The following is a 144179-nucleotide window of genomic DNA, read 5'->3' on the forward strand; positions in this document are numbered from 1 at the left end:
AAGGTTAAACTTGAGCTACAATGCAACAGAGACCAGTTCTCAGATTTAACCTACAGGGAAATATTTATGATGTTCTCTGCCTCCAATTTATTTAAAAACACTTAATAATACTGGTTTGCTCTTAACGAAAGCAATGACTTTCATGCAAAGATCTTAAAGCACTTTCTGCATGGGAATTAATTTTCACCACACCCTAATGAGAAAGACAAGCAGTAATTTATCTATTTGGAATTTCTCTTTATTAAACTTACATTTAGTCTAATATTAAGAGCTTTAAAAGAGGATGAGAGTTTGTATTTTTATATTCTATGTTTCACTAGCTCTTAACTGGGAATACTCCTGATGTGCCTTTGCATCTGGAAATTAGGGTGAGTCTTTTCTAGGAATAACCAGAAAAAAACCCAAAACTATAGGGCAACACTGACAGAAAGAAAAAAAGAAACAATAATGAAATACATGATAAAAATGAACAGAAGCATTTGGGGCTTAGATGCTTGTAGCTTCTTTTTCTATTTTCTATTTTTTTTTTTTTTAGAAGAAATGCTTTTTTCCAGAAGAAATGCTTTTTGAAGTCTTTTCATGCTGAGCTTCAGAAGTAGCTCAGTAGTAAATATGCTTTTCAGTAAAAATATTCATGTAATTCAAAACATTTCAAAAAGACAGTACTGGATATTTAAAATCCTGGTGTGATACATGCAGACCACAGAGTAGTAACAGTAGGCTAGCAAAAGTGCAACCTATTTGTGAAGGTGAAAGAATAACCTTCACAGCTTAGGGAAAATTATTGTGGCTTCTTGTCACTTTTTCTTTCTTTTTTTTCCCTCTTATTTTTTGCCTCTAGTCACAGCAGGATATCATCAGTCCTCAGATAGGAGACAGAAATTTGGCCTGTATTACATGTATACAAGATCCAGTCATGTAAGGGGTTGCTACTCCCAGGTGAAATACTTTTCCTTGAGCAGAAAGTCAGAGTGCTTACTGCCAACGTGAGGTAGACCTATCTGTGGGGTTTTGAGGTAAAATGCTAATTCCTGAAACAACTGCTATGCAGCTCCTCAGAGGGATTACTGTACCCTCTTGCTGGAGTGATACCAGTTACTGCTCCTCTGCTCAGCCAGGAAGAAAGCAGGACTCAGTAGACCAGTAGACATAATTTTTTAAATTCTATCCCTGCTTATGAGCAAACTTATCCCTTGTCTGCTGTGTACTTCATCAGTCTATCTAGAGCTCTTCTGTAGCTGTACACATTACAGATGAATCACAGGTTATGGTTACAGCTGTGATTGTTATTCTTGGAATTAAAGGAGATTTAAGAAAGGCTCTGTTGCCAAGAAAGAGGAAAGGAGGGGTTCCGTGTTGAAACAAGGAAGCAAAATGTTGAGACTTGTTGTTTATTCAAGCTAAAGAAAATTTCCCACATCTCTGGATTCTAGTTCACCAATGATTCATGGTATTATAATAAAGTAATTTGTTATATATGTCCATTACACAAACTGGACCAGCAGAAGTGTGGTAACCCCCTCTTGGCTTTTCTGCTGATGAAAAAGGAGGTTGGTGTACAAGGCAATGTACAAGGTAAATTTGTTGAGAATCCAGACCAGAGAAGATAGAAAGGACATACAGGGCAAAAAGGGCTGTGGGTAGGAAAATACCTCACGCAGCAACAGAAGCAAATTGTGCTACAGTGTCAGCTGCACTACTTGTTACACAATTTTCTCCATTTGCTAGCTCTTCCCATCCATGATTTGGAGTATTAATTATTTCTGTTCTTTCATGTTCAGCACTTTTTGTTTCAATTTGTTTTCTTATGTTTATATGTGAATTAAGTCCATCAATGACCAGTGAAATGCTTTGCTGGCTTCCAAGTGGATTACTGTTCTTAATGTGAATATTCATTGGAATTGCATAAAATTCAAGCCAGAAAAGACCCTGACTACTTCTCACATTCCATCCAAGTTTCATGTTTCTCTTCAGGTACCCTGCATGGGAGAGAATTTCTCCTGGTGGTCCTGTGATGAACATAGGTAAGATGTCCATGAGAGCCTACATAGCTGGGCACGACCTAAGGATTTTTGTGAAAATTGGCTGTGCCCTAAAAGATGTTCTCCTGCTTCATGAGATTTTATTCAGACCTCATTGGCAGAAATTCTTTATAGCTGTGGTAGATGACCACTGATGATCATAACAAATGGTCCCTCAGGGCTTTAAAAATCTATGAATTGACAATAATACACTAAGGTTGGATACACCTGAACAGATCCTTTAGCATGATCCAGGTCCCAAGAAGCATCAATAACTGCTAAGTGCTTTCTCTTGCTTTTGGTTTTATTCTTTCTTCCTCGTAATTGTTTCTTAGAAGTCTGGAAAAAAACATTTAATTCCCTGCTGTTTATTTCCTTTTCAGTTTGGCACACATTCAGTATTTTCTTCCATTTGTTTGCATACGTGTATGCAGAGCTGCAATCGCCCACACAAACTAATGCCACTTAAAATGGTGATACAAGATTTCCATAAGTAATACAGTTGCTCTTTCTTAATACAAATGCAGATGAAAGATTGCTAAACTGAAGTGTCAAATGCAGGAATTACACACCATTTGAAGTCAGAATCAAATTTTTGCTTTTTTATTTTATTTTTCTCATGGATAACATACAGATGGTGATCAAATGAGTCTCCCTGACATGACTAAAAGTGTCAGTCAATCACAGGGAGTTAGTCCATCCTTTGCTGTCAGGGTAGAAACATGGTGATTATCCAAGTGTCATCTCTGCATGCTCTGAGTAGCTGGAGGCATAGAAATCTTCTAAACTGGGTGGCTGTTTGATGCAAAACTGATGAAAAGCTTTTGGTCTCTTTTGTGCTCAGCTGCAAGATCTTGCATTTGCCTATCACTTCTCATAAGCCTCAAATTGTAGGAGTAAGACTGTACTTTGTGCATTCAAAATAGAATGAAAATGTGGTGGTTTTTTTCCTTTTCTTTTTTGTTTCCTTTTTATATTCCAGTCCTTCAGTTCTCACAGTGGCACTGCACTCATTTGCTTTAATATGAGCAGTGCTGTAGACTACAGATCCCCAGATCAGTAGTCCTTAGTTGTGAAAGACTTGTGCTTTCATGTGGGAAACAGTTAATTTAATTGCATTGCTTTTCAGTCCTCTTTTTTATTTTGTTTGTGAGTGTGTTTACTGTGAAAACATATGAAACTTACTGTGTGATCCAGGGCATAAAGAGCAAAGTGTATTCCCTTCCTCTTTGCTTGTAGTTAGAATGAATTTTGCCATATCCAATTCAGAAACTGGAGCATGGATGAACTTTTCATAGCTGCATATAAAGGCAGTGGTTCTATGCTCTTCTGAGCACTATAATAAATCTCTCTTCTCTGTTGACAATTCTTAAGATTTTAGATAATTTTAGAGTATCTAAAGTAGAAACTTTTAGAGTATTCAATGGCCAAAACTATCCTCATCTCCTAGCCCATTCTGCTCCTTGGTGTTCGTGGGATAATTGGATGACTCATTTAAATGAGAATCAGATACTATAAGCTTGTTGCTCTAATGGAACCCCTTGCGCAGGAAAGGTTAAGCTGTGGAACTTTTCTATGTTTGAAGATTTCATGATTTTTACAAAGGGAATAATGATGCCCTTGATGCCTCTTTTCATCTTCGTGGCTAAAAGCAATTGAACCCATCTGCAAATTAACTATAATTTAAGAATTTTGTGTAGCCCTTTCTTTACGTAGCTTTGTTGTCTCCGCAGGCCCCCAGCTGGGTAATAATTAGCATTGACTCCATGATTGCTTTATTGTACTATATCATACTATACTATACTTATTAAAAAGCTCATAAGCCCTTGCAGACAGTCTGATACAGCTTTGACCTGGTCAATCAATCCAAACATCATCCAGTGTCCAATTAACAAATCACCCTTTGGTAAACAATCTCCATAGCACATTCCACATGTGCACAACAACAGGAGCAGCAAGTGGAGGTAAGATTTATTTCTCTTTCTTTTCTCTGATCTTTTCACAGCCTTCCTCAGGAAAATGCCTGGGAAAGTAATCTGTTGCCATCTGTGGCCACAGAGCTGCTGCCACACTTTATGGCTTGTGCTAAGGAAAAAGGCAAAACACATATAATAATGCATATGTATATGTATGTTTAAAATTAGTTTTAAGGGAAGCTCAGGGGCTGTATTTCTTAGCATTTTGTAGGATTTCCTGCTGTCATAGGCTCCAACACTGATGGACCAGAACTAGAGACAGACATATATGACAGAGTACCTGACTGTGATTTACAGTTTTAAGAAAAAGTATCTTGATGTTGGTATTGTTTTCTACATCTCAGATAAGTTCTTTAAGTATATTTGGGGTTTTTGTGTTTAATTGGATCCATTGGCAGCAAAAATAGCAAATGTGAGATGCATGATCTTTATTTATACTACAAGAGCTTTCAGAGACCACCTATAGACACAGCTGTAATGCAGACAGAATGATAAAGATAATATTGTCGGAAAACTTGCTGATTTCTGAACTCTGCCAAAAGATGCCAGCTAACCTCAACTAGTTTTTCCTCAGTAAATTAAGTTTTATAGATCACTTACACTGACTAACTCACAGAAGCACACTTCACTAAGGCATTTATCTGGGCTCATAGTTATAGTTCCTTATGAATAACAAAGGTTTCACACCACTGTAATAGTGGGATAAGAACTCCAGACCTCTGAAATGCTTATAAAAAGTAGGAAATACAAGCTCACTTGGCTTATCATTTTATTACAAATTCTGACCAGATTTTAACCAAGATTCACACAGATTCATGACTTCTTCCAATGAAGAAGTTCTATGGTTTGGGTTTCTGCATCAAAACTGAAGATAATTGAGTTGCAGGAACATCTGAATAATGATTTTTCTTTGTGTTCTTAATCTAAGCTTCATTTTTGTTCCATCATGCAGTCATGGATTAACTGCAAATATGAGATTTTGAACTTTATAAATCTATCTATGTGAATCGGATGAGTAAAAGTGCTTCTAATTCCGTACAGTATACTGGTAGTGATTTGCATAAGTATATTTGAATTTAGATGTATGAATTAAAATCATAAATTATGAATTAAAAGTTGGTAATACCTATGGGAAAATATTGATTTAAAAAAGAACAAAAATGAAGTAAAAAAATGCAATTTAAAATTTCAAATTAAGTTATTCAACATTCTGGTGACTTTTTAAAATCTTAAAAATATAATTTTATGTAACACAGTAGGTGTGTCACAGCTCACATACTGATGAATGCTTTCCATCAATTATGGAAATTAAATTTTACCTTCTAATTTCTCTTTTTCTATTTTTTTTTTCTATTGGTTGAATAGGTCCCTAAAAAATTTACAGTCTTCTTTATTCATTCTTCTCTGAGTGAAAGGATTAATGTGTCAACACTACTTATGTAAGTACAAGGAAGACTGGGCCTCTATTACCTTTTTTTTCTTTATACAGTAGCAGGGGATTGTAATGACTTCAATATACTTGAATATGTGTCTATTTGTATTTAATGCTTGTAAACAAATTGCTTGTCTGTGAAGAAAAGACAGTAAAGGTTCAAGCATGACTTTTAATCACTGGATTATTCTGTTTGTAGAAATGCATATAACCAAAATCCTTACAGTGTGCTGCAAGGGTAAAATGCTGATGTCTCCGTGGTAGCTGGTGCACTTGTGTTTTTTAATTTGTGCCTCTGTCACAGACTGTAGGTGGAGCATGGAGCTGCGCTGGTCATTAGAGCGGCCAGCCTGTTGTAGTTCACTGCATACTGAATATCTGCCTTTCATTTATTATTTTCCCTCCAAAGCATGGGGAGACCAAGTAGCAGAACCCCTCAGACGTGTCAATGTAGTGTAGAGCAGTACCTGACAAAAACACCCTGAATGAGCTGGCTGGGATCTGGCAGCCTGGCACTCCTGTAGTGCCCTGCCTTGGGATGTAGATCCCCCCGCTGGGAGCTCATGAACCCTCACAAACCCCAGATAATGTGGCTGGACCTCTGCCAGCCTCTAGAGCACATCCTTAGGGCTGGCAAGAGTAATCTGAACTGGCACTGCAATTTGTTACATAGACATATCCCAACCAAGAAATCATAATGCATTTCTGATCAGTCTCTCTGCTAGAAGGTAAAATCTCTTGTACCAAATCATAGCACTATTTTTGGAAGTGTCTGAGACACAACTATATCCCTAATTACCCATTTTTTCCCTGTGTTTATTTTCAGAAAATCTCAGGAGCCTAGTCAGCCAAGTCCTTCCACCCCTCTGAAAAGCATACCCTCTGAAAAGCATAAACCCAAGAAAAGGGGAGACAAAACACTGTAGAGAACCAACCCTCTTGTTCTGACGTATTGATAATCTTTTAAATTTTATGCTACAAAATATAAGTGTACTTTTAAGAGTTGAATAATTTTGACTTTATGCTAATCTTGTTGTCATGAAATATGGTTTATTAAAAAATAAAAAGTAACTAGGGACAGTTACCTTTTAGTAAAAAAACATAACTAGGGAGAGCTACAGTGAGAGCTGCTGACCTTGCCAGAAACTACTGTAACAATATGTCCCCTCAAAACCGGTCCTTCCTGACTCAGACTGTGAAAAGAGAAGGTGAGGAAGGCGAAGAAGTATGAGGACAGGGAAAAACAAGGGAAGAAGAGAAATTTGAGCTTAATATCTGTAAGGTCCCAGATTTTTAAAAAATCTCCATTTACTATACAGCACTTACATTTACACACAGCACTTCTATTGTGGTTAAAAACACTGATAAAAATGTCCAGCAGACCCCCTGGTATTGGCTGGGCTGGGCACAGATCTGTGGTATCCTTGGCCCATGGGAAGAAATAACAGCAGTTATACACTTTCAGGACTTATACCCTGTCTATTTCTTTGGTTGGCTGGAGAGATTCAGAAGATAAGTGAGAGAGGAGTCAATCAAGAAAAATTATTTGTGGCAACCCCACCAAAAAGCTAAAACAATCTGCTTTAGATGAGTGGATTAGCTGTTTTTACTGCTGATGGAGTGTATGTGCAAGGTTGAACGAAAGTTTAAATGTGATACTGGGAACTGAGGGAAAGTGTTACTAACTTCATGTGAGTGAAATTGGAGAGTGGGGCACAGGAGATGAGAAGCTGTGGAAGGCTGAGCTGCAAGCACTGTAAGAGGCACCTGAGGCAAGGAAGAGCAGAAGGTAGGTACTTGTCACTGAAAGCATAACCTTATTCATTTTCCTCCTGTTCCCAGCTGCTTTGTCCTTCCTTTCTACCTGTCATATTGGATCATGCATGAGCAGGGAACAAAAAAAATTGTTTTTGAAATGCCTAGAAGATACATTAAGAGCAGATACTGGCAACATGATGCCATTCTCCCCTGCCATGCTCTGAATCTTCTATAGGGCCATCTAGGCAGTGAGGAAGAACTTACAAATCACTTAGTCAAATTTTAGGATGCTCTGAAAGCCTGATAGCATAAAAGCATGCAAGTAGATTTTATTATTAAAAAAAAATTCATTCTAACAAACTCCTGAGCGTTGAAATTAAAAAATAACTAACTGCCTAAACTACATGACTTTGCAGAAGTAATTTAAGTAAATGTATTGGAAAAACATTTTCTCACACTGCAAATACAATTTGTTAAAAAGTAGAAAATTTGTCAGACTTAGGAAGCTTCAGTTGGAATAGGTAATCTAACTAACTGCAGAGCAGAATTCAAGAGAAGCTTCTGGTTTATCTTAGCACAATGACCCCTTAACTCCTGTTAATTTCAGTACTATGTCAAACAAGTCTGTTGTGATTTTTTAATCTGGAGAAAACAAGCTCAGTTTTATTTTACTGGAGAAGAACCCTTTTTGATGGTGCTTTTGAATAAGGTCTGAGAATAATATCACTGTGAAAAAACTGCTAATATGTGATCCTACTGTCTCAGAAAACACAGCTATGTCAGTCTTCCTATGCTCTTTGAGTGCATTGCAGTTTTACCCATATGTCCCCTTGTATATATCATTCACTGATAGAGAAGTTTATCTAGCTGCCTAATAAATTACTTCACCCCAGGTACAAAAGCATATGTAAATACATTCTAATAACCTCTCCATGGACACAATAGTCAAAGTCTCACATATTACAGCAACTACATTTTATCACTTTAGTTTTTTGTGGCTTTCCTGACCTGAATAAATGAGGGACCAGTCTTGCTTGAGCAGTAGGTTAGATCAGTGCACAAATCCTAATGCAGATGCAATTATGTTAGAATGAAGAAGATTTTATAACTTAAAAGAAGTGCAATGGAAATCCCACTAAAAGGGCATTACATCTTTTAGAAGCAGGTAAGAATGTGAGGAAAATGGTAAAATCCTCTTTTGTACCTGGAGAAGAAAGGTAAGAAGTGGAAAGTTTGGTGAAAAAAGTAACAGCCCGGGGAAAAAGAAGACCTTAAGAGGATAGAAAAATCAAGCATCTTCTAAAAATTCCCCACAGGCCCAGTCCAACAGTTCCTATTGCTCTGACTCCTCTTCCCACTGGAAATCAGCTGCTCTGCTACTGCTGCAGGTTTGCATTTCCCCTCTAAATTTGGGGGAAGTAGCTGCCCAAGGATGGTTCTGTTGAGAGGAACTCTGGAATGGTTGCTAAGCACAAGGGATTCAATTAAATCTAAGAAAGTGTTTGTTCCAAATGCAGTGCGGCACTAATGGACAATCAAACTAGGTACTGCTCAGGTTTTGGAAAACTGGTAAAATGTGGAAACAATGGTTTGCACATGAGGCAGCATGTGGAACCTATTTAAAAGTGTTGAAAATTTGCAACACTTTGTCAGACAGTTTAAATATTTGTAGGAAGTGAGCATCAACATGCAGGACAAACACAAGGCAAGATGCTTGACTTTCCCTTATGTGAGTATTTCTGCATTTTTTAAAGTGTTTCTCCAATTACAGTAACAGTGGACTGGATTTATGAATGTAAATGCAAGGGAAAGGCTACCATAACGTATGTATAGGCTTCTGTAGGTCTGAAGAGTTTATGGGGTGTAACTCCATCACCACATAATGATAATTTATTTAGACTACTCTACAGAGAGTATGGGTCACAACTGTGGTCTTTCTTTTACTAAGTATCCCCAAGGTGAGAGCTGCAAATGCAAAATGCAGTAAAATGATGGAAATGTAAGATTGAAACTGCAGTTTTACCAATCAGTGAATCAATCCACCTTTTATTTTCAGAAAATATTACACCAGCTGTTGTCTGAAATAGGAGTGGTTATTACCGAGATCTAGATTTTTCCCACCCCCTAGGGATTCCAAATGAAATCTTGTAAAGAGGAAAAAATTTATATTCAATGCACAGTCAACTTTGAGTATTTGAAGGCAAGAATATGTCTCATTGCTTAAAACTACTTTGAAAACAAAACTAACGCCCAGCAGGAAAGAGATGGAGTATTTTGGCTTCCTTACCTATGTATTACTGTGTCTGGTTTACAACTCACCATGAGATCTTTTGGCCAGGTCATTGAATAGTACCTGCATTCTCTACTTTCAAAGACATAGCAATAAAAACACATCCTCTTTATCACGTATTCTGGTTTACAAGGGGATTGGATCTGCCAATTAGCCCCTTCACATTGCCCACAGTTTTATCATTACTGATTAGGTGCAGACACGTGGCTGTTTATCTTCACATCAGTTCTGCTTTACTCTCTGGCATACAGTAAATTTCATACGGTGCTGATCTGGCAATGTAGGCAACAAACTGGGCATGGCAGCTGGGCAAGTCCATGAAGTTGACAAGGAGAGATGCCAAGAAGAGAATATTTTACTGCTTAAGATCAACCTCTTCATTTCAGAGCTCCTGAAAAAATAATGTTTGAAGTATTTTCTTTTATCTTATTAGATTTAGGAAGTTGATTTTTCTGTTGTGTTCACATTATCAGAAAACTACTGGCAGCAAAGAGTAAAGTTTTGGCAGGGAAGTGGTATGGAAACAAGAAACGGGGTTTGCAAAAATCTCAAATGTTATATGAAATTACTGTGCTTGAGTTCAAAATGGCCACCACATGTCATTTTGTTGCTGGCCCAGTACATAATCCTTTCATTCTTCAGCCTTTTGTTACTTTTGCTGAGTTGGATTACTGCTGATGGTTTCCTTGGGCGTTGCTAATTGCAGACTCCACATTTGCCTCTTTTGATTTACTCCTACCCTTGACTCTGGCTGGCATTGGCTAAATAGGGATGGAGCCACTCTGCTGGGGGTGCTCAGTGGACAACTTTTCAAGCTTGTAAGCACCTGCTTGGCAGCTGCTGGTACTCCAAGTAAAAGATACAGGATCACAACAAGTTCCGTGGTGTTCTTTCTGAGAAAATAGACTGCATATGCTGGTGGAAGGGAAGGCAGTAGGAGGGCAGATTAACAAAGAACACATTTACTATTAAATAACAGCTTCAATTATTATTATAACTTTATTTGACATAATAAAAATTCCGAAATCTTTTTAAAAAATGTCTGAAGGTGAAGCTCAGTGCTGTTGACCTCATGCCATGAAACTATCAATCAACTAGAAAAAGACATTCACCCATCATAGAAAAAGAAGATTGAAACAATACCTGGATTTTTAAAATAAATCATCTTAAATTTGTGTCTTCTTGTAACTTGGAGATGGATTGCAGAGAAGCAGTATGTTGTTGGTAAGATTGTTTTTTCTGTAATTCAAGAAGAAATACACTCAGCTTTGAATAAGACACAACCATACTAATTAAGGACTTATATAAACATCCTTAAAGAAAACTCTTCCTGTACTTCCCACTTACAGCAGGTGGGGAGGGGTGAAAACAGGTCATCCAATCTGGAAGTTATTTATTTTGTTTTAAAACCTAACACATTCTGATCTGATGCACTGAAAGGACCTAAAAGCTGATTTGATATATGGAATTTTTTAATGTGAAAAGTCTAGACATAAAATGGGATCATAGTAAAAATTTATACTCACCCAGCCGTGGTTTTACAAAATAGTGGAGTACAAAAGCTCATGACTGACATACAGTTTTGCAGCATTGGATTCACATTTAATCTGCTTTTCACATATGTTAAAAAAATCTTCAATTATCTGCAAAAAAAATCTGATTTCATAAACTCCATAATTTATCAGGGATTAAAAGAACAATGTTTTGACAACATAGCTGCTTTAAGTGCAACTCATTTTTTGTACATCATTAATCCAGATTGAATAGCTCCCAAGTTTTCTGACCCTGGTAAATGTATCCTTGCTGTTTACATTTGTGCAAATGATACTTTTACTATTCAGGTTGAATTTCAGGGCTGCCTTATGTCAAGCAAGTATGTTTTGGAAACTGCTTTTTTCTGTGTTTTGTAAGAGTCAACATTTCATTGCTTTTCAGAACAATTACATTTGAGTGCAAATCAATCAGTGTGATGTAACATATTTCTGAAATCAAAAGCAAACCTCCTGCAAAATGAAGTGGCTGCTTATCCTAGAATTACAGGTCTCTAGGAGTGATATGACATTATTTACTCAAATGGCTTACTAAATAAAAGATGGTGGGGGGAAAAATTCCTTCTAGATAATTGTTGTTTTCTTTGAACTTGAAACTAAGAGGTAGAAAGTGGCTTTTCCAAGTTCAAGTTTTTGCCAGTTACCATTTTTCAAAAATTCCTTACTAAAGAGATTTTCGCCAGGAAGATTAGCAAGATAAACTCTTGAAGAATTGCTTATGATTTCAGCATTTTAAATTTTATAGTTTTGATTTAAGAGTCCAGAAAAGCTTGTCAAAGTTAAGTTTTCAACCATCATGGAATGTTATTTAGTACCTTGAGCTGACATAAAGAAACTGAAGAATTAGAACTAAGTAGTTGTATTTGCCCATACAACTCACTTCTAATTTATATTTATGTGGTGTTTATTGCCTTTTATTTATTCTGTCAGGAAATAAGTGTAGCAGATGTGCTGTTTTATCACATGAGGTGTTAGGGTAAAATACGTTAAGAAAATTGTGTCAATTAATCCTCAGTCTCACCTGACAGATGGTTTCTGCACTGCTTCATCTTCCAACAATTTTACTGTGAATCCAAATAGATAATGTAGTTTGAGACAACAATTTTGTTGGATACTAGGAAGATAGAGTTATTTCTATTATGTTTGAAAGTGTTATAGTTTCCAATGAAAAATAGAGACCTAAGCAATATTCCATATAACTTCTGGTTACCAAACCCCCTGAAATCCACTGTTCTCCAAATTGGCAATATCATCCACAAAGGTTGATGCAGCAGGGATCCAATTTTATAGTATCTATTTTCCCTGGGTATTCATTTAGTTGCCCTATTCTTTCCTAATGTTTCCTACAGAGCTCTCTGTGGTTTTCAATATCCTGCTGGCACTATTTCTTCATCTACGTTATACAAAATTTTAGATACTAAACCATTTCCAAAAGATCAAATCAACTTGTCTAACATATCATACCTGCTATTGCTTTTAGTATGAGTGATGTGTCTGTGTTTCGTGATTTTAGAAACATTTATAAGTATGCTTTTTGGCTCTGGGCATCCCAAAGACTATATGCTGACAGCAACACAAAGGCTAGATGGAAGGAAATTAGGAGTGCCGAGCTATAGGTTGTCATCTTTACCATTTCTTGTGTGATTTGGATAAATGAAAAGATATTCCCACTTATTATGAGTTATAATGGGCTACAAGCAAGGGTTAATGCTCTCTTTTCCTCTTGTGAGAGAAATAAACCCCTGCCTGAAACATGGTGTATAGGACCCCCTCTGTTGATGGACAGCCAGGCAATTCCTCTATCACAAATGTGTTGAACTAACTTGAGGCAGGAGCAGGGATGTCTGGAGGATAGTGTTCTGTCTGTCACCAGCTGCCATAGAAGAGGCAGCCACAGAGGGCATGGAACCAAAGAACTATAAAAGGGCTCAGGCTGGAAAAGGTGCCCCAGGATCAACTCCAAACTTTGACTAACAACCAACCACCTTACTGACTAACTTTTTTGACTAAGTTTGTCAATCACCTCCACTTTGTTGAACACCTCCAAGGATGGTGACTCTACCACCTTCTGGGCAGGTCGTTCCAATGCTTGACAACCCTTTTAGGGGGAAAGTTCTTTCTGGTGTCTAACCTGAACCTGGGACATTCTGGGGCTTTTTGTTCTTGTCCTGTTACCACAAGAAAAGAGGTCAATCCTCACTTCATTCCAACCTTCTCTCAGGTAGTTGTAGAGAGTAACAAGGTCTCCCTTGAGCTTCCTTTTCTTCAGGCTGAGCAACCCCAGCACCCTCAGCTTCTCCTCATCAGATACAGATCCTTCCCCAGACCTGCTGGTGCACAGGCACCAGATCCTTCCCCAGACCTGCTGCCCTTCTCTGGACACTTTTTTAGGATCTCAGTGTCTTCCTTGCAGTGAGGGTCTTGGAACAGGACACAGGATTTGAGGTGTGGCCTCACCATGGCCAGGTATAAGGGGACAGTCTCTGCCCGGGTCCCGCTGCCACACTATTGTTCTCTCAGGCCAGGCTTTTTGCCACTCAGACACAGCTGGCTCAGGTTCAGTGGCTGTTGACTGGCATGCCCAGGTCCTTTTCTACGAGGAAGCCTCTCTGCCCCAGCCCATAGCACTGCAGAGGGTATTGTGACCCAAGAGCAGGACCCAGCACTTCACCTTATATAACTCATAGTTATGTTCAGCCCATCAATCCAGCCTGTCCAAGTAGCTCTGCAGAGCCTTCCTGCCCTACAGCAGATCAACACTCCCACCAAACTTGGTGTCATCAAGTGACTGAGTGGCACTCAGATATTTAGATCATAGAGAATGATACTGAACAGATTCCGTTGCCCGCATATCAGAATTTTGTGTCTCCCTCAGCTCAGCTCAGTTCTAGTTTTATGTTTTAGAGAAATTACTAGATTAAACATTAATGACACTGATAGTCTAACTTAGCATACTTGCAACATGAAGGGCAAAGTATTAAATTCTCTAAATATATTCCTTGCTCTCAAAAAATCCCACTGTTTCAGTGATATAGCTGTAACATTTATTTAGAACATTTTACATTGTGGTTGAAAAGAAAGATGGAAGGGAAGCTAAGAAGTAAAGAGAGGGGAAAAATAGTAATACAAAGCAGCTTGATAGTTACAATGATGCAAAGCACAATTAAAAAAAAAAAGTCTCTTCCATGGTGTATAATCTTTAAGTTATTGTTCATTAGGGTAGATTCCCTGGGAAGTTGCGGTATCATGAAAAAGACTACACAACAAAGTACTTGGAAAAAGTACTGAATAGTCTTGTGGAAGAAACAAGATGCTGAAAAGTTTCAACTGTGTATTTATAGTAAGCAGAAACACAAGAATTATCAATAATCATCCATTTTTTCTGGTGATGTGGTACTGATGGGAGTCAGTGACATGATAGACTGAGGTGTCAGACCTGGTATATATCACTGTGAGATAAATGGAAATTTCTGCTGAGGCCAGGCTATCTGACCTTCACTCTAACCTTATCAAGCTATACTTAAATATGAAGAATTAAGTTCCATTTGTTTGGCAAAGGAAGTTATGACTCACAGAAAAAAAGAATGCAAATGGAAAGATCTGTGCCTTAAGACATGCCGATGGGAAAACAGGCCGGACAGTGACATTCACAAAAGGTATTTGGCAGTGTAGAGGTTTCTGTCATCTAATATTAAGCTCTGAATGGCAGGTCCTTCTGGTTAACCAAAAGCAGGGCTGCTCCTGCAAAGTCTCTCCTTTAAGGCCCAGGTGGCAGACAAAATACAACTCCTGGCAAACTTGAAAGCACTGGGAATGCAATTGGGATTCTTCCAATGCACTCCTTTCAGTCACTGTGGAACTGTGCAGAGATCTTTAGAGAGCTCCTTCCACTGTTTCAGGTGACATAGTTTGGCTTTCAGCATCTGCCACAGTTTACACTGAAGGCACACATGGTTTCTGTACCCTTAAACATGTAACCTAAACCAAGGCTTGTCTGTTACTTACTGAGATCATTAACCATTTTCCATAAAAAAAATGAAGTGCCATCAGGAGAATGATGATGGAAATAGTCCCTTTATCAGAAGTGTAAGGCCAGTCTGACAGGGAAACAGTATCAGCAGTGAAGGAGAAATTCAATGTCTTTAATAAAAAGTCAAAGATTCTGTTAGTTTTATCTTTTGACACTCTTTTGTGTGATTGCAAACAGTAAGGTCACTGAATTCTCACATCTCTTCTTAAAACATTCAAAAATGTGTTTTGAAGAAGGTTTCTATTATCTATATTATCTGTACTCTGCTGAGTCTGCTTGATGTTATCTACTTGCCCTTTTCTGTGAGCTGCTTGGGGTAGAGAGTCTTTTTCCTCTGTGTTTATTCAGAGAATAGAATAAAAAATTCACATTCACTGTCAGGATCCATATCTACTCCAGCAAAATAGACTATATAATGCTTCATATTACTTTTTATAGTTTGCATTATTTTGCTGTATAAATCCTGCAATTCAGGTACAGGATGGTATAGATCTCATTTGTTTAGTTCTACTGTATTAAAAAACCAGAAGAAATGCTGCAGAGAAATTGTCACAGCTGGGGAATCTATACCTGGGATATGTGAATGTGAGAATTACAATCACTGCTCCATCATTTCCCCAAGTCCACATGACCTGGAGACCAAGCATAACTGTGCCTCTCTATCCACATGGGGCAATACTGAGATCATTATTCCTTGTATCCTTCCAGTACGGATATGGAAACTTGAATATCTATATACTTAAAATCAGTTAAAATTTTTAAATCCCTTGAAGTTTGTTGTAGTTTCTCAGGACAACTAAATACATGTTCACACCCTGGAAATGGAGTTTCTCCTACCCCTGGTAGGAATTTCTGAAAAACCTAGCTGTTGCAGAGAACTTAAAACAGTGACACAATCCATGTCCCTGCATTACCTAGTGATTCCCATTCACTTTGGTAAAGGAAGTAATGTAGCCACAAATACTGCAGTAGGGAAACAGAAACAGTTTTTTAGTTTTCTCTCACATATGTATTCTAAAAATCAGACCTGGTGGGTCCGAACAGTGGGACAATTTTCACAAATTATGAAAGATGGACTGGTCCAATATTTTTTCTTAATGATGAAATTAATGAATTAAGAACTGCAGGAGTTCATGGTGTCGGAAAGCATGGGTTTTTAAAGGCTTGAAAGGTGTGAATAGTTTTGTTGCTTAGATAAACCTGTTGCTTGACAGATAGAAGCACAGGAATTTTGCTCTGCTATGCATCAGCCTGAATTTGACCTCCATTGATGTTTCAGTGAGACACCTTACTGGACTCACTCCTTTTCCATCAATTTTTCTTCCCAAAAGGTCTCTCAAGAGTGCTTTAAAATTTACACATTAATGTTCCTCAGAACAAATAAGAGAGATGCTACACATTCTCCTTTAATGTAATAGGGCCGAGGTATATCTTTAAGAAGGGAAATATGTTATTATTATTTCACTCATAGCAGTGAATATATAATTAAACTGCACAAAATCACCTTTGTAATGTTCCAAGCTGTATTTTATTAGCAGGCCCTTAAGGATTTGGTGAACAAAGCATTTTAATTCATTCCCTTGCTCTTAAAATGGTCTAACAGCTATTATATATATTTCGGCCAGTGCTCTGCTTTTTTTGTGAAATCCCTTGTCTGAAACCAAAACCAGGGGCAGTTCCTCCTCCTGGCTCCCTTGTACTACATTATCATTGTGATGGTGATGATGATCTCCTTGAGTTTCACTGAGTGTGATGCAAATGAGACTATACTCAAGATCACTCTGCTGTAATGTCTTAATCAATACATTTTATGCAGCCCTAAGAGTGAATATCACGTCTCTTGAGAAAGAAGGGCAGTCTCTGCATGATTAAACAATAGATGGATGACCAGAGCATGCTGGAACACTAGACGGTGACTCCCAGCTGTGCAGCAAAATTGATGCACTGAAATTGTGCATGCATTCTTGCTCACATAATATGTAACAAACCAGCATAAACTGGATTTTTTTTGCTATATCACAAATTTGAAATTTGGGGATCAATCTCACTGTAAACAAATATGGGAACTGCAAAATTTTTGAAGTGTGCTAACCTTTTCTTATAAAGGGAATTTCTCAATACAGTGTTTTTTCTTGAAGGTATTGTTCCACATACATATTTTACATTATCTCTTAACAACAACCTTTGCTTCTCACTAGTGTAGTGAGACCATCTGTGTTCTGAGGAATAGCTATGTCATGCTTATTTTGAATCTCCATGATCCTTATAGGTGGATCAGAAGAAGCCTTGACACCTTGGAATATTTACCTGACAAAGCAGTGACAGCAGGACTTTTTTGTTCTTGCTCACTTCAGTGCTTGGGGGTGGTTAAAAATTTAGCTATCTTTTTTGATAATTGGGTTTCTTAAACCTCTCTTACCATTTATCTGCAAATGTCTGGCAACCTATCATCAGGAAGGTAATGTTTAATTTTACTTCTTAAGATCAGAAAGGAAATAAACTGTATGGTAACCAGACTTTTAAAGTCCCCTCTGTTCTGGTAGTAACAGCGATCTTATTTTGGTTGCTTACATGCTGATTATTGGAAAAGGTGGAGAAATATACTATTGTTTTCTTTCTTAGAAATTTTATTTTAGCATTACTGGCTTGCAAAGGAATTTATACCAAGCCCATTAAAAGATTTATGGCAACTTTACTTTCACCTTTTTCTTTACCTTTTTTTTTTCCTCACAAGCACAAGAGATTTAATTGTACTAAATAGCAGTGTACTGCTCATTAATTTGCAGGTTGACCCTCTTGGTCTTGGAAGTTCTAGTATTTGATTTGGTTAGCATAAGCTCAAGCTCAAGTATGAATCACAGAGCTGCATAATTTATATTGGCTTCTTCTCTTTCTAAAAGTATGCAGGAAGTGTTGCATTTTGGCTGTTTTTCATTTGCTAGCTCCATCCAAAGCTATTCAGTTCACTTCTGTGTCAAAGCTCAAGGAGCTATATGTATCCTTGGAATATATTTTATATGTAGATGCATGTTTCTGTACTCATCCATGTGTCCTAAAATACATACATGATAAAGATGTCTTGGGCTAAAATGAGACATTAAAAATTGTCCCTCAGAGACTCTGCATGTACCATAATTTTTATGTGATACTGGGCTACTGAATTTACTTCAGAGGCTTTTTGTAGTTCTTCCTTAGAAATTTTAAAACAATCTACCTTCTGCCAGCTGCATTCCTTTCCTAGTAGTAGATTTCAGAAGCTTGTTAATGCACTGGGAAAACACAGTGGTAGTGCAAGAATTTGGATACCAATAAAACCACCATATAATCCAATGTAAATTATGGTTCATGAAATAGAAAAAAATAAAAACCAGTAATGAAGAGTTTACTTATAATGATGAGACATTCAATTTCATTCGTGATTTTGTGAAGAGAAGGGACATACATTGCTTCATAACAATTGTACATTGTTTCTTTGAATTTAGTAGGTTTTTTGCTGAAATTTTATGAATGACAGAAATCAGAGGAAAAGTTCACCTGTTCTTTGCTTTTATGTCCTGTTACTTGATACTGTTCTTTTGTTTGATGAATATAGATTTGCATAGATTTGAAAGTGTCACTGTGTACATTGTTGCTGTTTCAGAAGTGGTGATCTAAGTCTCACATTTTAGGTTCCCCTGTCTTTTCACAATATGAGTCATTTCTTCATGCAATTAAGTAAGGAAATTAATAAAATTCTTTCACCTTAGGTATGCCCTATGACTGTTTGTTACAAGGCTACCTTATGCAGTCCACTGTCAGACACCCTGAGAACTTTCAAAGTTTTTCCATATTTCATACATGATATTTTCTTGAAGAAATGATTAGTAAATAGACAAAAATGGGTGACAGGTTTATGATGTGTTAAAAAAAACCAGCTTTTTCACTTTGTTTTCAATACATTTGTAGAACACTGTACATGACTGGTAGGATTGTGATATTGGAGTTAACTCAGACAATATGAAATACAATTTATTTGACTTTTTAGTATGGTGCAATCTATGTGGTTTCAGACCAAAAATCTATATTTGACTTCATAGCTTTATTATATCAGTATTGATACAACACTACAGCCGTGGTCTGTAGCATTTTCTAACTACTGACATGCAGACTGATTAAATTTGTGGATTGTCTGAAGCTTGGTAGATACATATCAGGACTATATCAGAAAGGCAATGTCCTAGATTATAATATAAAGATGTATTCTATTGTCATCCTCAAGAGCTGCTGAAACCAGGAGAGGCATTGTTTTTCCTTATCTCCTGTTAATGGGCCTTGCCTTGCCACATGACTCAGAGATAACTCCCTCCAGGACCCATGTCTGTTTAATGGGTAATCAAGGACCCACTGCATGATCAGAACGATATCAGCCCATTGTGAGATGCTCTGCCCAGGGGGAGGAGCTAAGCATCCCCACCTGGATATAATCTGGAGTTTGGGACAGAACGGTCAGTCTTTCCACTGGATTCCCAGAGGAACAGCTGTTTTTTACACTGCATCTTCAGAGGAAGACTACATCCTTTCTACAGGATCACTGCTCCAATCGAACCATATCTGCCACTCCAGGAGGACTGCAGCCATCATTCCAACTGGACAGCTGCCAACACCCTGACCAACAAGTTGTCAGGTTGTATTCTGACTTTGTCAGTGGTTTTTCTTTTGTATTATTGCATTTATTTTGGTTTTCTTTTCTCTTTTCCTAATAAATTGTATTTCTGACTTGGAGTCTCTCACTGGTTTTGCTTTCAAACCAGAACAGGCAATTATATATTTGTCTGAACTAATGTGTGAAAGTAAATAAATACATTCTATGCTTTTTATCAGCTGTCAAAGTAAATATCAGAACAAAAGAAGTGTGGTTTACCAAGTTGTTAAATACTTACATGTTAAATGTAGCTATGTAAAGGAAAAATCTCATATTTTGTGGCTCCTAATGAATGCTAAGTTTGATTAAATCTGCTAGCAAGATATGGTAAAATATCCTTAAAATGGCATGCAACTTTTTTTCTGGACTGATACAGAAAGGACTATTACTTCATATGTCTTATATTCATTGACTTTGCTGGGGATCTGTTAGAAAACTTTGGAGTACAATGACTTTATAAAGCTTTGCCTTTATCAGACATGAAAGTGAATCGAAGGGACCATGAAAACTTATCTTTAGGATGAATAAATCACAGGAAAGATAAAGAAACGTTTTTGCAGTTGACAGCTTGTACATTTAGTTTCTATTGGTGTGAGTGCTAACTAAGTCTGTATATTATTCTGAATAATATAGGGAAAAAGCTACACGAAAATTGAAAGAAGACATAAAGTACAGAAGAAGAGGAAAGTTGTGAAAAAGACTTCACTGTACATAATAAATATTTAAAGCTCCATTTTTTTCCCAAGAATAAATGTGGTTTGAGGGGCCTACGTCTTTATCTTTCTTATGTATCTTAAGTACAGCAATGAAGCAAGACCTGTTCTGTGCTTACACTATTCAAAGAATCCTAGGCTTGTTCAGCAATTGTACATATCTATACTTTAAGCTGAGGACTGGCTTGACTTCTGTGATTTTGTGAGGAAGAACAAAAAGTTGTGTGAAACCGCAAAACCACCTGTTATATCTTAAGTGCTGTTGCAGTATGGTCCCAGCTGAGTTACTGAGGTAGAAGGAAACATTTCCTTTGTTTTCTTCTATTCCGCAGGATCCTGTTTCACATCCTTCCTTTGATGGTGTGCCTTCCCCCTACATGCCAGTTACAGTTGTGTCCCATTACATCCCTTTGTCAAAAAAGGCAACTAAGGATCAGCAGTAAGGGAAGGGGAAACATGAAGCTTTCTCTGAATCTTTGCACCACTTCCTCTGCCTGACTGACATGCTGCTCCCTATATGTAGCCTTTGACCTACAGACTTGAAAGAGTTTTCTATCCCTTGAAATACATGAAAGAATTCCATAAGGGTTTTGTTTTGTTTTTCATCCATGTTGATGGCTATTTTGATAGACTCCTCTCTGTGAACTTTGTTGGGCAAATTTCATTTTCTAACAGCTTGTCACAAATGTTTTATGTCAACATCCAACAAAGTGGTTCTTCATAAAACAGCACAAATGAATGCATATGCTTGGTGTTCTTCTGTATGAGTCATTCATAAAAGCCTAGGCAATAATTATAATAGCAATGGGTGGATAGTGGTAGACACAAAATGTGAAGAACAAGTTCAGGATGAAGACAGTTTGCTGAACTGCTAGGCAAACTAAAACAAAAAGAACACTGCCCATCTAACTGGGAAATTAAACAAGAAAAAAGATTTTATTTCAAAAGCCTATGGTGATAGCACATTTATTGTGATTTAGATATTTTAGCCTCAATGCAAAAGAATCTGCTTTCATGGGACTGGAACAGACACATGCCATTATTTCTGCCTGTTAAGAAGATGGCTTTGTAAAGTTTAAATTCACACAATTCATAATGGGAACTCATGGTGTTTAGAAAACATAAGACAGTTGAACCAGATCTTCATTTCCACATTGATTAATATATCTTAATAATTAGGTCCAATGTATGGTGTTTGATGAGAACATAACTCCTGCATGTTTAAATCATGTGTGGACTTGATGGGATTTATTTGGTTTGACAGTCTTATTAATAACATTGCACTATACATAATGTGGGGCAAGACTGAGGTGATTTTAAGTCTTGATTTGATTTAGAGTTCACATTTTGAGACTCATATAGGGTGAGATTATACTGGGAGGTTGTCACACAGGTGGGCAAATATTTTATATGATTAAATTGATTGACAAAGCCTCTTTCGTTTGCTTATTGCCCATGTGCAGTTTATATAGGCAGATCATATTTTGTTGGAAGGGATATCCAAAAATCACCTAGTTAAACTTCTTGCTCAAGTTAGGGCTGAGTCAAATTTGATATCTCCTCAGATTAAAATTTCACAGCTTCTTACAGCCTCTGCTTCAGTGTTTGATCAGCCTCATTTTTATTACTGTTAATTAATCTTACTTCTAATATCTAATCAGAATTTAATCTTTTGCATCTGTGACTGTGCTTCCCATCTTTTCACTATGCATCTCCAAGAGGTACCTGACACTTCCTCTCTATATCCTCCCATTGTGTCGTTCCATGTGCCCTTTAGACTTCTCCTCACTAAGCTAGAAACCCCACTTCTTTCAGCTCTTCTTCCTACAGCAGGAAATCCTGCTCCTTAAACAGCTTCATGGCGTTTGCTTAGCCTTATTCCAATAAGTCAGTAAACTTCTCAGGCTGGAGAGTGCAGAACTGTGCAGAGCATTCCAGATATGGTTTCATCCACGGCAAATAGAGGGACAACCTGATTACAGTTTTGCTAAGGCAACACCTCATGACCCATCCTGGTATTGTCTGCAGAATGATTTGCACAACAAATATGTGTCACATTTGTCCTCTTTGTGTCACAAAGGAGCTAAAATAAAAATGAAGATTGATGTTTGTATAAAATCTATTGTGTAGTGGAGAAAGTGGCTGAAGTGGCTTCCACTTTCACGATCACTCATTAGGCACAAGGGGTGGAGTCAAAGTGCATCCATTAAAACTATTTTGTAATCTGCACTCTTTATAGCAGAAATTAAAATTTTGCTTGCAAATCACAAAATCTTGAGATAAAGTGTTTTGAAAGATATGTGCACCTTTACACCAGAAAAATATAAGAAAAAAAATTCCTCACCTAATTTGAAATGAATTAGAGTTGGCAGGCTTCTATGTATTGTGTTGACTTACGATACTCAGTGCTAAAATGTAGTGTCTTGAAACTTATAATAAATTAAAACTGTAGCAGAGGCTGAAGACATCAAAGTAGAGCAAAACACCCTCCCCAAAATATTGCCAAATCTTAAATTGTGTATTGCAAAAAGCATTTCATTCTTCAGCAAGTTGACAGTAAAAATAGACAAACCCAGTACTTTAGGACATTGTGCCAAAGATTGTGTGAGAAAGCCTCCAAGTGTCTTGCTTTAAGCTGTGAATTATTGTTGCTTGATTTTGAGGAGTGAGAAATGGTGAATTTCTTAGGACCCTTAGGAAGTGGAAGCTGTGCACTTCTCTTATTTTGAATGACAGTATGGCCAAACTCTTCAGCCAGAAACATGTTTGTGTAATTTTATTTTTTCAGTTGTCTTTTATGTATGATATAAAGTTGCTACTAATTTAAAAACTGTCACTCACAGAATGTGGGAATGGAAGGCCAACTGAGACAAGCACTCAACAACAGCTGAAATCGGTATCCTGAGACAGGTGATAATTTCGTACAGCTAATTATCATTTTTCCCATATGAAATAATGTCAGACAAATAATAAATTGTTTTTGCTTGATAAGGCACATTTTAAAACCTGCAGTCAATGGTGACTTTGTCATATACCCTGTTGCTTGTTTAAAACAAAAAAAGAACCAAACAAAAAATGCCAAAGACAGTGACTCCAAGCATTTCCTTAGTAATGATTCATTCTTGACCAGCCCTGACCTTGTCACTAATATTTAGAAGTACTATCTTGTATTAATGGTAAATACCTGAGTTTGCTAATCTGTCTGAATTCCAGCAATTTGTTCCTATTTGGAGAGAAGAGTAGGTATATACACTTTATTTGACAGCTCTTTCATGTATGTTGTGTATAATGGTATCTGATTTTACATGGGTTTAATCTGCTTCTGTGTGTTGTTGCTGTACAGCCCCCTCCTGTATAACCTCAGGATACCTAGTGTCAAGCAAATATTTTTTCTGGATAACCAGGCTTCAGGGTGAGAGAATGGCTCAGTCCTTGCCACATTATTACTGTGAATGCTGGAACATGAATCTTTCATTCTCCTTTAGCAGGGTGCTCTGTTCCATATGACTTTAGGACCACCATTATCTTTCCACTTTTTACTGACTGGATGAGTTTGCACTCTAAAGTTAGTGTGTGGCAGACAGATATCATGGTTACAAACACCTAAGGAAATAAGGTCAAAAAAGTAGTAGCTTTATGACTGAATATTGCAAACTACACTTCTTTGTCTCTTTCTTCACTAGTATATATAGAAACCTCAGAAACCTGCTCCAAACATCCTGGATCATCTGTTGAACTCTTCTGACTTAAATGGTGTGGTGGTTTCAGAAACCAGGCAGAAACACCAATTAAGTGTAGTGGTTTTTGTTCACCAATCTGAATTTCCTGGGCAAAGCACCAATTAATGTAGAAGGTCTAGGTGCTGGCTAAATGTCAGTGTGCACACTGGAATTATTTACTCATTTTCTGCTGTGAGAAAAGGACTAGGAGGAAAGCAAACCAGGCCCAAAACTTTAAATAGTATAAAGAAAACTTTATTATTAGAACTAAAAGAAAAATAATAACATATTAGAATAGACCTTCAGAACACTTTTCCTCCCCCCAACTCCTTTTTCTTTTCCCACTGACAACATAAAGAGACAAAACTTGTAACTTTCCATCAGTTTACTACTTCTAAAATAGTCTTTCTTCAGTTCTCTTAGGGAGAGGATTCTCTCTTGCCATGCCATGGAGACTTCACAAAACCAGTTCTCTCTTGGCTTTAATGTCACAACAAGCCAGCAGCTCCTTGGAAATCTGCAATTGTGAAGTCCCACCCATGGTTTGGTAGTCTTCCCATAACTACTACCATGGGTCATTTCAGCTTATTGGGGAGCAATTTTAAGGATGAGCTGTTCTAGTATAGAAATGCAAGTTCTTTTGTCTCTGGGAACAGGTTTTTTTCTTCTATCCCTGAGGCAAAGTTTCTCATCTCTCTCATTGCTCTTTGTTCAAGCTTCTCATTGGATCACAGCTACAGCAACATCTGCTTATTTCAGCACGGGTGCCTCTGCTCATTGCTGTGATTAGAACACTGCATCCCCCAACACAAATGTGTACATCATTTGGCTAGGAATATTCACCTGTGTAAAATTTAGATGCTATTTTTGCTTTTGTAGGATCAAGCCTCAAAACTTCATATAATTCATGCAACACTTAAGTCCACTGAATTTGTTCTACTTTCTGAAATTCATATTATTATTTCCTTAAAAACTAGGCCAATTGACTTGCTTTTCTCCATTTAAATATCTACCTGCTTGGCTATAAATTCGTGTTGATGAATGATCAGTTTAGACTTCTGTGTCTTTGAGTTGTGTTATTTCAGCTTTATATGGGGAAGAATTATGACCTTATAATAATTATTCATATCATTCTATATGAGGGAACAGTTCTGTAACTTATAGTGTGAAGGGAAAAAAGCCCAAATCAGAAATTGTGTTGCTGGCTTAACATTCCTAAGTATCTGGGGTTATGTTATATTATGAGTAGTGTGCTTGTGTGCAAAAATTTATTTAATCCATTCTTGTCACGATTATTATAAACTTTATATGGTCCTTTTATTTTACTGTTGTTTCTGAATTTGTGTTTGGTAACATTTCAAAAATTAAAGACGTTATGAAGAGAGTGTGATACAAGTGTTGCGCAGTAAGGTAATGCAAGTATTATATCAAAACCATTATTTTCTTCTCTATCTTCCTATCGCACATTCTTTGACACCTTTACGCTTGATATTGCATAGCTGCTAATTTTCTATAGTTTGCAAGAGAGTGTCAATTTCTGCATCTTTTTCCCCTCTTGACATTTATTAATTTGAGATTTTCTGCTGTTTTGGAAATGGACTATTTTTATACATAGCATTTTTGATACTCAGGAAGTCACACACATTTAACTATCTCACAGGCTTAATACTGAATTCATTATTTTCATTCTGTGTTACAAAACTCCACTTTCCTTATTAATTTTTTGTCTCCTAGGAATAAAATCAAATATACTTTAGGTGGTAGATGTTGAGACTAAAAGTCTTTATTACTGGCGACATAGTACATTTTTACAAGGATAAGATGGGACCTGGGAGCCTGGTATTTTTAGCCTTATAGTTTCTAAAGCCTTATAAGTCTCTTGTTTCTTTCAGAATTATCAATGTTTTCATGAGATAGCTATATCATAGCTATAGTCTTATATAGCTAAAAAGGTCTTCGTCTTGCCCTGTGCTATTTTTTGAAGTATATCTTCGACTCAAATCTGTCAGCTTTTCCGCCTTTTCAGCAACCATAAAGACAACATAAATTATGGAAAGGTTAAATTTTATGGTATTTGCTGTGTAACAGCAAAAAAATGGATTTTAAAAAATTTTATTTGAATCCTTCAAGTGCAAAAGGAAAGTAGAAATCCAAACTCTCTGGGGAATGTTAAAGAATGGCTGACAAATAACTCAGTGTTATTAATTTACTATTTTGAAATTTGAAAACTTTGTCCTAGCTTTTCTCTCATGCCTCCATTTTGAGGATGATGGTGATCATTCCCACAGAAGTTGAATAAATGGGTTATTTTTCTATTGTGTATGTAGATTCAGTTGCCAGTATATAACAATAATGTTGCTAGTCAACACATAATCTTAAAAGTAAATGACCTGAATAAGCACTGAAGGAATTAAATTTTCCTGATGCTTCTATTGCTTCTTCCACACTGTTCAGCCTCAAAAGGTTGATTGATGTCTCTTACATATCTAAAGTACATATCACCTGAAAGTCTGAGCTGTTCCTTTTCAGATACAGATTTTCTGCTTGCCAGGCATCTAAACCAAATTTTATGTTTCCAAAATTCCCCCAAGTCCTTTTCCGTCTCAAAGTAAAAGCACCCACCTTTAATGTATCACTTAAAAATCCAGAACAGTAGTGTGAAACTTGCAATTTATAGACCTTATCCTATTTTTAGTTTAAAAAATTAGTGAGAGCAGAAAGATATTGTGCAATTGTAGAGGATCTCTGAAGCAGGTTGAGGAATGAAAAACTGAAGTTTCATTTTGTCTAAAGTGTGCCTGTTATATTTTGCTTGGTGACTGGTGGTAATGGTAGTGCAGCTGTGAATTTCTACTCATCTTTCTGTCCTGTGTCCCCTTTCCATATGTGTGCACATACAGCTACACACCAAACCATGAACATTACCATCACTCATTCTGGAATCCCGTTTTAACAATTTCCTTGTTTTCTAGTTCCATCTTTTCTTGGAGAGAAAGTGTGAGAACACTGTTACCTACAAATTCTTCACAAACTGAGTGACCACGTTTCATTTGGTATTTTCCCATCCCATCCTGGAATCACAGCCCCGTAAGAAATGAATATTTCTTGCAGTTCATTTTCCCTCATTCTTAGTTCTGCTAGTGAAAAATCTCCTTTATGCTTCTTCTCTGTCATCAGGACAGATTTCCAACTTTTGTGATCTTGCTTTGCCTTGTTACTATGAGTTCATACAGGTGGCTCCCACAAAAATGTCATATAAAACATGGGCAGGTATGGGTACTGTGCTGTCTTAATATCAAATCCAGGTATGAAACCTGCATATTGCTAACTCATTTCCTTTAAAAACACAGAAAATAACATCTTTTTAAATAAAATTATTAAAGAAATGCAACATGGAAAAAGGACAAAGAACTGCTTTGTCTGGATTTCTTTTTCATAATGACACAGTCAAAAATCTTGCTTATGCAAATTCACTAGTTTGTACCAAGTTTCAGGACCAAATTTTGGTAAATTAACCTTTGGTATTTAAGACCCTTTTTTTTGTTTAAATGCATTATATTTTGATTTCCTTTTTAAGGAGTAATTGTCAATAGTATAATTTTAAATACTCTCTCTTTTTCTAGTTTGGCATACTTTAATGCCTATGCAGCAGAACTTCTTTAATAGTTTTTACTGATTTTATGCTGTGGTTATATAGTGAACATTATAAATTATCTGCAGTGAGAATTAGAGGGTGTAAGTGTGATTGTCTGAGTCATGTAAATGCCAAAAGCTTTTAGTGACATTTTTCAGACTTTAAAAATGGAAATATGTTATTTGCACATTGGCTCCTGATGGAATATGACACACTGCAGGAACACAATGAGTTTAAGTTCGGGCTTTAGGCCATTAGAGGCTCTGTATATGTATATGCTTCTGGAAACAAATGAAACAAACTGCTTTCTGCACAGAATCCCTTGTTGATGAGCCAAAGAAACTCCATCAGGTCAATGAAAGCAAATAGGATTTATGAACTTGCTGGAGCCTGTTATCCAGACTCAAATGTTATGGAATGTTTTTCTGACTTGATGTAACTTTTGTCTTTTCTCCCAAATGAGTTTCAATATCCTTGTATTTGCTTATGAAATATTAATATTGTCCAGCACAATCTGGGTTTAAAAGCAGAAATATGAGCTGAATTACATTTCAAGTTTGTAAAAAAAGGAGTACCATCATCTTAAATCCATGATCTTTAAGCACATTCCATCCTCCAACATTAATATCTTCACTTAAATTAGCCCCAAAGGATTAATTTTATTTGTTGTGTTACCCATCATGATGGAGAGGAAGCATGTAAGAAATTTTTCCAGCTCTCTACTTTTCTGCCTCATCCAGGCCTTTCTCAGAATCCAAGCGGGAACCACAGAGGGTGAAACAAACAAGAGCCCATGCCTGGCAATTTGCAGACAGAAGAACCCTGGTGGGACTCAGTAAAACAGTTAAACCTCAGACCCACCCCACTGAACCTTCACACCAACTATATCCTTACAGGATCACACTTTGCTTGTCTCTGGCCATGCTGTTTATGTGGCTGGCCTAAAATTTACTTGCCATTTGCTTTTACAATTTTTCTTTTTCAGAATTCTGATGTGATAAAGGCATAAAGGTAAGTGAAATATTTGTAGTTCTTCAGCCATATTATTTTCTGGTACATGGAAAGGAAGGGCACTGCCTGCTCAAGTATACCACCTGAACTGATGGATGTGTGGATGTGGGTGGTCAAAGGGTAATATATGTATGTGTATATATATATATAGTGTGTATATATATATATATATATATATATATATATATATATATATATGATGAGCCCAGTCCACCTCAGCAACTAATATTAAATGTTCTCAACACATCTCAGGATTAGGATGTGAAAATAACAATTAGCTAGCAAACACCACTACAATTTGGAAACAAACATTCTTTGAGGTCTCCATATGTATTAATAAGTTCTTTATTTTGCCTGAGTTGGTTTTTTTTCTTTTTTTAATGTGGTAACAAAAAAGAGTTAGACTGCAGTAATCCATCAAAAAGTAGTATTTAACTTTTAGTTGGTGTGATGGATGGATTTGCCTGGATGTCAGACGCTCACTAAGCCACTCTATGAGTTCAGCTGGTGAGGAGAGAGAAACTGTCATCGAAAGTTCATCTGTTGTGATAAAGGCAGAGAGACTCACAAATTAGCATCAAAACAAACTCAACTCAGAAATAAGCTTATTAATAATCACATAAAAGGAGAAAAATAAGAAATAAAGGAAAACTTTAAAACATCTTTGCCCACTCCTCACTTCTTTTCAGGCTCAACTTCACACCTGATTCCTTTACCTCCCCTTTGCCAGTGGGGAATGGGGGCTGTGGTGTGTGCATCACAAGTTGTCTCTGTCACTCCTTCCTCCTCACACTTCCCCCCTGCTCTCCAATGGGACACAGTCCTCCACAAACTTCTCCAGAGTGAGTCCTTCCCTTGGGCTACCGTTCTTTAAAAACGAAATCAGTTTTTGTCCCTCTCCACTGTGTGCTATCCTTTCGGAACCAGCTGCTCTGGTGTGGATTCCCCATGGGATCACAAGTCCTGCAAGCAAACCTTCTCTTCACAACTCTAATGGTCCCTGCCAGGAGCCTGCTCCAGCATGGGCTTCAGAGCATGAGAATATTTTGTATTCCTGCCGGGTGATCTGTGGTCATTCCTCCGTCTGGTCTCAATATCACGTTACCCGCTCACTTGGATTCCATTATTGTGTCTCACTGTAATTCTGATTATTGCTCATCCCAGTAACTGGTGGTTTTCTATTATTAACTAATCATCTGTGGGCCTTGTGGGAGCCCCAGAGCTTCCAAGACTTTTTAGTGAGGCTGAATTAGATTATCTGCCCTCATTAAAACTTAGATTTAACCCAAGTAGGAATGGAAAATTGTCCTCCTAGTGCTAATATACATAAAAATAAATCAGTAGACATGTTTAGGTCGCCTGACTTGCATGGCAAACTGCACCAGTCTGACTTGGTAAAAATAAAGAATGTTTGTATTATAGATGAACTGAGCACCACAGGAAGAATTTCTGTTGCACATTTTCTTTAAAAAAAATTGAGAAAATAATTTTTGAAAGTTGAATGTGAATAGAAGTGTGAATGTTTTGAGCGTGTTAGGCTGACTGAAGATAATTATCTGTTTAATAAAAAATTGTGTATAGTGTCTGATCCAAATGACAGTGAAATTAATTGAAAGATATCTAACTTTGGTGTATAGAAGATCCAGACAGAGTCATTATAATCAGTATTTCCCAGCAACATGCCTCAGATGTTGTGTAGTAATAACATGGGATGTCACAAGACTAAAATTTTAGGCTCCTTAATGGAACCCTGATTTTAAATTGTAATTTGTTCTGAAATTACATCTGTGCCATACTATGTAATTAAAAGAATGCATTTTATAACTTTGGATTACTTTGTATTGTAGAAAAAGGATGTATATTAAAGAAGATATAAGTGCAAAGTTTGTCTTTTCCACTACATTATTTTCAAGGACTAACTGCATGGTCAAGGAATGACAGAAATCTGTCTGAAATGGCATAAAAGAAAACAGATAAGTGGGGACATAAATTCACCTAGCATTAGTTTTAAGAATGCTTGACTTGATTTTCTCAGAATGGAGCAAATTTTATGGACAATAGGAGGTTTTGTGCTCCATTCTCTACTTTTCTGTGCTTCCTTTCAATTTTGTAGCCTGCATCTTAGTCCTTTCTCAGCTGTTCTGTGGCCACCTCAAAGCAAGAAAGCATGCAGGGAAGTATTCTTGCAGGTCATTTTCATCTGTGTGGAGAATAGGAGAATGCAATATAAAGCCACGGATATCAAAGCTATAAATGAATTTTACTAAAGCTATCAGACCACAGAAGTCATGGTCCTCATGTTTTTTTTACCTAGCAGTGTCAATCAAAGAATAAAGTGAAGGGTCTAAGTGCTTGCAATGGATAGGGAGTGAAGTTTACTCAGGTGATATGGCAGAAGTGAAGTAATGCCTTGCTCTAGGTCTCAGCAAATTCTGATTTCACTCTGATATGCTGCTTTTTAGAGAAGTAACAGCCTGCAATTCTCATTAAAATAAGCAAGAGCTTGTTATTATGCCTGATCACCGCATTTGTGTTTCCTTGTAATGCTGGCATCATTACAGCTGTAAAGTGTGTCAATTTACTTACAATGGAGATCTACAGCTCAGGCACACAACTGAGTTGTAGAGGATTAATACGTTTCTGTGCATCAGCGGTGCCATGGTAACTGCTATTAACTGCCTGTGCAGATGTTTTGAGCTCACTTCAGTTGCAAGGCAGTGTGATTTATCTGCAGTTCTGGAAGAACTTTCCACTAGGCTGCTTTACTTTTTTTGATTGCTAAGAGTCTGTGCTGCATTGTGGGGCTAAAGGATTCCTGGATAAAGATGTGGGGGTACAATTGGGCACCAGTGGATGTGAGGAGAAGGGCAGCACTACTGTGACAACCCAGGAGAAGAGGGTTTTCATCCTATGGTGAGGATGAAGTTTGCAGAGCCATTTTAAGGTGGGTGGTCCCCCTGACAAACATGGAGTGAGCAGCGCTTACCCTGAATGCCTGTATCCCTTTCTCTGCAGGCTCCTGAATGGAGACATTGCGGCAGAAAACAACTGAGCTAATTTTGGCAAATGAAGATGCCATAGCTATGTAAAAACAATTACATTCCTACACCCATGTCTTACTCAGTAAACCCATGCTGAGAAGTAGGAACTCAAGGGAATGATTTGTTGATTTCAAGTGTTAAAATGTCCAAACCAGTACTTAAATTGTTACCCTGTCTGAAAAATTATTTTGCTGCTCTTAAAATAATAGAGATTTTTTTGGGAGTTTTACTTGGCCACTGGCTTCTGGGTTTGCCTGTATCCCAAAAACATTTTCCACACAATTTGTGCAACAATGTCTAAAAAATATAAGTTGATATCCCTCATATGTTCCCAGGAGTTCCCTTCCTGAAACTTTCCCTTCCCTTCCCTTCCCTTCCCTTCCCTTCCCTTCCCTTCCCTTCCCTTCCCTTCCCTTCCCTTCCCTTCCCTTCCCTTCCCTTCCCTTCCCTTCCCTTCCCTTCCCTTCCCTTCCCTTCCCTTCCCTTCCCTTCCCTTCCCTTCCCTTCCCTTCCCTTCCCTTCCCTTCCCTTCCCTTCCCTTCCCTTCCCTTCCCTTCCCTTCCCTTCCCTTCCTTTCCCTTCCGTTCCTGAACCTTCCCTTCCCTTCCCTTCCTGAACCTTCCCTTCCTGAACCTTCCCTTCCCTTCCTGAACCTTCCCTTCCCTTCCTGAACCTTCCCTTCCCTTCCCTTCCTGAACCTTCCCTTCCCTTCCTGAACCTTCCCTTCCCTTCCCTTCCTGAACCTTCCCTTCCTGAACCTTCCCTTCCTGAACCTTCCCTGAACTTCCCTGAACTTCCCTGAACTTCCCTTCCCTGAACTTCCCTGAACTTCCCTTCCCTGAACTTCCCTGAACTTCCCTGAACTTCCCTTCCCTTTTATGATAAAGACATAAACAACACCATTTTTTCATCCCAGCAGACAAAAGTTTCTCGATATGTAAGTACATGCTAGAGGATGGAAACTTGATTATAGCACATTTCCAACATCTTAGAAAAGATCCAGTTTAATTTCACCTGGAAATGTGCAATCTTCTTTAATAGTGAAATAGAATATGAAGATTTCTGTTAAGTTCTTTGTGACATGAAATGTTTATATTGTTACTGTTCTGCTGAGATGAGCTTTCATGACATTTGAAATTATTGCCATGGTCTTTCTTTTTTAGAAATCATGGATCTAATCTACACATTTAGAAATCTGTCTGCTAAATCAGCTACTTAATTGGAGTGACATTTTACATTCTAAAGCATCCTCTCTGAGCTATTTCTACAGCTTATTGATTCTTTCTGCTCAATGGCATCAAGAAACAGCTCCTTAGCTACCCACAAAGCTGAAAGTCTCATCAAAGCTCTCATCCCTGCAAAATGCTCTTCTCTAGATTCAAGAAACATGACACTCTCCTGCTTTTATCCATCCCGAATGCTTACAAAATGACAATTTTTGTGTCATAACTTCAGTCTATCATTGTGACCATAATACTCTCTGTATATGCACACTTTCTGGAATACCATCTGGCTCCTTGTTATCTGCTCTACTCAACCCAAGCCGTCTGCTTTAACATTCAAAGGCTCCCCTGACCTAGCCTTACTACACATCAGTTCATTGTCAAAATATTGACTCTAAATTCCAGCCTGGCTGAGATGCCAGCTTTCATTTTCTACATCTACTTGTCCCAGTATCCCTCATGATTAGAAAAAGCTGCTGATTTTGGTTTGGTTTGTAAGTATTCAATTGCCTTGTCTCCTCTTTTGAAGCTTTTTTTAAAAAACTAACTGTTCAATGACTTGCTTCTTGGCAGTAAAAATTGGCTGGAGCACAGAAAGCATATTTTTTTCAGACTGAATATAATTTCAGTGTTTCTTTGCACACTCTCACCTAAATTTAATGTTTAATGCCCCATTCTCTCTGGTTCTGTGGTCTTAGGGTCTTTTATTTTGGGAGGAGTGAGGAGATAGAAGATATTTCTAAATATATAATGTGCTTCAGCATGAAAAACTTTGAAATAAATATCCCTGCAGAGCAACATAATATTTAATTCCTGTGAACTTTAATTATTCCTTTTGCAGTACTCACATTATCTGGTAACAGAGGGAGCAAAGCATTAGAGGAAACCTTTTCATTCTCTGCTGTACTAGCAGCAGTACTGAGCATCTGTTTTATTGGACCTGTCCCTAAATCCCACAGCTTTGGACTTGTGCCTCTCCAAGCATTCCTGGTAAGAGCTGACCCTCCAAAAGAGATGTTCTGTGACAGGGCTGTGCTCCAGGGCAGGGGCAGGGGCAGGGACAGGGGCAGGGACAGGGGCAGGCTCCAGCTCTGTCCAAGACTCTGTGGAAGGTGACACCAGAGCTTGAGGCTCCCACTGTGAGACCATCTAGTTAAATCAAAGGATTAATATAATTGATTTTAATTTAATCCTTGTTTTCTTCAAATAGCCATGTAAAGAAGCACAGATTCTGGTTCTCAAACCAACTCAAACCAATACCTTCTCACTGTGAACTTGATGAAAACCCATTTATTTTTGCTATTATCTTACTGCCAACAGCCAAAGAGTGCTACAGGTTAGTAAACAACTCCCATAGTCCCACTGCGTCTGAGTTACTTTGCTGCCCTTCCTGATAGTAACACCAATAAAACAGAACAAATTATATTATTAGTACATGCATTGATTATTCCAACCAACATTCATTTTTTACAGGAGTTAAACAAAACAAACGATTGTCTGGATTGACAAAAAGGATAATTTTTTTCACCACTAGTAATAGATACAGCTGTGTAACTTAAAGAGAAAGTAACTTGCTTTCACATTTCTGGGGCAAACCTGATGACCTCCTTTGAAGTGCTCTGCCTTCCCCTTGGCCCAAATAGGATCATTTCTGGAGGGGGGATCAAGGCTTGAAAGAACAATTAGCTAACCTGGCATATATTTCATACCCTTTAAGCAACACTCATTTTTTCTATATAACTGAAGTTAGTTCTCAGAAGTGATGGGTGGGACAAAGTCAGGCTTAAAATAAGTCAAAATAAGACATGCCATAAAATTAGAAGAATTAAAAAAAATCAAATTAAAGTATAATAAATAATGTGCATGCCATAATGTGCACAGACATGTATAATATTCATTTAACTCAGTTACTCAGTAGCTTGTAATCAAAATATAGTTTTACCATTGCCTATTGCAGAAATTAGAAACAAATCCATACATTAAATTTTAGTTCTGTCCTCAGTGAAACTTTTCAATATTTTATTCAAATTTTTAATTCTTTTCCATTACAACTGTGGAGAAAGATTATATTTTAATCTCTGAAAGCTAAAAATAATTTCAGATTTAACAGAACCTGACTTTGCCAGTGAAGTACATAGCTGAAATTTGGAATTATCCATTCAGATTCTGGGTCTAGTCCATATTTCTTGTACCCAAAAGCATCATGGGGGTTAAAAAAAGGTTCCAGACAACCAAAGGTATGGCTCAAAGAAACTGCCACCTCAAAACCACTGATAGTGAGCAAAAAACACATCACAGTTTGATGAAACAGGAATGTGTGGTAGAATGGTTGTTCATAAATGTCATTTTAACCAAGACATGTTTTTCTGATAGTTTCCCTTGTGTCATTGACAGGCTTTCTTTCAAATTAAGAATTTTGAACAATTTCAATTCAATCTTCCTGCCAATGAGACTTTGAAATCTTTGGATAATTCAGCAAAGTTTGCAGCAGAAGGCTTCCTCTTTGAAGACCTGACATAGTATTAGTAGGTTAGTATTGAGTTCTGACAAAACTTCAGTAAAGACATTTTGGTTCTAAATCTAAATTAAAATCCTTCAATAGCAAACTTGATCTGATCTTGGATAAATTGTTTCAAATTGCATTATTTTACTGAGCAAGTGATTGTAATGCACCATATCAGAATTGATTTGTTGTACAAGGGTTTATCTAACTTTAATTAGCTAAAGAGAAATTTGTTACCACTTCAGAGTTTTACTGATTTTGATATATAATGTTTTTTCATCTATAATGATGCTTTATGCAAAACTGCATCTGGTGGTTTACTGAAATGAATTACTATTACCTACATACTGCATTATGACACATGGCACATAGATTCTGATTCTATGAGACTCAAAAAATTATGCCATAAAATATCATATTTATGCTTAATGTATGCATTGGTAAGATACAAATTATTGCTGCACATCTCCTGTGTGCATAATTTTCAGAACTGTGAAGATCAAATTAATGAAAGGTATCGCAGAAATGTTCAACTTCATTCATGGAATAGTTTGTTTAGAATAAACATTCTACCTAGTTTTCTGTGGTTTTCTTTTTTCAGGAGGCATTTCAAAGAAAATAAGGAAATTCAAAAGACACCCAAAAGGTTAGATATATGAATGAAACTCTTTTTTTCCCACAAAAGCCAAGTGAGCAACTAGAAGATTCTTCTAGGCAGCTGTATATTCCTAACTTCTGCTTGTATGGCAGATTGCAGAGTCTGATTTGTCAACATTTCCTGCTTCAAATTTTTGCAGGGTGAAATGCTCTTGAAAAGCTTTTGACTGTTTTCTTCACCCTCTTTTTAGTCTTTAAAAGACTGGAACTTCATGGGAATTCTCAATTGTATTTTGTATTTCTGTTACCTCTCACTTCGCTACTTTTTATATTTTTAACTTTTCTTCAGAGCTACTTCTTTCTTACAGATCCCCTAAATGGCTAAAACAACTGAGAGAAATTCTTCACCAAGAGAAATTCTACACATTTCTGTATAAAAGTTTCTCAACTAGACTCTATTTGTTAACAATAGGGAATTAATACAGTAAGAAAAGAATAAAAGAGAAAGGAGGAGAAGAGAAGAGAAGAGAAGAGAAGAGAAGAGAAGAGAAGAGAAGAGAAGAGAAGAGAAGAGAAGAGAAGAGAAGAGAAGAGAAGAGAAGAGAAGAGAAGAGAAGAGAAGAAAAGAAAAAAGAAAAGAAAAGAAAAGAAAAGAAAAGAAAAGAAAAGAAAAGAAAAGAAAAGAAAAGAAAAGAAAAGAAAAGAAAAGAAAAGAAAAGAAAAGAAAAAAGAAAAGAAAAGAAAAAAGAAAAGAAAAAGAATTCTAATAGAAGCTGATTCTTCATATGAAGGTCCTCTGGGAAATAGGGTGGACATAGACTATGATTATCCAGGCTCTTAGAGCTGTAAACCAATTCAGTAGAATCTTTGTTTACTGTAACCCAGCATTTTTTTTCCTTTTTCATTTTTTCTCATTTTTCTGGCCTGGTTATTTGAAGTTTATATGACTATGGGATAATTTCTAGCTGACTATTCTTTATGTTAGGAGTTTGCAAAACAGACAATATTCACAATTTCTCCTCTGGATCAGAGAAGCATAAAACACTTGAATATGTTTTAAGTGCATAGGAATGTGTTTAACAGAATGTTTTATGTTAGACTCCAGTACAGTAAACACAAGTTTTGAAAATATAAAGGTTTCAAAAATGTCTTTTAAAGACATATGAAGAAAATTTCTAAGATTGCAGTCTGCAGCAAGGTCATGCTTGAGTATACTTTACGCATCTGAAAACTTACTTTCCTGCAGCAGAACTGCTACATTTTCTTTAAAATAACTCACTGAGGTTAATTAATGTAATTCTCTTCTTTTTTAAGGAATGTCCTGTAGTCTTGAGCATATAAGCACAATATGAAATGAAATTTCATGAAAACTCGTGAAATGCCGTCTGAAATTGCACAATAGGTCTAAATGTCCATCTCCTTACCATTGTCTAATTCCTTACCTGTGAAGATGTTTTAGTTCTAACTGTGGGTTTTGTTAGTAATCTTTGCTTCAATTTAATTGGTTTCCTGAAAGATAAGAGCTGTGGGATTTCTGATTTACATAAGGCTGAAAACTGGTTAGACACACCTCTTACCAGCTGATTAACACAATATCTTCTGGCATTAAGAGTCATGCTTCAATTTGAACATAAGGTTGCTTTTGATACAATACATTTTTGCAAGCAAAATTTTAAAGTAAAATCTAACCCAAAAACTTGAAGAAAAGACAATTTAAAAAATAATAATTTTCATAGTATTTTTTTTCATATGCCCCAAAGAATTGGTTAAGCTCCAGGTGCTAAGGAAGTAAAAATTTTGTTTAGATAAATGATTCATAAGTACATGCTCATCTTCTTGAGAAGGATGACTCTGATGCACTCAGCACACCACAGGACCATGGCATTAATTTTAATAAAAGATTTCTGAAATACAAACAGTAATGCATTTCAAGAAAAAAAAGAAGGTAGTTTATTAAAGATTGTGCAATATTTTCTTTGTTGTGCTGCAATCCTTCCATCTCTTACACACACTTTGCATTTTTCAGTTTGTGGTGATGATGAACTAATACCATATATTGGTCATTGATCATGCTGGGCAATAATATAGAATTTGACTGGCTTTTCAAGGTTGGCTTTCATGTTATGTGTTTCCAGGTTTGGGAACATTTCCAGAGCATCACCCAAGCCTGGGTGCTTTTGAGAACAAAAACATAAACAATCAGTGGTAGTCAGGTCTGCCAACACAAGAGTTGCTGGAGGTATTCCTGGTTTTCAGGTAGTGATAAATAGCAGTTTCTATAGGATTTTGTGAGACCTGCTGATGAAACAGATGACATTATGAGAAAATTACAGGCTGCAAAAAATAGTTCTTGTTTCTTGCCTTCTGTTTCTACACTTCATCTGAAAAGTTCAGCTGTTGTTATAATTTGGAAATATTATTTTTAATTTTTTAATATTTGTCTCAGCAGCTTCATCTTCAAGGTAAATATCAGGTGTTTAGGAAGGAGAAATTACATATGAATAGTAAAATTTTTCCTGCTTATAGATAGATATATTTTTTACAGTAGCTACCTTTTGTGTGTTACCTGTTGGCAGAGAGGAAAGAATGTTGAGATCTTTCTACAGATACGTTCTGAGTTATGAAACACTTTTACCATCTGTTTTAATATTATGCCCTATAGCTATTTCTTGCTGTATTATCATAATAGTTTCCCATAGAGTTATTGAGGTACTTCTCTTTCTGGGTTTTTCTCATTTTGTCAGACTTACAGGCAAAGTAAGTACTCCTGCTCTGTTTGTACTCTTGGGATAATTGTAATCAGCAAATACAGTCTTCTGGTAGTACAAGTCTATTTGTATTTCCCATTTTCTTCTTTTCAGGTGTTGTTTGTTTGATCTTAATCACATTCAGTTCACAAATGTGGTCAGTAAATGCCTGCTGACATGTTCATGTTCTTTGCTGTTTGGTGCCATGGGAGATTCTCATGTCTGCAAATCGAGGCAGGCTCCTGAACAAAACAGACATTACAGAAACATCCCACAACAGCTGCAGTTGTACAAAACTGTTTGAATGCAGTCATGCTACCTCTTTAATTGCAATCTTGCAGCCTTTCCACTTCTCAGCTGCCATGCTTGTTGCTATGCAATTGTCTCCAAAATTAAATAATTGTATATGTTTAATCCTGTCTCTTGGAAACCTGGCTTTCCTGGCCTGAAAGAAAGGATGTTGGAAGCTCCAGATTGCCTCCTGTCTCCCTGAAAGACTGCTGTCAGACCCACCTGCACTGCCTGGGTAGGGAGGAGGATGCCAGGGTAGGGAACAGGGGCACACACAGCATGCCCGGCTGCTGCCAGCCTCACTGCTCTGCATCTGTCAGATAAATCGAGCACCTGGTGTAAATCCAGGCACGTGAGGCCATGTCTGCCCCTCTCTGTACCACCTGAGGGAAAAGCAAATGGGCTAAAATGTGACAAAACTGACTACCATTAATATGTACTACTACTCTCAGTGCTTATACAAGACCAAAAGAATATATATAGTATGTCTTTTCAAATTATGATAAACATATTGAGAGAAGTTTGGGGTAATTAATTTGACATTTTTTCTAAAGGTCTCCTTGAAGAAAGAAAAACAGTAATTTTCTTCTTGTAACATTGTACTTCTGCTCTTATTTGAAATAAATCATCAGTATGGAGAAAGTAAAAGAAAGATATTTTTAAGTTTCTTTCATGCTATGCTATGTATAATCAGTTAGGAGACTACACTTTTATGATCTAAGAGCCAAGCTGCAACTGAGGAATTGAGTGAATAACTCAGTTTTATTTGTCGTTCTCTCCAGACATGTCTACAAGCCTTTGCAACGTTCAGAAAGTGGGCTGAAAGTAACTTCCAGTCCTCAGACCTGTGCCATACCTGAGTCTACCATTTTTCATGGAGGACATCACAAAATTTCTTCTGATTTGCCTCATAAATATAGGGAAACCAAATTAGGGGTATGTGGCTTCCTTCAAAGATTTGCAAATGCAACTACCTTGCAGAAATAAACATCTGTCAATACAGTACACAGACAGAAGGCTGGATGATTCTGCTTAATTTTTTTTTTTACATCTCTTGTTTAGGCTATGCTTTCTTGACGCTATAAGTTACACAAATAAAATAAAAGAAAAAATATCTTCTAAACGATTTTTAAATCTATTAATTGTTTTTAGATAAGATTTTACTAGAATATTCCTACAGTGAGAAAAGAAATAATTAAACTTGGTTGTAATAGAAATTTTAACATAGAAATATTTTAACATCTAAAGTTTTTTATTAATGGAATTTAGGGTTTTTTAAGTAGAGTCCAGTTAAATAATAATATTACCTTCTTTAATTGAAATGTCTTTTATTGCTGCTTGGAAGAATAGTGCTCCTGTTTCTTTTTTGCCAATTTCTTGTTAGCACATGGATAAGAAAGAAGGAAAAATTTTGTGAATGTTCTCAAAAATGTTCTCCTCTTGTGATTAAAATTACAATTTTTAACACTATCTTGAAGAATTACTTTTTATTCATACTCTGTTGTTGTAATATTGACAATTTATTAGCAGAATTTTATGCCTTGATTTTTTGCAATTACTATGTACATTAATCTGCTTTATAATCACTTCCTTATACCTGTTTTATGTTTTCTACTTCAGCCTAGCCTGGAAATTGCCATATTGGTGTGTTAAATTAAGAATTTCCTTTCACTTGTTTCCTTTCTTGGAATACCATAAATATCCTAGTCCTATTCTATCCATCTTGATCCCCAAGCAATAAAAACCAGCTTAGTTAGACATTCCTAACCTTACCCAAATATTTTCTTAACAGACTCCTCCACTTTATCACTTACTGTTTACAATGAGTGCTATAACTCTTTCCTCACATGATTTAGGCCACATTTTTCAAGCCTTTGAGCCTTACATTAGGCATATTGGTCTATGTGCTCAGAGCAGTTGTTTAAATATTGAGCCATAGCCCAAATGTCTAAACACAGGCAGCTGCATTTTAATGTTAAGTTCAAAAATTACACTACTGGGGACTTGTCCTTGTAGGTCATTCAAAAGTCAGTAGTAATTAAGTGGGCTGTGCTAACACTATGTATGCACCATATTTGTCTTAGGAATGGGGGTGGGTTGGAATTCCAAAATTCCACCTGCAAATTTGTTTTTGTGCAGTTTAATTTGTGTTTAATGTATCTAATAGACTGTATAATAATAGGAAAAAGTCTGCATGTCTGGAAAACAGATTTTGGTCTTCTAATTCATCTTGCAGTCGAGTTTTCAACATTTGAATGATTTATGATTGTCTATAACATATGCAGTGCTTTTGAAAAGCAAGCCACCAAGAAAAGAATGAGAGGATTAAAGAAGCAAAATGTATTCCTTATGAAAACCATCTCACAAGCAGATTAATGCAAGCAACTTTTAAGAGAGATCTTAATTGTCATTGTGCCTGCCATCTCTTACTATTTTATTGTTGCCTGAAAATAGAGTTTTACAGAATTGTATTTTTTTAATTCTCAAGAGAGTTAACATCTCCATTTTCTCAATGATAGAAACAACAACAATATTTGTACATTTTTTGACACTGCAGCCTTTCCATATGTCCTGGGTGTCACTGTCTGTGTTCGTGCACCATCACATAATGAGGCATGTTTTAGGAGCTTAAATCTCTCTTTTCCCTTCGTTATGCATGTGGCATGCATTGCAATTTACTACATAACAGATGTCATAGCTAAGTGCCCAGGCTCATGTCATGATTCATTCATTTGAAGACAATATGTTGCTGCAAAGTAGAGCTTTTCAAAATCTAGGATAAATTTTGTGTTTGCCTGAGCACTCCAGATTTTATGCTGTACTGTGCAGAGTTGGATAGGCTAAAACATCAGATATAAATAGATTTGTGCTAGGGCCTAGAACAGAGATTGGAAATTTGACATCTGAGTATTAATCTATTTCTTTGACTTTTTAACCTCCTCACATAGAAAGAATTATCCTATTTCAAAGTTGCAGTATTTTCTTTAAATTTTTATCTTGATTCAACTCTTCTACAGACTCCTATAAAAATAAATTATACAGTTCAAAATTCATGCGTACAGTTATGGAACAACTTTGGGGATCTAAAAAATGGGAGTTTGATGTCTAGACAAATTTGGTGGAATATTATTACACTGCCTTTCTAAAGCTAGCAGAATTCACGTCAGGCAGCATTTTCCATAAGATTGTCACAAAACATGGTCTATCTTTACGGGAAAAGGCAGACAATAATAAATTAGACATCAATGATGATTTATCATCAATGAATGTGAGGAGATACATTTACAAATGAGGTAACTCAAACCTTGGAGTTAGAAATATGATAGTCATATGGATACAGCAAAATTTTAAAGGCTCTCTTATACAGAAAGCATCCAGCATGTCTGCAGGAGGCTCAGAATTTATACTTATTTGAACTTCAAACGTATGCAACAAAAAAAACCCACCTAAGTTAATTGTTGCAGTACGTTTTTTCAATTGTAATTCAGTCTTAGTGGTCAGTTCTATAACCCCCACCGGTTTGTGCTGTTACAGCATGTTTTGTCATTAATGGATTGTTCCTTCCTCCAGGTGTTGTAGGTTTTGCACTAGCTTTCCATCGTCCCAAAGACCAGCTCTTTTTTCTGGAAACCTCCCTGTCATTTATGTATCCTTTGAAGCCCCATTGGTTCGTCTAAACTGCCCTCCTCCCCTCTAATCCCCTATTGGTTTTAAACATTGTATTCCCTGCCTTGTGTTCCTCCCCTAGCTTTTCCTTATTGGTTAAAGACTGTACCCTCCCCTTATAGCCTCCCCTATATATAAGTTGTGTGCTCAGTGCCTTTCAATTCTGACCCTTTCTGGGAATAAACTTTCTTGGGAAACCATAAGAAAGGGTCCTCCCTGGTCTTTGTCCCGATCCTTGGTGCTGTGGAGAGCAGCCTCACTGCTGTGGCATTTAGCAGCCCTGCACTACTGCCACATGGACCAGTGGACCAGTACAGGTCGGGGCGGGCCAATCTTGGACAGTCCATGAAAGGGCTAGCTGGAAATTCACCTCGCACTCCCATCAGTTAATCTTGTTTGGGGTTTTTTTTGTTTATATTAGTTAGACTGAAATTACTTCTGTGCAGATTTAATAGAAATATGTGTCTCATATAGGTGTCTCCAAACGGGATCATTCACCAGATTTGTGTCTTCACTGTGGAGTGTCTGAACATTGTATGGACTCACTCAAGTGCATAGCAAAGCTTTGGAAAAAGTTAATCTTAAACCTTTTTTTCTTTTTTCAAACTAATTTTTATTCAGATATTTAAGAATTATCCAGTAACTGAAATGAGTTGAAGTCTATAATGAATTTGTTCATTTAATATTCCTCTGCTTCTTGCAAGGAACAATGCAAAACCATTAGAATTTCTCCCCGGGAGTTGTTTGGAATACTTTTCTGAGAACATTGATACTGATTTTCTATATGTATTTGAGGATGCCTGATGGGAGATATTTTGCTTTTAATTGTGCTGTCATCTGCTTTCTGGAAGTGCCTCTAATAACAGTTTGTAGTGCCCACCAATAGAGCTTGAATGAGAAGGGGTCCAAATTCTATAAAAAATCTTGTGTATCAGATACAGTTCCAGTTATAAAGTAGATTTTATTCATATGAATAAAGATTTTCAGTAGTTTTCTCAGAAAACAGCTGGAATGATGCTCAGCGTAGAATTTTCACACTGTGTATATAGCATTATCTAGAAAGACCTTTCATATCAGTATTATTGATCTATTGAACCTCCAAATTCCTTTGTGAAAAATTGCTATCCTGTTTCAATAGTTTTGATGCTGTGTTCAAGACAGATTAGGAGGACACCTTGAGGGCCTGTTTTTTTCAGCATTTGTGTTATAATATTTCCAAATAGATTCCTGACGTGCTCGCTCCATGATTTTCTACTTTGCTTTATCTGTACTTAAGGTAAAACATGTCCAGGGGATGTGACAATAATGAAAGTCTGCTGATAACACAGGAGGAAAAAATTATCTCTTCTCACCTTTCCCATTCAAGCTGTAGTGGAGATTTTAAGCATGGCCGATAAAGAAGTGAATTTCAGCCTTGTGGGAAGCTGTGGCCTGCAGTCTTTCACTTCACTGTGCACCAGGAGGTAGCAAAAAGATGCAGAATTTCCCAGCAGCATAGGGTGATTTCCTTTGGAAAGGGTGGGAAAGGGTGCATGGGGCAGACTCAGGGGTGGCAGCAGCCTGGCCAGAGGGACAGGTGGATGGGTGGTGGGCAGTGGCTGGATCCCTGTGCCCAGGGACTGAGCAGCCCTGCGCTGCCAGCCAGCTCACCCAAAGGCCATGAAAGGCATTTCAGTTCCACCAAATTGTTTATGGTTTTTTACTGGGGATAATCTAAGCAGGGATTACTGCTCAAAGCATTATTTCCATACCCACTTTAGGATTCCAGTTGAGGCAATCCTTGAAATAGATTGAGGTCCTTAGTTCTAGGGTATTCAAAAAGGGGCCTGTTCTCTGCTAGTTGACTTTTTCTGTTAAAGATGTGGTGTTTTACTGCAAAGATAAAGTATAAACTACAGTTCCCAATCTTCATTAGTACTTGCAGCCCTGATTTCAATAATCTCTCCTAATGATATGTGTAAATAAATCCTTTTAAGTGGTATGTAACACCAATACTGAAAGAATACTTCATCCTTTTGTAGTTATAGCTAGGTTAAATAAGGTGATAGACTTTTTTTAAAAAAAATTGTGTTGTTTTGTTTTGGGTTTCTTTTGTGATACAGAAATTTATCTCCCTTCAGGCAGTGCTCCAATTTATTCTGTGTGTATCAGGCAAGAAATACTAGTCCAGATGGAGTCATATGCCTGCATATGTCCACTAGTGACATTCTTGAAAGAAGCTAGATGGCCAAAATACATTTAGAATTTAATTTAGTTCAGCAAAAACATGAACAAAATTTGAAAGTCTTTTGTTACCTTTTTGTGAACTAACTTTTAACTGTAGTTTAAATGGAATAGTTTCAAAGAGCAGTTCATAGGTTAGGGTTAGTTTCTTCATAATGGTGACTCACCTTCCTTTCATAAAAGAGATCACACTTCTTTTACTTGAAAGGAAAAGCATAAAATAAGAAAATCTAGTCCAGAACCAAAATAAAAAATTACCAGATTGATATGAAGGAATCTATTTATGCCTTACTTTAGTTCTAATATATTTTCTTAATGGAAAACTCTTTTTTTTTTGGTGTAAAATCTTGGTGGCAGATGAAGACCTTTGTCTTTAGCTCCAGTTTTTTGCCAAGGAAGTACCAGAGTTTTGGGTAAAAAAACCACCCAAAACCACCCAAAAAACACTGGAGAAGAATAGTTGTACTGAGATTATGAGGTTTTTTGGTTTGTTTGTTTGTTTGTTTGTTTGTTTGATTTAAATTTATTCTAAAGCAGCACTGCAAAGCTGTGCCGAACATTGTTGTTACCAGACAATGGAATGTAGGTAAAAAGCAATTTCCCTCTTCAGATACCCTCTACATGCCTTTTGCAGAACAAATTAAATACCAGAATCTCAGAACTAGAATATTTTACAAGAATTTTGTAGGCTTTCACACATAATATTTTACTCTCAGCTACCCATCACTTCAGGCTACCTGTCACACTGTTGGTGTATCTGCTTTAAAGCAGGAAAATTGCAAAAGCAGTATGTGAGAGTACACCCAGCTGTATGATAACATATGGTTGTAATCTTTCGATGGAACATCATTCAATTGCACATGCAGGGTTACTGTGTTAAAAAGAGGATGTATAGAGAGATAATTGATTCTTATTTATACATACTGATTCTTGCTGGATTTTATGTTTCAGGCGTGTAGACGGTGCCTCTGAATTTGTAGCCTCTGTTGCCTTTCATTTTTCAGGCAACTACAGCTGTATGATTAACTGTGGAACAATTCCTTAATTTGCTGCTCTACTTCTGAGCACAGGTTCTGCAGCACGATGACTTGGAAGCTCAGGGATGAAGAGATGCACAGCGCAGCAGCACTGAGCTACCTTTGGTGGACTGTTTCTCAAGGTGGAGAAGGGTCTTTGAGGCCCAATGACTGTACTTGTCTGACATGCTCCTTGGAGCTGCACTCTGCACCTCCAAGAATCCCACATGCCTGTCAAAGGCAGTTTGGGAAGGGAATTGTCACTGTTATCCTATGAAAACTGTGAAACCATGGTGTAGCAGGGATGTGAGTGCATCAGGGTGAGGAGGCTGCACAAGTGTGGGCAGGTGAAGGAATTACAGAGTCATTAATTTTATGGCTACATAATTCTTGTTCTGTGTAGATTTATTAGCCTCCCCAGAGAGTACCCACCTATAGATCCCGTTTTTTGTTTCCCCCTCCTACTACAGGAGCCAGAGATCCACAGTGTATGCCAGACATGGAAATGTGAACATTTTCTGATCACTGTCTGAGGGCAGGCAGCAGCCCACTACAAATACAACATTATGTGTTTGTGAAATAAAAGCTCACAGTTCTTTTGTGCATGATAGATGACTAAGTTATAGCCAAAAGAGTAGAGCAATTCTTAATCAAGAAATTCTCAGTTTTCCATATCAAATGTATATTAAATTAAATGCCTAGTTTATCAATATATTTTTTTCCAAAAATGGGCGTATTTGAAATTTACTCTTTAAAAAAGCTTACTGCATTTTAGCCCTTTTAAAATCAGAGTACATACTTCAGAAAACCATATTTTCTCTAGAAAATTTATATGTAATAGAAAAGCATGCTAAGGTACTTCCTTTGTAAGTTTACACTAGGACTGAATGCAACATTATATGATATTTTGCTTGCCATGTTGGTAAGTTCCCCCTGTTGTTGAATGGCCATTATTTTTATTAGTCAAGAGTACAAGATCCTGTATGCCAGGGAGCTATTTCTACTACAAGATGAAAATTTAAAAAAATTAAATTATTTACAAAGGAAGCTTCTCTTCTTAAAAAAAGAATAAGCCAGTGGATTATCAATAACATAGAATATATGGCAATTATGACATCTGAATGTGTGGGAGTTTGTTTTGTTTTGTTTATTTTTATTTCTATTTTTGTCTGTCTCTCTGTTTTTAAGGGAAGATCATACTGTTGGTCCTTGCACCAGATATTTTCAGTGCAGTGTAAAGACTGTAAAGTTATTCTATACGGTCTGCATCAAATAGATACATTCAGCGGGTTTTTTTCACTGAAAAAATACAGAAATGTTCCACTGTAAAATTCACAAATTTATGTGTGTGAGGGAAAAAAATAAAAATGTCTCTGCAAGATTCTCCTGGTTCCCTGAAGAGCCAACTTATTCCCAAATACATAAATCAGAAAAACACATATAGTTACAGGAATAATATGGTTTTGAAAATGATGAGACATTGCTGCTTCCTTCATTAATAATGACACATTGATTTAAAATTCATGTTTTTGTGTTTGTATGTGCATTTGTACCAAAATGCAGATGTAGAAACACATGTGCACACACATATATAGGTTTATTACAAAATATCTCACATTTGAGTAAAATAAACAATAACTTACTATGTGGCATGTAATACAAGAGTGTGTTGTTCATGAAGTCATAAATCTCTATCCCATTTCTCCTGTGCCATCAAAGAGAATGATGTGACAATATTGGACAAAATCTCTGTATTTGCAGTCCATTTGTTCCTCATGAATAAAAAAACAAAACAAAACCACCTACTGCCAAACCCCAAGAAAACACACATTAAAAAATTCTAACTACCTAAAACTCCAGGCAACAAGCAAACCCTGGATGAGAGAAAATTTTTTTTCCTTAGGATAGCAATTTTCTAGCTGATGCGGATATAATGCTTCCCATACTGTCCCTATGGGGTAGAGTTCCTTCTCCCTGTATCACAGGTTCTCTAAGCTGTAGTTTAGGTGTAGTCTGAAAATTACATCAGTGAGATTTTCAGTTTTTTAAATCAAGTATAATTGAGTATTATCATCCTGAGTGTCAAGATGAAAGTGTGTCTTCATCTGTCCGTGAGTTTGGCTCTCTCTCTCATTCAGTATTGATGCTCTGTGGTCTTGTTTGTCGCTACATGTGTGTGTATGCAGACATATAAATCGTAGTCTCCACACATTACATATTCATGTTAGCACAAGATAATCTCTATAATAGGGAAATTTATGTGTTTTAACAATAAAACAGATATCCATTTACGTGGAAAGATAAACTGGGAAGCTTTTGACATGTATGAGGAAAGGTCTGTGAAACAACAAATGAGAAAACTTCCTTTTGGAAAGTGAGAATATTTAATTACTTAAAAAAACTAAAGAGGGTGAATGTATGTTCTGCTTTAACCCAGACTGTTTAATCTTTCATTGAGATACTCCGAGATGATGAGCTTAACACAGTAAGTACATCAAACATTCAAAACTTTCTGCTCACTTAAAAACACTTTGCAACAGGGCTGGACTTTCCTAGCCATGCACTAACAGAGAAAAGGATCTCATTATTTCTCTCTGTCTGTCATATTTTTTCTTTCTTTTTTTATTTTTTCCTCTTTTTTTCCCTTTCTTCTTTCTTCATTTCCCCCCTTCTATCCTTTTCCTCTTTCCTTTTCTTTTTTTTTCTCTCTCTTTCTCTTCCTGTAGATCTGCTCTCCAACACATCTGCTGACAGTATGTTAGGTGCTTTTGGGAAGCAACATGTCATCTGCTGATGATCCTATTTGTTAAAGGAATAAGGAGAGAAACTTATAGTATAAAAATAATAAACTTCTCTAAATCCTAGACTCTCTGTCCCAAATATTTTCTTCTCTTTACTTCCATTCTGATTGCAGCTAGAAATACCCCACCCAAAACAAAAAAAGAATATAAATTGCCAACAAAAGAAATTACCCCAAAGCCTGTCAAAGCCCCAAACCTAAGTATATTTTAGTACTGCATATTAGATTCAGAAAACACTGAATTGTGCTCTAATCATTATCTAAACTTTTGTCTACAGTTGTCTGACAGACAAGTTGACAATATTTGCTTGATCTCATACATGTTTTGTAGCAGTCACATTCAATTCATTGAGTGGAGAATCATACTGAACAATGATTTGGGAAAACAGGAAATGGCTTGAATGCTGTGTGTTGAAAAAAAAGATGGGAAATACTAATGAACAGCTGATATAACTAATTTCTCATCTTCAGGTAGGAAAAAAGAAACATATCTTGATTATCACTGACTTTTTTACCTTTTTCTCTACTTCATTCTAGAATTCCTCCACTCACCTAATTTTCTCCTATTAAAAGGCAGACAGGAGAAATGGTACCTAAAAGCATGAAGAGGCAAGAAAAGGACAAGTGATTAAAAACATGGAGAGAAATGAAGGAAGGTTCTGCTATATATTTTCACATACGATGGGAAATCTGCTGGTAAAGATTCAGAAAGAGTTTTTTTCGGAAAAGAGAGTTCCACTGAAAATCCTGCAGCTAGCCATGCATTGACAGAATGCAACAGACAGGTCTGTGATGCTGTAATTTGAATAAAGCTGACTTAACTGACTGCCATCTGTCTGCTTGTGAACTTTTTTGAACTGCTAATTCGTCTGATCGAGTATCAGAATGCTCCATGCAGAGCAGAGTTTGTTAATGTGGGTTTACCTCTGTTGCACAGTTAGGTAGGTATTATGATTGTTAAGTCTTACATAAGCAATTGGCTGCACATTGTTAATAAAATCTTGTTTGCAAAATGATGGGTTGGGAAAATGTGCCTAAAAATTAATGATGTGGCAGTATGAAATGCAATACATTCAGGCAACACTGTCCATTAATGCTTTCTGGGCTATGAACTGTGCTTGATTCAACAAGAAAATACTCTGTTGTTCTTAACACAATTATTCTAGGTAGGCAAATCTATTTCCAAGTGCACCCAAGCACTTTTTAGTCCTACAAATAGGTGGTAGATATGGTTCAGCACAGCTTTCAAATATCATGAGGTTGAATGTAATTGCCTTGCAGCCAAAACTCTAAGCTTAGACTTCCATAGTGAGCTCATACTTGCTTATCTAGAAAAAAAATATGAAAGTAATAGTTGCTAGATTGCCTTTCAGCTCATCATGACCTGCAGCTTTACTTGATTTGGGAAATGAAAGGTAGTCATGCCCTCACTAAGAGAGAAAATCCTCAGAGGGCACAAAATATCTGTGCTGCCAGCAGATGGCTTGGAGAGTCTGTGTCTAAATTACATTTCTTGATTTGTTTGCCACTATCTGAGACAATGCTGCTGAATCTCCACTAGCACAAGTGACAAGGAGTGCTAGGCAGAGTTCCATAAGTGTCCTAGGGCTGCCTAATGCCCTCCATCCTTGCTCTGGAACAGTTTGGGTTTAACATCAGGTCACAAATGTGTGGGTGTCTTCACATAGTTTTGGGAAAGAAGAAAACAAGATGAAGAACTGCCAATTGCATAATTTTTCTTTTACAATTTCTTTTTGGAAGAAAAAGAATGAATTTGATGAAATTTCCATTTCAATTTGTAATTCTGCTTAAGTGGCAGATACTGAGATCATTTTATTTTCTTTTTCTGAACTTGGACAAAATTAACCAAGATATTAAAATGAAGTTCAAGATCAGGCTGGGTGTCTAAGATTGTGTCTCATCTATTTTTATTGATGTATAATGGCCGTGAATTGATTTTGGTTGGCTACCAGATGCCCCCACGCAGCTTTTTTTTCCTTCCCCTCAGTGGGACAAGGGAGAGACAGCAAGATGGAAAAGTTTGTGTCTAAAGACAAGGAGATCATTTATCAGTTACTGTCATGGGCAAACTAGGCTATAGTTGGAGGGAATTGATTTAATTTATCACTGATTAAAAGAGATTTAGGTGATTAAAAAGGGGGGGTGGGGGGTTAGGGAACGGAATTTGTGTAAAGGGGCTGTAGTCCATCCATAACAGATCATCTCTAGTCCTTTGACTCACATTGTTTGTCTGCTCCATTGTGGGTCCTCTCCATGGACTGTAAGGGAATCTCTGCCTGGAGCACCTCCTGTCCTCCTTTTTTCTCTAACCTTAGTGTCTGCACTGCTGTTTCTTACATTTGTTTTCTTGCTTTGTCACCGCCGTGTGCATTTTTTCCCCTGTCCTAAATGCACTTTCCCAGAGACAACATCTCCTTGGCTGCCAGGCTCAGCTGTGCCCTGTGGTGGGCCATCTTGAGCTGCTGGAACAAGCTGGGTACAGCTCAGAGCAGCCCCAGCTCTCTCACACAGGTGCCCCTGAAGTCACTGCACCTGCGCCCAGCACAATAACACACATCAAGTTTGCATTGAAATGTGCGGGCCCTGCCTGGAGTGTAAGTATCATTGTTAGACATTTGCCTTGAATTAATAACAATGATCAAACCCCCCAAAACTGATGAAATGTGTTTGCTCATGGATAATGAAAATTGCTTTCCGAGGAGCGAGCTGATGAAATTTTTTCAAATCATGCGTAGGCGTCTCTGCATAAGTGCAAGTTCTTTCACAGAGTAGAGAGAGAGATTGTGCTGAGATACTGAAGAGGCATGAAGTAACTCTGGGAAAAACCTCAGCTGCAAAGGATGATGCCCTTTTTAGCTTTTACAGAGCTAGTACTGTGTATTGGAATTCAGCCTTAACTGAACAAGACAATAGGAAAGACAATGAATTTTAAAAAAAGTACTATTTTCAGTGAAAAGTGATTGAAAGACTGTAATTTCATGCTACTTGGAATGCTGATGCACCATTAAAGTAAAGGTTAAAAAAAAACCAGTTAGGACTGTGAGCATATTCTGCTGTGAATCAGGAAGCAATAAGTTATGTTGCATATTACTTCTTGCTAGCAAATCAGAGATTTTCTTTTTAATTAGAAACGAAAAAATAATTTTTTTAGTAACAAAAGCAGGAAATTTACAAGTAAGATCAGCATTTTCGTTTAGATTCTTGGTTGTGTCATGCTCTTCTGCCTATGTAAGAAGGGAAGTAGTTGCACTCTTTTCAATGACATACACAAATGAGTATTGTTGGCAACTGAATTGATGGTCATATGTTCTTTGTATTCCTTCTAGCCATAGTTTTATCCCTTTTGAACACTGCAGGTTTTTTTTTAAAATAGAGTAGACTGCATGCCAGATTAACATTTTACAATCTTTGACTCATACATACTCTGCTTCAGCTGCTGCCATTGGCAAAACGTTTGTTGAATGAAATGAGAGTAGTATCTGATTTTTTTTTAATTGATTTGTGAACATTATGCCCTTAACAGATTGCTTTTCTTTAAAGTCTCTGCTAGAATGAGTTACAGGGAGGAAATTAAAGAGAGAATGATATTGTTTCCCACTCATAGAAAGACCAGTAGACCAGCTTCCAGCTCCACAGAGGACACAGGTAAACTAAACCATTCATATATTATGGCTCCTGTTTTCATCAGTTCACAGTTTCCTGTGAGTCCATGCATTTTGATGGCAGAATTTACATCAAAAGCATTCCAGTGTGGTTGAGTTTTTGGACTACTTCCCTGCTGCTGTGCACATTTTTAAAATGGAGCCATAGAAAATTAAAAGTGTAGGAGTGTTTGGCTTTTATAAAGATCTCTAAGAAAGAGATAAGCACATCATTTCAGTAATCCTTTATGTGGAGTGTCACATACATCACCTATCATCATTAAATAAAAAACAAAAAACCAAACCACTGCACTGAAGTGATAAGATATTTTTAAAATAAAGAATCATGCATGAATGGAAATGTATGGTTTGTATAATTTAAAGTGCATTTTTTCATATTCCCCTTCATGGATGATTTGTAGAAGCTGTCATACATCAGGTATCGGTCAAATGATATGCAAATATCAAAGTATTAAAACAGACCTTGGCTTGGCTTGTAGTTTATGCCAGGATTTTTTCTTTTTTCCGTTGGGAAAGAAATTACTTGTTGCTCCTTCTGGGAATGATACAGCAGATGCAGCAGAATTGACAGTATTACTACTGTAATTTCTACTGGAATTATTACTGTAATCTCTATTACTTTGTATTTGTTGGTAGTGCTCACAAAAATGTATCAGAAACTGCAACATAAAGGTACTTTTTTCACCCAGCCAAAAATATGAACACTGGGGAAACGTATAATTGGAAAAAAAATGTCCCTGTAATGAACCAATAATTTTACATCTTGTCATATATTTTTGCATATGTTTTCATGTATCTTTGACTTTATACTTATGTAGAAGGACAGGATAGGTGTGCAGATTAATACACATAGCAAAAACATATTTTTACCTATTCCTGTAGGTAGCTCTTCAGAGCTTTGAGAAATGTCTTACAGAAGTCACTCCATAAATGTTCAAAACTAAAGTTGTTCATTTGTTGAACCAGAAATCTACTATACCAGCCCTAAAAGATGGAAAACAAAGGAGTGGATTTTCAGACTTTAAAGTTTTGGTAGAACTGCTTTTCCATAAACTTACAGATGGTGCAAAAACCAATTGGCCATTGCTACTGATAGGCATTAATTGTTGGGAAATATGTATTTAAATAGCTCATATTTTAGAACAATTGAGAGATCAGAGAACTTTAAATAGCTTCCACTTCAGATTAAGATGTCAGCAGTAGCAAAGCTAGCAACATGTGATGTGAAATATTCCATATGCTCCACTGAAATAATCACAATTGAAAGCCATTACATAATCACAGCTTTGGCTGAGGTTGACTGACAGTGCTTACTATTCAATTAAGAAGCATGTTATTGGGCTCAGATGGTGATGCTAATCCAAAAGAAAGCTTAATTTGTTTGACCTTTGTAACCCACAAGCTTTGATTTTATTTGAAACGGTGCCTAATGCATTTTATGTACCCAAGGAACACATTATTTCATCATAAGAAGGAGATTTCCAGTTGCTGCTCTAAAACCCTACTTAAGTTTTGTTAGCATCATTTAATAATAATAATAATAAAAAAGGAAACAGGCTTAGAGAACCTTTAACCTTCATTTAATCTTTTTTTTATTTGCTAACCCAAACAGGAACTAATCATTGGTGCAAAGGATTAACAGACACAGGAGACCAGATTATACATTTTTAAGTTCTGCTTTTGAGTCTTGAGGGAATCCTATAGTGTGGAATTGGATTAACCTTTCTGACACTTTTTATAATAACCCAAAATCTAGAGTATAAGGCTTATTCCCCTGACAATAAGCACGGTTGCTTTGCTTACTGTGTAGTCTATATTCATCTGTGTCAAGATGTATGTTACCAAACACAAAGTGAACAATGAGGAATATTCAGAGTTTGCAGTGAATATTCATCCTGTCTCTATAAATTAGCCACAGTATTTGTAAATGATGTCCAGGTGCCAAAAGAAGTTGGTAGTAGCAATATTGATGGAATTTGGGTGATCTCTCATGCTTTGACAATGAACTTTGTTTAATCAGCTTTGTGACTGACCTATCTGAGTGAATATAGTTGCTTATAAATTTCATTATTTCTTTTTTGGGTCCAGATTTCCTCACTTTTTCTCAAAGCAAATGGCACTAATTTATTTGGAGCTCACTTTTCAAATATATTCCTGTTCCATTTTGAAAGGTCAGGTTACTTCAGAGCAGTTACACTTGTGATGCAGCTGTAGTCTGGGACATGTGTTTACACAGGCTGTGTGAAAAGTTACACTTCTGTTATGATACCCTCATCCATTAATTTAATCAAATAAAGAGGGAAAAAAGTGAGATTGAAAATTGCATTCCCCAGTGCAACCATATTTTGCTGGTGTAATTAAAACTGCTGTATTTCAAATTTATCCTGGCAGACCATTTCCTTTTAATTCTGGAAATCTTACTCGGGTAAAAAAACAGCAAAAAAAGTGGAATTATGGTAGTCCTGAAACCTGGAAAGATTTGGCATAGCTTTCATGCCTATCACCATCACGCATTGAGTGTAATCTATCCTGTCCTGAATGGGAGATATCAAAAATTCTTCCAAGTAAGCTGCTTATGGTCAGATAGGCTGAGACCATAATTTTCCATCTCTCTCTGCTGTATAGGGGTGCAAAGAATTTAGAGCACAGCCCTATTCTCATTGAGTGTTCACCTGCTAAATTGTTCACTTTAAATCAATATGAATAGCTTTCATTTTTAAATTCCTTTTTAAAACAAAAACAATCCTGAAGGAAAAGCAAAAAAAAGGTTTGTGCATAATTGTAGTATATTCATATATTTGTACAGTTGAAAAAAATCTGATGGGAACAGTATCCTTCACAGAACAGTACCGTAAATTTTCAAGCTCATTTTTCATATTTAGAGGGTAGTTTTTGCTTACACATCACCAGCATAGAAAAGTTAAGATCAAGTTTCCCAGTAGATCATCCTAGGCATTAATGCAGTAGAAAGCAGAAATATAAATATTTGCCTTAGAGGTGGAAAGTGATCCATATGCTGTTTCTCACTGATTTCCTCTACTATTCATTTGGCATTTGTTTTTCATATTTTCTTAGTCACTTGTTCTTCTCTCTGTCTCAGATGCAGTTAAATTTTGTGGGGTGTTTTGTCAAAAAAATACTTCCCATAAATGCCCCTTGCATGATCACTAATCTGATTTTTGGGGTTATTCAATAACTTTAAAATAGTTATAGCATCATATGCTAAAGATTTTTTCCCTTCCACTTTGTCTTACCCATAACAACTTGTCAGTGTTAGGACTTGACCTAGGAGGTAAAGAAGGCCTATTTAATGTCTGGATATTATGCATTTATTTTTCCTTGTCACGGTGCAGCTTTATATTGCATTATTTTATTCCTCAATTAATATAGCTTTTCCACACAATTTCTAACTTTTTAAAAATTTTTTATTTTTCTTGTTTGTTATAGATTGTATTTCTCAGAAGTGGATGGAAAAATTATACAAAAAACACGGTGGACTTTCAAAAACAGTGAAATTAATATTTCAAACTATTTTCAGAAAGATCTAATGATGTAGGTAAAGGAAATGGTTACATGGGAATCACTGATAATGAACTAGGTAATGCCTAAAATAATTTTTTGCTAAGCCTCTCAATATAAGCATAAATTTCCTCACATGTATGTTCCAATAAATGCATCTGAAGGAGCTTTATCCTTCCTGGTGACATTTTATAAATTCACAGTTCATAAAGAAATTAAAAATATCACTTTACCCAAAAATAGCATTTTACTCTTTGTGACATAAAAAAATGCATTCAGATGACAGAAGTTTGTTTATCAGTTTACTTCTGTGTGCCATTAATGGCACAGTATCTGGTGTAAGACTGCAATATTAGCCCTGGAAAACCGTTCTCATTCTGAGGCAGACATTTCAAATGACATTTAACAGAATCTCCCAGCACACTTGCAAAACTTTGCTAAAAAGGATGCTTAGTGTATTATGTTTCTTTGTGCATGGAAACAAGAAAAAGTGTTTAATTTTACTGAGCTCTGAAAGAAAGGCTACTTTCTTCTGTCAGAAAGGGGGTAAAAATGTACCTGGATCGACGTCTTAATGGATAAACTAATTTAAATTAACCGGTCCTTCTAGTCCACCGTACCTTCTATATAGTGACAGTGTCAAGATAAACCACAGCATTTGCTTCCAAAAGGAGATTCTGTCTTCAGATTGCGCTTGAAGAGGCATAGAAATATGCAAAAGAAAGGTCTGCTAAGACCAGCAAGATCCTAACAAAAGTGTTGCATATATGTACAAGTTCTAAGTTCAGTGAGTTTCATTTATAAAATATTTATGAAGAAATAAAAGAAGAAAAAGGTCTAGCAGCTTACAAGGGGAGTTTATGCAGGCAGAACTCCCACTGTTTTCAGTGGGGATTTTCCCTGCTTGCGACCTTATCTAATAGCCATTGATATTAATAGGAGTCATTCCTTTGATTTTCACTGGCTTCGGACCATGGATTTTCATTCTAATAGGCCTGGGCTGTATTTAGAAACAGTCATACATGTTTTATTTAGGAATAAATATTCAGCCAAATTTGTTTACCAACTTAATTTTCAACTATCAGTCTTCATAATAGCTGCCTATGCTTAAGCACACTGATCAGGCAAACAAAAGGATTTTTTCCCTCCATCACTTGTCAACTCTGGGAAAGTATAGAAACAAAACACATGAGCATTTTGTAAGACTTTCTTTCTGGAAACCATTTTCATAATTTTCTGTAACTCAGTAGAGTTTACATAGAGCTAACTGTAGCAGAGTTCAGTGGGATTTACCGTAGCTTTAATGAATTAGAGATGGATTACAAAGCTCATCTGATCTGTTAGATAGTCTACTGACTACTGATTTATAAAGGTTTTCATTACCTTCTCAGCTAATCCACTAAGTTGACTATCCATTTCAAGAAGAATCCAGGTGGATTTCAGTCCATAACAAAGCTATTCTGAGCACACCCAAGCATTCAAATACTGTATTAGCTTTTGCCTGAAGAGAAATTAAATCTAAAGTGAGTCCTCCCAGCCCAACACCAACAACAGATTGAATTAGTGAAAATCCCTCACCAATACTTTGTAGAAATGAAAGATTTTAGGGGTTTTGTTTCAACTGGGGAGTTTAGAAAAATTTTTAACTTTGAAGATTTAACTTTGAACATTGAAGATGCCTGAAAAATAAAGTAATTTTGACACGTGCAAAGCCCTTCTCCAAGAGTCCATATGAGTAGTCTGCAAATGCTTCCACATGATAATCAGAGTGCCATTCTCTTGAAGACCAGCAATTCTCTTCTCTGTGAGGGTCATGGAAAACTGTTAACTGTTTATTAGCAGTAACATGAAAAGCTAAAGGCACCTGCTGTGTTGTGTCATGTTAGGAAGCACTTTGTGCAGAAATAAAAACCAGATCCTTGGTCCATTCTGTTTCAGAATTGAGAGCAGTTGAGTAATTGGCATATAAGCCAGGGATATTTTGATGCAGGTGTCCATAACATTGTTGAGAATTTGGTGTCAGGTGTGTCCAAGGCAATTTCATTTGCCTTGCAGCATTTAGCTATGCATTAAAAAAAACAAAAAATAAAACAAAAAAAAATCTAATACTATTATGATTTGGTGGCTAAGTCAGGTTTCTAGTTGCTTGAAAATTATCGTATGGGAAATTGGAAGGGTTGAGAATAGATATATTTTAAGGAAGCATCTTCTGTCATTACTTCTGAGTTTCATTAACTGTGATATTTGCTGGTGCTGGACCATGTGCTTAGAAACATGTAAGAGCTCCTTTGATATACTTTTGTATTTGTATCAAGATGGTAAATTACCAGCCTCCCGATATAACAGGCATAATAACACCAAAGAAAGTTTGTTCTTCTGAGGAGTGGGTAGGGATTAGTATACAGTAATAATGCCTTTTAGAATACATTTTTTAATGGCATGTTCAAGGCTTTGCTTGCACTGTGTGATGAAGCCTGTGAACTTGATTAGTGTTATTAACATTTCTTGGCTACTCTTCCACCTGTCAGAAGGCACGGAAGAATCAAACATTGACTCCCCCTTTCCTGTTAAAAGTGGTGCATTGAAAAGTTTTTTTCTCAGGTGCTTGCAAGATGTACTGGTAGTTCTGGGAAAATGTATTTTAGAGTTTTAATAATTAAGTAAAATGGTGATAACAGAGTTTAGCTCTCTTTATGTCCACCAAAAGAGAAGGGACTCTTATGCTTTTCTAGCACGTTGAAAACTGAGCTAAAATGCCTTATAGTGTAGGACTAGGCAAAGTGACAATGTCAACTACTGCCCAACAAAGATCTGCCAAGATACAGAACAGAAGTGGAGAAGCAGGACAGCTGGGACCATAAGGCAATACTGCTAGTGTGTTCCAGACTTCTCAGTTGGACTGGTAAACTGGACAAATCAAAAGAATACAAATGCTGAGATTTTCTCCTTAGTTCTCGGTAGAAATTCCTATTACAGATGAAAACTCAGCTTATTTTGAGCAAGGCTAGGACTTTGTTTGTATTGGCAGAAGGAGAAATGATTATGTGGGTATGATTCAAGTGACAGTTGACTACTGTGTCTGCAGTTCTCAATGTCCAAAGAGGACAGTGTCATGCAGGTTCATTTTGATCAAGAAAAGAAACTGTAAAGTTGCTGGATTTTCCTATTCCCCTAGCTCTTTTGGTTTGCAAGGAAAGCAGCATGGGTGATCTGAAAATAATCTTGCTTCAACCAAAATTTTTGCTTCTCCAGGATGCTTCAAGCTTGCACATGACACAGAAACTGGTCCTTAGCCTTTCTGTATTTTAATTTCATCATGTATAAAATGCAAATAATAACTGTTTAAAATGTTCTAAGATGAAAGAGGCTGTATAAAGTAAAATACAGGGGAGATATTATACTCATGTTAATGGAAAAGAAAAGAAGTGGAGAACTTGATTTTCCTTGTAAAAATAATGAATTGAGTATGTATTAGCACAAATCAAAAGAATCTGGGAGTTTTCTTTCATCATTCAGACCTTGCTGGTTACTATCTCCTGTTCACAGCCATACTAAAAGCCTATATAGTGATGGAGTAAATTCAGTTCGACAGCTGAAAACCTCTTTTAAATTTGTGAGTCTGACTTTCTTCTCTCCACCAAAAATTGTTGAAGTAAAGGAAAAAAACCTGATACTCATTGTGAATTTTGCCCAGTACCTTCTCAGTGTCCTTGATGAATCCCATTATCTGGAAAGCGACCTTTACAGTTCGTATCTCTTTTGCACCTAATGCAGGTATTCTCTATTCCATTATAATGAAAGTATTACATGGATAACTATCAAGCATTATCTTTCTGAAGAGAACTAATTTGGGAAAGAAATTAAGTACTTTAATATGAAACCAAATTTCTTTTTTTTTTTTAACCTTGTAAGTACAAGAGAGATGATGCTTAGTAAGTTCACAGACACAGTAAATACGCTGAACTACTTACTTGCCGTAACACGTATTTTCCATTTCATAATTTATGGGCAGCTGAATCAATTCCTGTCTTGAATTACAGCACTTGGGTGAGTAGTTTGTGCTGCTGTCTGAAAATAGACCTATTTGACTTTTTGAGGTATATAACTGGAGGTTATATCTATATACACATTTTCCTCAATTCTGTGCCCCTTGACACGCCATTTTGTGAACACCATAAAAAAAAAATAGGTTTTGCTATAATTAATTAACTCTATATCCATTTTATTTTCAGATTGCTTTGAAGTAGCTATGCAGTATGGTGTTATTTGATCCATAAGGAACTGTGACTCAGGTAAAACTTGTGCAGGTTTGTGCTATTAGAGTTGCTAAGATCTAATTTGACTTCAGCTGGTTTGTTTAGGTCAGTTGAGTCTATATCTTTCTTCCCTTATCATTTACTCCTATGTGATGATAATTAATAATGTCCAGTAATTTCTAGGGAGGGGTGAACCATTTCCAATTGACATAAATATACATAATGGTGTGAGTCCAACACGGAATGTGCAATTATGTTAAATCAGATGATGTGAAATCCTCTCATGCAGATGAATGAGAGGAATGATGCAGATCATGATTTGCTGAATAATCATTTTCCCATTCTTTCCCTTCTGGAATAAAGCTTGGAAAAAGGAAAATAAAACAGTGCCAAAGTTCAGCATTTAAGAAGAAAAAGTCTCATAATTTTTTGCCCCTCTTGTGACTTTCCCATCTTAAGCACTTTAGGTTGCTTTAGCATTTAATGCTAAAATGGTAGCATTAACCCCCCAGAATTTTGGGTTTCTCAGAAAGAGATGAAAGAGGTCAAGAAATAAATGTCAATAGCCAATAAGTCAATGTAGACTGCTCTTTTAGCATGGTACAATAGTTAAGGAAACAAAAATTACAATGGTTCAGATTTAATAGAAATAAACTGGATAGTGTAGATAGCCACTCAATAGCAGACAATGCTGTGCAAGACACTACAAGTTTGAAAATTTTTATTTCACTACAGTTTCTAAAAAGCATCAGCATAATCAAATTGGATATATTGACATGTCTGCATGGGAAAGTGCTGAATTTTGCCAGGTTTCTGCTTATAATCTTCTTTAGAGAATCACTTTCTTTGTTGATGAAGCATGTTGAATCTTCCAATATGCTGCCATGGCAAATTTGAAAATCTGGCAAAAAAGATTCACCAATCCTTCTGTGAGACTGTCAAACTTTTGCTTCCAGTAACAAAATGATACAAGAAAAGAAGCAACACATCTAGTTGATATTAAAGAAGTACCTATAAATGGTATTTTCTGAATTGTAAGGCTGCGTAAATAATTAAAGATTTTGGCATTTTGGCAACTAAAACAAGAATTAAACCAAAATTACTTGGGTTTGTCTTGTCAAAATGTTATATTCAATATGAAAACAAACTCTTCATTTCTAGACACTTGGAAAGAAAAGAAATGAGGGAGTTGTTTTAAAATACTGTTAGAAAATTCAGGATAATTTCTTCTGGAATCTCTGTCTCTAGGGCTCTAAGCCAGTTGTTGGAAAGCCAAGTTCCTTCTGTCTGAGCAGATATTATCTCCCCTAAGAATGCCCTAGCAGTCAGGGCATTGCTTAGTCTACGCGAAGGATGCTCTCCATCTCCTGTTGATTTTCTCTTCGGCATAAACAATGAACTCGTGAGATACCAGCAATCCTCTCTGAAGTGATATTTTTCCCCACTGGAGAAGCAGGAGGAGAGGAGTCATTGAAAGAGATGCTCTCTCACTGGTAAATTATGTCCCGAGAAGGACAGTCACCTGAGGAAGTGCAGAGAAGAGCTGAGCATTACTCCGGCAGCTCAGGCACTTTCCGGCGCATTATGAAGCTTGGATCATGTCACCACAGGTCAGTGAAAGGAATGAATATTGGTAGTGCCTCAAGCAGCAAAGATCTAAACCACTGAACTGCTCTGTTGATGAGGCAGTACTGCTTTTTCTTCAGGGTGCTTGTTTCCCTGATCACTTATTTTCTCTGAATATTTTGATGAATTTGTAAAAATAATGTCCCCAAAATATTTTTGAGTGTGTAACCAACTCAGCGGAAGAATAAAAAATTATCTTATTCTACCACTCCAACTTATTAGGGGTCAGAGGAGATCACAAGGTGTTCTGCAGTGCTCATGTCTTCTGCTTCTACACATGAATTTTGCAGATGCTCCATAGTGTTTCCTTAACTCTGTAACAAGGAATGGGGAACAAAGCAGAGCTGCGGGAACTGCAAGTGTTGTCACCTCTGCAGCCTTTTGCTGCATCCTACTGCCTGTCACAGGATATGACTTTTCCCCTCCCTACCATGGGTCTACCATGGGAAAAGAATGACTGTAGCTGCTTTCCTTCCATTCCCACCAGACTTGCATCTTCCCTCTGGTGTGTTGTTACAGTCCCAGATTTTTAAAGTACCAGACAGCAGGAACTATGCCAGCACTCTGGGCAGCAAAAGAAGAAATAGGAAATATCCTGTATTTTCCTGTGGGGGCAGCAATTTTCAGACACTTCAGGACACGTGTTCTCACCGGAGGTAAATTGACCCTTAAGTGTAACTCAGTTACATAATACAGGATTAAGATTATCTTTGATTCTCCTCTTAAGTCTAGTTAAGTTTTGGTTGGTTCTGGCACATGCTTTGCATTTTGTCCTACTTCATACATAAAATGAGGGAAATGATAAAAAACCAAATATTGGGGCGATTGGAAGAAGATGTTGAAAAGTTCTTGTGCAACTTGTTCTTCCTTCCCAAGCAAAGAATGAAAATTTTGTTTGACAGATATTTCTAATGGAGCAGGGATTTTTTTTTATTTTCTATGGTGAAAATAGAACACACATCCTCAAGAATTCTGAATAATTTAATGATTCTAAGAATATATTTAAAATTATCTGTCTCCTCTCTATGATAACCTTTTGTTTTTTTCAATTTTAATTCACTTTCTCATTATTTTCCTAGCCCTTTATCCTTCAGAGAGAAAACTGTTTTGCAGTCATCAGGAAGAAATTCTCTTCCAATCAATACAAAATGTGCATTTAGAATCTCCAGCATTTAGTTAGGAGTCAGCTGTTTGTTAACTTCACTTCAGTGCCTACAAGTAGGCTTGGTAGAACTGCTATTTCCTCTGCAGTTCTAAGGCCTGCTGCCTTGTTTTCTCCAAAGCAACTCAATCCACTAAGAATAAAGAGTTTGAAAAATATATAAAATAGAGGTTATCCTGTTGCACTAGTTAATTTTCTCATGTTTGTGTATTTCTCATATTCTGTGACCCTGTCTATAGTTTCTCATACATTCTTTTGATTCTGTGTATTGCCTTCTCTTCAAAGCTTTATCTTGCCTTTTCCACAAAATGTTTACTTGTACATCTCTTTTGTCTTTCTGCTCTTAGGATTCTTTATGCTTAAGGAAAGAAAACATGTTGTTTTGCTGTTTATTTCTAATTTGATCCAAACATGGGCTATGTGAGGTGTTCCAGATTAACTTTTTAATATTGATTTTAATCTATTCTTTTCCATTCAAAAAGCAAGAGTTCTAAGTACAGTAGTAGCTGAGAAAAAGCTGAGGTATTGATGCAATTTTCATGAGATCCAAAAGACGCTGTACAAGCTTGATAAAAATGTGAAAATATCTTTGTATTAGGAACTAGGCCTGCTACTATGCACAAAAGGGTATCTGGAGTTATGGCAGTGGCAATCTTTTTCTTTGTTTGTTTCTGTTTTTTGGCTTGTTTGTTTTGGTTTTGATTTTGGTTTTGTCCCCAGGGCAGAGCAACTTGTGAAAGTATTTTAAAAAGCAAGTAGCAAATTTTCTCACAAATATCTGCATTAAGCTACTGCAGATATTGACCTAGAGACTGTGATATGAAATTGAAACCTGGTCAAAGTGATGTTTAATGCAATCTGATGCTTTTGAACAGAAAATTATCTGATACTGTTTTTTGTTGTGAAGTAGTTTAATACTCACTAGAAAAGGTTTTTCTGTTTTTACTGTGGTGAACCTGATGATGAATTTTCCCATTTACAAGAACACAGGGAAGTTTTTAGATGGAGAGAAGTGTTTTAACTCTGTTGTACTCAGTACAAGTGACATCTCGTAGAAACTGAGAAACTGGACCAGTAAATGAATCAGGTTTTTGGAAGGAATAAGTATACCTAACCCAGAGCTTGGTCACAAAACTGCTTTTTAGAGGATCTTTACAGTAATAAAATGTTCTTAAGGTGGACAAAATGACCCAAAATAATCATGACACCATCAATTGCACCTGAAATAGACCCTTGAAAAGGAAATGGTTGGAATAAAATGACCTGATAATTGAGTTATCTAAATGACCTCTAAATGATTTTTAAATGAGGCCTAGGGCTTCTACCTTGAAATTAGAATGAAGGATCTGACCTGTTGGGTCATTAAGTTACATGAAACAAATTGGAAAATACTTGTGCTGGGGAATAATAGTAATTTCTGGCCATGAGATTGTGTAGATATTTTAGAATCAAAACTGTTTCAACTCAAGGTACCAAACTTGTTACAAACCAGTGACCACCAAAAATACTGTACTTTGGCATTTCAACTGTAATGTAGTTAAGTAAAGTTGATGTTGCCCAAGTACGTAGTAGCATAAGCCAAGGGCAGAAAAGAACATTTGATTTTTGTGAGGAGGAACCTATAAGGTAAACTAGACAAGATGGAACTGGTGGTATAATACACAGGTGAAATTTGCATTACTCACTGCAATGTCTGAAATGTAACATGAGAAAGCTTTTTCTTGTGGCTTTTTCCAAAGTCTAGATCAAATAGATACTCTAGTTGCCTGAATTTCTGCTGAGATTCTAGTAGGGATCAGATTTAAAATGAAATTAAACTTGTTTAGGGAGGGAATTCCTTGAATATATTTAAATTTCTTGAACTGGAAGAAGGTACAAAGCCTGCAATTTCTTCTGCAAAAGGGAGAAAAAGGCTTGAATCTTGGAAGCAGCTTGGAAACCAGTATGAATATAATAAGACACAAAGTAAACATAGAAAAGTAGGAAGGTATATTGAAACTTACTAGACAAATCCTTCCTCTCCAGCTACCTGAGAAATTATATTTTCTGAGGTTTGAAGCTCTGTGATGACATAGTGTAGTTACAGACTTTCATATCTGAATTGTCTTGGGGTTTGCTTGCTAAGATTAGTTTGAACTCTTTTATAAAAAATATAAATCAAAAAAGTCATTCTTAGGTAGAATGAAGCTTGAGACAAGTAAAACCTGCTGCAGATTTAGTCTGCCACCCCAGCAGAATTTATCTGAAAGTGAGTGCACCAGCTAGAAAAGGAAATACTGGGGAACAAAGTGCTTACCTATTGAGTGACAGAGAGAAAAGACTTGGGATTGATGCATAATATTTTCTGCTATTTAATGTCTGTAGTAAGAAAGTGAGTAGTACTTTTAGAATGGAGTAGCAAGATAGTCTGTGGCAAGAGACAGTGACAAACCTGACCAATTTTTATATATTTTCTCACTTCCAACATATTCTTGCTTTTATTGAAGTGAAATAGTCAGTCCAGGCACTGAAAGAAGCAAATGGAGACTGAAAAGGAGGCAGGAGCACGGTACAAAGATGTGTCTATGCTTACAATGAAAAAGACTCCTTTTTAAGTGGAACTTTACTGGGGAACAGAACTGCATGAAGTCTGTCCTTCTGCTTCTTGTGTCTACCATGCTCTCACATTGAAGACCTGGTTCTTGACTCAGAAATTTGTAATGTTCTTAGTCTTTGGGTGATTTTTTTCTTATTGCGGGTTTTGTTTGCTTGTTTGTTGGGTTTGTTTGTGTTTTTTTTTTTTTCCTTAAGAAAACTGCAGTTTACTTTAGAAATAGTCAAAACATCAAAATGGCGTGTCTTTATTTTTTTTACTAATGCAATTTGAATTCAATGTGCTTATAATATGTTTCATGGTGTGCAAACTTTTTAAGGAAAAGGATATAGGAAATCATTGATACCACTGTCAAAAGCAAAATTACTATATTTTTAATGTCTTTTCCATCCAAAAGGTTTGTATTCCTCTTGTCTGGAGGATCCAAGTAATTACAGCATGATAGGTAGGTTAAAGGTCAGAAGAATATATGTGAATGAAAGTGAGCCCTGGAAGTCCTAGAGGGATTTATTCTTGCTAATATAATGACTAAGGTGCTTGCACACTTTCACCTGGAATATGTATTTTCTGTGAAAATTATTTAATTATTTGAGCATTAATATTCTTAAACTGTTTCTTATTCTATTTAATGAATTTTGGGTGCAGTATTTCTGAGCTGTAAGCAAGAAGTAATATTACTTGTAGCCTTATATAGCAAGAGACATGGTTGGAACTCTTGACTCCTGAATCCCTCTGCCCTGTAGGTTTATTAAAACTCTGTACAGAACTTTGCATCTTCTTGACTCTCCTGGGCTAACAGTTTAAACCATGAACTCATATTATGTGAGATGCAATCAGAACCATCTGTAATATCCAGGAAAAAGTAATATAAATTTTGTTAGAAATAGTTGTCTAAATAGCCAGATGATAAATATTTTAGAAAAGTGCAAGCACCATGACTGCTATTCTTTTCTGAGTTCTCTTTTGCTTGACAGTTATACAGAGAAATGGCTAATAAAAATGTGATAGTCTACCTAGCCTAATAGCATTTGGGTAGAACTTTTGCTCTACCGGCATCTTTAGCTATATGATGAAAAACAAAAATTCACAGAAACTTTGGCAAAACCGGTGTGTTAAAATCCATTATAACTGGAAAGAACAAAGCTGTGGGGACAAACACAACTCTTCTATAATTTTTTATATCTTTCTGCCTTAGAAATTGCATTTATCACTGCATAATTCTTTTATAAACATGGGAGAAGTAGTAGTGAGCTAAAATTTCCTGCACTTTGTGGTGCAAAAATATTTTTAAAAAAATTTTAGACTAATAGCATATTCTCTGTAGTGTAATGAAACAAGCCTCTTACTCACTTTAATTAAAAAATTTTGTTCCTTTGAGCACATTACTATAAGAGAGATATCCAAGGTCCAACTGTAGAAAGATAAATTATTCTAAACTTCATTGCAAATAATGGGGTCTTATTATTCACTAATGGGGTCTTATCACTCACTAAAATCTATGGAAAAGTATGAGATACTAATTTGAAAAGCTACCTAAAAGCCACTGTTAATGTTTCAACACTAGAGAATTCTTATCGTGGGTCTGTTCCCTGTTTGGAGAATGTACAAAGCTTATTCCTTATGTCAGAAAGGATTTTCAACACCCTTTCAAGTGTACTCCTCACAAAAAATGTCCTCAAAATGCTTCCTGAGTATGAAACTCTTAGTACCAGGTCTGAAGCAGAAAATTGAGCTGGCCTAGAGAATAATATCATTGATTTGTTTAGAACCACTGAATATCCTTGTTACAAGTAGTGGCTTGCTGTCAATAGCTGGAGTTGTGCTTGCATTAACATTTCCAGCTTTATGTATCCATCAATTTACTAGCTGGTGATCTGGAAGGGAAGGACTCCTTTTTCTGTGTAGAGCTGGTTTCTGTCCTTTGAGAGATATTTTGGGTATTTGTGCGTGCATGGAAAACACAGGTTGGATTAAATATTTATATAACCCTAAACCCAGGTGACTCTCAGTCACCTGCTTTGGCAGCTGGACATAAAATGTCACTTACCTTTTTGTGAGTGTTGGAGAGGTGTGACTTCCTCTTTGAAGAGGAGGTTAATGTTGAAGGAAGAGTCCAAAAAGTCAGCGTGAAATTAGATGTTTGCAGACAAGGCTTAAGACAGCAAAGGAAGAAGTGGGGGGGACCTAATGAGAGCAACTATTACTTCCCAGGTCTGGACCTTCATCAAAGTACAGAAGACCTTAAGGGGCTAGAGGTACCGGCTGAGAAACTCCAAGGACTAAGCTGAGAGAAATGTCTATTTAGTGCCAAGAAAATTTTAGACTTTTGAATCTTTGGCCCAGATCACCATCTGGTGTTAATTCCACTGAAATCAAAGGAATTATGCAAGGATCTGGGATTGCATGCGAGAAAGGTTTATAATTGTATTTTTGAAAATGAGCATGAGTTCACAGAAATAGAGCATGTCTAGACAAATGGATAACTATAAGAAGCTAGTTATTGTATTGTACTGTAGTGTTTACTGTTGCTTGATGTTGTCAGGGTAACTGCTTTAATTAAGTACCTCTGAATTCCCTCTTTACCTTATTCTCATTTGGGTGAAGACAAACTTTTTATTGTTGCATATGTATTAATCCTTGAAGGTGTACAAGAGAAGAAACTGCTACCTAAAGCATTTGTGAGTGTATCCAAAGTTTCAGTGTTTGTTAGGGCTGTGCTAGGTCTTTGCAAATGATTGTTAACTTACCCAAATTAATGTGAAAAATATATTATAGCATTAAACTGATAACTGAACAAAAACATGCAACTAAACTTTTCCTGAATTTCTATTATTTGCTCTATATTTTAAAGTTTCTGTTGCATCTTTTCTCTCCTGCTGGGCTTTTCTCACCACAAATAGCAAATAGCATACTCTTAGCTGGATAAAGAGAATCTGTGTCAGTATTTTTATGCTCTACAATCAACTTTGGTGGTGGGTTATTTTTGTTATGGTCCCATCCTTCCCTGCCTCTGTTGCAGCTAATTAAGTAAATTTTGTTTTCATTAAAATAAATTTTGTTTGCATTAGTGACATTGCATTTTGACTAATGCATGCTGTGGGTGCCTTCTGGGACTTGCTTTGGATCTTGACATCACCTTGTCTTTTACCCTTTCTTTTCATATGCTCTTTGCTTTTTCCTACTCTCTCTGCATAATGCATTCAAATGTATTCTTGATTAATATTAGATAAGTCAAAATGTTTGTATGCATGACAACTTCACCTTATGGTGTAGATTAAATTTGTTTACTAAAAATGTAATAGTTAAATTTTTCCAATGTGTTCTACTAAATGACTTTGATTTTTGATTGAAAGAAAGTTGTAAATAGAAGCTATTTACTATTATTAAATTTTTGCAAAAGCTTTTTTTCTAGGGTAGAATGCTATCAGGAAAGAAATTATGCTATCCTTCAAGGGTGGTTCTCAAACTTAGTATTTTCGTAAACCTATTGTTAATAGATCACTAATGTCTCCATTCTTCTCATCTTGTATCATACAGAAAAAATGAAATGAGACCTGTGCTAAGTTTAGAAAATGGGGAAACTAGTCTTATTGAAAATTAGCTTCCCAGCTAGACCATTGATAAAGCTGTGAAATAAAATTGGGAATTAAATTCCCAAGCCTGATGCAGTGTTGAAATATTTTTCTGCTTTAGGCATTTGTAGTGTTTGTGATGAAATGATGTGTTATTAGTGATGAGAAAACAAACACTCATATTTATTTTATCTAGACTTTTAAACTTATGCAGAGGGATTGATTTAAGTGTCAGTCAGAGATATTTAGGTGCTGCTTGTGACAGCTGGGAATAGCAGAAACTCCTATGATATTAATTTATGTATGTGACAATCAGAAGTTATGTGGTCCTGCAAGGGAACAGAGGCAGTGATGGGTACATGGATTTCCTAAGGGCTGCCAGCTCAACAGACTAAAAATTTGACTGAAAACCTGGAAATTCTGAAGAAACATACCTGGCCGTGATTCCTGTGATTGTGCCAGCGCTGCATTGTGGGCATGGCAGAGGCAGGTTTTGTGTGAGCAGGAGAGCAGGTTATACACCCTGAAGGACCTGTGTTGCCTCTTCTTGCAGAACTTTTGAGCAGCTCTATAAACACCAGATAACATCACTGTACTTTTTACACTTTACAGCAATGATATCTTTGTTCCACCTTGGAATGCCTGCTCATGAGGGTCAGAAGGCAGATAACCAGACTGGGCTGTCAGTCTTTGAACAGAAGTCAGGTTTCGATTTCTAGGACATAACATTGGAGAATGTCACCTTGGGCACTGCAGAGTCAAAGGACAGCATTCCTAAGTCTTCTACCTGCTGATTTCTCTCAATTCTTACAATTGCGGTTTGATAAAAACTTAACAGCAAAAGGAATTGAAAAAAAAAGTGCAATGAACTTTTTGTATAGTTTAAAAGAAGAAAAACAGAGCATATTTGTAATACTAATCATTGAAAAAAAATCTTAGTCCATATTTCTTTGTTTTTTCTTTTTTTTTTTTTTGAGTGTGTTAATGAAAAGATTTTTTTTTAATATAAATAGAAATATGATCTTAAAAATTAAATGGGAAAGTAGTGGAGCTCTTTAAGATTAGAAAAGTTCCTCTTCTCTATATAATCATGCACATGTATTTACTTGGTAATCTACAGTAAGAACTAGTTTTTTTAAACATTTAGAACTAGTGTCATTATTGTTTCAGTGGGCAGAGTATAAGATACCATGTATTGTAAATAACAAAAAAACTGCATGGGAATTAATATCTGACTATGTAACATTTATATTCTCATGCTAAAAACATATAATCCTGTCACCAAAATTGAACTTGACTATGTAAGAAGATAATTTCTGTAAGGTCAGTATCATTTTATAAACATTCAGGTGCACATAAATACACACTCTGCCTGGAGGTTTCAGAACCTCCAGCTTCTGAAATTCAGCTGACAATTACAGTTGCAGGTGTAGAACAGCAATCAGAGGTAAACAATGAAAGCTTTTTATTGTTTCAGGTTGAGATTATGGAAGTGAGTCTAGTTGTGGTAAACCAAGCCACTATCTGTCTATCTGAGGCATTTTACTATTACAAGTGAAAAACCCCCAAATAAATATATGTCATTATCTAGCTAGAAGGACCAGCTTTTTTCTGTATCTTTTGTCCATCAGCAGCAATATATGGATTCCAGAGAGAAGACTCACATGACAGTGTATGCTCTGTCTTTTCAAAGCACTCTGAAATGTATAATTTTGAAAGTATTATTACAATCTGAAAGATTTACATTAAAAAAATGTTTAAGATATCTGAAAACTCAGTTAAGTTTAGATTTCATTTAAGACACTGAATTTTTCTTTAAAATAAGAAATTACAATGGCATATGCAAATATTTAGGGAGCTGAGCATGCTTAAAAACAGCCCCTTTAGTGCTGTGTTGGATATTTGAAGTGTGAAAATGTAACATATTCATACCAAGGTTTGGGTTTGTTTTGGTGTTTTATGCCAGTCTTCTAAGGTATCCTGAGGTTCAGAGCATGCCCAAAGCACAGTTTTCTCAGGCAGTGCAGAACAAAGAAATAAACTGGTGACTTTTCTCCTTATGCCAACAATATTCAACAATATTTTTAATGTAAATTATTTTATAAAGTAACAAGCCCATTAATATTATAACTCACAGTGGACAGAAATCTGAAACAATGAGAGTATAGACCTTATTAAACTACAGCTTTCTGAGACTTTATTAAAATCGCTAATGTTTACACAGCTTTCTCCAAATGAAGATAATCCTAAAGGAGGCATCATCACTGGGTAGATCCAGGATGGCCACACAGAGCTGTACAGTACTACCTGTCTAGAGGAGGTCTTTATAATAAAACAGAATTTCAATAAAAGACTTCAAATCTCAGCAAAATTGTTGCAAAACTCCTAACAGTTTGGTTTTCCCCTGACCCTTTTCCATTTCATTCATTTCATCAAACTCATATTTGCAAAGACTATCCTCTGGAATTATTCTTGCTGTTCAGTTTCGCACCCTCTGTGGAATTAGCAATGCTGTTAGAAAAAAAAGGTGAAGGGCTTTATAGTAATTCGGGTACTACTCAGCTAGATTTCGCTAGACCAAATGCAGTTATTCAGATGATGGCGGTACTACTAAAAATATAAGGTCAAGTGCTTGTGAATATTATCTTTCAGAGGTATTTCCTTTCATACACTGCTGCTCAGGCTGGATTTGTTCTCTGCTGTATTCATATGTACTACAGATAAATAGTGTTATGGAAATAATGCATGGCTAGAGATGTGGGGGAAGGCTGATTCTGAGAGCACTGACATTGATCTGGTTTCTTTGCTTACTTTTTTCAATCTCTGGATTTTTCCAACACCCATTCTCTTATTTAGGCCACTGCAACAAACTTGCAGTTCCTTCTTCCAGAATAGCAGAAAGGAGTGTTTGCAGCTGCTGTGTCTTGCTTTCCATTACTTACAATGCTATCTGACAAGTTTACCTCACAAGAAAAATCAGGTGAATTATGATTTTTAGGTGTAGTGATAGTGTGTAGACCAGTGAAAGGAGAATTGGAAAAGGGAGATGAAAGAGAAAGGGCAGGGAGTGAAAGATGGAAGAGCAACTACAATGGAAGCTACATTGGCTGTGCTAATAAGCGGCATTGACACAGAATGGGGAACATTGGTCCTATGTAAGTTTAGGCTGGAAATATATAGAAAGGATCCATAATTTAAAGGATTAAGCTCCTTGAATGGCCTTCTAAAAAAATAGCTGGGGCAGTGGGTAAATTTCTAAGATGAGGCTCAGTAAGCCTATGAAATGGATTAGGTGATGATGGGGGAGTAGAGTTGATGACCCAAGAGATTAATTCATTATTAATTCATTCCTATAGCCCCTCACACTTTTTTCAAGGGATAGTTTGACTGAAGATTTAGTGTATCACTGAGTCTCATTTTATTTTGAAGAGTAAATCTCATGTTCAGCCATTAGCACAGTAGATTTCTTCTCTTGGAAGAAGTGGTTTAGATGCTTTAAAGTGTTCTTGCTATAGTGCAGATTAATCTGATATTGATTAATCTCACATCTTTTGCGCTCACTAGAAAGTTATCACAGAGAAGGCAAGAATGGCTAAATTGAAAGAGCTACTTTCACCAGTGATGTTCCACATACATGGAGAAATTAGCTGTACGCGCAGGCCTCAGGAGGTCAGAGTAAAGCAATCCTATCAGGTATAAAACAATCCAGTATACTTTTTCCCCCTTGTTATGCGATCATTTTGAACAATACTACATTGTTTCATGCCAGCAATGGGGGACCAGTTGTCCTCTGATGTAAAATTACTTCATCTTTGATGTGGGACATCACAGTCATGTAAATTTTGGGAGTCTGCAAAGCTCCATGTATCTCAAGTTGTTTTATCTACTTAGGAGATACAAAAATGTGTGTTTAAATAGCATGCAATTATATTGGTACTTGCAATTGTCAGGAATAATTGGGAAATTAGATAGTTTGTCATCCAATTTTTTATTCCTTGCATTTTGCAAAGATTACATCAGCCCATTACTCCACCTCACTCCTTATGACTCCTCACATAGTACATGAGGGGTTTTGATCAAATGCAGTTCTTAATTTAGTGAAATAAGAATGTAACCCTTTGATGCCACTGGACTCCACAGAGGAGAGATGCAGAATAAGATTTCTAGAGCAAAATGTGTAGTAACAAAATCTCATATTAATCAGGCACCTCAGTCTCTATGGCTGGAGCAATGACACATTTGTGTTTGATTGGAAGCTGAAGATCTGTATCAAATTAGTTTGCGTTATAAAAGCAAATAATATTCCTGGTTCTGTGGATTACTCAGTTTCACAATAAGAGCAAATATAAGTAGTGTAAAACAGCTCATTATGTTTAAGCATTCTTATCTTCTGCTGCACCTTTTTACTCTGTGGTTACCCATTCTTTGCACAGACTGAATTAAGGTAGGAATCTCATGTGTCGCTGTTTTATATTTCCATTCTATGGTAATTTACTTCTCAGTTATTTGCAGTTAACTGAAACCTATTGGGAGTTGGACACACATACCCAGCATTTGGAGTGGAATATGGATTTTTCTCCTAGTCTGTATATTTTTACTGTGACTGTTAGACAGGGAAAACAATGAGAAGGATTGGAGGAAAGGACTACTTTTAAAATTGATTACAACCCAGAAGATGAATACATTATAAAAAAGTTGCTGCATGTCTGAATAACTCAAATATTGTGGTTTTGTGAGCAAACTTCTTTCCAAATGGATCTATTCACATGTACATGCACACAGAGGAAGGGGTTGAGAATTGATGGAGTTTTAACTGCCTTCAATTTGTTAGAAATTACTAACGTGATTTATATTAATGGAGAAAAAAATCCAGAAGTGTCTGCCTGACTGGGACTTTGCATAATTTAGATTTCTTTGTTAATTGTTTCTGCCAACTGTTTATGGGGTAACATTTTTGTTATTTTGAACAACTGATTTTGTACAGGCTGTCTTTTTGAGAACTTGAAGGTCATTTAATCTTTCCACAGCTCAATTTATGCCATAAAGATAAATTATTTTGTTTTTCATTTTAAAGTTAACAGGCACAGACATACACACACACACAAACACACACACATGCTGTCTTGCACACTACTAGCTAGGAAACTTTTTGGATATAGCATGTTGTTTGTATGTTTTTCTATACGTTTTTCTTTCTGTTTAAAGATGCTGACCTATCTGAGCTATGAATGAGCTACTTGTGGATATTGCTTAATCAGAGAAGCAAAGAGCTTGGTTCAAGCTGGTGAACCTTAATTTCTTTGGTTACACACAATACATCGTCTTCAAGTGCCTCAGTGAACAGACATGTTCATAGTGTCTTACTACTGTGACATAAAGCGTTAATGGTTAGAACTTATAGAGGGATTTTGAACACTTTGGACTAGTTCACCTCTTCTCCTCACCTGCTGGTTTTAACAAGTCCAAAAAGCTTGTGGGAAGCACAGCATGTCTCTGTACTGTTTTTGGCCCCTGCAAGCCTTTTCCTTCTTGTATGACATGCATTGAGGAAGGTGCTAAGGAGGAGGAATCAGTAAAGGTTTCTCTGCACCTTGAGACAACCCAGACAGGAATGGTCATCTGGATTCAGAAACCAGTGTGGCAGTGTTAGTGCGGTTGTCCACAAGACAGGCCAACACAGCCTGCTTTCAATACCTGTGAAACTATACTGTTATCTCTAACTCTGCTTTAACAGAGTTTTGGTTTCTTATTCAGTGATTGCCCAGTAGTGCACTGTTATGTCCTATTTAGCCCTCTGTGGTACAGAAGCATTCCACCTTTTCTGTAAGAGGTGAAATTACGGAGCCTGATGCAACAGCCCAAAGAAGGTGAGGCTGCCTCAGCTCTGTGTTCCTGGCTCAGCCAGAATTGGGGCTGAAAATGTCCTCCCATAAGGTGCATCCACACAGAACAGCTGTGCATGCTACATGTATACAGATATACACGCCTGGCCACACATGTCATAGGTGTATGCATTTGTGATCACGAGCTCACATGAGCTCAAACAGCACCAGGGCATTGTGATTTGACACTGGGCCAATGCCAGGCACCCATGAATGTCATTTGCTCACCTTCTCCTGACACAGGTGGAGAAGAAAAAGAAAAGTACTGCAGGACTGCAGCGTTCCTGAGTTGAGATAAGGACCAGGAGAAAACACTCCAGGCATAAAAGAGGTTTAATTTAAAGCTACAAAGTGAACTTATTACTAATAGAGTCCAAGTACAGTAATGAAAAGTAAAGTAAGTCCCTAAAAATGTCTTTCCCACCCCAGCCCCTCTCTCCTTCCCACTGACAGGGCAGGGAAACAGGACATGGGGGTTTTGGTCAGTTCATGACCAAGATTTACTTCTACTGCTCCAGGAGAGAAGTTCTTCTCCCGTAAGGCCATGGGGTTCCTCCCACGGGAGACAGCTCCCCATGAACTCCTCCAGTGTGGGTCCACTCTCACAAACAACAGCCATACTGCACCTGCTGCAGCATGAACTCCCACCATGGGCAGACACTCCTCCCAAAACTGCTGTGGCAGGGATCACTCCAGGGGGTGCACTCCTCCAAGGACAGGCTGCTCCAGCCTGGAAGCAAGGGCCCTCTCTCCACTGGGTCTCTCACTGGGTCACAGCCTCCTCCAGGCATCCACCCGCCCCAGCATGGGCAGCTCCCCCATGGGCTGCAGGTGGATCTCTGCATTCCCTGTGCACCCATGGGCTGCAGGGGCACAGCTGCTTCACCATGGTCTTCACCACAGCCTGCAGAGGAATCTCAGCTCCAAATTCCGAGACTAACAGCTTAAGATATGGACCATGTGCAGCTTAGCTTCTCCTGCTTTGGAAACAGGAAGCTCTTGGGTGGAAAGTGACAGGCACTGTGGCAGAATGTGACCACTAAAGTTACATGTGTGTGTGATTGAATAAATTACTCATTGAGGAATGTTGGTAAGGGGCCAGGAAAAAAAGCCAAGGTATGTTTGTTTTCACACAGACAATTAGGCAACTTCAGCCTCCATCCAGCTGGGGACCACTATTCCCACTGCAACAGTTCTGAAAATACACATGAGCATTGGAAACATTTTTTCGAGTTTGAGCATCAGTGGGGAGGACTAATTGGTGAGAAAAATTGCTCCAATGTAAGGTTGCAAGGCGTACTAAGCCTTTCTGATGTGATCTCTGGATGCAAACCAAAGTGGGTTTATAAATGTGTGGAGCTGACAGTAGATTATGTGCTGTCAGTGCAATTACTGGCTGTGATCACTTGGTCTCCCCTTTTCTTGTCCACTTCTGTGCTTTCTATTTAAATCCTCCCTTCAGGGTATGGCATTCTCTGTGTTTACTAATGTCTAGTCAGATTCAATTGATTCAAAAACTAAAGCCAAATTAACTGTTTGATTGTGGCCACATATTTTTTCTTTTATCTCTCTCTTTTTTTTGGTGTTTTTTGTTTGTTTGTTTGTTTGTTTGTTTTGGGTTGGTGGGGTTTTTTTTGTTCTTTTTGGTTAGTTAAAACATTGTCCTCAGGGGGGGAAAAAAAATCCCAACAGCTATTGTCACTGTTAAAGCTACCCTTTTCCAGCATCTGTGGCTCTTAGTTTACATAATCCTGCATTTGCAGTGCCTCTTCTGCCTCATCTTTTTGCCTTTTGCCAAAAGCCTTACACTTCTTTTCTCCAAAGGCAGAATGGTGTCTATAACTGTGTCAAGCTCCCGTCTAGGTGACTGAAGCAGGAAAAACTCTGGAAAGGTTTCACAACAAATGGATTTTGCAGTACCTGGTCATGGATACAACGTTTCACATTACATACATGTTCTTGAGAAATATTTATTCATCTCCTGCAGCTGAATGTTGTATATTGTTTGTTGATTTTTTTCTCTTTACTGTTACTTGTCATTAAAATAGTACAACAGGAAACATAACTGTGTCTGATTCATACATGCATTTCAGAGGAAAAAAATTTACATTGCTTTTTTAGTTTGAATTTTTTTCCTTGTCCTTATCTTGAATAATGACCTCCAACCTGTCAGTTCAATTAGAGGTAAACAATTTATGTCTTCTCTATAATACCAATCAGAAAATATTAGAGAAATATATCAAAACCAAATAAATTTACCTCTAACACTTTTCTGTAATCCTGTGAAGGACTGTCTTTTTTCTTGGTTGGTCATGTTTTGGAGACCTGTTTTATTTTCCATATTGTACCAGGGAAAAGGTAATATAAACTATCTCTTAATGGGATTCCAGTGCATAAATCTCCCTCCCTCAACAGCTTTATAGCTGTAGAGAAACATTATATTTCACAATGATGGAGCTACCCCCAAATTCATAAAATTTAAAAGAAACCCACAGCTGAAGCCAGCATTCCATGAGAGATCTGAGCAAGAAGGCGTTCATGTGGGATCAAAGAGGATTCACAGTGAAAAGTGAGATCAGATCATTACAGCCTTTCAAATCATACGACAAAAACATTTGGACTTCATGATGATTCTGAATTCCATGGAGAATTTCTAGAGTTTAACTTGATTTCCTTAGTCATGATTCAAACCACAGAAGGTGAAGAACTATTGCAAGAGAAACAGACTTCAACTCACTGTCTTGCTCTGTCATTTTTACATGAAAAATAGAGAACATAATTAACTTCATGACAAAAAACCCAAAATCAAAACCAAAACAAACAAAAACCCCCTAATTTCCCTTTTGATGGCACCAAGCAAGATTTTTTAATTCTTATTTTTAAATTTTCCCCATGAAAGTAGTGCTTATAAACCAAGTATAAAGGAAATCAGGAAATGCACTTTTGAAAATATAGTAATAAAGGTGTTATTTCAGCAGTATAATTGCTTTTGCTCTGAAGAGTTGCTTACAATAAGGAAAATATTTTTGCATATTTCCAGGGACACACATATGATTAAAGCTGATTATGAAAATGAAATTGCAAATTTTTTGATCAGAAATTCTTCAAATTTTCATACAGACTATTTAATTTTGTCTCTTGTAGTTGAAGATGATTTTCTCATCATCTTCATATGACACAGATCAACAGGGGATTCAGCCCTATTAAAGGAGATCTTTAGAATGAAATCAGCTGTGGAATGTTTTACAAATGTGGTTCAGTAAACCCTGTGTAATTTCAAAAAGAAAATGGCGCACAGAGGAGTATCCAGGGAATTACTATAAATACAGTATTTCACTTGGTTTCATGCAAGAAGCACCTCTGGGAGAGTAAGACATTTTTCAAATAACCTCTGAAAAAATTTATCTTTTCCTGGAGTCCTAAAGCACAACATTTGCATATTAATAGAAGATTAAAATGCCCATCAAGTATTCTTTAGTTGTTGCTTTCTCTTTTGTACTTTGCTCTTCACATAAACATTTTTTCATAATAAAAAAACCTCCTTCAACTCTGCTTATTACATTGAATCTCTAAAGTTTCATATTACAATAGTACATAGTATTTTTATATTTTAATCCTTTTGAGAATTTACTCTCTAGTTTTTCCCTTTATTTGTACTTCGTTCCTCTTCAAGATGTATCTGTCTTTTTAAGCAGGGTCTAAGCATTTTATAAATGCCAACTTCTAAGTGGGCTTTGTGTCCCATCAAAATCATGCTTTAGACATTCAATTTTATTTTTTTATTCAATTTTAATTTTTCAATTTATTAAATTCAATTTTTATTCAATTTTAAATTTTAGAATCTAGAATTAAAAACACCTGAGGTGATAACCTATTGTTTGGCTACGTCCAAAAAATGTCATATTACCTGCAGTGCCCAGCCAGCAATAAAAAACAGCGTTTAAGCAAGCTAAGGCAAGGAAATATGGAGCAGATAAGTAGAACTTGAAACTGTAATGAAAAGATACAGCAGATAATATTTTCAAAGTATACTGAATTTTAGAGAGCCTCTAATATTATTGTGCACTTCACTGTGAACATGGCAATTATATATAAATGCACTTTAAAAATTATTTACAATAATCACTAAGGGTATAGGTGCTGCTATAACTGAAACTTTTTCCTAAAGAAATATGTCAGTGAGAAAGAGGCCATGGTTGTATTGTTCATGGATCTCTACAGAGGACGAGAGAGCTGTTCAGATCAGCCTGTCTTTTCTCTGTGCAGATATTGACTAAAAAACCAATAAATTTATCAGTAAACATGCTGAAACAAGAAATTTCCAAAACATTGAATTCTAAGTTGATTGCTAATCCCTTAAATCTACATGCTTATGGGAATCTCATCATCTGTTTACTGTGTATTTCTTGTTAGCAAGTTAGAATACATTGGAGTATCTTTAAGCAAGAATATCTAAGTGCTTAAAGTTCTTTTTTGTCCCAAATTACACATTGTTGTGTTTCATGGGTATATCTCTAAATGCACCCTGTTAAAATGATCTCTGGGGTGTCAGGAGAGCCTTCATTTTATGTAAACACAAAATACAGTGCAGTTCCCAAAGTCTGAGCTTCGTTGCAGGATCAAAATATTTCCCAGTCTTGGCCAGAGCAGTGTCATCACCTACTGATGATGGTTTTGTGTGGTAGGTGCACTTTCATTTCCACAATCAGTTCATTTTTCCTTAGCCCTTGTAGTTGGCTCAATCCTGTTTGCAGCTGTTCCTAGGGTCTCCCTCTGCCTTAGCATTGACTCTTCCTACCGCTGGGTGAGAAGGACACTCTTTTTGCCGTTTGTATCTTTTCCTGAGCATACTTGGTTAACTTTCCCATCAAAGGAGCCATGGTACACATGGTGTAGAGGCAGAAATTGTTTCCAGTAACTCTCACAGCCCCATGAGTGTTGTTGCAGGTATGATAGACGAATGGAAGCACAAAGTCAGAGGTTTTATAGCAAAACTAGGATGGTTTGTTCTTGAGGGACCATGGCTATGATGAGGGGCATTATGCAACTATAGCTATGTGGTGAAGTTTTGGATGTCATCAGCGCAATTTCTGTCACATTGATGCCTGTTCTGCAAATTAGACAGTAAAGGAACAGCACACCAAGCAAAGGCAGCACCAGTTGTTTTCTTGCTAGTTGTCATTCATTTCTAAATTAAATTGAGGTCAATACCTCAGAGAGAGAATGTGACAAAAATTCCCAATAACAATCTCTTGAATTTAATGACAGCAGAGATTCTTGAAATAAATTACAAAAAAGCCACATCTAAACCTTCCACGTTACAGCTGTACTTTTAGGGGAAGTTGAGTATGTCTAAAAGTGTTTGGTGGAGTCCTTTTTGCTTTGAAGTAGATGGAAGCTTTAGGATAGGCTAATGTAGACTTAATTGGCATGTGCATGCCAGCAGTATGTGCTAGAGGGCAGACTGTGTGTTCTGCCAAGACAGCTGCTTATGTTGTAGGCTTGGCTCGGTGTGAAAATGTGTGATCAGTCATCAGATCTGTGGGTACAGGATGCATTCACTTTTTTTTTCTTTTTCTGAATGGATTTGCAAGCTGGACTTTATCTTCTCAGCTGATGAAATTGTGGTCTCCCAGGAAATGTGTTATGGCTAATGTGGTGATATTGCTTAAAGAAGTCAGCTGCTATGAACTCCTACAACAAGGAAAGAACCTTTGTTCCTCATTCAAATATTGAAGGTTTATTGCTTTAATGAAAATAAAATTCTGTCAGCACCAGTTACTGAGAGGGCATAAATTTGATTTTTGGCAAAATATGCACATTGGTACCCAATTACACTGAAAAGTCTCCATGAGAGACATCAGCTGTAAGAAAAATTCCAAAAGTACTTTATCAGAAGAGTTGCACATGATTGCTGTGTTGGAAAGGGTCTCACTTGCCAGACCTGAAAAGAATCACTGCCCCACGGAGCTGCCAGTTGGACTGCTCTTTTGTGTAAAGGTGTAAAGGTGGCATAAATGTTCTAGAGAAGTCAATACAAATGAAGGTCTGTTATTGCGCTTTTAATCAGGAAATTAGTAGATCAGTCAACAAAAGGAAAGAATAAAGAGCATATGAGATAATGAACGCTATGTTACTCAGATAACAAATGAATTTTGTTTCTGTGTTTTTTGGTCTTCTAAATACACAGTAGTTTTTATACCTAATGAGTAATTTTTTACTAGCATGTATTTTATCATTTCAGCTTTCTCTAAATAGTATGGCTGAGAACCAAAAGAGAAAGAGAAGACCTGAATTCATAATGGCAATCAAAATAGTAAACTACCTCGTAAATAAGAATTCATAATAGTAAACTACCTTGACATAAGGCCAGCCTGTATTTTAATGAGGCTGTTGTACAAGAAATAAATTCCCTGGAGTTTATCAAGTGAACGGTTCTGCTAAATTAAAATTTATTTTTCTGTGGTGAAGGTCTCTTTTGTGACCACAATATTTTCTATTAGACCATCACAATATGAAAGAGGCTTATCTTCTCTGTTGTCACTTCTGGCTTGGGCATGATTACACCATTTGCTTCCCTTGATAGTTGCCCTGTCCTACCCCTGAGAATGGTAACCTCCCATCTAAGATCGAGTATTTGGCTGCTGACAAGAAAGCATTCCTAATTTTAATTTATTTATTCCTGTAGTAGTGGAGGTGCCCGTGAGTATGCCAGAAATAAAAAGCTATTGAAAAACATAATTTTGGGCAGGGTGGCTTGACATTTCCTTTAAGCAGGCTTGCTTTTAGACCCTGATTTTAGATAACGGCTTAATCCATTTGTAGGCACTTGCTGTCAGAATCTGTCTTTATGAGATATTCTGAGCTCTCTTTAGCAAAAATGTAGAGGAAGATCTGATGTGAATGAGTGGTCCCTAAGGTAGGAGCACTGCTGTGACCACTCCGCATGATGCACAAGCATGAGTCCAAGCAGCTGGTGGTAATGGGAGAGAAGGTAATTGGAGGCCACCCTCTGGCCTCAGGTAATTCACTTTTGCAATTTTGCAAAGATTGATAGTTTCAATTTGCACATCTTCAGTCAAAAAAAAGATATACAACATACAATAAGCCTATATATAATATAGCAAATGAGCTCCCATGTTATCTGCATCACATGAGGAATTCTTGTTTAGTCAGACTTTGAAATGTCTAAATTATAAATTTCTCATAAAGTGTTTGTGAATGCCAGAAACCATTATATTATAATACTTTTGTTAATTCCCAAGAATGACCAAAACTCTCCAAATCAAAAATAAATTTTATATTGTGTCAAAACTTGTACAACACGAAAAATTTTGAGCAAATTACTGTGGTATTTTATGCAAGAGTATTAAACTGGTAGATTTAGCTCTTTGTCTCAGAAACCTGTACAAATGAGGGTCAGACCAGAAGTTAGGGTCCTGTGCAGTTTTACCTGTATGTGCTAAATATAACTAGACCTGTTGTCTTTAACGTTAAAATAGAAAGAAATCTTGCCTGAACTCAGCTCATGAGTTCAGTAGCTCAGAGTAGCTTGAAAGCATAATTTAATTAAGCTTTACAACATCTTAAGATAAAGGATAAGATGAATTTTTATCTTCTGTACAACCACCTTACACTGTATAGAATGGCCTTCATACTTTGTGTTCATGTTAAACAGCATCTAACCTTACAAGCAATTGCTGAAGGCATGATCCATGTATGCAGTCACTTTAGCAGTGGATTCTTATGGAATGTCTTGAAAAAAATAGAGATCAAACATATACAAATATACTGCAAAAGAAGTTTATTGCAGTTAGAATATAAAGATTTTCTTTAAAATCTTTCTCTAGACCCAACAGTATAACCATGCTCTTGACTGCCAAGGAACAAATTTAGCAGCTACTCTCCTTAACTGAAGTACAGTGTATATTGGTTAAAGATAAGCAAGTCTTGTAAGTCTTTAGTTAAAGTGACTTGTAAGTTACTTTGTAAGTAACTTGTAAGTCTTTAATTAAAGTAACTACTTCAGTAGTTACTTACTTAAATTAAATAGAAAATAGTTAAGGTTCATCATGATATCTTAAATGCACCATTAGTCTAATACTGCCAAAACCTTTGCCTATCAAAGGGATAGAGAACAGAGAAAAGGGTTAATAACACCGACTGGTCTAATGCACTAAAAGAAAAGGATACAGTTATTTGGTCAGAATTTTTTTCCAGAAAGAATTCCAGGTGAGATTTTTATGTTTTTATGTTTATGGTGCATCAAAGATCTACTAGAAAATATCTAAATCTAATTGTATCACCTTAGGGAACAAATACATTCTCTTTACATGTTGATCACCTTCCTAGCCAAGCTGTTATTTTTGATTTATACAGCTCTGATGGTAGCTGTTACCATCAGAGCTGTATAAATGAAAAATTATTTGGGTGACCTAATTAAGGTTACGTACACTCTGCACTTTACATTTCCTTCTGAAGCTGTATATGGAGGTCCTTATTTACAACTCAGGAAATGGACCAAAGGTTCTTTGAGTCACCTGTGTTCACAAAATTTGTTTTGTGGTATTAATGGCCTGTTGCATTTTAATAACATGAGCAGTAAATCTAAAGCCATACCGTAATGATTTCTGTGGGTCCAGAAGAGCTTTCTCCCCAGAACGGTCTTTGAAGCCATCTTCAATACTAGACTGTTCTTTAGATAACAAGTTGTTCATGATTTATCCTGACTAAGCTGCCAAAGTAATGAATATTAGTGTTTGAGATAGCTCCAGTGTTCTCTAGCTTATTTAAAATAAAAAAACTAAAAGTTCAAGGGTATAAAACACATAGAAAGGCTTCACTTTTGATAAATATTCGCTGAAATACACGTTATGCTACTTATTAGTTTCACAGATCTGTGTGGATTTATTTGGATTTATTTCTTTGTACAATAATTTTACTTACTAATTCTGCCTTAACAAGTTTTCACCACAAAGATTTTTACATTTTAATTTTTGAAAAAAGCTCCACAGCACTCTTAGTAGACCATAAAGACTCTGTGTGATAATGTGCAGATTTCACATTGCAAACTCAGAAATGAGAAAAGTAAAATTCCATGCCATACAATACAGCAAGACCAGAAAATCTTTTCTCAATTTTACTTCCTCTCTCCTACTAACAAGCTAATCACTAATATAGCACACAGTGCAGTGACACTACATTGGCAAATACCTCAGAGGGTGACCATCTATTTTTGCACATATAATATCCATTCAATGTTGATGTAACAAGGTGTGACAAGAGAGCAAGTCTGAGTCACAAAAGAGACCTTCACCACAGAATTTTGAATTTAGCAGAAGCATTCACTTAACAGCTCCAGGGAATTTTTTTTCTTTGACCATCATCTTTCTTCCCTGGAAGACAGAAGTTTCTAAGTTTAAAAGTTTCTGATGGATGCAATGAGCAAAGACTTCAAAATGTAAATGTAGGTTAACTGTTGTACGATACTTACTCAGCTCTGCTGTGCATGAACCTTCTCATCTGGGATATATGTCTCATTCTCTGTCGCAACTTAAATGCATTCATGCATAAAGCAAAATTATTCTGCCTTTGGAATTAACCCTCTCTTTGAAATAGATGATTATGGTACAATGCCTGATATTTCTGCAATAATCATGCATTATGAGGAGTGCATCAACATTGTAGCTGTATCTGATTTAAGAAATACCTGATCCCTCAGTTTTAACAAGGACAGGATTTTCCTGTGGAATTTTAATTTATTAAGCAGATACAATTTTTAACTTCCAGGCCTTCTGAATTGTCATCATTTTCTTAAAATTAGTAATAAACTGACAGTATTTGATAGATAGGTAACCACATAGTTACCTATTTATCATATACTGTCAATAACCACAACTCCACATATTCATGCATGCTACTTCATCTGTTGTGACCAGTAACCTGATGTCTTAGGAAAAAAATATCATTTAGTACATTAGGGTTCCTTTAATAATGAAGGGAATAATAGAAATCTGACAGAAAAGCTTGTGAATTATCTTTTGTGAGTATTGTCACAAACTCGTACTCAAAAGAGGAAACAATAATATGCAAGCTAAAAAGTGAAAGATGTTTGTCGGTGAAGAAGTTTCAAGATAAACTTAATAATGTCTTTTTCTATTGGAAGATTTGAGTAGATCCATGAAATGAAACAATCTGTGAGATTAATGTATATAAATTACCTCATGACTCTTGTCAAAGGCTGTGGGTAAACTGATACCACTAAAATATTGCAGCAAATGTAACTTTTCTATTTCTTAAGATGCTAGGTAGATTGGCAAAGCATTTGAGGGAAAGTAGCTTTTATGAAAGCTTTGTAAGGAAGTGTAGGATTTACAGAGTTAAGAAAAACTGCAAGGTGCTGGGTTATGTTGAGCTGTAAAATAAATCAGAAATTATACGCAACAGAAAAAAATCTGGTTGGTTGCTTCTTGCATATACTTAAAGAAACTTCATCTTGTCTAGCACTTTGTAGGTTTCTTTTTCAAATGAACACTTTAAAAATGTACTATTATGCCTTGAGCAGTAGGTCATAGGAGATCAATCAGCTTTTGGACTGCTGATCCAAGGTAGTTTATCAATTCCAAAGAATCAAAAAGTAAAAAAAAAAAAAAAGATTTATATATAATTTTGTGCTTCTCAGCGCCACAGAAGGGTGTTTTAAGCACTGGCAAATCTAGACATTTTGTTTTCCCTATTTTGATTTGTTCACAGACTTATTTAATGGCTAATGTGGAAATCCTAGCAAAGTGGTTGAATGGATCCAAAGATGATAGAAAGGAATAGAGTGCTGGAATTTTGCCTGGGAATAGCCATTTTAGTGATGGCAAAATCCACTGGGCAATCTAATGACATCAAGCTCCACAGAAATTATACCCTACTTCTTTTCTCTCTGCCTTTCTTGTCCTGTTACCAGCATAGGACCAGAAACTATATGAAGTTGTTTGTCTGGATGTAGAGTCACCCTAAACTTACTGGTTTGTGTTTCCAGAGTATCATATTTCTAGATAATCTCTCTGTGAAAAGGACTTTTCCCAAATTTAAACATTATAAGGATTTCTTAAACTCTCTGCAATTGCAAACCCATGAAATTTAAACAGAAAATTGATAAAGGATTCAGAGGAGGAGCACTAAATGTTGTGGCAATGGGTTTGTAGACAACACTGAGAAAGTTCTAGGGAAGTGGCAAAAGGTGTTAATGTTCCAAAGAATAAACAAGGATAGAATTGCATGGTAACACAAGTTTTCTTATACAGAAATCATTGCTAAAAGCTAAATGTGCTTTCATAAAAGATCTGGATTGCTGTGACCATGAGGCATAAGTAGAATTAAAGACATGTTGAGTTACTGAAGTCCTGATAGAAAATTCAGAGAAGTGAAAATGTAAAAATTGAATATTTAGTAAGAAACAGTAGTACATCTGAATATGACACTACAAAAAACATGAATAAAACTCCATGTCCATTCCTGATGCCAGATTCCAGAAGACATGTCAGTCATGGACTATGGAAGATCAATCTATTTTGGCTAAATTGAGAAATTAGTATCCTACAGGCAGATAGAGAATATATATCTGGCAATGGAAAATTATTTCACCTTGCCAAAAAAAAAGCAGCAGGGGCATTCAACCAGGGAAGTGACTTACTTGAAAATATAGTGGTCCCCACCAGTTAATGAAAATTAACTCATATGCTCAAATGTAACAGGAACTTAAAACGTGACGTTAAAAATTACCAGATATATTTTTGTATCCTTTGTTTGGAAGGACGCGAGGTAGATTGATTTTCTTGTAGCTCAAAAAATGTATGGGCCTAAATGGGGACAAGTAATTTCCACTCATAAACCAAACTTTTTAATATAACAATGGGTTCTCCCATTTACTTTTTCAATTAAAGTTTCTGGAGGTCTTAGGAAACATTAAAAACTCTCCACAGGAATAGCTCATTTTGCCCTTTTCCCACAAAAAAAAAAAAAAAAAAAAAAAAAAAAAAAAAAAAAAAAAAAAAAAATTAAACACTTTCTGTTCAGAACTAAAAGAAGGATTAAAAAAATCCCTCTCAACTGGTATAAAAACCTTTTCAGTCCCTCTGTAGAAATTAATTTCTGAAGTACACAACAACTTTAGTGCTACTTTAATTGCTTTAATTATTAACAACCTAAATTTAACTTAGTCTTTTTCTAGGTAAAGTCTCCTTAAAGGTATATTTAAAAAATTCCCTCCTGCTAGCCTGCCTTCCATGCTATTTAGAGAAACTGGCACACTGCTTTTGTAAAATATCTCCAGTGTATTGATAGAGACAGTGCTACAAACAGGGCTTGGGAAAGACGGAGAAAAGCACACACGTAATTGCAGTGGTTCTATCTAAAATAGCATGAATGGAATAGAAATGTTGGCTCTAAAGTGTATTATGGTATATGTGTCCATACAGACACAGATAAGTAGGCTGACATTTTTAACTTTTGAGCAGAAAATCTTAAATGCTAGGTTCTGGCTTGAAATGCATACATGCTGAAAATCTATGCTACTACTAACTACAGATTGCCTAGAACCTCATCAGCTTTTTTTTGGCAGCTGGCAGGTATGAGGCCTTGGGAACACATTTTCCAGAACAGAGTGGTCAAAAGTTGCCCTTACACTGTAGGGTATTTGCCAGGTGTTTATGCTTTGCACAGAGCCAAATAGCCAGCTTGAACCCAGTAACCAATATTTCACATACAGGCTCCTACATGTGAACAGAGTATAAAGAAAAAGAAGTCTACTTCTAAAAGGTCTTAGAAAATATTTTTTTTTAAATAAAAATATCCATTTCTTGCACATAATTTTGAGAATGAGAAAGCAGACTTTTCTGAATTTGTCTGACTGAGCTAGAATTCGCTTTAGCTGTTCAGTTATTGGAGCCAAAATTAACCAAAAGATCTTTCACCTAAGGGCCCATTTCTATGGAAACTAGAGAGTACACTGTGAACAATATTATTAACCATCCAAAGAAAAAGACAACCAACAATCCTGAGCTTCATAACACTAGAGTTAAATACAGTCTTCCAACTGCATTAGGTGGAATTATCTCAGGCTTTTCATTTTGTAGTGCATAAATTTTAGGCATAAAAAATGTTTTAAATTCATAAGGAAGTTCTAACATTTGAGATCTTATGCACTTAGCAGCAAATTAGAAGACATTTAGCTAGGTAGGGAAATCAATATTTTCCTAGGTCCCTTTTTAAAACTGTTAATGAGCTCCCAAAAAGGTGTCTCTAAATGCAAAAATCCAAACTGAAAAATAGAAGCAGAACTATCAGAAAAGAACTTACTCATTGTGTAAGGAAATCTTAAATAAGCAATTCAGTCAGTTAGTTGAATTTATATTGAACAAAGAACAAACTGGTGGAATTAAAAGCTTGACTGGCAAAGGAAAATTATCCTTTGTTAGTTTTGCTGTATACAGGATGATGGGTCTGACTTCAGAATGTAGTGCCAAGGGATATTCTGTAACGCTGAAATAAGATGGGGCAACACATATATCAAGGGAAATTTAGAGATTAAGGAATTGAAACTGTCAATGGCTAAGAAATATGGTGAATCGTTCTTCACTGAGCCAGAGGCTAGAAGACCTAATGAGCTAATAATAGCACACATTTCATACCCCCAGGAAAAGGGAGGAATCAGAATGACATCGCAAGATAAAGAGGGTTGGAAGAGCAACATGATTGGGATCATATGTGATTAAAGCATCTTGTCGTCAATTGTGGGAAATGATAGAAAGGTTTTCCATGATGGAAACAATAACAAAACCTGATAGTATTCCAAAACACTCTATGCCCAGATATGGATCGTAAAAAAAATTTAATCACTTTGTTTTGGTGCCCTTTTCATTTTTCTTCTCAGAAAGAGAAAATTGCAGGAAGAAATGCTTTCTGAATACAAATAAATAGCTTAGTACCACCTCCAATATACAATAGTCCTGTGTGATGCAACTTTAAATTGAAAGGTTAACACAAAAAGTAAGAGCAAACTGTGAGGGAAGAACACTGAAGGAACATTGGAGGTCATGCAAAGACATTTAACATTTAATAAAAAAGATTGTTACATATAGTGTTAGTTATATTGAAGTCAGACTCAGCAGATGTAAACTGGCTTTCGACTTTATTGAGGCCTATGCCAAGTAAACATTGCAAAGTCTGGTCTGTGTTTCAGTGGTGTCAATTTCAAATCCCCTACTGGGTTACTAACCTTTCCAGAAAACATTTTGCTGAGATGGGAAGAGCAGCTATGGAGTTATGAGTTTTCAGCCTTGCAGACCACCCACCAGCTGAAAGGTGTGGTCAATTCTTGCCTTGTATGAAGTCACTGGGGGGAAGCCATGCCCTCACATGTGCTGCTGGCAGAGGAGGGTCAGAATAATCAAAATTCACCTTCTTATTCGGGATGGATGAGTAAACAGTGGGAAAATATGGCTTTGGGATTGTTCTTCATTCAATAAAGTGAGAAAAAAAGGGTTCTGAAGGCTTGTAAAAAATGTGCTTCTTATAGAAATACTAAATTCAGGTAGCCATTTTTCTGTCTGTCTTTCCATTCACACCTAATGCTCTATAAGCCAAGTCAATTCTTAAATAGAGGAGATATGGTATTCTCATCATAATTAGTTTCACCTCAGAATGATAGAACTAGATAGTGCATGTAGGACCTGTAAAGTGCTGTAACTCATTGTATCTTTGGACTCATGAAGGTGTTAAATATTTTAATCATATGACATTATATGTTCTTTAGATGTTGAAAAATATCAGCAGAATTTGCAGCAAAATAATTTAAAACCATTTCACATAAGAAACACCTTTATTACCTTATGTCCAATCCCTCACTTTAACACTTACAAAGGACCAGTTTTCACAAAGTTTGTTAACAGTCTACTAAAAAATTCAGAATATTCTACCCCCATGCCCCGCCATGTATCTACTTTGTAAATTGGCATCAGACAGATTCAAATTCAGAAAACAATCTCATCTATTGCTGATTTGTCTGGTGACATTTAGTTACCAAATCTCTCTAGCTCATAATGTTGCACATCTCACAGATGCTTTTACACCAGAGATCTCTCTGGGATTTTTTTTCTTTTAATTTTCTGCAATCTGATTTCTCTGTCAGTGAGAAATAAGGAGTACAATTGCTTCTTTAGTGGCAATAAAATGCAGGAAGACCAGGAATTCCCAGCAAGAGCAATTGTGATACTGAAAAGCATACAGGAACCCTTAGTGACATGCTCACACATTACTTTCTGAAGATCTGTTCTACTGAGTAACTATGCAGCAGCCTGTTCTAAAAAATGTTTATATTGAGGTGATGAAACTGAAACTCCCACAGGCAGTTTAGCTAATTGTCAATTTCCCAATCTAGTTTTTAAGTGCATGTTGTTTTTCTCTTGGTATCCTGTCACTGACACTATTCCCACTTTGTATTTTCATATTATATGTCCTTGTTGTTTGTCTGGAAAAAAAAAAGTTTCTATATACAATTCTCACAAGTTCTGTTTGTCTGGGGTTCTCCCCCCCCCCGGCCCCCTTTTTCTCCCCAGTTGAGCAGCGTCCAATACTTCAGTTTTGGGGCTTTTTTAGGGAATACATAAACATGTTAATCTTCTTTCTCTCCTTCCCTTCTTCCTCTTTCTTCTTTCTTTCTTCATTTTCCTTCCTTTCCCTCAACTTTTTGTAATTTAAAAACACTTACTTTTCATCCAACATAATAAATTCTATTTAGTCTGATTAGTGGTTCATATAATTTTAGTCAAAGGTACGCAAAATAAATAAGGGGTTATGTGGTCCTATATTAATTAGTCCAGCACTCAGCCCCAGATACCAGAAATCTGTGCTTGATTGTTTTCTTGTTTGCTGGATTTTTGAACTTATATTCCACCTCACTGACATTAACCAACAGACTCTTGGAGGACAGGAAATACCATGCAGACATTGATCTAGTTTGTATAAACATATCAACAGTCTGCAAAGCCACTAACTCTTGAGCACTCCATTTTACAGAACAAACAGTCCTAGACCAGACTACTAATCAATCTTCCTTTACCTTTGCCTTTTATGAACAATAAAACTCCTTTGGCAAAAACACCCCAGCAAATGAAACCCTATCTTGTTTGAGTATTCTCTTTTCCAGTGGTTGAATAATGCCTTAGAGGTGACAACTAAAATTATCATCCATATTCCATGCAAAGAAATATAGAATTCTCTGCTTTTCCTGTGTGGATCTAGCTCTGATACATTCATTTTATTATCAGAACTGTCCCCCTCTCAGAATATCTTACTATTTTTTTCCATCATGTTTTAATGTGTGCTAGTTTTTGAGATAATTTTCATAGTTTGCTGAAAATTTTTGACAAACTCTATCCATGTTTAGGTTTACAAGAAAAAGTAATTTGTATGCTGAGAAAGAGCTTGCAGTTACATGGTAACTTGTCAGAGAAGGAAGACTACTGAGGCAAAGACTGAAACAATGTCCCATTGGCATACTACAGGTTATTTGATATTCATTAATAGTGAGTTGTGTTAAAAACAAACTTTGTTGCTTGTATTTAACATGCATAAATGGAGAAAGTGAGCTTCTGAATTGAAACTTAGGTCATGAGAGTAGCCAATCAGCACAAAAACCAGCAGTGTTTCAAAACAGTCAGACAGCTAATGGGTTGCCTTGAAGAAGTGCTGAATATAGAGAAACAGAGTTTGGTGAGAATTCACTGGCTGGAGTATATAAGTCCCTTCTTATATTACTGTGCAATGAATAATGCATATTCCTCTTTGCTCAAGGAAATACGATGGTACGATAGATGAGAGTTTGTCAGGATCATCTAGGTATAATTCCTGAGAGCAAAGAGGGGGAATAAGCGACCTCTGAAAGTTATTCCCATGATATGCTTACCTTTTTAAAACATAGTGATTTTATCACTAGGTACAATGCTTAGCCCTGATTTCCTAGGTGGGCTGTATGTACACACACTCTCCAGACTATGTTGGCAATCCAGCTGGTATTAATTCTCTTTTAAAAATATTTGTACAGATCCTGCATTTGTACCTCTTTAAGCAATTTCCTTAACTGATTTTTCTTTGGAGAAAAGAAGAAAGTTCAATCCTTTACTTTTAATTTCAACTACTGTATACCTCTACTTTTTATCAGAAGTAAGAAACAAACAAAAATGCGATATACCTTCTTTCTGTCTCTGTAACCAACTAGCCTCACTTGCTCTGAAGAATTCCTCTGACAATTTACTGGACCAAGGTGGGAAGCAGAGTGCAATGCCAAAATTGTGAATTTGTTTCTGGAGGTAGAAAAGGACCAAAGTATGTATCTGCTGAAATAATTTCTTGAGGAAACAAGCACTGCATCATTAATAAAAAGTTTATAATATAAATTAAAAGTTCCTTAGTGCAATTTCTATTAGTGTTCAAGAGTTCTGGGCATCATTCTGAGGCCAGACTTTGTGTGGTGCTGTTTCACTGAAGATAATGGAATGATGTTGGGCTCTTTCTCAATGACAGCATGGCAAATTTGACCTATAGTTTTTTCTTTCTAATGCTTTACAGGACTTGATTGACAAAATTAATATAAAAAGTAATTGTTTGCAGTTTAATTGTGTGGTGCGTGATTGGTGAGGGAATTTAGAAAGCTCACAGAAGAACAACTTATATTGCCAGTCCTGTATAGCCAGTTCATTCTTTGTACAATTGCTATAATTTTTTATGGTAGAAAGGCACTTTTTTACAGATCGTATATTCATTTTAGTGGGTAAATAATGTATTTCAGTTGATAATTTTAGTAGGTTTGAGGCCAGTTTTTGTTATATGCTTGAAAAATACACAAAATAATCAGATTTTGGATTTGCAGTGGAGGCTGTTAGGCTGCTGCCAGCAGTAGAAATTGTGAAGGCCAAGGCTTCTCTTAACAAGGTCAAGTCTTGTTGCTGCCCCTGGGTCAGGGCAATCCCTGGTGCCAGCCCAGGCTGGGCATGAACAGATCGAGAGCAGCCCTGCCCAGAAGGGCCTGGGGGTGCTGTGGGTGAGAGCTGGACATGAGCCAGCCATGGGCAGTGCCAGCGCAGAGAGCACAAGAAAGATTGCAAGAGTCTGTTTATAGGGGCATGCAGAGACAGGACAAGGGGGAAAGGCTGAAAACTGAGAGTAGGTTCAGAACAGGAAGAGGTTCTTTGCTTTGTGGGTGCTGAGGAACTGGCACAGGTTGGCCAGAGAAGCTGTGGATCGGTCCCTGGAAGTGTCCAAGGCAGGATGCAGCTTTGAGTAACCTGGTCTGTGTAATGGTGTCCCACAGCAGGGGGGTTGGAACTGGGTGATCTTTGAAGTCCCTTCCAACTCAGGCCATTCTATAATTTTATATTTCTATGTTTACATCCTCTCACAGTCACAAGTAACAGTTCTTAGGTGTAAGCAGATCAAACTAGGGCCAAAACAGCACTTAGCTGATCTAGCATGAATAATTTTGAGTAACTGTGGAAGGTAAGTTACTAGACCTAGGCCAAACCTCAACCTGTGATAGCATTATAGTGAAAAGATATAACTATTAAGCATAACCTGTTGCAATAATTCTTATAAAGAAAATTGGAAACTTGGGTAAACGTATGATAAGAGGGAAACATATAAGGTAAAGGAGTAGCTTTACACATACACATTTGCATATTCAGTATGTACATGTGGCTATTTATTTTTGGTAAAAAACCCATATGTCTATTTTATATTTACAACCGTCTTCATCTTTTTTGCTACATTTAAGATACTAATGATTTTAATGCAAAATTGACCAACTTAATGGTCTGGAGATGTTTAATGGAATCACTTTAATGGTGACTTTCACTATGTCTTTTGTAGACATTGAAAACTGTCTAAAACCAGTAATATTTCACAGAAAATAATGACAAAAATTCTTACATCTAGACTGTTTGGAAGACACTTGAAAAATATTTTTCTGCATCTTTTGGGAAAAAACAGTTAAACAAAGAATTTTGTTGATGGAGGTAAAAGGTGAAGTGAAACCTCCGAGAATTGATAGAAGCATTCCAGTTTATAAGTCAACCTACCTCAGCCTGCTTCAAATCACAGGAAGAAATCCATCCACTTTGATTTTTCTACCAAAGCATTGCTTTTCCACCCTTTATTATTGGGACAAAACCATGGAGATAGTCTGTTAATTTAACAGGATTGAGATACTGTTAGCAATTTTTTGATCCATAAACTGGTGATTATTTATTCAGGAGATTAGAGATTATATTTACTATTCAAAGAAGAATAGATTTTATAATAGGCTCTTATGTATGTATTTAATTCTCAGCTTCCTATTTCTTTCTAGCTCTGGGCAGTCCAGTTAGATATGTAAGGGCTTGAAGGCAGGAAAATGGAAACAATCGGTATGTATTGATGACTGGAATGTTGGTGATAGACAATCTTTGATGGTGGGCAACACAGATAATTTGAAAGTGTCCATACGAAAATAAGAAGCTGAAAACCTGGAGAAAAAAAAAGGAATAAAGGGAGAAGGAAAATCACATACTTAAGGAAAATTGCTCAGTGTATTCATGTTCTTTTAATTTCACTTAAGGGGGGTTTTATAGGATAAATTATTATGTGATTAGTTGAAGAAATTACATGTGGTTTAGATGTTCATGATAAGTTATGCTTATGAAATCTTTCAAATATTAGCATTGTTTATATGCAGCAAAGAAAGAATGTTGTTTTTTTTAATTCTGGAGACATACTGAAGTGCTGGTATGAAAAGCATATATAACTCTTAGTATGAAAATTACTTTTTAACATCATATTTTCATTGATCTAAATCTTCATTGTGGAATTAATGTAACTTTGCTGTCTCGAATAGAATCAGGAAGACTTCTCTGTAGCTGAGGTTAAGCAAAGGTTGTGATATTACAAATTGGAACTAAATAGGAGACTGATATTGAGAAACTGGAACCTTGTTAGCTATATTAATAATGAATCAAGTCTCTGAGACAAAGGGTCCCCAAAGGTGAGATAGCTGGAGTTTGAATGCAAATGGCTGTATTATTATTATTAACACATCAATTCATGAAAGCAGGTTTGTAATACATATTTGAAACTGAGCTCTCAGGGAGATTAAGCAAAGTCCATGTAGATAAAGTGTATAGAGAGGCTGAAATGTATTTCTTTGGTTATAACTACTTTATTAAGATGGCCTGACAGAAATATATTTCTCCATGAAAAAAATAATATTAAAAGAAGAGTGTTAAAGTTTCAAAGTCAAATGCTGAAAAACTAGGAATAGCATGTAAATAGTATCATGCTAATACATTTACATGATGGAGAAGTTTCATGTTATGTTAAATACTGCTGTTGGACCTATGACTTTTTCTGGGCAAATGGTGTGTGATGTCACTCAATGGTCAGCTATTCAACATTTTATCCACAAGTGTGATTCAAAACTACATGTTCTCCAGATTCTGCTTTCTAGTCACAGTTTTTACCTCACTCTTTTCTACAGTGTTAATTATTAAATTAACAGAAGACTTCACAAGTATTTTTGCACATTTTGGCTTCTATTTCTTCTGAAAGATTTTTCCATTTATGAATGATGAGCAGAGACACAGAGACATTAAGAAAAATGTTTTCTTCTCATTTTAGAGCATTTGAAAGGAGTGAAAGGGTTGTTGGTTTTGTTTGGTTGGTTTACTTTTCCTTCCCTGACTATTGTCATCTTCAGTACTGCTCAGCTCTCCAGGTATTTAACACACAGTTCCCAGTGACTTCACTTGCAATTCCTGCAGCTCTGAAAATTTTTGAGGAATGGCATTGTGATTTGTGTACTTGTTCTAGATTCCAGAGGAAGGTACTCAGGTAATCACAGAAGAAGGGTACACATGTGTTTCCGGAACTACTTTTTTCCCCCCTATTTTTGTTTTTTCTACATCTCTGTGTTTATTTTTCAAAGAACAAAGAACTTTCTCCAATTTTATCCTCTCTATTTCCTTCCCAAACTGTTTTCAAAGCTGATTAATGGATCTAAATTTGCTCTTTGGGGCATTTTCAACACTTTTCTAAATTCTTTTTTCATCATCTGATAAGTGTGGCTTCTAGTGTCTTACTTTTTGTTCACATACATTGTGTATTCCATAGCGACTTCTATCTGAATCAATATAATAAATATCTGTTTTCAAAAGAGTGAGATGGTGTCATCTTTGTCTCAGGTACGAAACTGCACCTCAAACATTTGACCTTCAACACTTGATTTTAAGTCAATGTTTGTGACTATTATTATTGTTGTTGGTAGTATCACTAAGTCCTACTCCACAAAAAATATTCTTCTGTCCCTGCTTTTTTCAGGCTTTGCCTATTGGTTTAACTGCATAAAAAGACAATTGGCCCTTGGGCACAGGGAAACATTTAGGTGCAAATTTTCACCTTTTGACCCACCCGAGCAGTATCTTAACAGGTCCTTTATCCTACCCACAGCTCATAAATAAACATTTCTGATGTCACTCAAAGGGACACTTAAAATCCCTCTCAAGTTCTTTATTTCAGACACATGGAAATGCGGTCCTCTAAAGAAAGGAATACAAATTTCACTGGGTGAGAGAAAGAATAGAATATGAAGCTGTAGGATGTGTTTCCCCCAGGTGAGATAGTCCTGTATTCTTAGGGCCTGCCTGGGGCAGAAATATCATCTCTTTATCTTCTCTAAAATAATTCGCTGACCCTTTCCTCAAATCTGTGTGAAGTTTTCATGGACAGTTAAGAACTTCTGTGTGTATATACTGGCCTATGTACTGCTCCACAAGTATAACAGATGTAATCTTCATTTTTGTCACAGTAAAGCAGATTTTTTAGAAAAGATTTCCAGGAGGAGTGATGTGACATTATATCGATGCTTTGTGATAGAGACTAGTGCCTGCCTGTCATAGGAGGAGACTGAATTCAGTGAGCTGCCAATTCTGTGCCAATCTATGCTCTTCTGACAAAAATGCTTTGTAAATATTTCCTAGAGATGTTCTCTTTTTTTTTTCCTTAAAAAGAGAGCACCTTCTTTTTAAGACCTGAACTGGCAAAGCTGACAGAATTGAACACGGAGAAAAGTTGAATTGATCTGGATATGGTAAGTAGGGGTTTCCAAATCTAAGCAGTTTTTATCTGTAGAAGATTTATGTTTCTAATTTTTTTTACTTTACTCTATCAGTTTGGGATGAAGATGCAAAGTTAGCTTTCTTCATGGTAGGGTGCTGTGCTTTGCATTTGTGGCTGAAGCAGTGTTGATTGCCAGTATTTGGCTACTGCTGGAGAGCTTAATGTCAAGGCTTTCTTTCATCTGTTCAGCCCAAAGAGGGACAGGTGGATGTGAGAAGTGGCAGGGCACAGTCAGGACAGCTGACACAAGCTGACCAAGGGACATCTGCATCCTGCCCAAACAATAAAGGTGAAGAAAGTGTGCTATTGGTGTTTGTCTTCCTATTTTGTGTGCTGAGGTGCTGCTCCCCTGGAAGTGGGTGAACATCTGCCTGTCAATGGAAAGTAGTGAATTTCTCTATTTGGCTGTATTTGCATGTATGACTTTTACCCTCCTTATCAAACTGTCATTATTTTTACTGATAGTTTTTTTTTGTTTTCTTACTATTTTTACCCTTTATCCTCTGGGGGAAGGGGACATAAGTGAAAGGAAAAATGATTGCCTATCATCTGGTCTCAATCCACTGCAATATTTAAGATAGAATTTTGGTAAAATTTAGGCATCATAATAATTTTTTATATTGTTCGGAGATGAAGTCTTTAATTATAATGTCAGCTTCTCACTTTTTTTTGTCATTTAGGTAGAAAATATAATCAGTGCAGCTTAGATCTCTGGATTCCATTCAAAATTAGATCTGTAAATTGAAAACTTTATTGTTGAGTTTCAATTGCCTGAAGTGAATCTTGCCATGGCCACAGGTTGAAGACCAACAATTCTCACCACACTTGTGAACTTTTTGTCTAATGAAGAGAGTGAAAGTGAGAATGAGATTATATGATGGCATAAATATAAAATCTCAACAAGTGGGAGGGAGAAAGGGTTTCACTGGAGAGAAAAATAATTTATGCATGCTTGAAGCAAAAGGTGATATGTGTCTGTGAGCATGTATATTTTAACAAAGGCTCTGTTTTTACAGGCTGTGTAGGCAATCTCTCTTCAAATCCTTGTGGAATTGTTTAATCACAAAACCAACCTTATTAGCATATGTTCTCAACTTGCTTGACCTAGATATTCTAAATAACTGAATACTTTAATAGATTTTAAATAGTTTCATTTTATATTATTGTTGTCTTAACCAAGGGTTATGTCTCAAGAGGTCAAGCTTTGCTCTGAACAGCAGCATCAAAATATTTTTCTCAATAATGCATATTACTGAAGTATGACTTTCAGTATACTGTGTTTGATTTCTTTAATGATTTAATACTGTCAATGCTGTGATTCAAGTAAACTGACTCATTCAAATTGACAATATTCTCCTTTATTTATTGCTATTTAAAACATGCATCCATTATTCAAACATGCATCCTTCCTGCAAACAATCATTTATGTCTTCAGGCATGCTTTATCAAAAGATCTGTGACACTTACATGAATTTTAACCTTACTATTTATCATCATTTTGCTCAGAAAATATTAAAAACCCTGACACTATGTTGTTTAGTTGGTGTGGGATGCTCAGATTCTATGTGGTGTCTGCTGTGGTCTTATACCTTGGCTGGCCTTATGCAATCTGGAACAAAAGTTGCATTGTCATTCTGCTCATCAGGACTACCAGAAAAAGTTTTGCATGCAAGTTGTACAGTGTCTTGTAGGTCTCCCCAAAACAGACATGTTTTTCATGGGATTGCATAGCTTTGTTCTTGGGTATTTTGCACTAGTTTGGTGTGAGAGTGAGGAGATGTGCAGAGGTAATAGATATGCTATGTTGGACTTTTAATCTTTGTTTGTTTTGTTCTGTTTTGTTTTTCTTTGCTTCTCCAATTCCCTTACAATTTCCCCAGAGTAGAAGAAAGGAATTAACTTATATTTCCACAGTTTACCAGTGTAGCTTACAGGTGACTAGAGTATGCTAATGAATAGGGATCATTTTATGTGTTTCCAACTCTCACAAGCCCACGAATCTGCTACTGCAGACACACAAGACACATCAAACTACAAGCTTTGCTCTCTTTGTGTGTGGTAGAAATAAGTACCACAGCAAGTCACCTTGCATTTTATATATATTTTTATTAAATAATTTTCTTCTGATGGAAGCAAATACTTGTCTTCAAATATTTGATTGTTGCATGCATTATTTTCTATAGTTTACCTGCTATTATGATATTAACATCCATAACTTTGTCAGCAAATTATTACTATTGGTATTACAGTATTCTAGCAGGAAAATTATCTGCCTCTTGCCGTACTTTTAGTGTAAAAACAGTTGAGGAAAAACCTAAAAATAGGTTCCAATGTTTATTTCTTTCTCTATAAAAACAACTTCATATACCTAAAGTGTTTTACTGTAAATGCGTTTTCTGTATAACTTCACATATATGAGAGAAATTTTAACTCATACAGAATTTGTATAATTTTTAATTATGAACCAGATATAGGAAGATAATTTTAGTTTTATATTGTTTGTATATGCAGTCTATTACCAAATAAACCTAAAAATACACACAAAAACTTTGACATCCATTGCTACAGCTTTTTTCAGGTGTTCTAGCAACTTATGCTCCAAGTGTACTTGAAAACAGTCCAGTCATACATTTACATTGGGAAATTACAATGACATGAAGGTTATAGGTTGATTCAAAATTGCATAGTCTGAAATTGTTCCTTTCTCAAATGAAGTATGACTCAGCTTTCAAGTCCAGTAATTTATTACAAGTATGTATCTGACTGAGACCACAGGTCAGATCTAAAATGTGGTAGGCTAAAATGGGCACAGAAAAGCTAGGTCTGCATTTTCACTGGTGCATGGAAAATGTACCCAGGATGAACTCAGCATCAACAATTCTAATTGTTGTCAAACTTATCTCAGTCACTCTTCTGAGAATGTCAAAGATGCAGCAAACCTGGCATATTTGTTAAAAAATGAAGGCTGTTTCACTGGGGATAAGCATAAATGAGACTCGATTTGTGTGTAAAGCAGCCATAGCTGAGGAATGCCATTAGAGTGGACCTGCATCTAAATGGATTATGCAACTTTTTTTATTTTCTATATGTTAGCTATTTTATGTGATCAATATATGGAAAATACACAACAAAATTACTTTTGTATCTGTTCTGTGCAATCTTCTGTTATCTCTCTTTACTGCCTTTGATTTAATCCCAATGCTTCTTGGCAGCAGTGGGCACATTCCAGGATGAAACACTACGTGATCTACTTGTATTCTCTGGGTTGTGACTATAGATAAGATTTCATGACAGAATTCAGTTAGAGTTTAGTAGACAGTCTTCCTTCTGCTTTCTTATACTGGAAAAAAATTTGATCTTGTGTTTTTTTTTCTGGAATAATTTTGTTCACATTTTCTTCACTGTTTTGAAAAACTGTGCAACGAAAAGTTCATAGATTCTTAAGATCACCATTTTGATTAGACAAAGCCATTAGTAGCTACATGTTCCTGAATCGAGAAATGGAAGTTGCAGTCTGGTATCAAATTCTTTATAAAATGCTTTAAAACCAAAAGCTAAAACAGAAAAAATGCTTTGCATCTGTTAAGTCGTTTGAGCTATTTTTGTAGCTGGCACCCATTAGAATATAATTTTGTTGTTGCCCATTTTTAGTTCTGAGTATGTTAGAATTTAATTGTAGTGGGGAGCATATCATTAGTCTTGAGCATCTGCCAGACATTAAGTTCTTTAGTGGCCAATATTCTTACATGGCTTTGAAACACAGTCTTTGAGTTCACTAATGATTTGATATCATTTGACTGCAGAAGCCTGCAAAGAAAAATATTTGCAAACATTAAAGTTTGTTTTATGTTAACAAAGCATTCTGAGTGAAATATGGACAAATAGGCATCAAGGCAAGGAGGCTTGTTTACTTTTTTAATTCTCTTTTTCTTTTACATATTACAAGCAATTGTATTTCTGTAGATTATGTATATGTGTATATATTATCTTGTATATTATTCATTTTAATTCTACTGGGGGAAACCCCATATGGAAAATTAGTCAACGCATTTTTATCTTTAATTTATACCAACATGATACATTTCCTGGTGTCATAGAAGACATGCTATCCCAAATGGAGCTGCACAAAATTTATATTGAAAGCCCAGCTACTGGCACTTTTAGAAGAAGAACATGCATCAAATCTCCATTTGACAGAGGGCTTGTTTGCTTCAGTGGAGGAACTTCCAAACAGCAAAAATCTTAAACATGGTCTATGTCACAGAGCTCTCATGGACTGATTTTGGACTGGGGGCTGAAGCATAATCTGTACAGTTCTCCTGTAAGCAACAGTCAAAAAGAAAGTAAAAACTAAATGTGAAATGACTCATATAATAGGACAAACCCAAGATATTGCTTCTTGTGTTATATTTCATTTTAGGCTATGATAGATTACCCAAAAGGTCAGGGAATATACCTAGTGCTTTCAGAAAAATGGAAACTAATCTTTCAAAAAGCAATTCTAATTCTGCATGATGTAATTAATTTGTATCAACTTATAGGTAATTCTTTGCTTATTTTGAGGGTAAAATATATTTTATCATATTTATTTTCTGCACAAATTAATGAAATTACGGTGCTCAGATATTCTAGTGTTGGTTTAACTATTTCTAAATAATTTAAAATGACTTTTTAAAAAGATGTGTGAAAATTGTGGCTCCTCTTTCACTTTCAAGTTGCCTTGCATGTCACCTCTCTCTTACTTTGGTTTGTAAAATCACAGAATTAATGAAAGGCTTGTGTTGAAATGGACATCAAAGATCATCCAACCCCTCCTTCCATGGGGAGGAGACTTCCACCAGACAAGGTTGTGCAATTCCCCATCTGACCAAGCCTTGAAGATTTGGGGCTGTCACAGCCTTCCTGGGCAATATGTTACATAATTCACCATCCTCACAGTAAAGAATTTCATTTGAATATCTAATCTATTCTAAATATCTCATCTTCCAGTTTATAACCATTTGTCCTTGTCCTATCATGACCTGCCCATTTAAAAAATTGCTTTCCCTCTCTTTTATAATACTATATGAAGACCAGGATGGGATCTCCCCAAAACCTTCTCTTGCCAGGCTGAACAACTCCAACTCTCTCAGTCTCTCATTATGTGAGATGTATTTCATGCCTCCCACCAATTTCATGGCCCTCCCCTAGACCTGCTCTCACAGGTCCACATTTTTCTTATGCTGGAGAAAACAAGAGATGAACACAGTACTCCACAAGGAGCCTCATGAGAGCCAAGCAGAAGGGCAGAATCCCCTCCCTCAGCTGCTCCCCAGGGTGCTATGCATGAAGCCCAGGACACACTTAGTTTTCTGGGCTGAGAGTGGACAGCACGTGGACAGCTCATGTCCAGCTTTTCACCCACAAAAAACCCTAAGTCCTTCTCTTCAGGACTGTTTTAAATGTCTTCTTCTCCCACTCTCTGCTCATTTCTGGGATTGCCATGATCCAACTGCAGGATCTTGCACTTGGACTCACTGAACTTCATGAGGTTTGCACCCCCCTCTCAAGCCTACCCACATACTCTCTGATTGGCATCCTTTCCCTCCTACATCATCTGCTCATAAACCTTACATTTTCTGTGGAAGTCAGGAAATTGCCCATGGAAGCACATTATGAATAAAAAGAAAAATTTCTCAAGGAGTTAAGTATCCAGAATTTTCTGCTTCTATCCTCTAATAACCCGAAGTATTTCAAGTGACAAACTAAGAAATAAACAGAGACACTTCTACTATTCAGGTAAAAATCCCTACTATCTTGCTCTTACTGTGCTGTAATTAGCATAAAATCTTGCTATGTTATGTATAAGATAGAAAATTCTATCTGGCAATAAAATAGTGACAGGATGAACCCCTTTTATCCAAGGAAAAAGACATAGAACATTCTTACTCCAACTAATGATTTTGGGAGAGATGTCATAGAATCCTATTTTTTTCTTTTTGGAAATTGGGAAATCTTTTAACTATCACAACAAACTTCTCCAGTCAAATGTTTTCCAGTTATTGCAAAAGTTTTAAGTACTCTTCTTGAAGACTCCCTCATGTGTTTAGAGTGCTAGAATAGAGTGCAGAAACCAAAATGAAGCTGCCTGATTGCTGAGACTCATTTCAACATTAACAGGGAAAACATAAGTGGGAGAATGCTGTAATCTTTCAGTCTTCACTTTCTCTACTACTTCCTAGGATGTCCTGGCCTGCCTCCTCTCAAATTACTTTGTATAGATTATGCAAATTTGTGTTTTGGTTGTATTTCTAGTTCTTACTCATCCCCTTCTGACTGGTTTATACCCATCCTGAAGTGTAATGCCAAAATCAAGAGGTCCATACCAAATGAACCATCACTACACTCAGTCGCCATGGAACCCAAACAGTACTTCACACATTTCATGCATGTTTTTGCAGCTTTCATATGAAAATTCTATATTAAATTAGTTTTGGGTTTTTTCTCCATTAAACAATAGTGCGGCTGTTGTTCATGTTCAGGCTTGATGCTCTTTAATTTCCAGGTTAGCTTTTGAAGAACTTGAGACCAAGCCATGCTCAATTGATTTAATTAGTTCTCATAAAACTGCACAAATGTAGCTATTGCAGACTATTTTTTAAAAAAAAATTTCAAGACGATTATAAAATTAGTTTGTTATGCAAGTAGTTATATCCAGTAGTAATATGTCTGCAAATATAATACGGGAATATCATACTTTTTTGTCCATTTTGTTATAAAAAAATTAAGATAGGCCTGGATTGAGAACCCATCCCTAGTGAATTCTTACTCTTTTTATCCTTGTACTTTAAAAAAACCAAAAAACCTAAACACTATAGGTTTTTTGAATCTAGTTATTCACTTATCTTATACTGTAGTTTATATTTTGTGATCACAGTTACTAATGAAAGCCTTGAACAATGCTAGACCTTGTATTGACTGCTGGAGAAACTTTCTTAGTCCCTCTTTGTTTATATGGAAATTGTAATATAATTATTGAAATTGTAATATTGTTACATAGACTGTAACCCTATAGTTTTGTACCCTACTCTAGAATATTATTTCTCATCTTCCAGAAAATCATGTGAGACCATAAAAAATTAAGGTTAGTAATCTATAATTCCTAATCCACTTTAGTTTTTTTTTTCTCAAAATATGCACTGTTAATTTAATCTACATTATAAATGAGGTATGTTTGGGCAGAACCACCTTCTTGTCTTATCAATGGAGAGGGATACTGTATCAGGCAGAAATCTTAGACAATCTGAGTTAGGTAACTGAACTTAATTTATCACCGAACATTCTTTTCCCCCCCTTATTTTCCTTTACTTCACTTCATTGCCTTTTCCCAGCTTCCAGGTTCCTAGCCAGCCTCAAAGGTAATCAGAAGTTGCCACAGGCATTATTCCACAGAATTTGGGGAGAATTTCATTAGACACAAGTAGGTGGAGAACAGTGAAAATCTTTCCAGTTCTGTTTTCCTTCTTACTGCCTTCTGTCATTGATAATTAATTGTCTGATTAAAGTTAACCTTTCCAGTGAAAACTGAAACAAAAGAGGGCATTAAACATGTCAGACTTCTTGACATTGTTTGTCATTAGCCTCCAGTATCTATATGGCATGGACTGATTCTTTGCTTGGATTTCCTCCTAATCTAATTGTAATATGGTTTGTTCTTGCCCTTTATGTTCCCTGCTAGTTGTATCTCATTTTGAGACTTGACCTTTCTAATTTTGGGCCTATGTTCTTCTGGGTTTTTTTCTGCCTGTCCTTAAATATTTACCATTTTTGCTATTCTCTTGGTGCTTCCTATTTGAGTGTGAGGAGACTAAACAGCTTACTGGAGAAATTTGCTACACTTTCTATCTTCTTTTGCCTTAGGAAAATTTACATTTAATACTGAATATAGAGGTTTTTTTTAACACCTGCCAACCTCTTGTAAGGAATGACTGTCTTTTTTCTTCTTCGTTTTTTCCCTTTTCCTGTTAGATTCATGTCTCTTGAGATCCTTCCTAGAGCTTCTCCTGAACCAAATCTAGACTGATTTGATGCTTTTGACTTAATAACTGCTGAGAAAAATCACACTTGGAGAAAGTCTTCCCTCAGTCTTTTTCTCCATCTTTCTTTTGCTCCAGAGAACACATACAAAACTGCTGCTCGCTTATTCACATCTGTGTTTCCCAACAAATATGTAAATACGTTTCATTATGAAAACCACTCACTGTGCTTCCATACTTTGTCATAGTAATCAGGCTTCTACCTTTAAATTAATTAATTCATAATTGATATTTTCTCATTTAGTGGCCTGCAGCAGAGATTCTAAAATGTTGTTCTTTGCTTTTATCATCACATAGATGCTATTAACACTTATTTTCTATGGACAATATAGTTTGGACTTAGAACTGCCCTGTTTATCCTTCCTAAATGCTTAGTTCTCCATTCCTCACTTACAACCCCCTAAAATGAGAGCTTTTAAGTAAGGACAATTAAAAGTCATTAAACATACAGCTGATGGCCATATTCTTATAAATGGAACATATTTACGTTCCGGACTGTAACAAAATGGGGGCTGGGTTGGAGACAGAGGTGACCACACATCCCAATGTTCATGAGGCAACATGAAATAGAGAGCGTTTATTGGCTCAACCCCTCTTTATAAAGGGGATTTGACTGGATAGCTCACTGCCCTGATCTTCTAACACCACCCAGGCTCCTGGGACAGTGAGATGTCTCCAGTTTAGGATGGAAAGTAATTGGTTGAGGTTCCTGTCTGTCAGCTCAGGGGCCAATTTATGGAACCAGCAGGGTTTCTTATCTATAGACAAATTAATTGTCCAGTACTAGCTAGCTTTTACTGTGTCACGCTATCACATCTCTTCCTTTCTTTCTTTATTAAGAATTGCAACCTGGTCTCTGTCACCCATCTGTAAGGGCCCTTTGCAAACCGGGTGACAGAAGGCACAATGGGTTTAATTTGCATGAGGCCATGTCTCACTGGAGCTGCAGCATTCATGTCTAGGAGCTGTTAGGTAAGAACTACTAATATTCTTTCAGGCTATTTTCTTAGAAGCTAAAAGTTACAACTTATCTCTAAAAACAACAAACTATTTAACCCTTAAACCATTTAACCCTCAGAAGCATTAGAAAACAACCCAACTACTAGAAAAACAATCTTTAAACAGAAAAAGCAGTCTGCAAACAGGAAAAAATAATGCATAAACAAGTGAAGTCCTTATATTAACTGTCACTTTGAGAGTCCCAGATTTCCATTAGGTAGGTGATCAGTTGTTCTGGTTACACAGCTCTTGATGTTTGTTGAGGGGTCATCAGGAGGATGCCTCCTGTGGTCCCAAGCTGGACACAGTGCAGGCTGGATACATCTGGCAGGTATCCAACGTGTCCCATTGTCTGTTGAAATGCATGCATATCCCTGCTCCCAAGTAATAAGATCCCAAGGACCCCCCCATGTATTGGTGAGGGAGTCTCTCATCATTACCTTGGGTTTGGGCAGCTGAACATTACAGGATTATTTCAGTGATAAGAAATTATTTAAAATAAATGATTTAGTGTGTATATAGCTTTAGCTATTCTGCTCTGTGGGGTCTTAGCTCACATACCTCTCTTTTGTTTATTAAGTATAATGTATACTTAAAGTTCCATGTGCTCTTTCCACTGTTGCTTCTCCAGTTGCTAAATGGGGGATACTGGTTTGGTGTGACACACCCCAGAGCTGTAGAAATTGTCTAGTTTTCTGTGAAGTGCATGCAGGGCCATTGTCTGTTTTGATGGCGTGAGAGATGCCCAAAATTTCAAAAGCCGATTACCAGTGTGTGATGGCATTCCAACCCTTTTTCTCCTGTGTGTACTGCAGCCCACGTTGCTGATTAAAAGGTATCAATTGAGACACATGCATATTTTAAACAGCTGAATTCAGCGATGTGTGTGACATCAGATTGCCGGATTTGTAAAGCATGCAACCGATAGGGGTTCACCCCCATCTGCAGTGGTGCAGCATGGGCTTGGCAGTCAGCACAGGCACTAACAATATCACGAGCCCCTGTGCTTGACAGCTGAAATTGCAGCTGTAAAGCTCAAGCACCTTTCTGTAAAAAATCTGTGATGCCTTTGCTTGTGCAAGCATATCTGGCTGTGGTGCTGTCCAAGCAGGGCTAACTAGTATATCTACTCTGGTGTTGCCCTCTGTGATAAAACCTGTGAAATTTGTGTCACTCCTTACTATGTTAGAATCTACAGGTTCCATTAAGTCAGTGGTTGTGGTGTTACATTTTAGTTAAACGGTATGCTCTGTCTCACCCCTCAAAAATGTACGGTTTATTCCAAGCCTGTGATCCTCCCCAGATCATGTATTTGTAGTACCATTGACCCAATTCATATTCTGTGCCCACTTTGAATTTCCCTGTTAAGCTGTGCAGGGGAGATCAGATGCTCTCTTGGCCCTTTTCTCCCCAGGCTCTCCCTCTCTTCCTCTCCCTTTCCCCCTTCTCCCTCAGAAACCATGCTGCTCCTGGGGGTGGGACCCCCAATAAACCCTCATTTTATTAGCATACTCAGAAGCCATGTAGAGTCTCCTTGCCTGCCTGCTTCTACCAGTGAACATAAAGCTTAGGGGGCCCCCAGGACTCCCCGAGGACCCACAAATGGACAGCAACAAGTGGTCAGAGACAGGGACAAAACACACACACCCCAAAGCTCCACGCAACAAACAGTGTGTTTTATTGTTGAGAGCCTTCTTATCTAGGGAGTTCAAAACTCCTGGGTCTAGACAGCTCATTGGTCTGCTCCTCAAAAAACCGCACTGCTGACCAATGAGGTGCCCGCAGCCCACAATGGAACAGGACAGGTGAAAGTCTCTGTCTATCAAACCAGGAACTCCAATGGCACAACTCCTGATGAAATAAGGGCATGTTCTGGCTTGGATAGTAAGGTGGGGAGTTTTTTGTAATTTAAATAGTTGTGCACAATCAATTTCCTTTAGTAGTGCTCTGTCTAATCTTTGTGTGATGCCACATATGTGTGATGCCACACATGCAGAATCAGTTACAACATTTAGAGGAGTGCGGGGAAAACGCTGGAATGCCATAGCTACAGTGTGTAGTTCTACTCTTTGAGGTGATCCACTCTCATATCCCTCCAATGTTTGCCACTAACCTTCCTCTTTCCATGTCACAATGGCCTTTCCTCTTTTTCCAGAACCATCACTTACCACTGTAGCACCTTTTAAGGGTGTTTGGCTCTTTAGGGGTTTCAGAGATAGTGCAGTTTCCCCACCTAACTTCAGCAACCAATGGCCTGATAAATGGTAAGTGATTTGTTCGGAAAAATTTTGCAAAGCACTTTTGCAAAGCACAAAAATTTTGCAAAGCACAAGGCTGTACAGTTAGCAAAAAACCATTCAAACTGCTCTTGTGTCACAGGAATAATGATTTGTGGAGGATCTCTAGCATTCAATTGCAATCACCTTTGATGACATTTGATGGTTAACCGTGCAATTAGCTCAAAGGTGCTGTCTTTTTTGGTTGGTGAGGTAAAAACACCCACTCTAGAATGTCCAAAGGATAAGGCCAGTGTGTGTCACATTGTCCAATAATACCAGTAGGATGAGAATTAACAATACAAATGAACACATTGATACACACTTATGGGCATATCCGGTGTACTTGTTTGTAATAGCCTGCTCTACTGTTTTGAGAGCAGCTTTTGCCTCTGAAGTTTGTTTTCTGGGGGAAGTTAATTGAGGATCGCCTTTTAAGAGGTCAAATAAGGGTTCTAATTGTGAATTGGTTAATCCTAAATATGATCTGACCCAGTTGATAGTACCTAAAAGTTTCTGTGTATCATTTAGAGTCTGGATTTGGTTGAAAATGGAATTGCTTTTGGCTGTACCATTTGGTTCATTATTTTGAATCCCAAATATTTCCAGGGTGCTTGCTGCTGCATGTTCTCTGATGTTACCTGCAGCCCAAATGTTTTTAATGCTTGCAACAAGTTTGGCTGAATCTGTGAAAGTTCCTTTTTTGTTTGGGTTGCAATTAAAATGCCATCCCTGTAGTAATGCAGTATGCCCCTGGAAACTGTTGTCTCACTGATGAGAGTGCTTGTGCAATGTATCATTGACAGATTATGGGACTCTTTCTCGTGCCCTGGGGAAGAACTTTCTATTGATAACGCTGCACTGGTGTAGTATTATTAATTGCAGGCACTGTAAAAGCAAACTTTGGGGTATCATCTGGAATAGTGGAATAGTGAAAAAGAAACATCCTTCAGGTCCACAAACAGGATGTCCCAGGAGGCAGATATCATTGTAGGAGAACGAATACCCGTTTGCAAAGCCCCCACGCCCTCCATCACCAAACTGATTTTTCTTAGGTCATGGAGCAACCTCCATTTACCAGACTTCTTTTTTACAACAAATACAGGGGAGTTCCAAGGGCTCACAGATGGCTTTGTGTGTCCTTGAGCTAGCTGTTCTTTTACTAAAGATTTTAGGGTGTCTAAAATGATCTTAGGTCTAGCTTCTCTTTCTCAAGGGGCCACCGTGGTATCCACACAGGCTGTGTTGTAAGCCATTTCAGAGCTGATGTGGGGACACCTTATGCCCTTTAACACAGTGGCCTCTGTCAAAAATCCATGCCCACCTGAATGCCTCATGAAGACAAAACATCCCTCCCCCACAGGTTCAGTGGTGCAGTAGTGATGTATGGCTGGACTGTAGCTGTTTGGCCCTCAGGATTTTTGACCAACACAGGATTGCTCCACAAGCAGTTCTGTGTGGTTCCTGCAAGGCCAGTGATGGCAGATCCTGCAGGTATAGTAGCACGTGATGGAGGCCATGTGTTGGCAGAAATTATGATGATGTCTGCCCCTGTGTCAATCATCCCACTGCAAGGGCTTTGCCTTAGGCATCATAACAGTACACACCATATTAGGTCTTCCCCTTTCCCTCCCACTCCCTCTCCTTCCCCTTTCTCTCACCCTTTCCTAATTTCAGAAAGATTCTTAGGATGAAACTTGCCTACATTGGATTTCAAGACAAAGAGAAGACTAGATTTTCTTTCTTTTTAAATACGTCATGAAACATTAGTAGTCTGACTTACAAATTCAACTATCATTTGCAGTAGAATTCCCCCCTAAACTGGCACTTGTATAAAATATCAGATTGTGAGAACTTCATATTTTTCTCTTCTGTTTTTCATTGAAATCCATAGAATATGGGCTCCCAGGAACTGATGAAGGATTTCATAATCTTGCACCAGCACAGATAGCAGCTCCCTAGAGAAAGTGGATGCTTACAAATGGGTCATTTGCACCTGATTATTGTTTTCCTAGTTTGAAAGAACTGAGCAGCTATCAGCCTGGGGAAACTTAACTGTTTCCTCTATTGCCATGATTAGACACAACCAGAATTCAGAAATAAACCATAATTTAGACATTACTTTAGTGATTTACAAACATTCTATCAAGAAAAGTATTGGGATTTTGATAAAACAGAATCTCAAGATTAGAAACACAAAGCCCTCTTATAAAGTGGAAAACAAACATTACTTTAAAAAATTTAGAAGACTTCAATATCTGAAATTTTCTCATATGCTCTTTTACATCTTATTACATTTTATTAGTTTCTTTAAACACTGCAATGAGATGCAACAAAATTTTAACAAAAGAATCTAAAAAACTTACAATATCTTTTTACAATATCTTTTTACTAGTTGACACATTTACTTGAACTTGTAATATGCGTTTGAAATTATTTTGGAGAACAGAAAAAAGAAGAAAGTGTCATTTGCTTATGAAAATGTGTTATGTTATACACTGAAGCCAGTTTAAACACTGCAGGAGGCATTAATGTCTTGCAATCATTACAGTGATACTGAAAGCATAAGATGACTATTAGGGAGAGAAACTGCTGGGTCTATCATAAAATGAAATTTTAATATTATTATAATCTGTTGCCAATGAAAAAAAGAAAGAAAACAAAAAACCAGAGTCTTTTAGTTCCTATGTAACTGGAAATGCAAAATAGATTGTTTTGCAATGGCTTTCTATTTTCCCACCTGAATGAACATAGTCCTTCCTCTTGGAAAATCACGTGAGTTTTATATTCTGCATTGATAACAAATAATAACAAATGCAGAAAATCTGCATTTACCTTTGTGATTCTGCTACAAACATCTCGAATAGCATCACGAATTTCAGAATTCTGTGTTAGTTTTCATCATAAAACTGTTTAACTTCTATGCAATTAAGAATACACAGAGGAATAGTTGGAAAAAGTACTGATTTTTTTGAAATTTCATATCTGTTGTTAAAATATTTCACCATTAACTACTTTTTTAATATCCCTGGGTAAATTTCTTTAGTGATTCACAGGTGAGGAGATGTAGCATGGTAATTATATAACATGCACAAATCTACAAATCAATATGTCAGATTATGTTGAATCGAAAAAATTTGCATGTGTATTCAAATATCTTGACTTAAATACGTACTAGAAACTTCACAGCAGAAATAAGTTTATTGCAATAGAAAGCCATAGAATTAAACTTTTTTTTCCAGTACTTGATTTACTTAAAATCTGAGGTTTATTAGTCCTCACTAATTTTATTTAAAGTGTATTTAAAATAAATGTAAATTTTTTTTGTCATTAATAAATCTACATGTGCTTAACCTTCTGAATCATACCAAGTCACTTGCCTAGGTGATATATTTTGTTTGGACTGATACATGTGTGAAATAGTACATCCTGGACTATTTTAATCATACTGATATAATTTCCCAGGCCTTAAGGTTTTATATATCACATAAAGCAATATTTTGTACATCTTTAGAAAGAAAAAACCCCAAAAATATAAAAGGAACAATTATTCTATGAAATTTCATTTATAATAAGAAAGTGCCTTAGGAACTGTTTCCACACAGAAATATGTACAATTGTATTAATATAACTGTACTGTGATAGTTACCTTGAAACAGCTTCTCATCAAGATGTCCTTATATTGCAATGAAAGTACCTTTTCCAAGTTAAGGAAAGAGACCATCCACCTGGTCAAATAGTTGTGCATTTATCCTGGGAAAGCTCCTAATTTCTACTTGCATCTCAGTTATAAGTGGTATTAGGACAAAATTCATGTTAATGGTAAGATGACTATATGATGCTTTTATCCCCAGTTGTCTTGTTCTGTTTATGGCGAATAATACATTTTGCACGTTTAAGACTTGTTCCAGAGAGTGAAGTGGGGAGAGGAGAAGTGCACGGTTTGTTTTCAGACACTGCACTCACTCCTCCACATTCCTGCTCTTGGACTGTGTTTGCGGATGGACAGACAGCGGGACAGAGCTTTCCTTTGTTTTAGCTAGCTGAGGCAAAGTTCCCTAAACTGTAGGGTTTTTTCCCTTTTTCTTTAATTCTGTTTAAATCTGCTCTGGACTGAACACCCAGGGGAGCACCAGCAGCTGCAGCTGTGGCCCACCGGGCCGGGCCTGGCCTGCGACAATTCCAGCACCGGAGGGACTGATCAGAGAGTGAGTGAGCTGCAACGTGGGAACGGGGTTTTCTCAGTTTGTCATCTCTTTTAGAGTGCCAAGGGGTTTGATTGTTTAATATTGTTTAGATTTTATTGTTTAATAAACAGTTTTTTCCACTTTTCTTCAAAGGCTTATTTTTTTCTGAACTGGTTGGAGGAGGGGCCAATTGAATCTGCTTTTCTAGAGGAGCCCCTTTGGGAGTTCTCGCCCAAATTCGCCCTGAACCAAAACAATTGCATCTAGTTGCACTCAGTGTAGGGTGCCCAGAAAGTCACTTTCTCAGTCACTATGAAAGTGGAAAAAACTTTTATTAATTACGTGTTAATTGTCCTTGCTCTGTAGTAAGTTAAAGCAGTCAGTAACCATGTTGTTTAAATTTGTAATGTCTCTTGAGGTAGAAACCTTCATATAGTTCTGGTCTCTAAGCTTTTTGAAGTTTTAATACCTTTCTAGTCACTAAGATTATTGTCCCTTACATATAGTTTTTACAGTAAAAGGGCACAGATTAAAATAGCTACTGTGCTGAGCGTTTACAAAATAGTAGGGCCTTTACAAAAATACTAGAGTCTGTTCAAAATATGTAGAGTTTATAGTTTCTTCGTCCCACCCTGCGTCCCAGTTCCAATAGTATTTTTTGGGGGTTTATTAGTAAATGCACCCAGTTTTTTAAAGGAGGAGCAGAAAATGAAGCTTTCCAGCCCTTCCTTTCCTTCTTCTCCTTTAAATCTGGTATGTCACTTTTTAAAAATGTTCAGTTTCCCCTAAATGTTAAAAAACCCCATCTTTCTGATGGGGTAATCTAGTAAGCTTCCTTTTTATAGTCTACAACTTCTCTAGAATGAGAGCTGAAATGTCCAGAGGAGCTGATGAGATCCCTAACCCAGAAGCAGACCCAGGTGTGGAAAATCCTGAGTAGTGTAGAGAATAGGAAAATATGAGCCAAACCCTGAAGGAATTTTCTGACCCTGTAAACCAAGATTTTCCATGTGAACAAATTCAAAACCCAGCTGAAGTGGAGAAATACCTGAAAGAGAAGTGCCATGATGACACTGAAGAGAAAAAGCTCATTGCAATGAGCTGGGCCTTGGCCTATGCTTATTGCACACTGCTAGATACTGTAGGGCAGCAGATAGGGGCAGGGAGGCAGGGACATAAATCAGCAGCTACCTCAGTCACTCAGGCTGCAGCCAACAGCCCAGCTACTCAAGTTGTAGCTAAACAAAACCGTAACCCTAAGCCACTGGCAGTCACCACACAAAAAAAAAAGCACACAAGCAAAACCAATCAGCCAGTAACAGATGATGATCACCTGGGGGAAGGACCCTCAACACCAATTACTAGTACAAAAGCCAAAGTTAAAGCAACTAACACAAACCCCAATGCGGAGCCCTGTTCCCTAAAGGGTGTTCATGGCCTAAAAAAAAATGTCTGCCCCTAGAAAACCTAATAAATCTATAATTAGTTAGCCCGTCTTTAAAATCTGCAAGCAAAACTACAGTTTAAGATGACCATAAAGTGAAACATTTAAAATCCCTATCACATAATCCCATCATCAACCAAAAATGATGAGGGGGAGTAACCCTCACAACCTCTAAACGCCAGTCCTAAAAAGTGTAACACAAAAATATCTGTGCGCAAACACTCTCTATATGCAACAAACTCAGTAAAAAAAACATAAAACAAAAAATTCAATGCTTAAAGAAAAGTAACAATAACAAAAATTGTCTTTAGTATTTAGTATTTTTCTAAAAAAAAAATACTAAATAACGTAAACACTATAAATCCAAACTTAGAACCATGTACATCCGTGATGCAGCAAAAACTTATATGACTTAAGACACAAGAATACACTTCTGCTTTAGCAATAATGAAGTGAGATGACAGTGCTTAAATACAGTGAGAAACTGTGCTTAATATAGTGAAAAAGCTCCAAGCATATATAATGCTGTACATAGCCCAACGCATGCTGAAATTGCTACAGTAAAAGTGCGTCAACAAAAATTAGAAGACAAAATAAAAGAAAATCCTTTAAAAAAAAGATTTAAAAAGCCTGCTCCAAATCTCAGCAATACAAATCAAAAGTTCTAATATCCAACACAAACATTCCCCAAACAAGAAGAGAAAGTACACCCCACAAACTGAGCTGTAGTTCTTCCTGCATAATTTCAGAAAAAACATGACAAGATGGGATGAAAAATCTACTACTACTCTAGCACAAGTGCGTAAATTGAAAAAAAAAAATTAAAAAAAGTTCCACCAAAAATCCCAGCTCCAATAGCCCACAACCAAACTCCCATATATAATGATGATAATGATATTTTCAATCCCCTTAAAAAAATCTTTCCCAATCTAAGCCTTTCCATACAATACATAAAAACACAGTCCCAGTAGTGCATGTCAAAAGTTTGTTAAAAAAACAGTTTAAATCAATTCTGCCTCAAATACAAACAAACCCATTTGTAAAGCTGTCTTTACTCAAAGACCAAGTTACACATAGTAAATAATAAAAAAACTCCCACAATGTATACCTCAAAAAAAAAATCTAATTGTTAAGTAAAAACTATGTATAAATATCACTGTTTACTGAATATTACTACCATTATCTGTATACAGCTGCATATTAAATGTATAGTGTATATGTTTGTACAGTTAAAATATATATTAGTTTTAGTACTAAACAAACAATATACAAATAAAAAATAAAATATCCTGTATTACCTATATAATGCTTTTATCGCCAATCATCTATTCTGTTTATACTACACAATGTTTCACACGTTTAAAACTTGTTCCAAAAAGTAAAAGAGAAAAAGAAGCATGCAATTTGTTTTCAAACACTACACTCACTCCTCCACATTCCTACTCCTAAACTGTTGTTGTCTGCAAATAAACAGACAACAAAACAGAGTTCTCCTTTATTTTACTTATGTTTAACTATCCAAAGCAGCGAAGTTCCCTAAACTGTAGGTTTTTTTCCCTTTTCTTTAAACCTATTTAAACCTATTTAAACCTACGCTAGACTAAACACCCAAAAAACCACCGGCAGCTCGCACCTGTGGCCCACCAGGCCGGGCCTGGGCTGTGACATTTCCAGTGCCAAAAAAACTAATAAAAAACTAAACCAAACTACAACCCAGAAAAAAGACTTTTCTGACTTTGTCATCTCTTTTAAAACAACAAAAAGTTTTATTATTGTTTAAGTTTTATTGTTTAATAAATAATTTTTCCACTTTTCTCCAAAAAAGTATTTTCTCCCAAACAATTTTTAAAAAGCCAATTAAATCTGCTTTTCTAAAAAAACCCTTCGAGAGTTTTTTCCCAAATTTACCCTGAACCAAAACAAATACAGATGGTAAGTGATTTATATATACTTCTGTCTTAATAATTTTAAATGTTTTGTAGGTCTTTATAGCAGGACTTCCTACTTTAAAAATTCCAAGTGTGATCTGAAGGACTGAATGCAAAGTGTCTACAGGTGTGAAAACAAATACCTGATCGTATCTGACCCAATCTACCTCTTCTTGTTCAAGGACACAGATGTCAGTGAAAGACTTTTTCTCAGCACATGTAAGTTTCAAAGGATTTTTTCTGACATGATATATTTTAAATTTGGTACTTTGCATGGTTAAATAGATCAGTATGCAAAAATTATATATTTTGTAACAGAAGTTATGGTTCTTGTCAGGAAAGTGGGGTGCTGTCAGAATTCAAATCCTAAATGACACATGGAATAGAGTTACAAAATTTGATGTGGCAGGAGTTTTAGGTATGGTTCAATATAATGAAAAACACTTATTGGGAATATGTCATGTACTTACAGCTTGCTCTTCATACTGCATCTAAGCTTATTTGAACAAGTACGTGAAAAAATCCACTTACAATAGAGATCATCTTCTCTGTTGTTAAGCTGTGGCACTAATCTCTGCAACTCAAGGTTAATATAGAAACACAGAATGGCTTTAGACATAAGTATACAAAAAATAATTGGTCGAATGACCAAGTGAGTATGGAGCTCTTTCTGGTTTTTTAATATTGCAGTGGAAGAACAGTACTAATAAGGGTGAAATATATAATGGGGTCAGTGAATGTTGTTTACAAATAAGTCCTGAGTTTGAAATATTTCAATTTTGTCTTCATTGTTCTTTCCATGTTTTTAAAAATATGTGACTTTCACATATTTCACAAAAATATTGTGACTTTCCTTGCTATCTCATGTTTCTTTACATAAAAGAGGATTGTTTACGCTCTTGCTATTCATTAGAGTAAAGTAAATTGAGTTTTCATTTCATCTGTTATCACAGGGACTATTTCACCAAGAAAAGAAAGAGGAAAAATACTACATAAGCTTTGTTGATGGTTGGCTCCTTCAAAAAAATCAGGAAAAATGAAAATTTAGAATTAAACCACAAATCTTTTGCATGAGGATGAGAATCTTTGTTTAACATAAAAATAGTTGTACTCTGAGATTGCTTTTATATTCTTAAATACTTAGGGGTTAAAAATAATGCATTGCATCTCTGAGTCAACAGAGTATGAAATTTGTCACTCAGCAAACAGTGAAAAAGTTCAGAAATTTTTCTGAGTAAGATGGCCTTGGCTACATTCTGAGGCATGTTAACTGTCAGCAAAAAGTCCTTAATAGGATAATACCTATAGGACAATGTAACTGTGTAATTCAAAGACATTAACTTACATTTGAAATAGCAAACTCGAAATTTTATGCATATTTTACTCATTCATTTCTAATTATTTGTCCTCATATGAAGGGAATCCCAGAAGAAAAGTGGTGTGTTTTCCTTATAAAGAGAAGACAAAAGAAGCACATATAGACCTGTGCCTTCTTTCATTCAACTTGTTTTTAATTAAAAAATAACTAGGAATCAGGAATGACAAAGAAAGGCAAGTACAACAAGCAAAAAGAGAGCAAAATCAAAGGCAGGGCTAGCACTGAGTTTACTGCACAGAATAGGATGGGAAGTTTATAAGATATGCATATGTTGAAGGCAGCAAATACTTGTCAGAAACAATTTACAGTGTGAGACAAAAAAAAACTTATGAAGCCATCGCCACAGAAGTAGTAGAATGTCCAAATTATCATAATTAGAGAAATTACCACAGTCTAGTAAAGAAATGGTGAACATAAATGGAAGAAGTTGTTTTTGACTTAGTCCACCAGTTTTGATCAACCTACACGGCTCACCTCACAATGTTACAAATGAAGAACTGTTCTAGAACTGCTCCAAATACATGAAGTAATAGAATCTTATAATATCCTGAGCTGGAAAGTTCTCACAAGGGTCATTTAGTTTGAGTCCTGGCCCTGCACAAGAATCTCCAAGCCACGCCAAGAATCCCACCATGTACCTGAGACCATTGCCCAAAATTTGAACTCTGTCAGTCTTGGTGCTGTGACCACTTCTCTGGGGAGCCTGTTCCAGTGTCCAACTGATTTCTGGGTGAAGAAACTTTTCCTGATATCCAGTCTAAACTTCTCCTGACAAATCTTCATGACATGTCCTTGGGTCCTAATGTTGGTAACCAGAGAGAAGAGGGTGGTGCCTGCCCCTTGTGATTTGTTAAAAGTTCAAATGATTAGTAATTACCCAGCTCTTTAATTTTTTGAGGTGTTTCTGCAGGGTCTCATTACCTTTGAGAAAGTCAACAGCTCCTCCCAATTTATTATCATCAGCAAGCATTATACTTTCACTCCTGTGCCTAAATCATTTATGAAGACCTTGAAGAGCGCATAATCAAATTCAATATGCATCAGTGAAAAAAAATTAAGAAGACATATGGAATAATGTTGATCTGTGAAAAAGGGATCTCCTTGAAAAAATTGTTAAATTAAAGCACAAAGCAAAAACAGCGAATCACTTCCAAGTGCTAAAGTGGTAACATCACAGTTTACAGGCAATAAGGATTATATAAACTTGGTAAACCAGAAAGACTAGTGATGAAATCCTTTTTAACCCATTGGAGTCAAAAAGCTTGCCAAAGAATATGGAAACTATATATGGCTAATGAATTTTTTTACCTTAAACTTAAGAGAATTCTTATGCTTCACTGATTAGTTTGAAGGAGATTTAGGAATTCCAATGCTGCAGCATTTATTATAGGATGTGAATTGGAAAAGATTTTGTGCAGTGTCAGTAGAAGAGGATTTAGAACAAGACAAGAAGGAAGAGGAACAAACTGCTGTCTTATGATATTAAAATTTGCAAAATAATCACATTTAATTCCATTAAAATCTATGAAATCAGGATATGTTCTATCAGCTATCACCATAAAAAATGAGCAAACACATTGTTTAAAAAAAAAGACCCAAATGAGTTATTGCAAAATTTAGGAAAAGGAACACTCCATCAAATCCGCATGCTGTACCAGAGAAATTTGTAAAAAAATTATGATGAAGAATACCATTAGTTGACATTGGGATAAAAATAATGGGGAGGAATCAGTATAGCTGTTTCATGGAGAACCATGGCCAGCCTTCAGAGGAATCAATGAAAATGCAGATGTGTTGTTCTGGACCTTGTAGTCACAAGGAGCAGGGACTGGTGGGGAATTGTCGTGGTTTGGCACTGGCCCAACACCAGGCACCCACAAAAGCCACTCATTCACCCTCCCCTGGCACAGCTGGATTGAGGAGAGAAAAATTTAACAAAGGGTTCATGAGGTGAGATAAGGACTAGGAGAAAACACTCCAGGGGCAAAACAGGCTCAGATTAGAGGTACAGGGTGAATTTATTAGTAACAGGGCCAGAGTAGGATAATGACATAAAATAAGCCCTTAAAACACCTTTTTACCCCCCTCCTTTTTACCCCTCCCTCTTTCCCTCCAACAGCACAGGGAGACAGGGCGTGGGGGTTTTGATCTTCTGCTCCTCCAGGAGAGGAGTCCTTCCCCTGTGAGGACATGGGGTCCCTCCAATAGGAGACAGCTCTCCATGAACTTCACTGGTGTGGGTCCACTCTCACGAGCAGCAGTTCTAAAACTGCTGCAACGTGAGTTCCTCCTCTGGGCAGACACTCCTCCCAAAGTTGCTGTGGCATGGGTCACTCTTTCCCACAGGGTACATTACTCCAAGGACAGGCTGCTCCAGCCTGGAAGCACAGGGTACATTACTCCAAGGACAGGCTGCTCCAGCCTGGAAGCAAGGGCCCTCTCTCCACTGGGTCTCTCACTGGGTCACAGCCTCCTCCAGGCATCCACCCGCCCCAGCATGGGCAGCTCCCCCATGGGCTGCAGGTGGATCTCTGCATTCCCTCATGGGCTGCTTCACCATGGTCTTCACCACAGCCTGCAGAGGAATCTCAGCTCCAATGCCTGGAGCAGCTCCACCTCCTTCTCCACGGACCTTAGTGTCTCCATGTTGTCTTCCGTCACATGTTCTCACCTTCTCCTCTTTTCTGGCATGGAAAAAAAATGCAGATGCCCCACTTTTTAAAATTTTCTTCCTAAATATGGTATCATAGAGATGTTATCAACATCTCTAATTGGCTGACTTTGGCCAGCAGCATGTCCATCTTCAGAGTAATCAGAGATTGGCTCTGCCAGCCATGGTAGAAGCTTCTGCAGCTTCTCAAAGAAGTCACCTCTGTGGAGCCCCTGCTACCAAAAACCAGGCCATGCAAAGCCGACACAGGAATGTAAACCTGCAGGTTGGTTGTGAGTGCATTGACTATGAAACAGTGGAGTTAAAGATCGTGAGGACAGAGAGGAGTGTAAACAGGAATCTCACTACCCTGAACAAGCTATCAGGAGAACAATCCTGGAAGGCCAGGTTGGATGGGGCTTTGAGTCAGCTGGTCTAGTGGAAAGTGTTCCTGTCCTTGGCAGAGGGTTGGAAATTGATGATCTTTAATGTTGCATTCATCTCAAACCTTTCAATGATTCTATGAACACTTATAAATAGAGAACTATCTGATAAAATGAACTTTCTAAAAATATTCTCAAATTGTCTCATGACAAAAGCTCCTCTAATAGATAGTTGAAAAAGAAGGGCAATGCTTTTCTAATTTAAATAGCTAGCTAAAATTTAGGAAATGTCATATATGTTGATATGGAGTCAGGATTGGCAATTGATGAAAAATATGACATGACTGAAAAAGACTATGAGCCTGGACCATTGTGGATAGACATATTCAGACAAAACCTTGAAAGTTGATGTAAGTACATGCAGCTGTGGAGGTGTGTGATCCATCTTAAAGATATCAATGTAGGTAGGGATAGATTGATCCCAAATGTTGCTCTGCTCTTGAAGTCAATGCCTCCAAGGCACAACCTGTTCAAGAGGCCAGATATTACTGGTGAGAGGGATCCATTGCAGTAGCTGGCTGCTCAAGGCTTTTCCCTCATGGAATCCTCTTTGTGTCCCATAATCAGGTGATTCTGTTGGTAGAAGATTGTGGCAAAATATCCAGTCCTGCACAGCACATAAAGATTATCAAAGAAATACAGGGCATTTCATAGCAATTTAAAGAAGAGGTGTGGTTAAATATTTCACACTAAATTGGTGAGCTAACCTGACAAAAAAATGAAATTTAAGTGAATCTTTTATAACTGAAATTTAGGCTAGGCCATCAGGGATAAAACAAATGCAACCTCATTAGTAACTGCAAGACTGGGTTTATAGCTCATATAAAAACTTAGCATAGAAGTTTCTGTTTAAATTTTGAATAAATAAAAACAAGCTTCTGCTGACAAATTCTGAAATGCCTGGAAGCGTTTTTGCTTAATATCATTAATAAGATATGGCATATTCTTTGAAATGTCCTGACAGGAGTTATACCTTATATATTATTCAGCTTACACTTACAAGGTTAATATTATGAGATGTTGGGCTATAGTTATACAGGAAATTTGGTGGACCAGCAAAGCACATTTTGACGAAGTGAGGAGAGGAGATTCATACTTTCTGCTTATAAATGGACACATGACATATCAAAATGTTTTAGGATTTGCCAAGTGAAGGGTTACCAAAAGGAAATGTGCAAAACAGAGAAGCACTAAAGTTTTCACAATGGGGAGGAAAAGATCTGGAACTTCTGCTGGGGAAATGGGTGGAGCAGGTAGGAAAGCCAGCGAAGGAACCAGAGGCTGAAGTCTGCAGTTTCTGCTGTCTTTCAAAAGTGAAGGCCCAAATTCCTTGCCCCAAAGGAAAGGGCCAAACCCTCCCTCAGTAGTGGTCACTTCTGTGATGCTTGGAGAAAATTACAACAGACTAATACAAGTAAGAAACTGCAGTTATCTGTTTGAGTATCTCCTTACTGTAGCATGAGAAAGATGGGGAAGTGTCTTTATCTATATGTGGCTATGTCAAATATTTTTCCAAATATAGCAACATTAGGAAAACTCCAGTTTAACCCATTTAAATCAAATATCAACTTTATTAATGCCAATACCTGAAACAGACAAAAATTGTTTACAGCTTTAGCAGTCTCCAGATCAAAGAATGGTAATTTGTACCATAATTTCATAAGGAACATAAAGTGTTCAGCAAAATATAAATTACAAAACCCAAGTAAGTTTCTTAAAAACAAAATACATTTTATTCACCAAAATATTATAATCTCAAAGTAGTTGTGCAGAATAATAGTGGTAAATTGCAATAGCCTTCCTCATCAGTAGTATTTGACCAAATGCAAAAACAGTTGTCTGTGAACTGGATAAGAGATATTGGTATGTACATGATTCTGGATCATAGTTGTATTTACAAGTTATTTATTAGTGGACTATCTTCAGGCAATGGGGTTGTGTGCACACTATTAACACCTGGGAATGCTTTGAGCTCTGGAACTTGCGTATTTATTCTATTGGATGGGCTAAAAGAAAAAAATTGAAGCTGTTGAAATCAAGGCATAAACATGGAGGTAGAGATAATCTATACTTAAAAGAGTGTGAGTTAAAAAGACAATCCCAAACATAGATTTGTTCAGGCCTGTACATTACAGAACTAAAGAACCTAGAGCTGTTGCATAAAAACGCATATTGTAAGGAAAATTCTAAGACCTGGATGAATATAGAAAAATTTCTATTCATCCTGGGAAGGTGCAATTTTAGTAAAGATTTATCTTGCTAGTATGGAAAATATGGACATTTAGAGATGAGTGGGTTAGATGATGGTACAGTTTTAAGATTGTGGCATTACATCAAGAAAACACACCTTATTTTAAGACTTTCATTCCTTATTTGTGGTAAGAAAGTGCTGAAATACTTTTATAAGCAAATATTTTCTGTCAAGCTATGCTTTTTTTTTGTAGGCATCTGTTTATCTCCTGAATTTACAGTTGATTTTTTAAAGTTTAGATAATACTTATTCTGGTAAAGAAGACAATTTCTATACCTCAATATCGTTATAATGTGTATGAGATTGATCAGATTAAAATGTGTCATATTAGAATGTGAATATTGACAGCTAGACAACACAGGAGACAAAAATAGTAAATTCTATTCTACCACAACACATTTGTTGGTCCTTTGGTTGTTCCTTCATTAACATTATTCCTTATTTAAAGTAGCATGAAAGAAGTATCAGACTTTGTGTGCCTTCATTTAAACAGCCTCTTGTTTCTTCACAAAAATCTGTTATGATCTGAAAAACTAAACACAGTGAAATTTACTTGTGTGTGTCATGCCATATGAGACTGATGTAATTGTTTTGTATGGTTCCTCATTAAGAGATTAAAAAAACCTAAAAAGGAAGAATATTGCCTCACTTTACAAGTTGGATATTCTACAAACTGTATAGTTTTAGGATTTACCAAAAAAATAGATGAGAAATGCATATTTAAAAAGACCTTCAGCTAAAATGCAAAAGGCAATTTTAAAATGTAATGAAAAAGTAGTTATTACCTTTATGAATTCTAAGTAACTTTGGAAAAAATATTTTTTAAAAGCAGAAAAGGCTTTAGCATTATTTTTAGTTAGATAAAAAAGCCTTTAGCAAGATGAAAGATTGCATCAGAAATGGAATTATTGCTATACTTAAGGAGGCACATTTCTAATTAACTATCACCTAGAAAACTTTCTTTTGGTGTTTCTCTTGACAGAGGTTGAATATAAATGGGCATGCTGATTAAAACTACAGGTAAGGAACAATCTGAATTTCTATTTTAAGGGACCACATGGCAGTATTCTGGTAAGAAATTTGTAAATTTATTTTTGTGATGTAACAATTACTGAGTAGCGGTAGAATGAATTTAGAATATAATTATTATATTTATCTAACCTATTAAGGATACAGTGGAATACTGTTTACTGTAAGGTCAGTAGTTAAAGGAGATGTCTGTCTGACTTCACTGAGAAGTTCACAGAAAAGTAAATTTCTTGATTCATATGATACAATAATTGTATTTTATAGACAGAGGGAGGAAAACATTCCACATTATTCAGTGAGTTAATTTAATATTGTTTCTTGAAAATTCTTGATTTTAAATGTAATTTGATTATCCCTTTCACTTTCTCCCCCTAATATTTAAATAAATACTATGCATTTATTTTCAGTGTCCAAGCTTATTATCTTGTACAATGCTTCAGAATTTCAGTTGGTTTAATTAACCTCTTTAACCAAACAGCCTTCACTACTCTACTCCCCTGGTTCATATTGCTGAAGAGCACAATGGAACTAAGAACACCTTCTCGCTTCACCATACCAAATGCTGCATATGTTTCACAACCTGTGTGGGCTGAATATGTGGGTTTATAATAGGAGGAACATCAAGAGAATAGCTGCTTTCCCTGAAAATTGTTTTAGATAAAAATTGTACCAACCAGTTATTGAGAATTTGGCTATTTAAATAAGGGAGAGTTTTCAGTTTGATTTTCATTTCCTGGTTGACAGCCAGGATTGTAACAGGATTATGTTCCTGCAGGGTGGGGGGTGAGCTTCAGCCCTAATATCAGCACAATTTTTCAAGGTTTTTGGGATGGCTTTTAACGTAGAAAGCTCCAGCTGAGTTCAATGGTTCACAGCCTCCCTTGGGAAAGATGCTCTGGACTCTGGACAGGTAAGTAGTTGTGCATTTCTTTCACGCCATAGTTTGTTGGCTTTGTCCAATCTTGTAACTCGGTGATGTGTTCAGTATTTTAAGAGTCCATTTTTTATGAAGGTATGGAAATTCATGGTGAATTCCTGACAAATCAAAATCACTAACATAATCCCCAGGATTGCTGTGAAGGGAGAAGTCATTCATTCATTCATAGTCCCAGTAAAGGAAAAGTTCAAATTTTCCAAGCCAATACATGTTATTAGATCAAGTTTCAAAACATCTGAAACAGGTATGAATGCAAATTAAATTTCAAACAATCACTAACCATTCCAATTCTTATTGTAGAGAAATGTAAAAGTGGATTTCAAAACAGCCCAAGGAGAATCAGTCCTCCTTCAAATAATGTAATTTAAATACAGGTCTTTTTAAAAACATGAACACAAAAGTCTGGTTATTGTAGAAGGAAATTAAATGAAACAAAAATCTACACAAAATGCTTCTGCTGTGAAATCCTTGTGAAAGATCTCTTGGACACTGTCTCCTTTGTGATCCCATTCTCTTCAATTGGTTCTATGTTACTTAAAGTAATTAAATCCATAAGAATACGTAGCCTCATTGTCAAATTCTACTTTAATTTTTCATCCCAACCAACAGTCTATATGAATATATGCAAAGTCTGGCAATCCAGCTTAGTGATCCTAAATGTAGATGTAGTTTGGATACAGAATATATAATCAGAGGAAAGCATAATTCTGTAGATTATATATCTAAATATCATATAATTTCATATGTAACTGAGGGACTATCTAGCCTAAAACTTTTCTGCCTAAAAATACTATTTTAGTTTTTTTGACAATAGTCCAGAGTTCTGCTTTTCTATTAGCAAAGAATCCCTTAGAGATAATCCCTGCCAACCCCAGTAATTCCTTATTTGTTAAAAAAAAAATCTCCCCTTAAACCTTCAAATCCAGCCACGAATCAACATCACAAATCCTACATAATAATCCAAAGAATATCCTCAAACCTCTACTGAGCAGTGGGCAGGGATAAATAGAGACCATAAATTTAGATAGATTTCAGCTGACCATGAAACCACAAGTTTAGGTAATGAGTTTACCATTTATTAATCTTCTGCCAGAGAATTTTATGCTGGGGTGTATTCTTCGGTTAAAAAAAAAACAAAAAAACATTCTTGCCTTTATTTTCGGGGTGGAAAGAAAAGAACAGAAATAATTCAAAATAGAACTATTATGTCATGTTTGTACAAATCAGCTTCTGTGCTAAGAACAAGGATTTAACAGATGCACCTTGGTGGGAAGTCAAAACAGGCTTCTAATAATCATAATCTAAGCACCAATATTGTTAGTAATCTCACTGCACACTTTATTTATTTGAATACCCAAATTTACTTAAACAATAATCCTCATTATTGAGATAGAGTGGGATACTTCATTGCCAAACTACACTTGGATATAAGATACTTATTCCCAGTAGCAGAAGTGGAAGGATACTTTCCTGTAGCAGCTGGTAATACTGGCAATATTTTTCACAACATGGTGTTGTTGTACTTAGTGGTTTTGATTTTTTCTGTTACAGTGCTAACTACTACAAAGCTCTTCTGTACTCTGCTCTCCTGAAGTGCTGCATGTATCCCAGTGTCATGGTTTGGGCCTGGCACAGAGCCAGTGCCCCCATAAGAATACCCTCTCCCTGGTGTCTGCTGTGAGATGTGACCAGGAATAAGCAAAGCAGGCTCCAGCTTAGAAATAAAGAAAACTTTATTACCTAAACTACAAAAAAAGAAGGAAAAAAAACTATAAGGGAAAAAATTGAAAACCTTACAAAAAGCACTTTCCTCCTCTCCACCACCAAAATTTCCCAATCCAGTACATTCCCCCAAATCACCAACTCCCAGTCCAGCACCACCCTTTAAAATACTCAAACTTCAGTCCATGAAGAGGAGAGGAGTCCTTCTTGCACCGTAGGCTTCTCCTGGAAACACGCTGAAACCTCGTATGCTTCCATGTCACTCAGCACTGCCCAGAAAGTCCTTTTGCCATTTGTGATATCTTCCTTCCATGCCCAGTGCTCTCACCACTGTGCATGGACCAGAGCTGCTTTAGGGCTGTCTTTTAAGGATGCCTTGTGTCACTCCAAAAGGCACAGTCTTTGCTTTGGGACATCTGTCCCCCTCATTTTTTCCCACCCCCTGGGGCCGAGGGGTACCCACAATGAACCCTCCTGGTTCTGAGGCACTGCCTCCCCCTAAATGCAGTCTCTGTGTCACAGGAATAAAACTGGTTCAGTCTATGGCGAACAAGAAAAGTCCAGCCAAAAGGCCACTCCAATCATCTCTCTCCCTACTCAGCCAGTCTTCTCCACTTCCCTTGGGCCAGGTCCTTGTTATCTCATCTCTTATCTCTCTTCTTATTCAGCTCTGAGGAGGATCAGCATTTTTGCGAGGTCCCAGTCATGAAAGAAAGGGGTTAAAAATTTCAGTCTCTGCCTGTCCCAGAGCTCTGGCACTCCCACGCTCGCTGCCCCTCTGGCCGGGCATCTTCTCGCTGCACTCCCCCCCTTCTCTTCCTTGGCCGGCTGCTATCACATTCCGTCCTCGCCGGCTCTCCCTCTTTCTCTCTCCTGGGAGGGCTGGGGGGGGGAGGATGGCTGCCCGATGCCTCCTGGGGCTCTCCACCCTTCCATCCTCAAGGGCCTCCTCACCCCCCATCTCTGTCCAGGCCCAGGCCTACCACATGGCTGCCCCTCCCCCGCCCAGCAGCAGCAGCCGGATGGGGGAAGGGAGATCCAACCTCTTTCCTTCAGAGTCCCAAGAGAGCCTCCCAGTGCCGCAGCTCTGGTTTTAACCCCTGTGTGTTCTCAGAGGTGTGTCCAAACCCCACTGGCCACACCAGGTGCCAAAATCCGAGCACCCATTGGTTTGACCACAGCATCCCAGAATTCCCACTTCTTCCTGGTCAAACCACCACACCCAGGTATTTCTGAAGGAGCTATTGCTTCTGTAGCATTTCTGGTCTGCTGCTGCAGTCATGAGATTTAGATGACAGAACGAATTTCTGCTTGAATATGGTTTTTAGATCCTTCCCTGATCAACTCAGAAGCAATAAAGAAAACTGCCAGTTCAGAATGAAAGTCTTGGGAGGGAAGCTATTCGAAATCAACAAGAATGTCATATTCCTTTTTCAGGAAATCCAGGTGGGAAAAAACCCATTACCCTCTCCTCTCTTTGTTGTTGTGGTTGTTATTTTGCTTTGCATTGCTTCCAGAATTAAGAGGAAATAATAGGACTTTGTACATGGCACAAAGACTATCAACCGCTGGGCATATTTTCACCTCGGTATTGTGAGAATCACACAGATTTTTACTTGGCTTTAACCTCTCCATGGGTACCTGTGGAAACTTATAATTCATAAAGATCTCTTTAGATTCTAAACAGAAGACCTAAATATTTTCACATTGGTAGGAGTTACACACAGTTACATCCTGGGCAAATTCTCATTGTTTATCACAAAGTTTCATGACTATTAGAGGGTAAATCATGCATTTTCAGTTTACAGCAGACTTTTTTATTGATTTATATTTTGAAGTTCTGACAGTTTTACATTCTTTTGTTCTTTATTTGGAAAATTTAATGCCTCACATTTTATAGTACCTGGCATGGCTCTATGTCATGGAAGAGCTAGAAAGAAGTTATTTTGAGGTCTCTGCCTCAAAATATTATTTTGAGGTTCCTTTTGGAAAGACAGAATTCAGATAAGGTCAGTTTCCAGCTGAACAGTTAATCAGTCAATAATTGCTCTCATTATTACAGCAGCCAGCTTGATACTGGAATTTGATTAATAAAATATGCCCATTATTCTATTGTGGTTCTAATTACACTGCAACTGCTGTTCAAAACTGAGCAAACTGTATCTACAATGTCATTTAATGAAACTAGATTTGACTGAAATATAACTTCAATGCTGCCTGTATAAATAGAAAGGCCTTGAGTCAGTGCCAGTGTGAAGTAACTTCTCTGTCTCTTTTCATTGTTTTTGAGAAGGCTGTCTTACCACATTGTAGGAAAATCAATGAAATAACAAAAAAGGATGGGGGAGAAAAAGAAATAACTGTTAGAAGTTCTGTTTTGACAAAACCTCTGAATTTCAGAAACTAATTTGAGGTGTTAAGAATTTAGCCCAAATCAATTTTTTTAAAATAGAATTGATTACATCACTATGTAGCCTTATAAGAAATATCTGCTTTCAAGAGTTTCACAGGACTTTAGATTATAGCAAATAATCAATCTGAAACAATTTTATGTAAGCATCCTGCCACAGCATATAAAAATTTTTGCTGAGCTTTTAGATTTGGAGAGAAAACATTTATTTGTTGAAATATAGCAAAGCAGTTGAGAATGTTTTTCAGTCAAGTTAACTTGATCCTAGGCCTGAGTAATGGTGTTTTCACAAATCTTCTCTGATTAGTCGTACTTAAAAGTTTTCAAGGATTGGATCTTTGATTAGTGATTGCAGTTTTTGAAAAAGGTTAGATTTTTCTTCATTTATGTTCCTACATTGAGTTACCGGGTTTATTGAAAATATTTGGGTGTTTTGGGGTTTACTTGTCTGTTCGTGCTTCACCTTTTGTTGTGATACATCACACCTATTTTAGTCTGTTGTATCTTGGAACAGACACAATACGACACTAATGTAACTGACATAACCTATCCTGCTGTTTCTAACAATGAATAATTTACACCAAAAACTGGCTTTTAAGAAGCAAAATAGCTGTTATGTTACTGTTTACTTCACTGATATTCATTGGGTAAAATTACTTAGTCTTTATGGGTAGTTACCTCTCTGTAGGCATGCAAATAGAATAAAGACTATTCCATTGCCTTGGGTAGCAAAATGTGAACATCCATGTTAAACAGATATGATACGAAATATATTTTTTTGTTTTAATATGAATAATGAATGTTCCTCTTTCTTTTCAAAGATGCTATCATGTAGCATATTTTCCTAATTTTTACTTATATCTAATAATTGTTTTTGATTGTAATCTTTGAGCATTTCTTTGGAATATTAGTGTCAGTTGTAATACATTAGAGAACCTTGCTTGCATTTAAAATTCCTAAATAATTTTAAAATTAAGACACATAGCATATTATGCACTGTATATTAATACTTTATGTAAAACACTGCTAAGATGAATCAGTGAATCTAGGATGACTAATTCTTTGCTAATTATGCTCTGTTCTTCCTGACTGAACAGAATAGAATTACTTTGAGTGTATATGCATGCCTAATTAGAAACATCAGATCAAATTCTGCTTCTGTTAAATATAAATACCTATATACCATGTTGAATTCTACAATCAGGGCATTTTAGTTTTGATGTTTCTGTCAAACTCCTGTGTATTGGATACACCTTTATTTGGAATTGATAAAAAGTTATCTTTACTTTTTAAAAAAAATGCAAGTTAAGGACCATATCCTAAAAACATTGAGCAACTCAAAAAGCAGATTTAATGCTATGGTATTTATTCAGGAATGAACTTTTCTACTGTCTGAATGGAAGACTAATTACAGCTCAATTTTTTGCACAAATAGGACTTGACCTTGCAAGATAGTGTATCCGATCTGGCTTTTTCATAGAGTGATAATATGACTCAGCTTCTTACACTTGATATTAAACTGGATGTCCAGTCCTTCAGTATTGTCTATGCCCTTGTGTAACCATAGCAGCAAAACAAAGTGAATCATTTGCGACATCTGATAGTCCAACTTGTCCAAAAACTGTAATGGTTGTACAATTCCTACATTAATGCTACTTCAATTGCTCTCCATTCTGCCAAAGAATGTAGCCTGACTACTTAACTACCTTTTTTTTTTTTTTTTTTTGTGTCTTTTTCTTTCATTACAGTGGTACTGAATTCCTGGTGTTTTGCTTTCCAGGGGTGCTGCTTCTTTGATTTGTTAAACACCACCATATAAAGAGCCCTCTAATCTTGTGAATTTTAAATTTCTGTAAGGGCTCAGGGATACCACTTTGTTGTGTTTACATATATGCTTTCTCAAAATGTGTTGCAATTTTAACGTTCCTGAAGTATATGCCAAAATGTCTTTTATGGACCTGTGTAGGTATAAACTTGGGAAAACATTTACTACCTGGGTGTCATTAAGATGAGCTTTTGGCAGTGTTTTGCTCTGTTTCAGCAAGCTGACTAATTGCAGAACTCACATGTAGATAGTGTTCTTGCAACCATTTTGGAAGATGAGGAAATGTTACCAAGGAATGACACTATTTTGCTGATATTTCTAGCTGTTGGAGAGAAATGTCAGAGCCTGGCATTTTGAATGAGTAATTTCATCATATGACAATTTCTTAAGTGTCTTAAATCCTTCTTTTGTCATATTATATTTTACTTTTATGCTCAGAAGGTAGGAGAAAAGAGTGTCTTCACAGTTCTTTTATGATATCCCAAATTTTCTGCAAAAGCCAGAAGTTCAAGACTTAAAAGTTTTTCAGCATCTTCATTTTCTTCTCACAATGTAGATTTTGTTCTTATTGCCTTTAGTGTGGCAGTTGCAGAATCATTTTAAGGCAGTATATTTGTTACAAATGCATGAATTGGTGCATTTCTCCTACCTTCTTTGTGCCTTTATTTGTTTGGTAAAATAAGAGTGTTATAGGACAACCCTTCATTCTCTGGCCACTTGTACTGAAGAATGAATGAGTGAGTGAGAGTCTTGATTACCTTACTGATAAATCTGTTTAACTGTTATATTAATTAAAATGTGTGGGTTTGAGGCTATTCTGAACTATTTATATGTGATTTAACTCATATCAGCAGCTAATTTGTATTTAATGCAAACTAATGGGTTTTATGTAAATGGAGCATGTGGCAGTCTATTTAAAAAACAAATTATCTGTAGTTCCATTTCAGTTATTTTAATTAAATTTAGAGTGTGTGTGCAGTGGGGAGGGATAAAGGATGTGCTATATATGAAGTGTTGATGATTAAAACAAATTTAAATATATAGAATAAGAAACAAATTATTCTCTTAGCAGAAACATCTATTCATTTTCCGACATTTGCATTTGCTAAGAGAGTAGATACAAGATCAGGCAAGGGCATATGCCTAGTGTTTCTTGAACTGAAGAGTAAAAATAGTTCTTTAAGCTATTAATAACAATACTGTGAAGATTAGCTTCGCATTTATAGAATGCTTTGAAAATTATTGGTAAATGACATTCTGAACAAATGACAATATTGGATGAAGGAAATTGGCAATTATTTACTGATTTTGTTTCTAAACTACTATGTGAATCCCAGGTACTACCTTAGAATCAGTGAAGCCAACTATGTAATATGATGGCTGCAGTGGTTGTTTTAACAGCAGAAAATAGATGATTTTGAGATTTTTACACAAACACAAATATTACCAACTGGTTTTGAAACCTGAAGTGATTAGATAGTGACAGATATCACTATCTTGTGCCTTATTTGCTTGAGTTTGTTGAACCTGGCTGAATAAACAGATTCCTTGTTTTTTTGTTTACTGATTACTGTTCCGAGTACATTTGCTCACAGTATCAGCTCAGCTTCTTCGTGATTTTGTGTCACCCAGCACTGACCGGTCTGACAGATTTTGATAAGAAATTCTGTAATAGATGAAAATATTTTCCAAACACTTCTCATCTTCATTGTTGTCGGGTATTGGCAGGACATTATTGTTATTACAACTCTCCACAGAGAACAGTTATTATTGTTCATACTAACTGTTGCCTGTGGAGAAAAGCTGTAAAGGTTAGAATATCTTTCCAGAAGCTTAAACTGGGCTTTCATCAACAATTTGGTATATCCTCAACATCTTGTGTACAACAAGTCAGTCAGTTGCTAAACTGAATTAATGTTTTAGTGTCATCAGTGATGGAAAGGTCAACTAAAAACAACTGTTTGCTGATGTTAATCCTACTTCTACTGCTTGTCTGACAGTTTCTCTAATTTCAAAAGCTGCAGTGGGAGCTTTTCATTTTTTGCCTTGGTTCCATTGCAAATACCATGACTATTGTTAATTCCTCACCATTACAGGGTTTGTTCAGTTGAAATGAAAACTCACGTTTGGAGGTATAAATACTCTGATTTTGCTACAAACTAGAAAATCAAGTAAAATCTCCCAAGGTTTTATTCTCCAAAAAATTTCCTCTTGAAATAGCTTATTCTAATAAAAAGGTACTTAATCCAGATAAAAAAAGTATATCAGCACATTTTTTACCTATGTTTACATCTGAAGGTATGCACCTAAATTTGCACAGACAGACCTGATCAACATGCAGTGTTGGTGATGTTTAACAGATAGCAAGACTCTTTCTTAGTTCTGTTGTGCTAATGAAACAAAACATAAACATATTGTTCGAAAATAATGAAGTTTTATACTAAGTTTTAAAATTCAGCAGTTGCCTCTATGATGTACTGAATAAAGACCAAAATATTTTAAGCACTGGCTACAGATGTTATGAAATAAAAATAACTTGCATGTTGAAAGAGTTATTTGCAAAAGGCAATGTTCATTTTCTGTCTCTCATATGTGAGCAGAAGCTTTGCTTTGCCCACAAAGGGTGAACTCATTTAAACATGATGCCAGAGTATTTGCCCAACTGATCTGGCTGAGAAAAAGGACAAAACTACTTGGTTGCTATCCATATATAGGACAAAATGCTGGGAAAAAAATAAATAAGCAAAAAGTATAAAAGAAAACATAATATATTGACCAGTGAAAGTTCCTTAAAGCACTGACCTTTGAGATCTCCTTTTCTATCCTCTCTGCACCTTCCACTATAAAATACAGTTTGCCAGACTGCTTTTTGCACAAGACTCTCAATTTTGAATTTTATTTTTATATTAAAAAAGTCATAAAGCAATGTATGTGACCAAATCTCAAAATGCAGGAAATAATATTAGAAACTGAGAAAAATTTTCCTATCTAATAATATATCTATGACTCATAGGGCTTCTGCTGGTCAGAGATATTTGCCATGATTGATTCTTTTCTTATCTCACTGGCCATTTCTCACTAACTCTTGCCGGTGTTGTGAGTCTTTTTTTTAATTTTTTTTTTCTTATTATTTGGAAGATTGGATTGGCTGTATTGCAAAAACTCTGATTTGTTAGTCATAAATTGATGCCATATTCAAATGTTTATTTTGGATGATGGGATTTGCTGAAATCATGCATTATTCCATGGATTTGCCGGTCACACTGAGTTGGACTCTGCAGTTATACATTGGGATTATTTTGTGCTGTCTCGCTATCTTGGTTCCAGACCAATATTTAGTCATGGATGAGAAATAACTTACTTTTTTTGGATTATGTGTGCTATGATATTATCAATTTATCAGCATGTAGGACAAATCCTTACCTACTGTTATGCCAATGAGATCCCTGATTTTGCAGCTGGCATCTCCCTATATACCACCACAGAAATACCCCTGTATACCTGCAATGTCCCTTAACCCTTAGGTATTTTTTATCTGTATTAAAATATTGTTCTCAGAAAGACATCTAAGGATTAGATTTTTATTTGTGCATGTGTGCCCTAGTGAAACCATATGGTCAACTCATCTGTGTTTTTTATTCCAATGCTTAAAGCATCTAATATGTACTGCAAATATATCAAACATATGCTTATATTTTTTCAATTTTTTTTATTATTTTGTGTGCTTCAAGATGTTCACATATGCTTTTATATCTCTAGCAGTCCATGTAATGAGTAAGAGGTGGCAGTCTTACACAAATATTTGGAGGCTTCATACTTAATATATTTCAAATGTCCTCATTTGTGATATAAGGGAAAACTGCTTTTATCCAGAGAGATATTTAAGAAACCCTGGAGCTTTCCTTTCCTTATCTTACATTAGACAATATGAAAGCACTTCTGTTATAGGTAACTGTCATTCTGTCACACTGAAATCATGTCAATTAGAGACCTTAAAATGACCTGAATTGTAACACATATGATGATGCATATTTAATAAGAATTATTAAATATGTTTTGTCACAAATTTATTTCAGAATCAGGAATCACAGAGGTTCATTTAGGTTAGAAAAATCCTTAAGATCATTGAGTACAGATGTTAATCCAGCACTGCCAAGTCCACCACTAAGCCATGTCCATAAGCATCACATCTACAAGCCTTTAAATTCTTCCTGGGTTGGTGACTCAACCACTTTCCTGGACAGCCTGTTGCAGTACTTGATGACTCTTTTGGTGAAGAAATTTTTCCTAATATCTAACCCTGGGGAACAACTTGACACTGTCCTCTTTCCCCATCATTTGCTGCCTGGGAGAAGAGATCACTTCACACCTGTTTACAGCTTACTGATAAGGGGTTTTGGACAGTGCTAAATGCCATCCTGAGTGGACCCCAGGCTGAACATCCCCAGCCCTCTGAGTTGCACCTTACCAGACATTTGACCCGCACCCTTTCCCAGGTCTGTTGCCCTTCTGCATGCACTCCTGCCCCTCAATGTCCTTTCTGTAGTGAGAGGTCCAGAACTGGACACAGGGTTTGAGGTGCAGACTCACCAGTTCTGATAATGGGGGAAGGTCACTGCCTTGGTCTTGTTGGCCGCACTGTTCCTCATGCAGGCCAGGGGCCACTCCTTCTTAGCCACCTTGGCATGATTGGCTCGTGTCAGCTGCTGAGCAGTGGCAGCTTTCCAGCCCCAAGTCTGTAGTGCTCTGTAAGGTTGTTGTGATTCAAGGGCAGGACCTGATATTAGGTCTTGTTGAATCTCATTCCACTGGCCTTGCAACATTGATCCATCCTGTTGAGATCCCTCTGCAGAGCCTTCACACCGTCAGACAAATCAACACTTCCACCCAACATGGTGTCACCTGCAAACTGTTTGAGGATGCACTTGATCCCCTCATCCAGACAGGACAAGAAGGACTAACCCCAGCACTGACCCTGAGGAGCCCCACTGGTGACTGTCTGCCAGCTGGATGTGTGTCCATTCACCACCACTCTCAGGGCCTGGCCATCCAGCCAGATTTTTACCCTGGAAAGAGTGCACATGTCCATGCGATGAGCAAGAATTCATGCAGTGAATAAAGAAATAAAAAAATCACCTAAAGAGGGACGTGAAGAGATGCTACTTTCATTTTGAGTCACCACAGACTAATAATTAAAAAAAAAGGGAAATTTTCTGTAAATATGGAATTTTTAGTATTCTGATATTTTTATTAGATATTTTTATTAGATATTCTGATATTTTTATTAGAGAAACGACTAAATTAATTTTTCTGGAAGATTGTCCTTTTTTTAAGATTGTGGTGACATTTTCTTTCTTCCAGTCCTGAGGAATCTCTCCTGACTGCCATGCCCTCTCAAAGATGATTGAGAGTGGAATAGCAATAATGTCCATCTATTCCCTCAGCATTTGTGGGTGCATCCCTTCAGGGCCCACAGACTTGTGGATGTTAAGCTTGCCTAGGTGGTTTCTAACCTGATCTTCCTCAATCAAGGGGAAGTATTCCTTTATTCAGGCCTTCTTCCTGGTCTCCTGGGTCAGGCGTTCCTGAGGCCAGCCTTTATAGTGAAGATTGAAGCAAGGAAGGCATTCTTAGTCTTACCTGCAACCTCTGTTGCAAGGGTGCCTGTTCCATTCAATGGTGGGCCTACATATTCCCCACTATATTCCTTTTGTTATTGATAGATTTGAAGAGGCCCTTCCTTTTATTCTTGATGTCCTTAGCCAGATTGAATTCCAAGTGGACTAGGCACAAATGTGATTGCTTTTCACTGAAATGGTGAAATCATTTACACTTGAGTCTCTTCCATTTTTAAGAGGGCTACTTAAGCACTAAGGTAAGAGAATGGTTAGCCGTGGCAGTGTTAACCAGGGTCTGGTAAGTTTAAGATTCAAACACATTATTTATTTTCACGGCTATCACTGCTCGGTTACCAGTGGAGACCAGCACTCACTGGGAGAAGATAAGGTTGCTGGCAATATTGTTACCACTTGCAGGAATACTTCACAAATCCTGTTAGAAATTTCAGCATTTTTTGTGAGAAAAGAAAGTATTAAGCTGTACATCTAGTCTGAAGATTTCTCATTTTGGTATCCTAAGAATGAGGTTTTGGTGAAGGTTGATAGAGGGGCACATCACTAGGGAGTCAAGAAAAGATAAATGTTTTATTTTGTGATATTGGAATATGTGAGGGCTAGTTACGAGTCTGGTCAATTTAAAGGACCAGGTACAGATGAAATGGATCCATAGTGATAGTTATTTCCAACCTGAAGGCATTGTCAAGATAATTCCAAGGCTTGCATTCCCATTTTCTCACTACAGACTTAGACTTTCAGCCCAGTATGTAAGGAGAGATGAGCAGAGGACATAAAAATTTGTGTCTGCAGATTATGTTTGCTTGGTTTTTAAATAAACAAACCGGATTGAACTTTTGAAAAAATTACCACTTGAAATTCACTGAAAAGCAGTACAAGCACATTTTGTGCCTTGTCTCTTAAGAGTTCAACTGTCACAGTGATTTAATTCCTTCTTCTACACAATTTTCTTTCACATACTTTTGATTTTGTAATGTAATTAATGATTTCCAATGAATCAATATGCAATCCAAACTACTAATAATTCAGCAAACTTTAATTATGCTTAAGAGTAAGGACACAATAGTCACTTAGCTCTGAAATGAGAGGGAAAAAATACAGAGATTTGTTTCTATAAATTTTGTCTACACCATTTATAATGAATATGTATTTCTTCCACTATACAAACAGTTTATGTTGAGAACTAAGTTGAAAGCACAGTATAATAATAACAACACTTTGTTAAAAAAATTTCTCTCTTTTTCTAATGGATGTACATACTCTATTTCTTTTATGGTTGTTTTGTGCTAATGCAAGATGCATGGCATTTTTTTGTTTTTAGTTAAGATACATCACAGAGGAGTTCACTTTGTACCAAAAATTGTAAGCCATACTCTAATCACATTCTTCAGTATGATTCAATGGGGAGTTTTGTTAATATTGGCTATACAAATTTGTCAGCAATAAAGAGGGGAAAAAAGAGTAATGATTTCTGTTGCTGCACTCTTTTAGTTTGCTTACTTATTCCCTAGTGAAAACATCCAAAGTCTCTGTGTTCTCTTACATTCCAAAGAAATTTATGTTTCCATACTTTCCATATTTTTGAAGATATACATGAAAGCTCTGTTAAAGTGGGAAAAGCTCCTTCTGTTCTGCTGCAGTGTATTTCTCAAGGATTTTCAGCACTAAAAATAGTTACCATTCACAGAAAGCGGGACAGGATGTGATTGCTTTCCTTTATGTATAATGAGCATTTGTACATGAAGTAAAACATTATCTTGTCTCACAAATTGAGTAGTACATCTGTGAATACCTTTGCATTGCCTTTGAAGCAATGCTTGCCTGAAGGCCTTGCCTGTTGGTATCAAACAAGATACAAGAGACTGGATCTAACTTTTCTTTCACAGGTAAAGGCATTGACAATACTGTATTCCTGTCTAGTATAAAAGAAATATCTCTTATCTTTATTTCAATCTGATTACCTTTCTTCATTTAATCATTAGTTTCTATTGACAAAGAACCAAACATGCTCATTAGTAGTGGTGAGACACAGTAGAATCAATGTATACATAAAATTAAAGAGTAGAGCCTCTAAGTATTTAGACTAAACATAAACTAAAAACCTATAAAATGCAAAGTCTTATAGATAAAGAATGGCAATTCCTCCTAGCAGGCATATCCTTTTAACAGATTTTAATTTAGTGTGGTGTCACTGCTTCATGGAGCAGTGTTTAGCTTAGCTTAGCTTAGAATATTGGCTTCTCTTAGAGCTGACAAAGAACAACAAAGGATATTTATTAATAATATACTGACTTTAATAGAAGTTTTATTTCTTAGTCATGCCTTGGTCAAATCTGCTCTATGTGTAAGACATAATTGTAAGTATGCTCATAGTTAGTTAAATGGGATTTGAACTAGTGTGTTTTGGGAGGCAGATAAAGAAGAGTCTGAAGTAGATGGAAAATATGAACCTAATAGCCAAATTGTGAGGTAAGGATAGATTTTACATTTGGGGTCACATTTGCTTGTGAGACTGAAACATTCTGGTGGTTCGAAAGATATGTAAAAGCACCAAGTACTTGGAAATGATAAAAAATGAAATTTAAAAATGTATGTTATGGTCCTTGAAACATTAAGGCCTTCTTATATTTGGCATATCTAATTGATGCTGAGCTGAATACTGCTTGATGATATGCTGCTACCACATCACTATCTATGCAGCCAGTGTACAGGGAGTATCTTTTTTTCACTTGATTCTCTCACGCTACACCTTCAGTGATGCTTGTGTACTACTTCCCCCCCAAAACTGGGCAAAACCAGATGTAAATATAAAAGCCCAGAGGATATAAGTATCTGTGATCTAACTCTTATCAGTGAGCCTTCATAATTTTCAAGGTCAATGTTGTGATGATGGTCATTTTAAAACAACTGCAGCTTGTGGAGTCACATTTCGCATTTTGCTGACAATCAGTCTCAGTTTTACAAGCCAACAACTGACCACTGAGCAGCTTTTGCAAAGGTTTTGGCAAGACCAGCAGTAGATAAATGCCTACAGCTGCAATGTGAGGACAATGGGAAGAATGAGAAGAAAACTGACCAACTGCTTCAATCAATTTCTTGGATTGGTTTTTCTTGGTGCAGCAGTGTTTATGGGCTCACAAAACAAGCATTGAACAACATTTTGAAATTGTTAATGGAATATTTTTGAGGATTTTGCATTGATTCTTTTGCATTTTCCTGGTGCACAAGAACACATTAGCCTGAAAGCCCTAACCTGTTGTCTTGCAAAGTCTGCCACCTTCCATTGGAGTGGATTATAGATCAACTCTTGTAGGCAGATAAAAATTATTTTTAATTTATTTTTTAATTATTTTTAATTTCACAGCCAAATTTCAGTGGACATATAATTTTCCTTGTGCTGTATGCAATATTTTTACATACTGCCTAGAAATATAAAAAAATATTCCATGATCTGGTGTAAAAACTAGTAGTGTGATTTCTCTGTATGCCATAAAATTTAATTATCTTTTCCACAACTTTTTTTTTCTTATTGAAAATGCTGTTTCTAGGGACTGTCATATCACATGGATTATGGATATGCTATTGCCAGATTAATAATGAAAATTGTAAACTATGAGTGCTATTCATCACAGCTGATTGGAATAATTATTTTCTTTAAAACCCAAACAAGATAAGTCTTAGTAATTGAAGTAAAAGTAACCCTGAATATGAGTGGTGGTAATGAGACAGTTTTTAAAGCAGTGAAAACAGCAATTTGAAAAGCAACATTCCAAATATCAGCTTCAACTACCTTATTTTAATTATTTTAATATCAAATGTTAATCACACTTCAGAGCAATGGAACCCCTGAGAAAACAATATTAGCACATTAAAAAAGGTATTTGAAAATCTTTTTTCAAATTTTTTTTCAAAATCTTTTTTTCTTGCAGGAAAGAGCTGTTTTTAGGTTTTTCATAGAAGGTGCTGCTGAGAGGCCCTGGGAGGTAGATCTCCATGACAAAGCAATTGACAGTCAATGATAAATGTTAGTTAGTTAGTTTGTGCATTCTACATGGATGATTCCACCTTCTGGAATATTTTTCCTTCTAGAAGTCTTTATTAAAACATCTGTCTTTGGCAGATTAGATCTTTAAGGCCATTGAAGTCTGTAGTGAGGGGTGTTCGATGATATTTTCCTTCCTGAATGGGGAAAGAGCATTTCTCAGAGAGATTTTCTGGGCAATTTTAGGAAATCTGATAACTGCTCTTTGGATTTTTCTGTGATCCTGAACCTTGCAGATATGTGAACTCCATGGCTGTATCTGAAAATTTCTTACCTTTAAGACTTATGTTCCTCTCTCTATGTCTTTCCTGAGAAATTTAATTCATTGCTGAGTTTGGTCTTGACTACTCATGTGTCTAAATATGGGTGTGCAATACTGTGTGTGACTTGTACATATAGCTTCTGGAATGTCTGAAATAGACTCAAGATGTTCTCCTAGTTGGCATTTTGTGCCTATGAAACAGGGCTGGTTTTGGTACCTGATCTCGTGTCTCTCCATCTGGATCCAATTAAGGGTGGATATAGCTAAGAATGTTGAAAGTGCATTGACACTTTCATCTAACATTTAATAATTCATCACGCAAAAGCTTTTCTTTCCTCATTCCCTTTCCCTTCCCCTCCCCCTTCCCCTTCTCCTTCCCCTTGCCACCTTTCCCCTCCCCTTCCTTCCTTTCCCCACCAAGTTGCCTGACACCAATACAAGCAGAAAGCATGCATATTTAGAAAGGCTAAAGGGAATCCTGCAAGATGCTCAGATGCTCATTGATATTACTCAGCTGAATGGTCCCAGCTGGCATTCTACATGCATCACAAGGCATCAACACTGATCTTGGAATGAGCAGCAACCATTTCTTCCTTCCAGTGTCTGAGCCACAAAAATGAGATATACTCAGAAACTGTGTCAAAGTAGATGGAATTTTCTGAGCACTCTTTGGGCCATCTGGGATAAAAAAATATATTGCATCTCTTTGGTCTTGAAGGTTGACAAAGATTTCTGGATTTCTGCATATTTGTTAAGACAATTTAATGTGAAAATTTTCCCATAAATTAGTGCAGTTGAAATGACTCTGCCTTTTAGGAAATCTGGAATAATATAAAGTGTTACATGTTTTGAAATGTACTTTATAAAAAGTTAAGAGAAGTAAACTGTCAGCAAATATGGAAAAAGACCCCCAGGTATGTATGAAAATACTGGGATGGCTATACAAACTGATACAGTATCTTCTGTTCTTTACATTCAGTTATTAAATATGTAAAGATCTTATTTTTCTTCGTCAATTCTAATTACTGTACAGGAGAGTGCTGTTCTTGCTAAGGAATAAAGGCTGTTGGTATGTTAGAATAGGAGAGGTAACATGAAAAGGAAAATGGGGATGACAAGTGGGAGAGTTACCACTGGGCTAAAACTTCTAAACATATACATAACCCCTGTGAATGATAACAGATTCCCACCCACCCACCACTGAAAACAACTCCACTATGAAGTGCTCCCTACAAGACTGTCTCACAACAATTCCCATTCAGCTTCTGCTGAATAAGTAGGAGTGGTCCAGTTCAGGATGCCTCCCATCACAAAGAGCCAAAAAAGAGATCTAGAGAAGGTTCTGATGACTGGCATCTTCTGCTTGTTTGTGCATTATGGCAGGAGTGGCAAGTGATGTGAAAAAGTATTGTGACAGCTCTCGTTTTCCCATCAAATCCTCTCTAAAAGAACAAGCATGAAAAGTATGAAGCAGAAGTATGAAAATAAGTATAAAAAAATAGAAAGCAGAGCTGAACTCTTTAGGCAAGGTTGGGGTTTTTTTCTCTTTTTTTTTTGTTCCCCTTCCTCCCTTTCTTATAATCATCAACTGTGTGGAAAAAGTGTATAAAATACAGTATATGGTCACATCAAATTAAACACACTCTATTAGTATTCAGAAATACATATTTTAACAAAATCTTATCTAGGCAAACTCATCACTGTGTAACAGGATTACAGTGTGGCTCGACACTGGAAAAAGCACAGAGGTAAATAGAAGAGTCTGGTAGGGTGCTAAGCAGTAGGGGATACCAAGTTAAGGACTGTCAACAAATATGCACAGTACAGGTACTTTTTTTTCTTGTAAACAGAAGCTAAAAAGCTTTCAACAAGAACACCTATTATTTTGCTTATTCACTTTACCTTGAGCAATTTGGCATGAAAACAGTGAAAATCTGAGATTCTGCTCAGAGAGATGTAGGAAAATCATTCTTGCAGATTGCCAGAACTTGACTGAACATAATGTAACAATCTGCTCTGACTGAACTGCTTTTGAACTAGAACCAAACTAGATAACTTTTAGAAGTCACTTCTAACTTATGAGGTTCTGCGATTCTACTAAGTATCACATGAATGCTGTCTTGTAGGAGGGCATAGCATTTGAGTTAGCCAAATCCTAAGGGGTAGGGAAATTCCTAGGGTAGTATACTAGTTGTGTGATTTTTTTCCACCGAGGGGTTGACAGGACTATGTACAGGTATTAAAGGAAGTTAAGTCACAGATTGAATTTGGCATGTCAGTGCATAGTTCCCCACAAGATTTTGTTAACCTGGAGAATGAATTATGAAAATAAGGAAAGTTTGGCCTCTGAACATGGGATTTGTAGAATCATGAAGCTGAAAACGAGAGGGAGTTGCTAACCATATAGAAGAGTTTTGGGGGTTGAGCTGGGCCCATAGGACACTGCCGTCGAGACAAATAGGAGGTTCAGTGCCTGGTCTGAGAACCACACGCAGATTTAAGTTTAGGATTACCTTGTGATCACTGACGGCAACAGGATCTGGTCATTTTAATAAACTGATCCTGGAATCTGAACAATCAAGAGCTGTGCTGTTCTTGATTCTTTCGATGTTTAGTGTGGGATGTAACGGAAGGAACAGCTAATTCCATGTGCACATGTATCCTTAATTGAATATCTGTAGTTATGTATGAGCAGTATTTGAGATCCACTTTCCTTAATAAGTTTGTAAAAGACACAGATTTTTCACTTTAGTGTTAAGGCTTTTTCCTGGTTGTATTTTAAGGCTATTATTACTGATCAAAGAGCAAATTTTAGTCAATTAATTACAATAAATTATATAACAGTTTATATAACTCTTATATAACTCTTAACAGTTAAAAGAATTATTTTCCTCCTCTGTGATGCAGTGTCCTTCCCTGTCTTGCTTGCCACTTTTTCCACCCCCACCCCCTGCTCCCAGTACAAAATATATGCACAGTGCTACCACACAATGTTTTGATGGTTTCTTGTTATTTCCCTTTTCCCCCCTCGATCTGCCTCCTGCCTCACCAACTGTAATCTTTCTGTCTTATTCCATGCATCTTTTTTCTTTAATGAAGCATTCTTCAACTTTATGAAAATTCTTTGATATTCAAGAAAGAATATGGAAACTTGATTCTAACTACAGGAATTGCTTGGATTGCTGCATGTAAGGGAATGAAATATTAAGGCTGACAATGTTAACACAAAGACAGCAATAGAACATTATCTTAGGCATTAAATTACATTTCAATTTACTTGTG

The sequence above is a fragment of the Ammospiza nelsoni genome, chromosome Z (genome assembly GCF_027579445.1).
Source record: "Ammospiza nelsoni isolate bAmmNel1 chromosome Z, bAmmNel1.pri, whole genome shotgun sequence".
NCBI classification, from domain to species: Eukaryota; Metazoa; Chordata; class Aves; order Passeriformes; family Passerellidae; genus Ammospiza; species Ammospiza nelsoni.